Here is a 127,979-nt window from a genome sequence, read left to right as displayed (position 1 = left end):
GGATGCAATTAATTATTTTTCATATTTTTAACTTGACGTAGAATTAGAAGCTCAAACTTTTCAATGGTGGTAATGGTGTAAAGTAAGTAATTTTTGTTACTGAAAAAAAAATACTAAATCGTCTGCTCCTGTTTTTGGTAGTGAAAAAATACTATTTGTCGGCGGTGGAACATCTTTAAGTTTGTAGATCATTTGTAAAATATAATTGGATTTAAAATAGAAGCATGCTTGAGGTATTTAAGAGAAGATTGAAAGGAACAAATTGAGCAACCACGGCACTTTGACAGCAGGTAAGGTTTTATACCTATGTGTAGGGCCTTGATTTAGAGACATGCTTCTTTAAGAAGGAGCCTTATGAAAAACAGCACAAGAAGAGAGTTTAATAATACCTGAAGTTATGAATACATGTACATTAAAATCGTATATAATTTTTTTCAATTATTTAAACGCCTTGTGTACTGATTGGTTCGAATACGGCAACTAAAATAAGACAATATATACTTTACTTTAATTAGGCAATTAACATCTCCCTAATACATTTACAGGTGTTCGAATCGGCGACCTTCACGTAGTTTAGCCAGTCAAAAGTAAATATAGCATCCAAGAAAATATACCATCACCCTTAAAATTATATACAATGTTTATATAATCCTCTATGCTGAAGACTAACGGCATGGACACAAGTAATTAGAAATCACAATGTCACACATCCTGGCGACCCCACACCATCCTACCAGTAAAGGTCGGTCATATAGTTATAAGAAAATATCATTATCGTGTATACCTGTATATAGGGTTGATCAAATATAAATAACCAGACAGCGGTCACACATTTCTCGTAAGTAGGACAGATTAGACCGCCAGAGCATTACTGTCGTTATATTATATCGTCTAGACATGTTCCTTCCACGGACCCATTTGGGTTTTATGGAGACCGGCGTTTCATATCCTCTCTTGTTTATAACAGGAATGAGGAACACGTCTGCCTCTCTTCGTCAAAAGAGAATACTTAAGCATTGAACGTCTTTCAGTTGGCATTCATAGCCAAAATGAGTAGTAGTTCATACGTGACACAAAGCTAAGTAACATGCAGTGTGTAATACACTGTATCTAAATGCTTTCTAGTTTAATAAGACCCTCTCATTACCTGTGTTTCTGTTTCTCCATTACCCCTGTACGATTAATACCATATCCGCAAATTAACATTTTTAGAGATGTTTTTGTCCATGAGGATTACTTCAGAATAATTATTCAAATTTAAATCATTCTTAACTCAAAGTCAGTTTATATAGTATGGAATAAAATAGTTTCATCGCCACGCACTCTTTACCACGGGGATATACACCCTGTACATGTAACCTTTCTTTTGTGTCTAATACTCAGTAAAGCTATTTGATTTTCTAATTATCAAATAATACTAACATGGACTTCAAATATGATTAATGACAATAAAAATATAATCAAGTTTTGATGATCTACTTATAGATAATGTGCATTTTCATTATTAAAACTGCTACATTTAGTTAGTTATTTTGCAAGATTGAAGTATTTGGCATTAATGTATCTAAATCTAAAATGATACATAAATGAGTTTCCTGGCCAAATTAAACTTAAAAAAAAACTAAAACAATATAATATGTAAAAGTGATGAGATTTACATTTGTTAGCATGAATCAACATACATGTTTATCTATCAAAAGTGCTAGCCCTGCAAATAATTGAACTACTGTAGGTTTGTAACATGACCCATGTTACTCATAACTCTCAAATATCTCTTCTAATATTTAGTTAATTAGGATTTAATTAAACAGTGAAAATGTGAATTTTTACCCTTTGACCTTTGACCCCTAAAATTACCATGAGCGCAGAAAAAAATGATATTCTGAATAGCAAACAATATGCAGCTGAGCCTAATGCATCTTCATGCAAAATGTTTTGCTTATATTACTGAGTGGCCGTACAACGGCCAATGATACCTCTCCTTTATATGTAGTGCTCATTTGTATAGGATACAAGTTTAGTCGCCTTTCTTCCCGGTGTTTACGAAGGAGCGAAATCCTAGTCGCCTTTTACGGGGCAGCATATGCAAAGGATAAAAAAGCGTAGAAAAGAACTGGAAAATGCTGGAAGTAGAGATTAGTAATTGAAAAGCGAGTGATCAAGTGGTGTGTAGATACATGTAGATGTAAAAGATGTAGAGAAATTTTGAAATTCTGTCAAGTGTGTTTCTGACAAGGGGGGGGTAATCAATATCGGAATTTCATGAATATTTTGATCAAATTTTAATGCCGAATTCAACATAAGATGGCACCCGCACATAAAAGTTTAGCAAGATGGTAGATCTTCATTTCTTTTATATTCACAGGTATGCGAGATGCCATTCTTCAAAATTAGTGACAGGTGACAAGACTTGAAAACTCCATTGAATCTGGACAGTGGCAAACGTTAACATATCGTGTATAGAGAAATCATTTGGTTCTGCGGTCTCTATCAATGGCTTTGGGATAGCGGATCTGTAGATAGGTATTCCAGAATCTCTCTCTTGATCGACGGTTGATTAGTGTCCAGTCGGAACAGTGCTCAATGGCAATCACCTTGCTACATGTTTTTCCAACTATGGCTGGGTGAGGTGAAATGTCTGGCAACCAGATAGTCAGGTTTGTTCTGTTTGATGGACCAGCAGTGATTGTTAATTCTGACGTTTAGTGGACCGCCGGTTTCCCTAACTTATTGCATTCTGCATTTCCTACACGACAGGAGGTAGATGACATTGCTGGATTTGCATGTCAGGTTCTGTCGGATGTTGTACCTGTATGCTTTGTTGTTGACTGCACATTTAAATGTGTCTGTGGATGCTGTGTATGGACACATCATGCAGCGTTTATTGTTGCATGTCTTGAATGAACCCGTTTGTGCAGCAGGAGCAAGAGGAGGAAGTTGGCTGCTCACTATAAGGTCTTTTACATTTCTTTGGTCTGCAGTAGGCTAGTAGCGGTGGTTTTGGGAAAAATTTGGAAAAAAGTTTGGTTGACGACTTGATGATTTTCCAGAGGTTCCTAAGGATAGAAGGGAGATGTGGTAAGTTAGGAAGGAATATTACCACTTAGGGAACACGTTTATAGGCAGTTCTAGTATTGTATATGTGAAGATCAGCTCTATCTAGGGCGTTAACCTTGTCGATTTCGTGGTCGATCAGATGTGATTTGTATCCTCTAGAGAGAAGGTAGCATTTCAACTCTTCGCACCAACATTCCAGGGTAATATTGTCGGACACTATTCGTCGGATTAGTAAAGCTTGTGAATAGGGAATGCTTCCGGTTGTATGCGAGGAATGACAACTGGTTGGACGGAGGTATGAATGAGAATCTGTAGGTTTGGAATACAAGTCAGTACTTATGGCCCCTTCGACTAAGGTGGATCCAGTGTCTAGAAATGTATTGGTATCCGATGATATATCGGCAGTGAATTTGATGGTATTGTGGAATGTGTTGGCAAGTTCAATAGATTCATCAAAAGACTGTCGGTTGGAGGTCCATTTGATTTCAATATCGTCAATAACTCTGAGCCAGCTGAAAGGTTTGATTGGGGCTGATGTAAAGGTTTCAGTTCAAGGTGTCCCATGAATACTTTGGTATACGAAGGAGCCATCTTGGAACCCATAGCTGTACCACTGATTTAAAAGTAGTTGTCGTCATTAAACTTGAAGTTGTTAAGGGTGAGGACAAGTTCAAGGAGATCTACTAAACTCGTTTGTCAGACACACGCCTGTCCCATGCTGCACGACAGGCAGCAGCATGCGGGATGTTGGTGTAGAGAGAAACATCCATCGTAACTAATAGGGTGCCAGCCATCTGATACGTCATGGCATGCTAGGTTTATGGATTTTGGGGAGGAGCTTGCCTGCTTGAGCGTTTTCTGGTCGTAAAAAGCTAGCTAGCTGTGTCTTCGTCACTATCTCCTCGGTCTAGGATCCTATCTAAGGTATAATTGACCAGTTTGGCGTGTTCCTCTGTGGGGTCCCTATCCAGTTTCTGGTAGAATTGTGCGTTAGAGAGCTGACGGTTTGCTTATGTAATATAATCTCTCCTGTTCATTATTATAACTGCCGTGCTTTTATCTGCTGCTTTGCTCTTACAATTTCAGCATTTTCTTGTAGTAAATGTAGTGATCGGCGTTCTGGTGTAGTTAGGTTGCCTTTTCTGATCTGGGCACGATCATTGTGAGCAGCATTTCCTTCCTAACTGCCTTGATGTATGCCTCAAGGGCGGGCTTTCGACTGGATGGTGGATTCCAAGTGCACTTTTTTTTACAGGGAGTGGTAGGAGGTGAAACAGAAGGTTGAGCTGGTGGTCTATCATCAGCATCATCTGGGTCATCATCACTGGCAAAATGCACACGTAATCTGAGCAGTCTGTAGAACTTTTCTATGTCATCAAAGAGTTCGACAAGGTTAACTTCTTTGGGAACCGGGCAAAAGTTTAGGCCATTAGTCAGAAGGGCATTTTCTGCATCAGTGAGATGTTGCAAACTTTAAATAGAGTAAAACAAAGTAATTCAAACATTCTCTGAAGATCAGGAGTACGGCGCATTCGAGTTATCCTAGAATTGAGGAGGTCTGTTCAATAAACGCCATCTATTGTTTAAATACAGGTAAATTGCTAATAAATAAGTGCGAAAATGCATTCCTTTATAATTAAAACATTCATCTGAGATAAATATTGAACACTAGGTTTTCAAAATAATTAAGACTGTATTGCGATTTTCAGCGTAATAGGTTTTATATACACTAATTAAGAATAATTCAACAATTAATCGTATACCCACGCTGATTCTCCTTCTGTACATACAGCTGTAGTATCAATAATTTGATTTAGGGCAATTCCTTTCGGGAATCCAAAATAAAAAACAACATCCATTTTGTTTGTTATTTATTTTTAGTAAACCAACACCCGCACGGTCATTGAATCGTACACTGGTGATTTCTGTTGTTTAAAGAAGATCATTTGTTGATATATGTTACCACTGGGAAATTTTAAAGGGGCAAGAGTCCCACTACACAAGAAGGAACAGCATAAATATACCACAGTCTCCCAAAAGACGCACTTCGCACTTCACACACGCAAGACACCAAATACACGGGATGCTATCCTTACATGATCCTGGCTGGTAATATGACGTATATATAATAAACTAAACCAAACCAAATATGTGCTGATAAATTGAATGACCATGAAGTATTCCATAGAGAATATTTCTATTACATCGTCGGAAACTATGTTGAGGAAACGATCTTGATTTTGATCGTGCTGAGTGGTCACATTTGTGTAGCATATATATGTACTTCATTATTTTACCATTATCTCATATTGTGTGCATTTTGCATTTATTTGTATAGATGTATTTTGTATTTTAGATATTTCAAGTCCTTGTTTTACTGGGGTTTTTGTTCGCATAAGATAAAATTTTACTTAATTATAAATTACACACAACTCACTCACCAAACCCTTAAGACCATAGCATTTCGTTTTGAGAAGTCTGGCTATTACTAATTCATTACATTTTTATTTTAATTTTAACCACCAGAAACGGTATTTGGAGCTTTCTTCTAAGCAACCTAGTCATAATGATAAGATTTTACGTTTTCCAGTATGTTCAAATATTTATATAGCATTTTTATTTGTTTACAAATCCCAGAGTTTTGAGGTCTTTGTTCCTGTATATACCATTAACCCTTTGTTTTTCCTCGTTCATTTGTGCCCATTTTTTAATCTGGATAGGCAACAGAAAATATTTGATATTAGATATACAGCTAACATAAAAACTAGGTACAGCTAGAACAATAAAAAAAACCTTTGTGTCTTACCTTTTATTTTTGAAGTTTACAACATACTTTTCCTATATGAAGGATACCTTGATCAGAAAAAAAAGTTCATTCATATCACTTCCAAGTTCCAAAGTAACACCAAATCTTTCTTAGTTTCTATAAACGCTAAATTTACTAACAGTTTACAAACAAATTAAAGCGGTCTAGGATCACGTTTCACACTATCCAGATACACGTGTTTTCTTTCATTATTTATCTAAAAAGTATATCGGTTTGGAGGCCAGCGGACTAAATGACACATACATATGTATATACACCAAAATCAATAAGTATACGATAATACATGTAACAACATCAACAGTTTTTAACGTTGTTAACAATTTCATCACTGAAGTGTTATAAATATAGGATCTTACATGAGTGTTCATTTCATATGCGGGATCAGATTAGGTACATATATGAATAAACATCCGGTCACATTACACTGACAACAGGTGAACAAGTCGTCCTACTCCATGTATGCTTTGCGTTAAGCAGGAGCAGAACATTTAATGAAGATCAATAGTTCGGCGCATTCGAATTGTCAAGGGATTGCTAAATATTGCTTATTCTGTGTAATAAGACATTTGGGGAAATTTTCAAAAGACAAGAATCCCACTATAGAAGAAGACAAAACTCGAGTATACCAGTCTCTCAAAACACACATATCGCACTTCACACACCCAAGACACCAAATACATGGAGGGCCGTCCTTGAATTACATTGGCTGTAAATAGGAAAATGATACCCAAACGAAATATTTAAATGTGCCTATAAATTTTTTCTATAATTTTTTGCAAAAGTGTCAATTTTACTTAATTATCAATCACCCCTCATGTATCACGCCTTTCGGACCTTGGAGCTTTGATTGGAGAAGTCTGGATGTTACTAATTCAGATCAACGAATTTCAGTTTCGTGTCTTCGGCAGCATGCTTCAGTGGATTAGCACCATAAACATGGCAAGAGTTCCACAATACAAGACCACACAACACGACACAAACATACAAAACAAACAAACAAAGCCTACAGGAACGGCATATGGAGCTTTTTCGTAAACAACCCAGTCTTAATTACGAGATTGAACGTGTTCCATAATGTTGATTCCTTTAGCATTTTTATTTCAATTCCGTAATAGTTTTTCAATATTGCTTTCCCCACGGACCCCAGAGTTTGGAGGTCTTTTGTTTCTATATACCGACCTACATGTAAACAATTGTTTTTCCACTCATTCGTTTGTACGCATGATTATTTTCCGTATCTTGATAGGTAACAAGCTCTATTTAACAGCTAATAAAAATCTTGGTACTGTAAGTAAAGGCATTAAAACATTCGTCTTTTAACTTTTAGTTTTGAAGATTACAAAATGCTTTTCATGTATGAAGGATATCTGGCCCTGAATTCTCGAAACAATAGTGAAGACCTAAGTCAAAAGTTAACTTTTTCTCCATATGTAACTTATGTTAAAATTTCTGACTTAAGTTTGTTCGAGAAATTAGAGCCAGGATCAGAACAAAAATTCCAACATCACACATTTTCGATAACACTCCCTTTCAAGGAATGTTTCATAAAGCTATATTTCTTACATTCTACAAACGCTAGTATCACTTACAGGTGAATTACAAACTACAAACTGTGGGAGTATTCATTTGTTTTCCTAGAACACGCTTTATGCCATCCAAATACGTGTTTCCTTTCTTACACGAAGGGGTCAGATTCTGTAGGATACGAATTACTTCAAATGGTAAATAAGGGACAAAGAAGTAATCCCAACCATGTGGACGAAAAAATGTCAAATTTTCGAGACGATCTGCCCTTTATCAAGTCACACAAAACGAACACGATTATATAATATGATACGAACAGTAATGTGGGAGCAGCACAAGGGAGCGCAATGAAGTGCTAGAAAGCTTCAAAATAGTTGGTAAATTATAGTATTTTCATCTCTGTACCCACGAAATTAAGATTTCAAATTTACTCGCCTTCTACTATCATGCAATGGGGTAGTAGGCACAGTTAAACATCCTAGCTTCAGTGAAGGCGTTGCTTACAATAAGTGTGAGCCCTGCAGGTAGGGCGTTAGAATTGTACCTGCTGCCCCTATTGCAGATCGTAAAATGCGACTAAATTTAGGATTTTATTTTTTCTCTTCTTCCTAACTGACTTTATCTTTCCTAATGCCTCTCTCGGCACCGCCTCACTTTTGGTCTTGAGTTGAGCGTTCGCCCCTGTGAGGAAGGCTCCGGGTTCTGTCCCCTGGCCGAGACACACCAAAGTCTATAAAAGTGGTAGTTTTTGCTCCTGCTTTGCGCTCAGCATACAGGGAGTGGGACGCCCGTTGTCAGTATAATGTGACCGGGTGGGGTGTGTTGCTTGTGTCTTCGACGGCATGCTTCAGTGATATAGCACTATAGACAGGGCAAGAGTTCCACTATACAAGAAGACACAACATGAATATACCACAGTCCCCCAAAACACTCACAACATACACGCAGCAAACCACATACATGGGAGACCGTCCTTACATGACCATAGCTGTTAATAGGACGTTAATTAATCAAACAAACAATACAATAAGCGCATAAAATAAGCCTAAATAATCAAGAAACCTACTTTAATCACGGGAGAACAGAGGATGCTTAGTGAACAGATGATATCATTTATTAGATATGACCTAATTTATGGACGTGACCAGCCAATGTTACCCTAGGGTCATCTTGAGCAGGTAATGTCAAGATCCACATGCAGTATTAAATATTAAATTCAAGCTATAAAATCGTATAAAAATCTGCAAAAACATTAACATTTTTTAATGCTAAAATGGAACAAATACTTAAAGATGCTCCACCGCCGACACGGCTTAAATGATGCCCATCATTTTAATAATAATTGGTGTTTAATCGTATACATATATGACTAATTAAGATTAAAAATGATTTAAAATTATTCATTTTGCTTTCGGTGCATTCACAATCAGTACTGCATTCCATATGGGACATAGTGCCACGGAATTTTTTCGGGGTGCAACTAATCATTTTTAATATTTTTATATTGAAGTCAAATTGGAAGCACAAACTTTTAAATGGTGATAATTGTGAAAAGTAAGTAACTTTTGTAACTGAAGAAAAATACTAAATCGTCTGCTCCTGTTTTTGATGGTGAAACATTACCATTTGTCAGCGGTGGAGCATCTTTAACTAGGTCACTGTGATCTACTTTTTAAATTTTTCATCAGTTTTATGAACTAAACTTCACAAACCCAATATTTACATGCAAAAAAGTATTATATTTATTCTAATATTTAGTTAATTAGGACATAAACAATGAAAATGTGAATTTTCACCCTTTGACACCTAAAATTACCATGATCGCAGAAAAATCGAATATTCTGAATAGAATACAATATGCAGCTGACCCTAATGTATCTTCATGCAAAATGTTTTGCTTATATTACTGAGTGGCCGTACAACGGCCAAATGATACCTCTCCTTTATATGTAGTGCTCATTTGTATAGGATACAAGTTAAGTCGCCTTTCTCCCCGGTGTGTACGAAGGAGCAAGATCTTAAATTTAGTCGCCTTTTACGGGGCAGCATATGAAAAGGATCAATAAAGCGTAGAAACGAACGGGAAAATGCTGGAAGTAGAAATTAGTAATGGAAAAACGAGTGATTAATTGGTGTCAATTTGTAATATATATATATATATATATTTAATGTTCGTTAATAGCTTGGGATAGCGGGTCTGTAGATAGGTATTCCAGAATCTCTCTCCAGTAGGGACAGTGCTCAATGACAATCACCTGCATATCTTTCCAACTATGGCTGGGTTAGTTGAAATGTCTGACAACCGGATAGTCAGGTTTGTTCTGTTTGATAGACCAGCGGTGATTGTTGATTCTGACGTTGAATGGAACGCCGGTTTCCCCAACGTATTGCATTGTGCATTTCCTACACTAGAGGAGGTAGATTACTTTGCTTGATTTGCATGTCAGGTTTGTCGGATGTTGTACATGCATGCTTTGTTGTTGATTGCAAATTCAAATGTATCTGTGGATGCTGTGTATGGAAACATCATGCACCGTTTATTGTTGCATGTCTTGTATGAACCCGTTTGTGCTGCAGGATCAAGAGGAGGAAGTATGTGGCTCACTACAAGGTCTTTGACATTCATTTTGGCCGCACGACAGGCAGCAATGCCGTCCGCGTGCGGAATGTTGGTGTTGAGAGAGTGACAACATCCATCGTAACTTACAGAGTTCCATCTGGTAGGTCATGACATGACGTTTTATTCAACTAATCAGTAGTATCTTTTAGATAAGATGGTAACTTTTCAGCTATGGGCATAAATGGAAATCAATAAACTTACATATCTCTTCGGTAGGTTGGCCTATAAAGTTGATGATTGGCCTGCCCGGGTTGCCAGATTTATGGATTTTGGGGAGGAGATAGAATTTGCCTGCTTGAGCGTTTTTCTGTAAAAAGCTCGCTGTGTCTTCGTCAATATCTCCTCTGTCTAGGGTCTAAGGTATCATTGACCAGTTTGGTGTGTTCCTCTGTGGGGTCCGTATCCAGTTTCTGGTAGAATTGTGCGTTAGAGAGATGACGGGTTGCTTCTGTAATATAGTGTTTCCTGTTCATTATTACAACTGCTGTGCTTTTATCTGCTGGTTAGATGACAATTTCAGCATTTTGTTGCAGTAAATGTAGTGTTCGGTGTTCTGATGTAGATAGGCTGTCTTTAATGATCTGGGCACGATCATTGTAAGCGGCATTTTCTTCCTAACTGCCTTGATTTATGCCTCAACGGCGGGCTCTTAACTGTATAGTTGATTCCAAGTGCTCGGTGCAACAGGAGGTGGAGCTGGTGGTCTATCATCAAAATCATCTGGGTCATCATCACTGGCAAAATGCACACGTAATCTGAGATGCCTGTAGAACTTTTCCATGTCATCAAAGAGTTCGGCATGGTTAACCTCTTTGGGAACCGGGCAAAAGTTTAGGCCTTTAGTCAGAAGAGCATTTTCTGCATCAATGAGATGATGGTCAGAAAGGTTGACGACACGTTCATATATATATATATTCCAAAAATCAATAAGATTGCGATAATATCATCATCATCAACAACAATCTTATTAACAATTTATTATTATTATTAAAAAATATTATATATTTTTTTAGTAAACAAACACCTGCACGGTCATTGAATTGATTAACTGGACATCTCTGTTTCACTGGCCTTGGTAAATTGAGAATGTTTAAAGATGATCATTTGTTGACATATGTTACCACTGGGAAATTTTAAAGGGTCAAGAGTCCCTCTACACACGAAGAAACAGCATAAATATACCACAGTCTACCAAAGACGCACTTCGCACTTCACACACCGTAATAAAACTGTTTTGTGATTTTCAATTGTAATAGCCTAGCTAATAAATGATAATTCAATAATTAATCGTATACACACGCTGATTCTATTTCTGTATTATCAATAGTACTCTTTTCGAATTTGATGAAGATAATTCTTCGTGGTAATTTGTCATTTAAATACATTGAATTATGTTTATTCCAAATTCAATCTTCATTCAATGTCTATTTGGTATCGATATGCTGATATCTAGATATATTTATTCCATCTTTGTACAACCCACAGTACGATACCAGTTCATTTTCTTGATTATGTGTACGACATGGAACATCTAATGGTTGTAGGTGTGTGTTTTTCAAGGATTGGGCTTACTCCACAGAGGTTTCCGCCGACATGTGCTGATTGAACAGTATGTTTACCGTAACGTATTACATATCGGTACTCGTCTTGAGGCAATAAAGCAAAGGGTACATATGTCATTTGTACCTGAGCGGTTTTTAATCCTTTAATCATTTGTCTCTAATAATTAATAATCCAAGAATGATTGTCTGTTGTAGCTCACATTTCATATTCATCTGAGAAAGGACTCTAAGTGTTCATGGATTTAATTATTCTGTGATGAGCACCGAAAATTGTTCCGATGCTCGTGTTGCAACGATTTCTTATGTTTAATATTTCGTTTTGTATGTCAAAACCAAATTCTTTCTAAGATTAATTTCCTTTTAGAGGTGTGGCGTTCATTGTAGCCATTCTATAACTATGATTTCTGTAATGCTTTGAAGTACTTAAGTAAGCCACGATTTTTACTTTTATTTTTGATTATGTAATATCCAGAAATATTGTATCCAAGCATTGAGTGTTGCATGTTGCATACCAATGTGGCATTGTGACGATTTAGTTGGTCCCGCTACAAACATCTTGTATTGAATAAGATATCTTATTTCCGTTACATCAGACTATGTCGGATATTTCCAAATCCCGTTCGCCGACTGGAAACGATTTTCAAAACATTTTATTGCCAGTTAATCGGTCTACTGTCTGATTTTTCTTAGCCATATAAATGTCCAACAATCTCTTTTTGGGGAGGGGGTTAAGTATACTATTGGACGTCGTTACTCAATCTGAGCAAACATTGTCCTTTTGGGTATCGACTTGCCTGATGTTGTGTTTCCTGATTGCCTATTGTTGTCTTGCCTGGTTTGCTTGTTACTTGCTTACATAAAAGGATAATTGAGTCTTGGAGTGCATTAAACTTTGTACATACCGTATATCGGAAACCAACCAGTTGTAATGGAGTAGTTAGAGTAGTTGGTATCAATGTGATTTAATACAGACGACTTTTGTGGTGAAATGTGTGTGAAATGGTCAAACTTCTTGTGGAGTAAAACAACTATTGCCCAGAACTACTCAAATCGCTCTTACAGTAGCGTATTAATCAAAATTTACCTTATTAGGTGCATGCTCTTGTCTGAAAATTAATTTCATAAATTCTTTTGGTGGTTATTTATTGCATTTAATTTACATTACATCGACTCGGGTTTGAATAAAGCGCACACATTGTACCTGCTCAATCGTATTACTATAGTAATTTCAATGGTATAAATTGAAAAATCGTTAATTATATATATATGTTTTGTTTTATGTTACAATCAGAACACCACAGCTTGTTCAATCCGGTGTATATTCATCATGGCCGCCGAAACATATGCTTAAAACTTGCGCGATCCCACAATGCATTTATTAGTCAGGGGGATAACTCTGCTGTACTTAAAATAACACTACACTGACATAATATATATATGACTTGTTCGTACACTCCTCCCCTTTTTGATAGAAATTATCCATTTATATTTGATGGACATAATTTATTTTTATTTGAGCACAGTCTTTGAATTGTCTTTGTAAGCAATCCAATTAGACTAGTAATTTTGAACAGTAGTTTTATCACTTTTATAAGACTAGAAAAGTATTAGTAAATTTGATAAACAGCATTAAGATTTTATCACATAACATGAACAAACTAAACTAAACTGATCAGGGTAGACTGCCCTTAATCAGTAAGGAGCTGCGGGGATAATTCTGCCCCAGACACAATCTTCTTGCACTAACGAACTATAAACAACAAAATCATTGAAATTTTCTGGAAGTTGTGGTGTCCTTGCTGAGCGCCGCGGACTTGATGCCATTTCTGCAGTGTCCTTGACCTTATCAGGTTGTACTGATGTTATCACCTTGGTAGATACGGATAGAGTTGGTTCCTGATTTCCTACAACTTCCGGTGTAGCACTTGAAGTGTCAAAAACAACGTCATTATTGTTTCTCGAGGAATATCGACCGAAAAAGAGCACTTGGGATATCTGCCACCTTTACCCCCGAATTTTCTCTACTCTACAGTATCTCACTATCTGGTGAATATCTGATTCGCACGTGATCAACATGGCGCTTGACGAAAGTAGAACAATAGAGTTATGCTATATTTTTTGTTCGTGATTATGTAATAAAATGAGCCTCACTGAATTGTCCCTTTAAGTTGGTAGCTAATGGGATATTTCAATAATTGAAAGAGTGTTAGAATGTCTGTTATTTTCCATCCTTAATCGTAGTCATACATCAACATCTACTATATAAGCACTGCGTTAAATGTGTAGAATCAAGAGGCAGTAAGCACGGTATATACTTATTATAGAAAGTTATGTCAAAAAACCGGTATTACATTATCTTAAATGATCGCTATGTCATTGCTCTGGGTATTTTGGTTTTTTCCTGATACAATAATATGACGCTATTCGATCACTATAACGAGACTACCGAAGACCTGGCCCAAAGATCATGAACTGGTCTTAAGTCTAAAAAGTTTTAAGTTTAGACTTATCCAATCCATTTTTGATTAGCGAAGCCAAAACTAAGTTTCATGATCCTTGGGCTAGAGGTCAGTACTAGAGACTTAGAAGTTGGCAACGATATACTGTATTCGAACGCGCCAATTAATCAAAAGCCTGAATGACTAGATGTCACTTCCCTTGGTACCGTTTTCCTACCAACGCGATATCAGTAACCCGTATGTTATATATATCCGCTATGAGGCGGGGGCGGATGTGTGCTTCCGGCAATTAAGTGTTGTTTACATCCCACCAAACGACCCTATACATGATTGATGGACGCTTAACCTGTAGCCACGAACCTTCAGCGACAGTAGCTCATAAAACATACCGACAGCGCGACTAGATGCATTGCAGATTCTTTCAAATAATTGTTTTAAGAGATTAAAAAGAAAAATTGATTTTCCACTTGTCGTTGTGCAATGCCTCGGAGCGTAAACTAATGCGATGAGAAATGATAAGGTTATGGGACAAACTTTTCCTAACGATAAATAATTGGTAACAAATATGTTTCTTGGTGTGTTTTTGTGATGCGAATGTCTCTTTATTTTAAACGGTACAAATCATTGGATACGGTACAAATTGGAAAAACTGCACCAAAAATCGCGTGTAGAGACATCTGTTATATATAGTCATTGCAGTTCGAAAGGGGTATGGTGAGTTTAAAAGTTGAAAACTTAATGCAATATCGTTATGACAGTTCATCGACATTAAAGAAGATTTACTGTCGGTAGACATGCAATACAAGACACGCGATTGGTATAAGCCTCACAATATCATATGTAAGCAAATACACACATATTTCTTTCTTATTTGAATTTCTTGTTATGCAAAAAATAACCTATTGAAATCGATTCACTCAAATGCACATCAACGCAAACAATTTTACGTGGAACATTTAAGTGAATTGGCACTTGGAAAAGAAAATCTATTTTGTAAAATGAAATGTAAACAAAAACGGAGAAGATGCTTTTTGGATGCTAAAACGTTTGATGAATATTCCCTTAAGGAATTATCTAGCTCTTAACGAGTTCGATAAGTGCAGTAGGATTTATTTTGATGTATAACCCGTTTCATTAAGTACAATAATTCTTTTAGATATAATGATGATGTTATTGACTGGAATGGAAATGAATGGTAACTTTGTTTGTTTTGTTTATTTGATTGAATTGACGACCTATTAACAGCCAGAGTCATGTCAGATTTGTTTGTGTGATTCAATTAATGTCCTATCAATAGCCAAAGTTTTGCAAGGATGGCCTTCAATGTATGTTGTGTGTGACGTAAATAAAGTGAGTGGTGTGTTCTGAGAGACTGTGGTATATTCGTGTTGTGTCTTCTTGTATAGTGAAACTCTTGTCCTTTTTTATCACTGGAGCATGCACCGAAGACACCAAACAACACAGCACACCTGGTCACAGTTGTCATACTCCCTCTATGCTGAGCGCTAAGCAGGAGCATATACTACCATTTTTAGGTCACCTGAGACGAAGTCTCAAGGGACCTATTCTAATCGCCTTTTGTCCGTCGTCGTGCGTTGTGCGTCGTCCGTCGTATGTCCGTAAACAATTTACATTTTTGTCTTCTTCTCAAAAATCGCTGAAGCAAATAAATGCAATTTTGCACAAACCTTCTAAGGCATAAGGCCAATCAAAATTGTGAATTACATGGTCCCCTACTCCATGGGGGCTCTGACAGGGGCCAAAAGGGGTAAAATTAAATATAATTTCAAAAATCTTCTTCTCTACTCACAGATGTGATGGAATCAAATACTCTTCACAGATAGAAAGGTCTAAAGGTCCTTTACAAAAATTGTGAATTATATGACCCTGGGGTCTCAGGTTTCCCCTTGGGGAGCGGGTTAAGTTTACCATAGTTTATATAGGGAAAACACATTTTTGAGCATTTTTTTGTCATTTGTAAAAGGAAATGAGTCAAATGTCAGAATTATCCCTATGAAATGGCCATTGAATCCTATTAACAAAATTTCCATGACTGACTCCCAGGGTCTCAGGGGTGGGGCCAAAGGGGGTCAAATAAGCTAAAACTTCAAAACTCTTCTTCTGAAAATCTGGTACCGGTAGAATCAAATACTCTTCATAGATGGAAATGTCTTAAGGCCCTTTACAAAAATAGTGAATTATATGACCCTGGGATCTCATGTTTCCCCCTGGGGAGGGGGTCAAGTTTACTATAGTTTATATAGGAAAAACACATTTATGAATGTTATCTGCTTATTTTTCATAGGAAAATAGTCAAACTTGGTTAGAATTATTAGCCTGAAATAGCATTTTAATACCATATCCATATTGGTCCTGGCTGACCCCCAGGGACCAGAGAGGCGAGGCCAAAATGGGTCAAAATGGCTAAAATTTTAAAAATCTTCCTCTTAATTCACAGGTTTGAAAGAACCAAATAATCTCCATAGATTAAAATGAAATTCATAAAATCACTGACACTGACTGACTTCTAGTTTTGTTGTTTAACGTAGCAAAGCAAATTGAAATTTTAAGCATAAGGTTTGGTAACATAATACACTAACTATCAAAATGAAAAACAAAAAATTCAAAATTGTAATACAAAAGTTCAACTTTAAAGTTCATTTTAATTCGTCAATAATTTTCATAGATTTGAACCATCTTTCCAATGCTTTTTCTGTAGCAGCACTCAGGTGACCGTCAACGCCTCTTGGGCCTCTTGTTATAGATTATGGTGTGTCTCGGTCATGGGACAGAACACAGAGCCTTCCTCATAGGGGCAAGCGCTCAACCGAAGACCAAAAGAGAGGTAGTGTCAAAGAATACATTAGGAAGAGGAAGGGAAGTTATGAAGAAACAAAATAGTCGTCTTTTACAATCATGCAGTAGGGGTATCAGGTACAATTCTACCTGCATGGCTAAAGTTGAAACTTTTTATCGTGAAAAGTTACCGTAAAAGACCTTTCACTGTATACATCATTGTCAGGCATTATGGAATATGTGTGCAGTGCGTTGTAGTGTGTAAATATCTGTATGTTTGGCAGACTGTGGTATTTTCGTGCTCTGTGTTGTCATGCCACCAAAGACACCCACCCAATCATATTATAACTGACAACGAACAAACAAGTTGCTCCAATCTCTTTATGCTGAGTGAGCTAAGTACAAGCAGAAACTTTCATGGACTATGGTGTCTTGGCTAAGGAACAGAACCCAGAGCCTTTCACACAATGGAGGGCGCTCAACTGAAGGCCAAATGTGAGGCAGTGTCACGGTAGACATTTGGAAGAAGAGAAAAATACAATCTCATGAGAGATAAAACAACTTAGAATGAAACTGTTTAGCCTTATTCCCTACTCAATACTCGGAGGGAATGCAGAAGATTTTAATAATTTGTTCTGTATGAAAACGCCGAAAGTATCCTAGATACATGAAAAGCAGTTTTTCAACTCCTTTAGAGAGCAACTAAGGCTTTTTGTATTTAAACACAAGGATTCTGGTTTTTTTTAAATCTTTTTACGTCCTATCATTAGCCAGTGTGTTTTAAGGACGTCATCCCGTGGATATGGTGTCTTGCGTGTGTGAAAAGCGAGGTGCATGTTCAGGGAGATTGCGGTAAACAAGGATTCTAGAATTTTCTAAACTTCCCATAGATTCATTAGATTGAAACTTTCATGTCTACCTAAAATACATCAATTATACAAATGAAAGGTTCATTGTAGTGAAATACTGCAGTATTGATAATTTGGAAGAGTACTGTTGGTCGTAATGTTTTCACTTCCGGTTTGGGACATCAGTTTGAGCAATATATCATATAAGTTGACAGTAACATGTATATATAGACCAATTTGTAGTTATTAGAAAACAAATTGATTGACAGGAGAAGGCTTTATCTACATGGAAAAGAAGATAAAAATGTGGTGAAAATTGAGACGTCAAAGATAAAACATTAATAATTACCTGACATAAAAATGTACAAAAATAAGATGATTAAGAAAGGTAAGATAATCGCGTACTAGTAATTCATCTTTCTTAGGATATTACCACAGGGGCACGCAAATTATACATCATGTATACATGTAGTTATCGCTAGGTACATGATCATATTATCATATCTCAGTATTGGGATTTGAGGTACGGTATTGACACAATATCAATAATATTTCTTTACCAATATTTATGTGCCCCTGTAATATTACGCTTATTCGGGACGAAAAGGAAAGGCAAGAGGAAAATTGACTTCCATGCAGAAAAGACAGGAATGCCATGCGTAGCAATCCACGTATTTTATGATTTTATTATTGTGTTTATTGAATTTGAATGCAATTGGATGCAGGTTAACTGAAAATTGCAAGAAGCTCATCCGCTTTTTTATAGCACAAAAGCGAGAAAATATTTGAAATAAATAAAAAATAAAGACGGTTGAAAACCTCAACAGCGGAATGTGTTTTGTCCTATATTATAATATTGGTCAATTTTATATATGAAACTTGGATCAATATATTATGACAGTATACCAATACCTATCCCCAAAGAGGATGTAAATCTTATGTGTCAGTGGTGACATCCCCGACAAGGCTACCGTCGTGGTTTTTTATAACCGACAACGTTCTGCTTGTGTTGTCACTTTGATCTCTCCCATGCGAGCCTTTGTAGATAAATATGACAACAGGGAATGTTGGCGTAGACAGTGACATCAGTTCTGAGCTATACATCGAGTTAAGTATCTCAACCGAAAGCAAAAACGATAGCAACGTTACCATAATAAACTGTCGAGCACTGTCGGTAACTACTGTTTTTGAGTTCCGAACAGACACCACACATCGCCTATGAATCACAAAACGTTTATTATACGCGTCTGTATGTGTTATGTACCAATAACTCCTCCCATGAAAATTCCGCAGAAAAGCGTTATTTTTAAAGCATAAAACAAACTGAACAAAACGTGATCTGCATTTCAAATATTCTTATTTCTGATAAGCAGAGTCTTATCTTAATTAAAAGATATACATGTGCATTTATAATATTTACCTTTGTTTCCCCTCTGCAATTCTAATTCCATACAAAATCAATTCCCCGTAACAAAGGGATATGTATGCGAAGAAAAATAAAGTAGATCCGTATTTTAGATCAGAATGAGAATATTACTACGTTGAATTCTTAAAAGTGTCATCTGACAAACAGTAGAAGGCTACTTTTGAATTAAAAATGATATCAGATTGTTTCGATGAACACGGATGTAGGATTAAAAGAACGAGTTATGCTCGGTGTTATATTTGATAATATTATATTATATCTATTCAAGTAATATGATAGCTTGAAATTGTAGAGGTACCGCATCTGCCTTTAACCAACACGATATCAGTCCGATTCCGCTGTCGGACGTGATTTTTTAATGGATCTACCGCCTGAATAAGTTTCAAATTCGCGAATTCGCACTAAAATCTGGAAATACAGCTTAAATTCGACTGCGTCAAAATAAGAGCTTATGCAATGTGTAACTTAAGTTTAAAGATTTATTAAAACTTTTTGACCATTCGCTCATCAGCACAACGCGTTCAGCACCTGTGACAAAGTTTTTTATTCCCCCAATGGCATGTTAGCTTTAGTGAATTGATGGCCTTATTGGTCCAGAATACATCTTGCTATGGGCTGTACCTTTTCAAAGGACAATCTATATCGGTCGCCGTGTTTCCGTGTTATCGATTTTGTGTTGAATTATGTTTTCGTTCACATATAGTAGTTTGTAGTCTCCACAATGGTGATATCAATGCTAGTTTCCTGTCGGCTTGATACTTGACAGACCCTATCAACTATCTGACTTTTTAGGATAGCGACGAGCGCACAGGTCGTTATGAAGAGCGAATATTTTAGTAGAGTATCTGAGATATATTGTGGTATGGTTTATACAAGACAGTATATTTGGAGACTAAGATCATCAACAATAACACCATAGTATAAAAAAGAGCAGATCGACAGATATATTTTCTATAATTTTGTACGGATGGAACACGCATGACCAATGATAAACACGTACATTTGTAGAAGAACATTTATATGTTAGGTAAGTTGGTTTGTAAGCCTTAACATCCTATTAATAACCAGTGTCATTTAATTACGGCATTATGCTGGATAAAAAGTATTGATGCTTGGAATCGATTCATGTCAGAGAAATTACGAAAAAAGAGCAATGCAAACACATTGTTTTAATAATGTTTGACAAATTCAATAAAATCAATTGTATGAAAATTTGCGGTTAACGTACCTTTACTGTATTTAATTCAAACTATATTAAGGAATTGAGTTTAAGAATGCTCATGGGTCTTGCAATAAATAGTTTCCTTATAGAAGATGTTTTGACAAAGAATAGGCTTAGGGGTCTTAACCGTCATGTGAGTTCTCAAACAGAATTCCGCAACCCCCATGCACCCGTTAGCCTCTTGTTGTCAGCATATGGCATGAAAAAGGTGACGTTGATTTTTTGATAGAAAAAATATGAAGAGCATTCGATTCCATCACATCACATGAGTTGAAAAGACGATTTTGACCCCTTTTGGTTTCTGCGAGTCAGTTCAAGGTTCAATTTGGCTAAAACATGCAAATAGTTCTAAGAGGTCTCATGTGACCTAGTGAGCTGCAATGACGTCTTAAAACTAAATCTAAATTACTATGTTACAACATTATTGCTATTCTAAGAAGATAGTTATTGACGTTAAGTCAGAAATTTCCAAATAAAATAATATTTCCCACGGACGTTTTACAGTCGACACGGCCAGACATTCTATATGGATGAGTGTTATGATGGCCATTAAGCACTCTGTCTAATTGTGTTAGATCCACATACTATCCTCAGCATTGTAGCATTGGGAGCACAGTGCCACTTAATCGCTTTGTTACGATATTTCCTACAGCAATGAAATTTGTTTTGAAGGTGTCTTGCACTGTTCATTAGCCAGTCTATAAATAGATATATAACAATAGATGATAATGACGTTATAGGCGTTGACAACGTCGGTACAATATTTTCAATGCATACATCTTATAGAATCTGTTTTTGGTTAAAGTTAAAATTCAATGACTTTAATAGCAATTGACATTTGTGTGATATTTAAAGCAGCCGTCTTAAGTTTTGATTTTGGGTAAAATGTCAAATGAAGTTCAAAATTGTGTGATGTTCAATCGCTTTGACATGTAAGACACTCGATGTCATCTTTGATAGAATAAGGCATTCTGTAATTCAAAATGAACCAAATAATTTTACTTATCCTCAATTCAGTTAAGTGATTTTGATTTGATTTTTAGATTGAGGAATATCCTATCGACATTTAAAGTCGTACTCTCAAACAACTTTCTTTCGCAGCTTTTAAATTTCACGATTTCTTCGAGAACTTTCACGAATAGAAAACTAAATGAAACTATTTATCAATATAAATTATAGCAAGGTCTTTATATATTCGCTGAGACAAACCTACCCGAATATTTGATCGTAAAATGAAATCTCACGCGCACTTGACGAGTGCGCACTTTTCGGAAGAGAAGACATTTTTAATTTTTTTGTCTGTCCAGGTAATAGTTAAAGCTCTATTTATAGTGTTAACACACTTTATCCTTTATAAGTACTACCAGAGACATACTGCAGGCTCCCTTCCATTGAATGAGCGATAATACGCATCTAATTATTATGGCAGTAGACATATTATTATTGATTGTATGTTCCTAATGAGCTTCAACGCCTCATTAAAACGAGGGGTTTGAAGGAAAGGCTAGATTCCAACATTAGCTCCATTTCAGCCAGTAAGTCATAATCCACGGATTGCAATGTCGGTAGTAAATCATAAAATCATGACGGCAATCCCATTGGAAGGATAGCGTCGGTTTGTCATTGATTAGTAATTAAAAATTCCATCTCTGCATATTACTGAGTCATATGCTCTTGTGGTAGTTGTTGATTGTGCTATGAAATTTTTGTAAGCGTAACGTTACAAGTTTCAGAGTAAACAACGTCAATTTTTGCAGTCTCGTTCAACCAGACTCTTGGTGACTTAAATTTAAACTTATACTTTACAAAATGATACAAAAATAAAAATATTTCTTACAAAACAGTTTAAAAACATATCAAATGACTTTGAATATTTTAATACGAATTCGTAGGCCATGCAAACTAGCAGATAATATTATGTCATATTAATAAATGTATAGTTAGGGAAGTGAATAATCAATATTATTTTCTCCGATTGAAACAAGGTTTAAAAAATCTTTTCTTCATATATCATCGCAGTTGAAAAAAACATCAATTTAAGACGAATGTAGTGCCAAATCATTCATAACGGTGGGTAAATCCTTCTTTTCGCTCATACTCCTAATTGTTTAAATCCGATAGAAGTCTTGGCTGTTAATTGAATACTATAAGACTCTTTCATATGTGGATATGAAGGATAGGGATATTCTACCCGAGGGTCACAAAATGTAGTAAAACCCGAGGCTTGCTGAGGGTTTTGCAACATTTTGTGATCCCGAGGGTAGAATATCCCTATCCTTCATAGCCACTTATGAAAGAGTATTTTTCTTTCATACCTCGACGTTTTATTGCAATTTTACAACTTTAACATTTTGATATAAATTCGAAGAAATCCGCTACTGGAAGTCAATTTTCCATACATGAAAAATTACGTGATATTTTCAACACAAATTCCGTTGTTTGCATCTTTATAGTAAAACCAGTCATATTTGCGAAAAAAATGTTAAAATTTTGCCGAGGAAAAAGAGATTTTGTTGACGCCGTGACGTCACGAGGCTTTATTGCATGGGTAGCCATGCAATACAGCCTCAGGCGAAATGAGTTTATTGTCTTAGACCAGCCAGTATTACACCCGTAAGTATGAGAGAATTATCTATAAGACATGGAATGCGAGACGTGGTGAGCACATACCATGGTATAGATAGATTAGGACTCCCCTGTGTGCAATGTTTTTTTAATTTCTTTTTCATGTGCAATAAACTTAAATACAATAAATAACTAAATATTCAAAACCTTTATCACCTGTATGCAGTGTTGTGTGGTTTATGCGTTTTGGAGACTACATTATATTCGCAGTGGCGTAGGAAGATGAAACGTAATGGGGGGGGCAAAGGTCCTCAATATTTTGTAACCCCCCCCCCCCCCCCCCGCTTAAAGGAAATTAAAGAATGCGCAAATTAGCGTGTGAGCGCCGAAGGCGCGAAATTCTGGTGTTTTAGGGGTCTGAGGGTGACCTCCGGGGAAAAATATTGTAATTTAGAATGGCTGAGATGAGTTTTACAATGTATTTTGATGATTTTGCGAGTGCCCCGAACGCGCGAGATTTTTTGTGTTTGTGGGGTCCGGGGTCCCCCCAGGAAAAATATTACGATTTAGAATAGCTTAAATGAGTTTTTAATGAATTTGCGAGCGCCCGAAAGCGCGAGATTTTGGTGTTTGGGGGGTCCGGGGGTCTCCCCCGGAAAAAAATTACGATTTAGAATGGCTGAGATGAGTTTTACGAGGCATTTTGATGAATTTGCAAGCGCCTAAAGGCGCGAGAATTTGGTGTTAGGGGGTTCCGAGGGTCTCCTCCGGAAAAAAAAATTACGATTAAGAATGGCTGAGATGAGTTTTACTATGTATTTTAATGATTATATTATAAAGCGTACTTAACATGGTAATTTTTCGATTTAAAGCTACCTGCATTTAGAAATGAATAATTGTGTCGTCATAATATTATGCAACCCTACTCGATCTGAATATACCGGCTTCACACCATAGGCACATTGTTGTGTAACATAAAAAATGAATTAATTGTCTCGCTAAGACATATAAACAAATTGATCTTTTAAGAGACATTTTTTTAAAAATAGTACATAGAATCCCTTGATAGACATTTTTAGTCTAGTTCGTGTGTATTGAAATTTTACTATTTAAGGTTTGACATTATGTGTTTGAACGTTTGAGGAAATGCGCCGCGCAGCGGAAAATTGTCTAGAATGAAGTACGAAAAATGTGCAGGAGGACCCTTTTTTCTTTCAAATAAGCATTTTTAGAAAATTTCAGTCGGCGAAAATGGGGTGGCAAAAAGACATGTTTGCCCCCCCCGTCCTGGGGAACGGGGGGGCAGTTGCCCCCCCCTGCCCCCCGCTTCCTACGCCCCTGATTCGTGTTGTGTCTCCTTGTGATAATAGAATGAACTATTGCCCTCTCACTGAAGCATGCCACTAAAGACACCAAGCACCACATCCCACCCGGTCACATTATACTGACACCAAGCAACACATCCCACCCGGTCATATTATACTGACAACGGGAAAACCATTCCCTTCAGAACCTACAACTTATATACACAATGTTGTGTCTCGGCAAATGGACAAACTCCAGTGAGCCTTCTTCTGTGGACGATACTGTGAGGGATAGATTTAATATATTTTCTTCTTCCTTGATACACAGATGAACTTTGGAAAATGATTCCTATAGGAATCGTGGTATATTCGCAGTTGATTATATTGAAAGTGGAGTAGACCTATTATGAGCAATGATAAACCCCGTGAACCCACAACTTGGTGTGGTTTGGTTCACTAGGTTTAACCTCTTTCATAGACTATCACAGTCAGGGTCATTAAAGACCGGTCTTATGCACTGTCTTGCGGAGTGTAAATGTCTGGATGTTCGGGAAGCTGTGGTATATTCGTGTTGTGTCTTCTTGCAATACTGGAATTCTTACACATGTCATAATGATATTACACTGAAGCATGCCGCTGTATATTCAACCTGGTCACATTTTTTTATTAAAAAAACCAAAACAGGGCTTACACAAATGTGCCCTCTCACAGGAGGGGATCCATTCGACACACTTCATTTATACCAGGAATTTACTTTTAATCTCTTAATTCTGAGTTTTCAAATACACCGTATATTATGTTGCTATGAAATTATAAGAGTAATAAGAGTAAATATATTGTGACCTGGTCACAATATATTGACAACGGTCAAACCAATCGCTCCACTCCCTTCACACTTAGCGCCAATTAGGGCGGTAATGTAGGTCAAATGTAAATTAAGTGCTAGTTGTGGGTAGATACTTGGTATAAACAAATTGTTAATCAACAGCTGAACACATTTTATTTGATACCCTGACAGTTGAATAACATCGCCTATAGTGGTAGAAAAAGTGTTTATCAATTTCATGCGTCTTCACATCACCAAGTTATTTATAGTACATTATATACTAGTGTATTACAGGTATGGTATCAACGTCCATTCTCCCCAGGACATTTGTCTTTATACAGACGATCCGTGATACAGCCAGGATGTTATATACCTGACTGATTATTAAATATTCGTACTTTATGGAATAAGATAATTGAAAGGAACATTGTAAAACTTTTGAGTTCGTTAAATGATTTTTGTTACATGTACAAAAGGAAAAGGTACAACGTGTGGGGAAGCATTTGAATTTTACACGTGTTACACTGCTGACAAAAATAACTTTTATCAATTACAACCGGGACGATTAATTAGTATTTTCTTCAGTTGCAAAACAACTTTCTTTACATTATTATCATAATTTTGAGTTTCTTATTTGACTTTTGCATAAACGTATCTATAAGATTTATATATTTATGTATTAATTTGCATCCCAAAAAGTCCATGGCACTATACATTATATGAAATGAGGTTATGATTGCACAGACAACAAAATCAAACAAAATTATATGTAATTTTGTGTGAATTAAGACATACAAATGGATATAACTACACACAAAATTTACCATCAATTATTGTCCAAACGATAATATTGTTTATGCTCTGTCTGCAGAAGAGCATCTTTAACTATTGTATATTGTTTACTTTTCATAGAAAACGATTTTTTTACTGAAGGAAGCTGTAGTGGATCGTGCTATAGGATTTACATCTTAAAACCGTTTTGTGTTTATTTTTATCTTTAGAAATGCTAGGTTGTCAATTTGCAACAAAACTTTCTGTAATAGACATCAATTTGTGTCAATATATTTTCTAAGAATTGTGGTGGATTCATCTTATTTCAGAGATCACCATCCTTTCATATCAGTGAAATAAAGTATTTTTTTCTTTTGCCAATATCCCAATGATATTAGCACACAACAAACATCAGGTGATATAAAAATGTTTTCTGTGAGCCGGCGTGTCAGAAAGTGTTTGCTGGTGGGTGAACTGTGTTTATTATGCTGTACGTATGTAAGTAGGATATGTAAATAGATATGTGTGGGATAATATTAAAAGATATTAAATATAAAATGTACGTGTTGGTGACTGTAAGAACTTGTGTGATTACCATTGATCAATAAATTATTTTCTCCAAAAATAAAACAATTAAAAATAATTAAAAAAAATCGAATGTTATTCTCACTGATATGTTTACATCTACCTTTAAGCCTTAACAGTTAGAACCATGGATCGATTAATCAGTATATATGAACAGAATGGCAATACATCATAGTTGATACTTTAGATAAAAGTCGACCTGTTGTTGTGATTTAAAATAAATGTTTCCAATATCAGCACCTATTTCAAAGTGTTGGTTTTCGCATTTCTTCATTTTTACCTCAAAAGTTATATAAAAACAATCAAACTCAATTTCAGAGAGAAATTTAAACAAACATGGTGAATATCATTACGGTATATAACGCCCACTTCGTGTTATAATTTATATTTCTTCCTCAATGATGAGATAAACAATTAGATGACCCTGGCTGTATATAGGACGTTAATTAAATCCAATCAAAAACATAAATAATGTTTTGTGTTTCTCTGTTGATGAGTAAAACTTGTGGTCATTGGAAATGTGTGTTACGGGTCTCACTACTTATTTAAAAGACGCAAATAGTCAAAAATTTACCAGTGACTTCTGCAGTTCATTTAACTCCAAATATAGGCGGTATCAAGGGATACGTCAGAGAGAAAATATTCAGCTAGGGAAAGAGTATCCCAAAATTGCACGACTTTTATAATAATGCAATAAGGTACATCAGGTATAATTCTAGCGTCCTACACTGTATATGTAGAGTAATATTTCTAGAGGAAAAGTGCATCAGAAAAGAGGTTATTTTTATACATGTACAAAAATGTTAAAACATGAATAACTAAGTCTTCGACTAAGGATAAACTGAAAGGTTCAAGTTTTGAAACTAACTATGACATAAGATGCATTACCTAGCATAAGTTCCTAAAAATGTAGGATAAAGGAGATTACGATAAATTGGTTCCCGTCAATATACATCAACTTGGCCATACGCGCTGGTAATAACTGTGGTCTATGTGCAAGATAGATATTCTGACAAGAATACACAACACTTAAAATAATTTTAAACTGAATATTCAGATCGGAGTCGTGACAGTAGCGTACCAAAAATGACAGAAGCCCATGGCTATGTCTGAGACTGCCGGGAAGACGGATTATTCTCCTTCATTGTATAAGGGAAATTCGTTCAGACAGCAGTCTTTCAAATAATTAGCTGGCCAATATATAACATTCAATAGCAAACCAACGCAGCATGCTAGCGAACTGCATGCTATCGACATCACCATGTCTTCGAAACTAGATCCAATACATTAAAAAAAACCTGAAAGTACAGCTGGCAATGTAAACACTTGACAAAAACGTTCGGCTTTGAACCGCTATGCTAGTAAAATTGAAAACCATCTTGGATAACTGAACTCGGATAAATGTACTGTGCAAGTTATGTTATTTCCAATAAAGAAATAGTTTGTGGTATGAAATCATATTGTAAATTGATAACAAGGAAAAAATGAATTCATCGATTTGCAAAAATTAACAATTAGAAAAATAGTTATCTGCATATCGTTTACATTTGTCGAAGACACGAACATATCTAAAATAGCATTTGTTTGATATTTTTTTTTGCTATTCATGTGTAAACAGTATTTTCATAGCAACTTACTATACTATATCATATTATTAACATGAAAACCACTCGGGAAACAAACATGGTAACCACTAGGTATCACACACATAGGCACAAAAAAACATCAAGGCACGATCTCGTACTGCAGCATGTCAACACCAAAATATGAACAAAATATGAACAAATTATGATTTCTGTTATTAAACAGGTTTACGTTATGTTTCGATAATGTAATTGTATATATTTATGATATTTGATATGTTTTATGTTTGATTTACAAATGAGGGGCCGAGTGGTTAAGATGTCCCAACATATAACCACAAACCCTGCACAGAATTTGTAAGATTTTGGTTTTAATAGTTTAACGTTATATAAACATCCAGGGTCTTTTAAATACAAACTTTATTCATTTTACATTGATTGCGAAAAAAGTAATACAGCTTTAAGGACGTGTCAGATTTGTTGGCGGAGGAAATCCGGAGTTCCAGGAGAAAAACCACCGCCCAGCGACTGGTACCTAACAACTGTCCCAGATGGGATTCGAACTCGCAGCCAAAAGGTGGAGTTTTTGTGGTAACATGTCGTCATACCGCGGCCTCCGGTGATGATATGAGGAGTTCATTAATTCCCATTCTTTGGAAAATTTGGCAACATATTTCTGTTATACCAGAATGAAATTAATCAATACAGACATAATAAAAGAAATAGTTATTAATAACTGATGGATTAAACAGAGGGATCTTGGAAACTCCTAAAATTACAAAGAACGTAAAACGAGGTGTTAATAAAGAGCATGCGTTCATGTCGTATTCAACAACACCTGTTGTGGTAAAATTGTGCCATCTCTCCTAGTCAAGTTAAATCAGTTAGAACCAAAAACATATGGGCTACCTGTAACCGTATCACAGATGTCACAAACCTTTTGTAGGCATCGGTAAAATTTCATGAACACCGTAACTAGATAAACCCGGGCATGGAATCAAAACTTATGCCAAAGGGACGATTTTATATTACAAATGATAACATCAATACGAGCCGAAAGACTTATAATTTTTTCTGTTGAATTGCAACTGTTAGTTGTGAAACCAATAAACAAGAGGCCCATGGGCATTAACGGTCATCTGACTCATGACATAAAACAACAAAGTCACAGTATAAAGTATTGGTTAACGATTAATATAAACAATACAACAAACTCCTTAGTTGAATATGTAAGTTGCTGAAATAGGTAAATGTCATTTGTTGAACAAACTTGGTAGCCCTTCATCCATATATGGTTGTAACCCATTCAAGGATTAATATGAGGAGTCGTCAGATTTTAAAGCCAAATTTCAGCAAAGCTTCCATTTTGGACCTCCGCCGTACTATCCCAATGGGTCTTAGCTCGGTCCTTTATAAAATATGATTGTCCTCACCTAAAGTTCCCCCTTCTGAATCAATTAAAACCCCTATAGACCAATTTTCATTGAGATCGGGAGACTGAAACCTGAAAACAGGAAGTGGGCCAGCAGCCATCTTGGAATACCAAAATCTTTACGAAAAATTTTGCATGTTGTTCAGCATCAATCAAAACCCCTATATACCAATTTTCATTGAGATCGGAGACTGAACCTTAAAATAGGAAGTGGGGCAGCGGCCATCTTGGAATACCAAAATCTTTACGAAAATGTTTGCATGTTGTTCGGCATCAATTAAAACCCCTAAAGACCAATTTTGATTGAGATCGGAGACCAAAACCTGAAAACATGAAGTGGGCCAGCTAAAATTAAGAAAATTTGCCCTTTTGGGACCCCACCCCTCAGCCTCTAGGGGTCGGACAAGACTCATTTATATAAAATATGATTGTCCTTCCCCAATGATGTTTTACACCAAATATAGATGAAATCCATCCAATGATGAAGGAGGAGTAGGATTTTAAAGCTAAAATTAAGAAAATTTGCCCTTTTGAGGCCCCGCCCCTCTGACCCTAGGGGTCAAACCATGCTAATTTATATAAAATATAATTGCCCTTCCCCAATGATGTTTCACAACCAAATATGGATGAAATCCATCAAAGGATGAAGGAGGAGTAGGATTTTAAAGCTAAAATTAAGAAAATTTGCCCTTTTTGGGCCCCACCCCTCAGCTCCTAGGGGTCGGACCAAACTCATTTATATAAAATATGATTGTCCTTCCCCAATGATGTTTTACACCAAATATAGATATAATCTATTCAAGGATGAAGGAAGAGTAGGATTTTAAAGCTTAAATTAAGAAAATTTGCCCTTTTTGGGCCCCGCCCCTCTGCCCCTAGGGTCGGACCTATCTCATTTATCTAAAATATGATTGTCCTTCCCCAAGGATGTTTCATACCAAATATGGATGTAATTCACTCAAGGGTTTAGGAGGATTAGGCTTTTGAATAAATAGTTTTACGCACGACGCACGGCGGACGGCGCACGACGACGGACGAAACATGATGACAATAGGTCATCCTGACCTTCGGTCAGATGACCTAAAAATTAATAAGAATTTTTCAACTTCTTTTCAAATTGCATGGCGAAGGATGATTGTTCTTTAATATAACGGTACGTCATATTCAAAGGCAAACCTGATGAATATTCTCTTTGAGCGTAATATGTGATTAATTTGTTTTCATGTAGAAGCCCGGAGTAGCCAAAAACCTCAGCTGTATAAGTGTTCAAAGAACGGGAAGAACCCGAGATTCCTTTTAACCTCTTAACATCGACGGCAAGTTAGTGTTGTGATTCAAATATGTCAATAACGCTTTGGAGCACATGAGCTTCTTGAAGATTCCTAGTTAAGATTTTGCATATAGCATGTCATCAACACTTTTGAAAACATTTAATCATTATTTCTATTCAAAAATTAATATTGATGCAATGACTTATAGCCTATTAGCCTTTTCTAATGAAGAATCTTGGGTATTGGGAACCATTCAGTTTCTAATATTTCATTTGATGCATCTAAAACTTTTATGTCAAGCCATGCAATGTTATAAGACAGGTAAAACCATCAAAGTTTTTAAACAATTACCTCTAATTGGTCCCGCTTCTGATGTCCATGAGGGTCAGAGCAAAGGTTTGACAAACTGCGTTTCCCTTCCCCAAAGATTTTTTTTGCTAGATTTGGTGTCAAACAACGCAAAACTAACAATCCATGCATAACTCTATGACTAGTAACGAGTTTAATAATTTGTCTTTATTAACCCCTGTTGGGTCACGCCCCTCCTGTCCCAGGGGTCGGAACCAAGATTTATTCAAACTTGTCCTTCCATCAATAATATTTCTGGCCAATGTTAGGTAAATCCATGGAGAACTCTATGACTAGTAGCGATTTAAATATATTTACCTCTATTTAAGCCTAATTGGGCTCTGTCCTTCCTCCGTTGGGGGCCAGAGCCAATATTTATGCAATACTTTGTTCCCCTTTTCAATTTCAACACATTTAATTTTAAAAAATATTTGAAAAAGGACCGAAGAATAGGCATATAGCCTATATAACCGTAAGCAACAACTAGTTCACAGCAAAATACATAAGATGTATTATATATATATTACTATCCACATGATAAAATTATTTAATAACAATCCATGCGCAACTCTATAATGACTAGAAGTAAATTAAAGGATGAAGAGAATTCTAGGAATAGTAGCGATTTAAAGTAAATCACTTATGTTGACAACTATTTTAACGCCGTTATCATAAAAAATGTACGTTTCAGTTATTTCATTTTAAAGTTAATGGTTCAAATATCTTATATGCATGATACTATTCTTTTTCGAAACAAATCATCTATTGTTTAATTTATTGTTGCAAAATATATGGCGTTGAACTCACCCAATGGCTTACATGAAAAGAAAATGTGTCCCTCTATAGTTACCAGTACCAATAACTGTATTTCGACCATATTGTCATGTATTAGCTGTAGATCGGATGTGTACACTAGGGACACTACGTTCCTATAAATGATGTAATGACCTTGTCCTCTGTGGCCAAGTAATGCTGTAACACAGAACTTATCATTACTTTTCTAGGAAAATGTGTGTTAGTGGGTGTATTCTATGCTGGTCCACTTCCGCAAAGTATCACCATCCTATATCTACAAATAGCAATGTAGGAGGGGGAATCCTCTATTTATTGACGCATCACACAGTCGAGTCATGATATTGAAACTTTATATATGCAGATTTCATGTAGCCGATGAACTTGCTATTTTAGGACTGGACTGCCATTTTTGTAACAACTAAGCACCGTTTGTCCACTTTATTGCCATAATTAAATGTTTGTATTTTTAGATTTCCGATAACGCCATAAAACGCCATAAGCTATTCTACCAAACGCGCTTGCAAACTCTTGTAGGAGTAGGTATACCTTTACCATCAGAAACGGGGATCTGCATTAACTATAATCACCTACCATTATCGAGCGCGCCCATTGTCAGACTCCTGTGCCACACACAGATGATAAGACTGTTCTGACAATAGTCCGGCGTGGGCAGGTCGCCACCCCCAGGCGACTGTCACATGACAGTAAGTGCTGCTGAATTCCTGCACTTTTTTGTAGGTGTGTACAAGCGCGTACGGTTCCCTGTAATATTGCATTAGGATATAATTCCATCGTTACGGAAATTGTACGTCTACACGATATCGATATACAAATTTCCAGTTATTGAATTTTAACGCCCAGATTTATTCTGTTGTTTTAAAACATTAATTTTATAGTGTGAATAAACATCCCCATCATTGGTAGCACCTGACGGTAATTGGCACAATCTGTGTATCCCGGGGCTGACGGAGATATGTGGAGTTTCTATACTAAGAGCTAACGGAGCACACCCTGGTAATTCACCGCAATCAATACAAGACCAGCGCTAACAGGTTAACGTCGAGATTCTGTGACAGAGGACGCAAACGTGCACAGCGTGTGTTGTCAGTATCGTCTACGCGTGCATGCTTGTCGGGTGGACAATAAATAACGCCAATCACTCTACAGCTTCCTCTTGTCAACAAGACATCAGTATGATGTGCATCTAATAGTGCGACCATTTGCTAAAAAGTTTTTTTTTGCGGATTTTAATTACCTTTTTTTAACATGGGAATCACAGGTAAGTCACACTCCATATACTTTATTGTACATTTCATGTTTTTGTTTAATTACTTTACCACAATTGCATGACATCCGTCTACATTATGCGTATAAGCTTAAAGCTTTTCTTTTGAAAAGCCATTATAATGAATGGGATATAGTGTATGTAAACAGCTGTTTGAAACAATAAAAGGTTGCCGGTCTTTTGAAATGACAGTGCTTTAATTTGAGTGTGTCCTAGTGGGGATCTTTTCAAACAATTTTCTGTTGACAAATATCAAACAGTCTCCCAATTGCAATATTTTTTTTTTTATATTTATCTATAATTGTACTTTTCCGTGATTTGAATCCTGCCTAATGGATCAAGACCTCCTGAAAATGCACTCTTTTTCAGGGAAACTTATCAAGCTCTTAATGACCTTGATGAAGCTGCTGATTCAAGAAAGTTTTTTTCTATTTATCATTGTAACATTATTATAACTGTGGATATTAAGTGTGTTTCTATTGCTAAGAATACCGGACAATGTTTCAATATGATGAGCGAAATTTGATCATTTTGTTTCATATACTACCTCTTCCTTTAGCCCGTATCACGTGCTCTATTGTCCAACAATGTCCAGACTCGACTCTATGTACAAAGGTAAAGAACTTTTCATTTGACATCCTAAAGTCGATTCCACATTCGTACGGCAAACAGAACGGTAAAAAGAGAATCTATCAAATATATCACTCAAGGGAATTGAAATGGTTTCGCTCGGCGCGTCATGCTGGCTAAACCGTTTCATTACGCTAAGCCGTACCGAATCGTGTCACGATAACGCCAATATGCTATCACTTGGTACAGTTGTATGTCATATTTTTGTCATGCCAGAAGCTATCCCTATTTCACAAACATTTACTTAAATAGATTGGCACCAGGATGCACCGTAGCCACCAATGATAACAAATCAACCCTGTTAATTTCTCGTTAAGTGATTTGTTACGGTAGCCTCGTCATACAAATTAGGTTTTAATTTGATTACATTTGTTGATTCGTCTACATCAGCTGCTCCCCATAGAAAACATGTAACGAACATAAAAAACAACATACAGAGGAACACAGTATCATGATGAATGTGTATTTTTGTTTATTGCATTCGTTGTGGTACTTTTAAAAAGAAATACATAATACATTGCTCAACCGCTGACAGAGTATAAACAATACCCATCATTTGAACAGTAACTGATGCATAATCGTGTCCAAATGCACATCTTACTAACACAAAAAATCATATAAAATAATGCATTTTGCTGTTGGTACAAGCCCAATTATTATGGGGCATATTGCAACGGAATTATTTTGGTGCGCAACTGGGACGCAATTAATTATATTAATATTTCTATCTTAAATTGAGTTCAGAAGCTCAAATCTTTCAATTGTGGTAATAGGGTAAAGTAAGTAACTTTTTATTTTGATAGAGAAAAAATACCATTCGTCGACGATGGAGCTTATGATAAAACAGTATACATATGTTATAGTTATAGGTGATGCTTTGGTATCTTTAACAATAAATATGACAATAGAATCATTAAGAAGAGTTGCCTTTGCTTCAGTTAGCGAGGTAGGTTTGCTTGTTACTTACCACGTGACTTAATCACTTTAATAAGCTATTATTATATATTTACATCACATATGGCTTCGCTGGGGGTATAGGCCGTATCAGGTAGAGTTGGTCAAGTGAGGTAGATGTTGACTCGATGAGACATTAGAATAAGAACCTCAATTGGAATATATGTTATTAATATGCTGTTATTAAACAATACATATTCCAACAAATTAGTTTCAAGATTACTGTTTCATATAAGAAAGTTCTAGAGCATAATCAAAATCAGCAAAAATTCATTCCATGAGCAATGTTGCAAGAAAAGCTATTTCGAGGTTTTGAAATAAGTACGCTTTACGTCTTCAGACAGAGAGCGATTTGAAAGTTTGTTAACACGGTAAGGGGTCTGCCTGCAGCTGTACATGCTACTGAGCGGAAATAAGCTTGTATCACTTTTAAGAAAGCACCATTATTGAACAACGTAAGATTTCACAAGCCGAGACTGCTACTGACGTCCAACGGAGAAATAACTTTACAAGTTTCCGCCGTAGTCAACTTTATTGGAAATTATATAAAGGTAGTAGGGCGAATACAATGGATGGATTCTTACATGGTGATGAAATGTCTTCAATAGAGGCCAACAAACCAAAGTTTTGGTCTTGTAATGATGTAGGGTATTAAGTTTCCAATTAGACAACGAGAAAACAAAACAAATGACGTCAATAAGATGGACGTCAGTGTTTGTATGTGGGTGTTTAATACGCGATAAGTTGAAGGATTTCGTCCATGAAAAGGAAGATACATTTCAGTTGATTACTAGACGCTATTATTACTATACAGACATTCTGAAGAGCCGTCATGACATGGTTAACGGATGTATCGTTGTTATTCTTATTTCTATATATGTATTAGATATGTATTAGTATCTATAATCGAAACTGTAATCTCATAAGAGTACTACTTAAGATTAAATACATCTATATATATTTTCATCATGACGTTCCTCTAAGAAAGGTCATTCATCTTAAAAAGTAACAATATCTGACAGTAAATCAAAGATTTTAATTAGTTTAGTTTGCTTCATTACGCCCTATTAACAGCCATTTAAGGATCATTTGATAACGGGTTTCCATGTGTGTGTTAGATTTGTACCTGCTGAACCTATTGATTGCATGATCGTAAACGCCTACTAAATTTAGGATATTAATGTTTTTCTACCTAAATGACTTTATCCTTCCTTGACATCGCCTCACTTTTTGCATTCATTTGAGCGTTCGCCTCTGTAAGGAATACTCTGGGTTTTGTCCACTAAAATGAGAAATTTGATTAAAACGACACACCATAGTCTATAGCAGTGATAGTTTCTGTTCTTGCTTAGCGCTCAGCATAAAAGGAGTAAAACGACTGGTTTGATGTGACTAAGTGGGGTGTGATGTCTGGGGACTTTGGTGGCACGCTTCTGTAAGGCAACACTATAATACTGGAGGAGTTCTACTATTACAAGGAGACACAACAAGAATATACCAGATCATCCGAAAACATAGATTCACACACGTAAGCACAATGCACAAAAGGGTGCCAGTTCTTTAAATGGTCTTAGCTGTTACAAGGACGTTAAACCAGATTGACCACCAAACCAACCAACCAACCAACCGACCAACCAACCTACTTAATAAGTCGGAGGGGTCATCGGACGTGACAAATATGTCCAAAGTCTGTAAAGGAATCATAATTGAATTTTAGTCCCTAGTGACAACAAGGTTTAGTCTCATAGTCTAATACGTAAAACGTTGAAGGAAACGTCTTGTATGAGGTAAGAACGAATATTTGAACTGCACACACATGGTACAATGTTAAGTGTTGTCCTATTTCCAAATGTATCATGTAATTATACTAGAAACTATAAGATGCAATTCCAAATGACACATAACTTAATAGAACAATTATTATTCCAAAATCGTGACAATGTATTACAATGATGCAATGTCATACAGAGAAGATAATAAAGCATATTAAGTTACAGCAATAGAAGACAAAAACCACATGTAATCAATATCCGAGATGTTCGAACACGTACAACTTCGACACAGTCTCGTATGGCTGTCTGGTGTCTCTGATGGCATAGTTCAGTGTGATAACACTATAATATGAGCAAGAATTTCCACTATTACAAGGAGACACAACACGAATTTCCACTATCACAAGGAGACACAACACGAATTTCTACTATCACAAGGAGACACAACACGAATTTCCACTATCACAAGGAGACACAACACGAATTTCCACTATCACAAGGAGACACAATACGAATTTCTACTATCACAAGGAGACACAACACGAATTTACATACACACATGCAACCAACTGTGCACAGGGGAAGCCGTCATTATATGGCTCTGGCCCCGATTTCTCGAAACAAACTTAAGTCAAAATTTGGCTTAAGTCAATTTTATCAACATAAGTTACATAAGGAGAAAAACTTAATTTTGACTTAAGTTTGTACTTTTGTTTCGAGAAATCGGAGCCTGGTCGGTAACAGGATGTTAATCCCAACCAACCTAACAATTTTCAGGCCAATTATAATCACCTACATTCAACATAGGGAGATAGAGAGAGTTACGACCGACCCTTTTCCAGGGTTATCTTTACAACGTCACCTAACTAAAGTGCATGATCAAATCACTATTGATGTTATCGGTGTCACTACAATAAGTTGTTTTTCAGACACTTTGTTAGATACACAGAACACACCTTTAACATCGTATTAACTCAATACAACAAAGGCGAACAAAAGTTTAAAAACAATGGAGCTATGTGATCCGGAAGTGCAAGTCCTCTCGCTATCAGCGACGATGAAACTACGAGTATATTTGAAATAAAAACACATTCCTTTGATTTTTTGCTTCTTTAGAACTCTTTCACACAACTGATTAGTTTTCTAAATTACCCAACACAACCTTTTTGAAGAGTTTATCAGAAAAAGGGATCCTAAAGCTTTTGTTTTCATTTCCATACTTATATATTCACTGTGTCAATCGTTTATATAAGAACTTGTTTTCAAACCATTTGCCTACCTATGATTTATGTTCCCATCTTCATAATTGAAAACAGACGTATGTCAATTCATGCCACCTCATAATGATATAAGTATCTATGTCCATCGTACGAATGGATCCAAATATTCCCTTGTTTCGACACCCAAGCAGCCTGGTATGTTTTAATATAATTCAAAATGGCTCCCATATCACGGGGTAAGTGACACAAGTTGATGATGGTTGTCCAGTGATATAGAATGATTCAAAGGAATGTGCTATTTCGCTATGTCAAGACCTCGTTGTTCCGAAGCTCGTCTTGCTGGTTCTGTTATTGAGACCACATCATCTTCCTGAATTGACCTTTATCCATTGACCACTGACCACGAAATAATTCTGATAAATGATCGAAGCCTTTATGTAACGCTTCTGATTCCACTGGTGCTTTGTACCAAAATGAGTCGATTTGTCGGACTTGTATTTGACGTTAAGATCAATGATTTATAATTGAAAACGTCAAATGCCTGTCAAATGTCAGTAAAGTGGTACTGCCTGTATTGACATGATGTTGCAGTCAAAAGGATTGAATAGCAGGCATACCCTATATAAATAATTTTCTTGACGGCAACGTTTAAATTACTAGAAAACAACACGAATTCACATATGCAACATATTGTATTCCGATACGTTTTAGTATTCAAATTTTCCGCGAAAACAAACGTATCGCAATCCCTCTGACAAAACCGATTAACCGATTGTAGGGTAAGTCCCTCTTATCGCTCTCCACTGTGACTTTGCTTTCGATGACACAAGTCAGAAAGCACCGGAAATCTTTTAATTGAAATATTGCGTTTTACTATATAGACATAGTTTATATGCTTTTGCATGGTATGTGTGTGATTATGGATTATCGAAGGACTGATGCGTGGATATGATTCTAGAAAAAAAATATACTATTGTTAAAAAAAATAATCGAGTCGAGGGTAACAATTCCAATATGGCGACTATCATCGCTTTCTCTGTTTTGTAGTAAATATCCCGATTTTTCAATAATTTTTCAAATATCATATTTTATTAAAAAAGCCACATGACTGTTAGGTATATTCATCAGTCCATCCACCAACTACAAAAAAATGTATGACAACATCCATTTTCATTGAACTGGCCTCCTGTGTTCGTAAGTCCCCGGTTCGAATCCCGGTCTGGCCGCTACATTTTCTTCTCTCCTGTTACAAAATTGGTGCCCAATTAAATACCTTCGGAGATGGTATAAGGGTCTCGCATGTCTTCGAGGGCGAAATATTTGAAAAGGGAGGAGGGGTGTAGTGAGATTGGACTGGGCCGATCATCGGTGATGAGGTAGCTTAGCGGTTGAGCATTCGGTTTATGTTCGGTGGTCCCGGGTTCGAATCCCGGTCTGGGCGTTGTATTTTCTCTTCTCCTGTTACAGACGTACATGTAACAAACCAAACTAGATATTTAATAAATGTACCTATCAATTTGATGACCATGAAGTGGTCTATACTCAGTATTTAACAAACCAATGTATGTTTACTGATTACAATATGCGGGTTTATTATATATGAATATATACATGTATATACATAATTCAATATGCTATTAACATCGGATCTTGAAAAACCATGTCATATTTTTTATATTTTGTTATGAGTAAAAATGGGATTATCGCAAGTACTTTCAAAACGTTACTGATTAAGGCAGCATTATATTCCATTGTTACATTCCTGGAAATTTTTGGTTGTTTAGATTTATTTTAAGTAATTGTATTTTAATGTTTATAATTAATACATCTTATTACTTTTCGAATTAAATGTCACCTTCAGGTAGTAATGTATTGCTATTGGCGGTATACCTTTGAATCTACACTCTTTTAAGTAAACATCATCACATGCCTGATAAATATCATGATTAACACACATTTCATTAGAAGTGTAAAATATATGGCTTTACCCACGGTAAAGTATTTGACTCTATATTATCCTAAATTACCTTGAATACATGTCTAGACCCCCGACCTTGTAAAACTCCTTAGTGAGGTCGATAAAGGCAGATCTCGCACAATATCCGATTATCAAATCAATTGTCTGCTCTACAACAACCCCAATTTTCAAGCTTATGTTTCAAATAAAATCGTTATTCCAACAATTCAAAAGCAAAATGTCTGTGTTAGCAAAGCAAGTGTATTTTACCTGTAAATAATGCCTAACGAACAATGTTTTATACGGCAAAACAAACACAGTCAAATAATATCCATCTTTAGTTGGGATCAGTTGGGTAATTATTGTATGACGTCACTGAGAGTTTTGTGTAATATCCCACTATTCACTATTATTATAATGGGACTTTTGCACGTACCACGTGATAACTGATAACGTTTGTGCGGGACTATTGTTTCTACTGGTGATGGAATGACGCTCTAACATATTTCCAGCGGGAACTATTAGTACCGAACAAACGTTATGGGGTAATCACGTGGTTTTGTTTGTTTGTTTGATGATTTTAACGTCCTATTAACATGAACTAGTCCAATTGACTGTTATTGGATGAATAAAGAAAATATAACTGTTTACATTTTACCTAATAACATTATAATTTTATCATTCTATTCAATCGATTTTGCATTCTTCAAGAAACGATAAAGCCTTGAATATTAGATTTTATCACAAACGAGTAAGTAATGATAAGGGTCAAACTAGTATTAAATGGTGGTAATTAAGGGGGAGGGATGACTGGTTGGTTACTTGGTTATACTTAGCATCCTATTACCAGCTTAGGTCATTTAGGGACAGCTTATTGTGCCATCTCACTGTAGCATACCGCAACCTCCTAAAATACAGCAACATTCTCACACAGAATACATTGCAACGGCCGTCCTTAAATAATAGCTACAAATAGAAATATGTCTTTTGGACCAAATCAAGCAATATGATTAAAACCATGTTTTATAATCGAATATATGAAAGCAAAAATATGTGAAAGTGCAACTGGGAAGTCATACCTCATTGTATTGCTATTTCAATAGCTACGGGAACATTCGTTGTCTTTTATTCTCTCATACCTACACGTGTAATACTGGCTGGTCTAGGGCAATACATTCATGTCGCCTGAAGCTGTATTGCCCATGCAATAAAGCCTCGTAACGTCACAGCATCAACAAAGTACTATTTTCTAGGTACAATTATAACATTTTTTTCTAAAACTAGGCTGGATTTACCTTAAAGTGAACAGTCGGGCAGGATGGCTAAAGTCGGTAAAAATGGTGTGAATGTATCCAGTATAATTTCTTATGAAATAGAAAAATAAAATCTCTCGCCAAAATCTGTCTGCGTACGAAGAAATTAATTTTAAGTATAGGAATCCTAAAACGTCCTCCATGCTGACCCTGTCCGTGGTTACATTTCCACGCAGCCTCGCTTTCAATTCTTTCAACTTTCCTTTACTTTAATGGTCAGAACTGGGAAACGTAAGCAGAACTTGGCCGTCGTATTAATATGTGAGAACTTTTGGAAGGCCAATGAACGCATTTAGACTAGTTTTCTTTGCCCGACTATTCACTTTAAAAGATACATACAACGAGAATTGCGTTGAAAATTTTCATGTATGGAGAATTAACAGTCATTTTTTCCCGAATGTATTTCAAAATAGCGGGAAATCATAGTAGTGAAATTATGAGAGGTATTAGAGAAAAATAGTCTTTCATACGTGGATATGAAGGATTGGGATTTTTTTTACCGCGGGAACAGCATTACCGTGGTATGATGTTTTAACATTTCCAATTCAGTTTTCATTAAATAGTGTCGTACATGCTTTGTATCAAATTACACTTGTTATGACAAAGAACTCAGTAACAGGAAATGTATTAAGTTCATGTAAAAGATATGTATAATGTTTCCCGTTTTATGATGAATCACAGTTTTCATTTCAGAATATTTTATTATTTGATGTTATGAAAGACGGCATTGTGCAATAGGTCAAGTCTGTAAAAGTCCTCTCCTTTTAATGAATATATGATGAATCATAATGCATTATAACAATTACAATAGGCAAACACGAATATACAGCAGTCTCCCAAAACATACCAGACATCTAGACAACACAATGTGCGCATTGATGGCCATCCTTTAAAATTAAACTAACAAACAAATCATATTAGAGTGATTTGCTCCTGTATGTAGGTATAAAGAAAGCGACGTTATAAGCTGTGTAGGAAAATTAGACATCATCCATATTGTTAACATGATGGCTCCTTAAATCAAAATTCATAATTGTTTAGTGCATTTTAAAGAAAGCTTAAATCACAGGACTTTTAACTATCATTTATGGTTACCATAGCCCTGAAATAGCAACTATGCCCGGTATGGAGGCTTTTTGCATTATGCAACACGCACTTCTCTCATACCTTCTTTAATTCAGCAGTAATATCTAAAAGATTTATTTTCATAGCACTGTTTAAGCAAGCTCATTGGGGGAATAAACGATTCCACCAAAAGCGACTATCTTTAGTTCTTAAAAGCATTCTGCATTGGAAGTTATTAAATATAATGAGTCATGCCACTCAAAAACCATTAAAATAATAAGATATTTCGACTTCAAAGTACAAGTCCACAACATTCTCTCGATAATATCCTGATTCGAAATTACAGTTCTCTGACAAGACCAAAACTCGGTCATTACCATGTTGTTATTGTTTATGTTGGTGAATGTATGACGTTCCTGTGACGTAGGATATGCAAATGATTCCCCAAGGGGCGTGACAAAGGCTGTAGCAGAAAGCATAATCAAGCTACTCAAAGCGAAGTACGACAAAAACCTCAGTACGATGGATACCTAGAAAACGATCATGAAATCCCTTGCGTGTGATATTCTGGAATTGATATCGGAAATGTTTAGATCAGTCTACCTATACAGTCCGCGTTATATGGGGTGTTCTAACAGTGATGTCTAGATAACGAATGTATCAATTGCTTTCACACTACGTATAAAAACAGTGACCCTTAATGAGTTAGTCAATAACGATGACCTTGCATTAACCCAAGGATAACGGTATATTAACAACAATTGAATGTGGACAGGAGATCCTAAAGCTGGGTCAATAACGATATCATTATGCTAGTGGGGGCTGGTAAAGTTATTTGAAAGAGGAATAACAGTAATGACTGTGGTAATTGTCGAAGTGATATCTAAGATCTAAGAAGCCTTTTTCAAATGCAGTTATGTCGAAGTATTATTGTATTTCGAGACAAGGCTTGATGCCTTGGGTTGGTTGGTTGATTTACGTTTAAATAACGGCGAGGGTTATTTAAGGAGTCCCTCGTATATTTGATGAGCTGTCTGTATGAAGTGTGTGGCGTGTTTTGGGAGACTGCAGTATGTTCATGTTGTGACACATTAAAATAGTCGAACTAATGTCTCATTTAGCTACCAAAGCACCTAATAAGCACGCCTCATCCGCACACATTTATGCTGACAACGGGGGACTTCATTTATGCTTAGCGATAAGCAGTAACGGAAACTACCAATTCTGTAGTAGTCTATGGTACGTCCCGGACAGGGAACATAACCCACAAGTTTCCTCACAGGGGCCAGCGCTCAACTCCTGTTCAAAAGTAAGGCGTTGACCAGAGAGACGTTAGGGAGAAAACACGTCATTTAGGAAGAATACAAAAGAGAGAACCCCTCATTTAGTCGCCTATTGCGATCATGTTATCAGGACAGCACGAATAATACTAACGCCCTTCCTGCAAGTGCACAAATTTTTGTAATATATAATGTACAAATGTATCTCAATCATGGGCCAAAAACGCCCTTCCTGCAAGTGCACACATTTTTGTAATATATGATGTACAAATGTATCTCGGTCATGGGCCAAAAACCAGAACCTTTCTCACAGGGCTAGCGCTTAATGTATGGCCAAACGTGAGGCATGGTCATCCAGAAAGATGTTAGAAAGGAAAAGTCATTTTTGAAAAATTGAAAAGAAAATTGTCGCCTCTTATGTTCATGTTATAGGGGCAGCGGGTACAATTCTAATGACCTGGCTTAATTCCTGATGCGATGTATTTCACTTAATATATAACGGAGTCATCTGTTATCTGGATGTGCTATTACTACCGCAGAAGAATGGCTGTATTTAGATCCTTCATCGGTTGATGCATATTGTGCTGTTAATTATAAACACAATTTAGCCTAGGGATAGTAAGGTGTTTACGCGACAAACGTTCCAGTGATTCAAATCTCTTAGCTAATTACGTTAATTAACCAAGAGCCATCAAGGGAATACCGCACAAACATCATAAGCACCCTCGACAGACTCTCAGGGAGATCGTGCAATGCAATTAATGGATGTTTGATGTGAAAATGTTGTGTTAATATGAATTAGCACATAAAACATGTGTCAGATGTCAAAAGGCCGAAATATGTCATAAAAAATCTTAGCGCGATCAAAATACTTTGTTTATAAAAAATACTGAAATCGAAACGCGCGCATGATTAATGGTCAACTAGGTGCAGATCCAACACAAGCAACAATAAAATGTCAGTCTAAGACAGTCGCGGAAAGCCATTATAAGGACGCTGCACATTGGAAACATATACAATTTCGTAAACTGATAAACAAGGACAATAATGCTAAGACGCATTCAGTAAAGCTATCGAAGCATTTTTAGACTATTGTTGATGAAATCGCGTCATGAAAGTAAACCGAATGTGTTGACGTCCTTTATTAAGCAACCTGATTATGCTGACAAATAATCGTCCTAAAACAGGTACTTGTTAACGATATATTTAAAAAAAAAACACTAAAAATTCTATCGAAACATCCTATAATGTTGACGACACCCTTTCAGTCAACCGATAATGGTGATGACACATTTAAAAGTAAACATATAATGCTGACGACACGCTTTCAGTCAACCGAGAATTCTGATGACGCATTTAAAAGTAAACATATAATGCTGACGACATGCTTTCAGTCAACCGATAATGCTGACGACAAATTTTAAAGAAACATATAATGCTGACGACACACATTCAGTCTATCGATAATGCTGATGACACATTTAAAAGTAAACATGTAATGCTGACGACACGCTTTCAGTCAACCGATAATGCTGACGACACATTTAAAAGTAAACATATAATGCTGACGACACGCTTTCAGTCAACCGATAATGCTGACGACACATTTAAAAGTAACCATATAATGCTGACGACACGCTTTTAGTCAATCGATAATTCTGATGACACATTTAAAAGTAACCATATAATGCTGACGACACGCTTTTAGTCAATCGATAATTCTGATGACACATTTAAAAGTAAACATATATTGCTGACGACACACATTCAGTCTACCGATAATGCTGATGAAACATTTAAAAGTAAACATATAATACTGACGACACGCTTTCAGTCAACCGATAATGCTGACGACAAATTTTAAAGTAAACATATAATGCTGACGACACACATTCGGTCTACCGGTAATGCTGATGACACATTTAAAAGTAAACATGTAATGCTGACGACACGCTTTCAGTCAACCAATAATGCTGACGACACATTTAAAAGTAAACATACAATGCTTACGACACACCTTCAGTCAACCGATAATGCTGACGACATATTTAAAAGTAAACATACAATGCTGACGACACACTTTCAGTCTACCGATAATACTGACAACACAGTTTCCGTTATTCAATAATGTTAACGACACACCTTCAGTTAACCGATAATACTGACAACATATTTTTAGTTAACCAATAATGCTGACGACACATTGTCATATCTTCTATGATAACACATAATGAGGACACCATTACAGTGACCCTAAAATTAAGCATATCGATATTGGTGACGAGATATTTTAATACTGATAATGTTGATCGACCCTCATTTGTTCACGAAAATCAATACATGAACGAAAGTGTTTTTATGGGGAATTGATTTCGTATTCATTGATAAAATCATATGAATGCAATTTACATCAGTAACAAAATATCGATCTAAAACACAAAACGAAAGAGCTATTGGTTGGAGCAGGGATTGCCTAGCAGCGAAGGCAGAGCTCATCACTCATAGGTCCCCAGTCACAATTCTCAAAACCGTTTTTTTCTACAAATGCACGACGTCATGATATAGTTATATATCAACTAAATACCGCTGGAGTATTATCTATCTCGTTAATTCAAACGGCAGTTTTTGTCGTTTGCGTTTATAATACCTTCTTTAAGCAAACTGAAGTAAATGTATTTCGCAAAAAGTACTAAACAAAAAATAGCGAACTAAATGTTTTATAAGTGAGATTAAATAACCAACAATTCATTTTAATTATTAAACGAAAATTATGATTCACAAACGTTTGTTCCTCCGACATATTAATATAAAGTGATCAAATAGAACAATAAGCCGGTAGTATTTCTACATTAACAATTTACGGTGACTTTGTGGGTTCAAAAGCTTTCAGTCTTAATACAATTTTTAATTTCAATTTTATGATATGTCTTTTATAATTTTTGTAAAGCACTAGCAGTGATTTATGATCTTAAAAGCAAACGATTTCGTTTTCAGTTTCCTGCAAGACTTTTAACACAGTCGTGCCATCTGTCATTTGGGATTCAGCTAACTCCCATAATGCGTGGTAGCAGAATTTTTATGTTCTTGGTACGAGTTTGGTGATAGTTAAATAAAAGTTATCACCAGTTTACCACCTTTTAGTGTCACTGTTAATACCACTTCCGGTGTCGGAAGTAGCGCCTGAACATTGGGGAACTGATAACGATGGTGCCTTGTTAACATGCATTGTGTGTATATAAGTCTTTTTTGCACAATTCTCTGTCGGTATGTGATTTTGTTTCAGTGAAATTGTTGATTTATATCCGTTTTTTTATCTATCACTGAACTATAGGAAGATATTAATTCATTTTGCTTTTGGATAACAGAATGAGATACGGGTTTTAACTAATGGCAGTTTCACTTATCTCAAAAATGAAAGTAAAAAAAAAACAAAACATTATGTGATCAAAATACACAGGCGCCAATGAAATTATTTAGAACACTAATTGAAATGGGTAGATATGTTTTATCATATACCATCACACCCTTATCTGGCCGTATGTTGATGTCGGTGTACTTTGAAGAGCTGCGTCATTACGCGCTGTAATGGCTTATCACTGAGGTAGCTTTTCCATGACGCTGTTGTATCACAGCCAGCATTTACCGTAGCTCTGTAGGAATCTACTCTTTAGGAACTTTTTATTAGGGTTGGAAATGTCAGTTTGGAGCCTTAAGGTCATCGGCTTTTTATGAACCGCGAATTGTCTCATTACTTTGGGATGTTTTTCCAAACGCATTGTCGACTACCTCCATGAAGTTGATTTCTAGTTCCTAGTTCCTCATTCCATTACTTATTCAATTTCCTAATTACTTATTCGATTCCCTAATTACTTCGAATTCTAACAACTAATTAATATTAGGAATTGTTCAAAATACATTATTGTGTATCCCAATCATCCATTTTACCTTTTAATTACTAATAAAGGACTCATTACTTATTTGATCTTCTGATTACTTATTCGAATTCTAGCTACTTTTTAACATTAGAGATGATTCAAAATGAATCGTAATGAATAACAATAATGTATTTGATTTTTAAATTGCTAATTAAGGGCACATTAAATATCGAATAAGTAATGGAATAAGGAACTAGGAATCAACTTCACGGAGGTTTGTCGACTTCAGGTATATACATGTAATTCGGTTGTAAGTTGCCAAATACGTTTGGTACATTGAAAATTACAACGAAGTTCCAAGTTAAAATAAATTATTAACCTGTTTGGTTTGGTTTATTAAATCGACTTCCTATTAACATCTAAGGTCATTCAGGTTAGTTAATTGGATTGAATTGTTGATTAAACGTCCTATCAACATCTAAGGTCATTCAGGTTAGTTAATTGGATTGAATTGTTGATTAAACGTCCTATTAATATCTAAGGTCATTCAGGTTGGTTAATTGGATTGAATTGTTAATTTAACGTCCTATGAACATCGAGGGTCATTCAAGTTGGTACAATGGATTGGATTGTTAATTTAACGTCCTATGAACATCGAGGGTCATTCAGGTTGGTACAATGGATTGGATTGTTAGTTTAACGTTCTATTAACATCTAGGGTCAATCAGGTTGGTTAATTGGATTGGATTGTTAGTTTAACGTCCTATTAACAGCCAGGGTCATTCAGGTTGGTTAATTGGATTGGATTGTTAGTTTAACGTTCTATTAACATCTAGGGTCATTCAAGTTGGTTAATTGAATTGGATTGTTAGTTGAACGTCCTATTAACAGCCAGGGTCATTCAGGTTGGTTAATTGGATTGGATTGTTAGTATAACGTCCTATTAACATCTAGGGTCAATCAGGTTGGTTAATTGTATTGGATTGTTAGTATAACGTCCTATTAACAGCCAGGAGGGTCATTCAAAGATGCGCCTAGTGAAAGAAAGCCGGAGTATCCAGTGGAAAAAAATACTTATTAGAGGCCACAAGGCATTCGAACTCGTGACTCAGATGTGGAGGAAATATGGCGTTCAGTCGTTACATCTTCATCAAGGTAAAATTCTTTAGAATAATTATCTAACTTTACTTTACCCTTTCAGAAGATAAGTTCAACACTTATTCGTTATTCAAAAGTAACCTGTTTTGACGAAGGAAGCGAAATAAATTAAAAATAGTAACAACTCGGTCACTGCGCCTCACAAGTTAGAAAATACATTAATATATTCGGAGACATACAAACCGTTATGAAAAATAAAATCATGTGGTTAAAATGAATCATTTATTGCTTCAATAACAATGCAAAACTGATCAAATAAAGGGATGATGTCGATCTACAATAAATGACATGATCAGGGAATGACAATTTGTGAATTACATGTAACAGGAAAGGAGAAATTATCGCGGCCAGATCGGTATTCAAACCCTGGACCTCCGAAAACTAGCCGAATGAGATATACATAATCACCGATGATCGGCCAAGTCTTATTCCGCTGCATTTGTAAACTACTCCATCATGCCCGTCGTCAAACATTGCGTGAGTTGCTATCGATAGTCGTGGGTCTGAGTTAAACAAGTTTGGCAAATATATATGATGCACAAGCAGGTTGTGATAATACATCAATGCTATCAGTCAAACACTGCAGTGTCGCTGTTGAAATGAGCAGTGATCGAACAATAGACAGAAAACAAACTGTCATGTTTTATTAATAATATGTAAGACTAGTTCTATTTGTTTTCTTATTTTGTTTACTTACTGATATGTAAACTGCTTTGTTTCATGAATATTAAGATGAAATATCTTAAGAATTTAGGTCAAGTGTCGGAAGGCAAAATTCACATGAACAATTATTATTTTATTAACATCTGACAACTGTTTAATTTAAGAATGAAAGCTAAGTGGTGTCAAGAAAATTGTAATACGTCATATATTCGTTATGCAAATCCATGTAAAGTTATGAAATGAGATCATCTTGAAAAAGGTCTTAATATTAATGAAAATCTGAAGCATGAAAACAGTTACTCTATGGGCAGGACATGTTAAAATGAAAGTGTGCAACTTTTAACGCTGATGTCGTTTCAATTTTGGTTATAAACATAATTCATGTATTGTGCTGAAATGTAATTGATGAACTTAAGAAATTGAAAAAAAAAATTGCTGACATGCGCAATCTGAGTTGAGGCATACATCAACTTCATTGTCATTGTGAAATATGATAATTTTGCCTGTGTGACGCAAACATATTCTTTTAACGTCATAGCTGTTTGTTGAACAGCTAAAATGTTCATTATGACTGTAACTGTTCGATAATAGTTGTCGAAGTGACGTAATATAAGACATATGTCAAGATCACTACTGGCTATTTCTGTAGTGTTAATGATAAAAGTCAGTTCCACTAGACAGCAATAACCGAAAGCACGCTTAACTTGTCAGAAAGATGTATTAGCAAAAACAGAGGGTAGACAGAACTGAGTGTTACCATGTCGCGAAGGTGACTGAAGTGACGTCAGCTATCTGCACGTGGATAAACGTCACATCAAATCAGGAAGGTGACAGTCGTATTTGCACCAGTGAAGTGACAATTAACCGGATAATGTTGCTAGATGATTGGATTAATGACGGTTGTATAACTTCATTTTCTGTGGTTTTGTATGGCTCAAGGCTGAATCTGAGAATGTTGACACGTATACTGAAGTACGATTCAGTTTTCCTGCATCTAGCTGATCAATGTCCAAGGAATGAAAGGAGACACTGATCTCCATGAAGCGGATATTTCAACAATGGTCTCGAGAAAACATTATCATTATTGCCGTTTAAGTAGGAAATAACAAAACTTTATGGTCAATAGCCAATAATTGCACACGAAGGTTGCGCTACAGGAAATTGCTCTGACAGATTTCCCCCGTCTGAGAAATTCTATCTATTACATATAAACAGCTTTTAATATTCCTTTCAAGCACACTTATGACTAGTCCCCAATTAGAAATGTGCATAGCAAAATGTTCACGTTGACATACTAACGTTTTTGCGGCTATGAAATTGTACTTAAAACGAAAAATTTGCGAAGGTTAATCAGTATTTGTACTAGTGATACATTAAACCATGGTAATAACAGTGACCCTGCTGTCTTTTCTGATATCAGTCGTGTTACCACCTAAGCCATTGCGATGTTCATATGCACTCTCCTTCATTTTACCTCGTTTTGATTTCCATCAACAACAACATAATGTGAGACTATTGGATTAGAATGTTACAATGTTTCGCTATGCCAGAGTTTTGTGTTTGAACAACGGTGGACGGAGAGCAGACGATCAGACTGGTCCATCACCTCTGTCCATGATCAGACAATTAGATAGCATAATGAGGCAGACGACTACATCCCTCCTCCCCTCCCTCCTCTGGTCAATATTCAGGCGCATGTTATACAAACTCTGTATATTGTTCCAGATACGTACATTTTTTGTAGATTATGTTATCAAAAATTTCATGGAACTTACAAGACTTGTTGCAACAAAACTATTCATTCCACGTGTATAATGCTATCGTAAAATTTCATAGAACATCCCCAAGACTTGTTACAACAAAGCAATCAATTCGAAAGACAGCACTATTTGATTGATAACTCTCCTTGCGTCAGTGGCGTACATGTTCATGACTTTTATTGCAGAACTGCCATTTCCAGTTATATGTAATGTATACACCTAAATATTATGCAGTTTGTACCGGGTGTATATGACATCATTCAGAGACAAATAGAACATAGCTCAAGACCAGATATATTATCCACTGAATGTCATTTGCATGAACTAAACCCAAACCATTGACTTCACAGTTCTACGTTTGCAAAGATGTTACATACATTGTACATTTATAGGCGTTACATAATCAAACGTTTGTCTAATATGAGTGTAGGTGCTACACAAGACGTTTATAGAACCAAATTAGTGTTATCAAATTGTATATGACGTCATTGAGTATTTGTGTAGCAAATGTTTTCATACTCTATGAAAGTTCAGACGCCCTCATAAAGAAATACTGATTGGCCAATTGAGTATGTTTATTAATAACATTAAGATATGTCTCTTTCATCATCAATGTACTTTCCAAGATTATCTTGCGTGCTCAGCCTCACTCCCTTGAAGATGATATAGCCATTGATGTCCGTTTCTGTAGAACATCCCTTTGAAGGAAAGCAAGCGACAAATGACATCCGTTTTGCAGGCAGTTCCTCGCTAAATATCGCGACATTTAAGCACTCATATTCCCTTTCCTTAATAACCCACACTACATTTCATTTTGCTCTAGTCGTTGGAAGATCCCTTAAATCGCATGATTAGCACGTTCGATAAACGATCTCCTTGATATTAACTGGATTTCATCTTATCTTAAGAGCCACAGTTCTGTTCTCGACCACTTAATTGTGTAAAAAAACGACCGTGGCGTGAGGAGTCTGGCGTGAGCTACAAACATGTCACTAACGCTGGTATTGTGTGGTCCTCTTGGATGGACTCTTTGATACTTTGTATATAATCAGCACTGAAAAGCAACCTAATGAATAGAGCCTTTAGTGCCCTCATCTTAATCAATCTTATAATAATGATATAAACTATAAATGGAACGAATTTGCATTGATCATTTTCCTGTTAACCCCTTACTGTTTCATTAAGATGTTTACTTTTAACGTGCGTATGAAAGTACAGTTAAAGTTGTAATGACCGAGAATTTAATCAAATTTATACTTTCATTTCTTGATTAAAATGAATTCATTTTTCTGGAACTGTTTAAATAATTGAATAGTGCCTTCCGAAAAGTGTATGCCGTACATGTATGTATCTGTATTACGATTGTTTAGATATTAAAAGATTTAATTAACTGTATATCATAATTATGACTTAGATATTATGGTTAGATATCCGCTTTTCGTATGGAATTTTATTCGTTGCCTGCTTCTAATGTAATCTAATGTGATCCGGTTAGTGTGCAGCTCGTTGTCTTTGTCGGCATGCTTTAGTGAGATACCACTATAAAAATGACAAGAGTTCGACTATTACAAGGCAACAAAACACAAATATACCACAGCCTCCAAAAACACCCATACGTTGAAACACATGCAGTTCATTCCATACGGGAAAGGCCGTCCCTTAATGATTATAACTGTTAACAGGAACACGTTTGATGAAACTACTTAGAAACAACAGAATTCCACTTGCACGAATGCAGTTGAAGATTATTGAAGTCTTATGCAGCCAAAAGCATCTATGTATATAACTCAAATGAATGCCATCAATTCTTGTATGAAATAAGAACAGACGTTCCCCTTTTTTTCTAATGAGATTTGAAAGATTGCATTCTTTGTGAAAATAATCACGCCCCATAAATAGAGAAGCCCAACTGTAGAAATCGATAACTACAAAGATTGTCGGTAAAGTTGATAGTTATTTCAGTCCCTCATCATCACTGTTCTATACTTGAAATTTCATATTCGTATATCAATGAGATTGCCGCAGATCAATAGGACATAGAAAACGGCGGATTTGCACTCGAAGTGACGGCGAGAGAAAGAGAGAGAGAGAGGAGATACGGGGTATATAGATACTGTCTGTGGTTGTCCGGAAATGTATTGCCTGGCTGTTCAGGTCTCCTCCCTAATTAGTTCTGGCCCGACATTACCATATACCTGTATAGCTTCCGAGACAAGAAACCTGATTAAGCATTATCGAGTTGGTGACGCTGGGCAAAGGGCTGATTCAAAGGTGATAATACAGATGATCGGAATATATAATCTTTGTATTGATTAGTAAATAAGTACCTACCTCAGAACCAAGTGACTACCGGTCCGTTGACCGTTTTATTTTTAATTTTTCGCTCGCTCTCTCTCGAAAATCTGTATCTCGCAAAAATGAAAGGTATACAGTAATTGAGTTGTGTTACTAGTATATTTAAATAAGATTTTCATAAATGAAATAGAAATATTTAATACCTTACGTGTAATTATAAAGTCAAATTTGGTGATATGAAAATTATTCGGGTTTTAAATAAGTACATTTTCAACATGAATCACAAACATGATGTTCAGAGCTAGTAGCATTCGTGGCATGCAACTCACTGTTGTGTGCCTCGAAACACAACACTGAATGCATATGGTCACAAAAGAGCTCCTTTACCACGGGAGATAACTGTGATGGATACCATGCACTGATAGCAACAGCAGCAGCAACTTAATGACGAAGTCTTGTTACACAATATCATGTCAGAAAAATATGTGGATGTGGTAACATGTGTATCACGTTTATTTGTAATGAAATTAGCTGATGGAATTTTCGCGTTTATAACGAAGGCTACAGAACAATTGTAGGTATAGACGTAAAAAAATATCCTAAATTTTTCATGTTTCAATTATCAAATGGGATATGCTTCATATAGTGCTGAGTCTGTATTAAAAGCAGAAATGCAAAGCCGGAATAATCGATAACTTCCTTATCGAAATACAATAGACAGGGACAACTGAAATTGACAATTACAAATTTTACAATAGCTTGAGGCAAATTGGAGCCAGACCCCATCATAACCGAGCAACTGTTTTTGCAAACCGAGAAAATATGACATAACGCACAGCTACTAACATCAACGTAAAACATATTAAACTTCACATAAATTAAACCCGCAGCTCTATTATGTAACTCATCTCATGCTTAACAATTCATTGTTTGGTCTTAACGTTCCACTTACAGTTATATCACAGTATGTTGCGGTGTGTTAATGTCTGTATGTTTTGGGAGGCTGTGGTATATTCGTGTTGTGTCTCCTTCTAATATTATGTTTTGGGAGGCTGCGGTATATTCGTGTTGCGGTGTGTGAATGTCTGTATGTTTTGGGAGGCTGTGGTATATTCGTGTTGTGTCTCCTTGTAATAGTATGTTTTGGGAGGCTGTGGTATATTATTGTTGCGGTGTGTGAATGTCTGTATGTTTTGGGAGGCTGTGGTATATTCGTGTTGTGTCTCCATGTCATAGTGAAATTTGTCTTTTAATCTCGCTGAACATGCGCCGATCAAAGTAACGTCTAACACGTTCAATACTGACAACGGGTAAATCAGTGCTACCATTCCCTTAATACTGAGCGCTAATCAGAACAAAAACTATCATGTTTAGATTACATTTAATGGTGTTCGGCCAGGTCATAATCAGAGCCTTCCTCAGAGGTGCAAGCGATCAACTGAAGATCAAAAATGAGGCGGTGCCAAGAGAGAGATTATGAAGAATAGAAAAGATAATATCGGAAATTTAGTCGTCTTTCACTAAACAAATAAGCAGTGGGGACACTGAGTGCAATTTTAACGTCCTACCCACAGAGATTCCATGGTATAGAAAACGATCGTAAAAAGAACGATAATCTAAGAGTAGTATTAATGCCTAGTGTCATCAGGTACAAATATGTATTAAAATAAGCGATGATTTATAATTTTCAAGTCTAATTTAATAAAACCCGATGCACAATTAAAGTGAGCAACTATATTATCGTATCATGTTAAATGAAAACTTGGAGAATATATATCGTAGAAAATTATTAATTTTGACAAATTCACGTGTAATAAATAGAATACCTTGAAGAAGCTGGCCCTGCAGTGTACCATTTTTTTCGTTTGTGCGATTTCAGCTGACTTTAGGTCAAGTAATTGCAGTAGCTTCTTTTTCAATGTACCTCTTATTTTCTGTCTTTATCATATTGGGGATCGCGGATTCGAAACGAGCTTCTTTTACAGATAATGTATTTTTAGGTTGTATTTCTCCTTGTAGATGTGTTACTTTACATTGTCGTACGTCGCTTAAACATTATCAATTTCTTCTGTATTCATTAAACCTAGTCACAGTCTCTGCTATTCATGTTAAAGACCTGATCATACTCAATCGAACAGATAATAAAGGCTGATGAAATATTTTTTTTTTTTTTTTTTTTTTTGTAAAATGTAATTTTCTGCATTAATTTACAGTTTCCCCCAGGAAAAGAATCTATTTCCAACTTTTAATATTACGAGAACTGAAATGTTCGATAACGTCTCGAGTAGTGATCACGTGATCTAGAGTTTAATATCCGGATTGTCAAAGTGAGATTACATCAAGCTGCTGTAAAGTATCCTTAAGTTAAGCCGTCATTAAGAATATTCCTTATTTGCTTTTTTTGGGAAGTGATGGGATACGTTCATCTTTTCTTCAATCAATACATCCGCGACCACGTACGCCACCTGTCTGCCAGTGGATTGATGACAGAGATCGTCTGCCCAACTTGTATAATTTGAATCTTCCAATAAAATCACGTATTGCAGCTTCACTTTCAGTTTGATTCAATGATCAAATGGATCTCTTTAAACTCCAACAATTGATTTCTTGTTGCGAAAGCTGCATAGATCTGAAGAGACCTATATACGCATGTGAAATTTGAGCCGATATATAAGCTTAATATCAGCTCACAATAGGTGCGCTTCTGTTTGTAAAATTATTACAAATGTCGACTTTGACGCAATTTGTGATTACCCGCCATTTCGACCCTTGTGCCAGCAGCGCGAGACGGGTGGTAGAAGAGTTCTGAAGCTAATTTCCGGCGTGGTATTAGCTATTTATAGTGCGGACCTATTCTCGCTTCAAAAGGAACAACCATCCCTCGCCGGTAACGTGTATAATGACATGTCGGTTTTTTCTTCTTCTTCGGCATCATGTTCTCTTTTAGCCCCATACATAGGAGAAGGGGGAGATAACTCAGCGAGATCAAACTAACTGATAAATCGCCTATCTATTGTTATGCACATTACCTTAAAGAAAAATTGATTAACGTTGAGTCTTCGTTGAAAACAATATTCCAAAATAAATATTTCGTTAGTACACGATATTGATGACAATGCATGTTTTCAAGCACTCTTTATCGTTTCTCTTTATCGTTTCATACTATGGGCTGTCTTGTCATCTTAAATCTGTTTCTAAATTACAACACCGTCATTGAAATCGTATCAAATCAAGTTAATTTTCGAATCTGTTATCTTAAAACTGATGACAAGCATTGGCAATTACCGATTGACGTGATGAATGTTGTTTACTTAAAATGTGCAGAAATGTATTCAAATGTCGATTGCTGTAATGTCCTTTGGGTACCTTGACATATTGCGGACTGGCCCCTACCGCGTCGTGCGACCGCGCGTGTGATACGATGCTGTGTAACTAGATCAGAAAGATTAATTGGCCACACCTCACAGGTTCCGTCTCGGAATAGCCGGCCGCCGTCCTCGTTGATGGGACATTACCACTTCACATTGAGTCCATATATATGTACATCCCTGGCGGCTTGACGACCATAGACACACCTTGCATTACAGATCAAACAATACCTATTTCATTTCCGTGTGAAGGAAGAGATGAATTACTGCGGTGGTGATTAACAGTTGGGCAATGATGGGCGCTCAATGTTCCGTAAAGGTTGTAAAATCGTTAATTAGGACGCTTTGATTTACCGTAGTATGTATATAATCCGCCATGATACGTATGTACAGGATAAAACCAGAACGTTTCCTATGGCGACTAAAGGGAAACTATTTTTTCCTTCCTTCATAGCCCGCTTTCGTCCTTAATTCGTCTCCCTGGATACCACCTTACTTTCTACTTTTACTTATTCAGTATAAATTTTAGCGTTTGCGCCAAGCAGGAAGGTTTTCATTGGGTATTGATTTTTTAAAAGTTCTGTTCTTACTTCAGCATCAAATGAGTTGGACTACTGTGTGCTCGTTGTGGCTATAATGTGACCATCTGAGATATGTTGTTCGGTGTCTTTCACAGTACGTGTCAGTGAGATTGCGCTGTATACCATGTAGGTCGTCTCTAAAAATATCTGAATTTATTAATAGGACGTTATACATGATAAACCAACCATCAGTCGCGGACATATTGTGTACCATGTTTCATACAGATGTGCAGACAGTCAGTACGAAATATAGTGCAAAACACGTGCAGATTCTGAAATTCATGATCAAATGCGAAATAATTATTTATGGTAGATTGACCTAGTTTTCGTTGAAGACCTGGGGCAGGGTCACTATGATTGGTACGTACAGTCCACCGCTATTCTACCAACAAGGTTGTTGATTACGCTAAACGGAGATCGAGGGCTTGGCGTTGGATCCTATGAGGACGGGTCCCTTGAGCGCTATCATACCACTGATTTACTCATTGGCTGTAACCAAAGTCCACTGGCTTTTGGTGTCAGATTATTAAATGGCAACATTGAGGGATGATTAGAACGGCCTATCCACACAGGCTGAACCAACACAGACAGTCTGTTAATGCTAAATCCAATAGCTACCAATCAAGGACTATTCAGCCATAACGAGGATAATTCCCCGCCGGGGCGTTCCCAGGCGAGAACGAGTTATCACCGGATATAATCTGAAACACGTAAGGCGGTTGTCCGCGAAAAGCCTGATGGGATATGGATATGCCTGTTTTTCGTATCCCAATGATCAGCAATAATGACTCCGATATTGATAAAAGTGTAAGTCTGTTTGCTTGTAAGCTATTACGTCTTTGCCTTACATGATTAACCTTTGTTTGATCAGATTGTTCTTGGAACATCTTTCTTTCGAATGCATTATTATGAGATTACATCAAGCGATTCAGTAATGAAATAAATGATGGTGTAAGATTCATCTAGATGGCAGCCAGCCGTGAACAAGCAGAAAAACAAAATATGTATCTTGTAAATGGACAGGAGTTACATAATCAAAAATTGAATGATGAGTTTCATGCAGTCAAACCTATTGAATGCCAAAACTTCTCGTAGAATACAACGAGGAAACTGGGAGAATCCTTAACTGTTGTCTGACACTTGTCTATGACCGGCTGCCCCAGTAAACGAAATTATTTAATTCACCTATGGGAAGCTGGAAACATATCATAAAAAATTGCCACGGATTTTCAAAAATGCCAGAGAAAGTGGATGATAAAGTCAGAACATTGTTGTGATGTCTTAAACGACAGAGATCATGTTAGGGTATGTTAGGGCTTTCCTTAAGTTCCCTTATTAAGATTTTTATTAAGAGTTGCTGAAAGTACACATCTAAAATGAAATTGAAAGATAGACTTTTGAACAAACGTTAAACGGAAATTGTCCTTTAGAAATAACAATTTAGTTTGTTGATTACTACTATAAATTCATACAGTTATATTTCACTTATATCGTCCATAATCCAATTACTTTTTGTTGACAAAATTGTATACCACTTGTCAATTTTACTGGTTCTCCAAGTACCAGATTTGTGTAGGCAACGTGAAGTTAGTACTGGATAAAAAAAATAAACCATATAAAAAAAAAACATAAAAAATTTCACAACCTCAAAAAACACTAAATACCTCGATAAATTGCTTTGAGTTTGAATAACGAATCCGGTGCCAGCACCTTTTTCGTTATTTAAAGAAACTCAAAAAATATAACAATTTCAAAACATATCTCATTAAACTGTTCAAGACATGAAAAACGTAAAACATCTCCTTAGATTGCTATTCGTTATTTCCGTTATTCAGTTTGAATATTTTAGTTAATCAGTGTGAATAACGAATCCGGTGCCAACACCGTATTCATTTCGGTTTCCAATCTTGAAAAACGAATCCGGTGCTAGCACCATATTCGTTATTCAGTAAAACTTACATTTTTCGTTATCAAAAGAAATATAACAATTTCAAAACATACCTCGTTAAATTGTTCAAAACCATAAAACACCTCATTCGATCGTTTTTCGTTAGTCAGTTTGAACGGTGCTGAAATGATGTTTTTTTCTGAAAAACGAATAAGGTGCTGGCACCGGATTCGTTATTCAAATTGAAAACCCAATAACGAATACTGTGCTGGCACCGGATTCGTTATTCAAACTGAATCAGGTTGCCATTTGTGTAACCATATTTAAAAAGGAGTGTGTGTCCAGTGTTATGTGACAGTGTCAAGGGAGATAATTGGTGTGTGACATTATTGATTAGTATGAAATGGTACCTTAAATAACCTTTAATCATTATCGATTGATGTTTGTAAAAAGATACACACAAATTATGAAGGGGAGTGCGGTAAGGACGGTGATATTATTACAATTATAAACAATATATATCGGGTTAGTAGAAATCATCCATATTATATCAATAAGACATCTCAATGTACTTATGATATAGAAGCATTATTTAAATGGTATTCTCCTCCATTGTCCATTGCTATCAAGAAGTTCAATTTTCGTTGGTGCGTCTCATTACGAGGTGAAATTTCGTTACATCAACTTCCGCTTATAAGCCAATAAGAAGACCAGTAATACATATCCGGGATACATGTCGTAAGGGGTTGATGAAGTGAAGTAGAAATGAATTCAATATATAAGTCAATGTGAACGGTGACCTGGTGAGGTCTCTCCCTATCAGTGTCAACTCCTCCAAAGTGTTATCGATTTCAATAAAGAATGGGAGCGATTTAGTTTCCCTCTGGAGTAAAATCTGTAACAAAGCTCGGATCGCATTACCAACTCTAAAATTGGGTCGATCTAATATAATCTTCCCACTTCCCGTATCATAGTGCAAAATTTACTAGTTAATGTTTCACGGACAAAAGCCAGGTTGTTATTTAACCGTGAAGATTTGGGTTATTTTGAAAAAAAAATGATCACCGAACGTTCAACTCGACCAGGTTCCGGTACCATTCGAACATTCCTACGTCAGCTCCATCCCTCCCCACCCATGACGGCCCCTGTGTCTGGTGAGTGATACTTACTTCAGCGGTATTTTAATTTTTTTTATTCAAAGTATTTTTTGTGTTTTATAAGGTAGTATGTTGTAACATTTTCTCAGTGTATAATGTAAATGATTTGCAGACAAAATGCATGTTAAGAAGATACCTGCTGAGTGATTATTTTACTTAGGTGGTACTTTTAAGGGTTGATTTTTTAATCAAAGTCATTTTTGTCTTCTATGAGGTAATGTGATCATTTTCTCATTGTTTCGTGTAAATGATCTGCTGACAAAATGCATGTTAAGAGGATCAATATGTGACATTTTCAATAGTCTGGCGTTGTAATAATACTCAATTTTCAATTGACACATTGTTTTTTTACATCCCTACATCCCGTGTCATGTACTTTTGTATTGAATTTGTCGCACATGCTTAGAGCTCTGAACCCTCGTTGTTCGCAAAAATCGTCAGGGCGCGATCCAGAGAAAATTCGATTTTCACTCCAAATTACCTTTCCAATTTTTTTCTACAAGATTATTTCTATCAAAGACATTTATAAATATGAAGCATCACTTAATGTCCATTTCGGGACAAGAAATTGCTATATGAAGGAGGATTATTTGAACTATGTATTTCCAGTCGCGATAAGTGTATCTATTATTTAGGCAGAACCGAGTACTAGTTATTGCATTTACACTGTTCAACGAACACCAAATATGACAGGAACGTCCAGTTTGGCACGTTGCCGAGCCATAAATATGGTGCAATTTGTTAAAGGATCGATGTGATGGACCGAAAACTGATTCGGAATTAGATCACAATATCACTGTGCAGGATGGTTAAGGCATTGTTCATTCTTATGTTCTGATTGTATGTACTGTAGGCGAGGTTCAAGGAAGATGATGATTCTATCTGAATTTCAAGAATATTAAAAGCATACATGTGGACAACCACTGATTGTCTAAAGCAAATTAAATGTAGTTCTGCAATAGCCTGTTGGTTCACGATAGCCCAAACGCAATCAAAGGATGAAAATTATCCACAACAAATGTATTTTCGAAAAAAACAACCTCATTTATGAGTGATGTAATTAAAATATGAAAATAAAATGTCCAAAACAGATGGGCTTTTTTTCCGAAATGGTCTTGTAATTAATGTGTGACGTTAACAAAAAATATGATTTATTATCTGGTTTTTTTTATCTGTTATCGATTCTGATTTTGAAAACGATGGAGCATCGATCGTTTTTCGGAATAAATTTTAAAAAAATATCTGGAATACTGACCATCCAAGGAGTATATAACCACAATGATGAGTTACTCTGATTGCCATCACATGATGCATATGTTTATACCGTCTTTGCCTTAGAACTGGTAGTTTCTGTTCCTGCTTAGCGCTCAGCATGAAAGGAGTGGGTTGACTGGTTCGCCCGTTGTCAGTATTATTTCGTGTCTTCGGCAGCACGCTTCAGTGATATAGCACTAAAAGGTCAAGAGTTCCACTATACTATTCCACTATACAAGAAGACACAACATGAATATACCGCAGTCTCCCATAACACACACCGCTCACTTCATACACGCTACAGGCCGCATACATGGGAGGTCGTCATTGCATATCTCTGGCTGTTTATAAGACGTCAATTTATGAAAAAAATAAGTAAGTAAACTGATGTACCATTTCTTCAAATATTATACAAGTCATTGATGCCTCGGGTTTGCAAACACGTTCTTGCAGATTCTGAATAAGATGGAAAATGCGTGCAAATATTTTATGTTTCTCAACTGAAAAAAAAATATTAAGATTACTGCATTGTTATTTCTAAATTTTACGGCAAAGGCTTTTAATGCCATATCATGACGTCAGTTTACACTTCGAGAGCCAATAAACTCTTTTAATTGCAAATCACAAGCACAGGCTTGTCCCAACGCTCAAGGGTCTTGAGGGGCCCCATCAATACATGTGGATATTTGTCATAATAACAGAAACCTCATTTTAGTATGAAATTGCTTTACAACAGCTTACTGCTGATACTGCATTCTCAGAAATTTCAAAGCATCGAGTTTTTGTCATGCGATCTAAATCAGAATGTTTTTGTAATAATTGAAATATCCAGATAGGATATGAACGAGACCCTTGGCCTCCTTTGTTCGTTAGTCTTGAATCTTGTTTAGTTTAGTCCTAGTTCTTTGCTTTATTTGTAAACGAAGCGTTCGCACGATGGTAACATCTGCGACAGAACTGTGGGCAATAATACCACTCATCAGACTAGTACTGCTTGGTTGATCTATGTTTTGGCGTAGGAGTCAATGTTAATACAGATAATTAGTACTTGTATCCCGGAGACCATCATTTCCACAAGAGGAAAAACGTATGGCAAACTGTATGTGTTAGAGTGCATCCCCACCACGACACATCGCATCGGTCTCAATCAGAAGGCAATTGCGATCTTTCTGACTTTCACGTATGATAATAGAAGCGGCTGGTTCATATATGACTCATCACCAGCAAAAGTATATATATAGACATCTTGCTGACTGGTTTTCGCTTCTCGTCAGTAAAATTTTGATTTAAATATATACGGCTACGGCAACCACTAGTCATTTGTAATTATCAAAGCTTTCACTCATTGTCAGTTGCAGCCGTAATGGTTGCTTGTGTGGGACTTGTTTATGTTTAAGACGAATGCTGATCATGTTTTGTATTTTTATTGTATCTGTTACCGTTAATTTGAATTTATTGGAGGTGTTTATATTTTGGCGTATTTAGCGCTTGCCAAAATTTAACACATAAAACTTTAACTGCGTCAGCATAGACAATTTTACTAAGGTTTTAGTCAATTTCAAGGGCTTTACTTGTAATTAGATCACATCAGTTTTTAAATGTAAATGCCAAATCTAAACACACCGAAATAAAACCATCTCTTTATATACCGAAGTATCCCGACCATTAACTTTCCCAATTTACGGTACTCTACTATTTTTAAAAATCATTGCTGTATCTGTAAAATTTACGGTACTCTACTATTTTTAAAAATCATTGCTGTATCTGTAAATTGTTTTTAAGTCTCGTTTGGACAATGAAGTTGGCCAATAAAATAGCTTCCTTCGTTTTTATTCCTCGACGTTATCCCTATAAAAACAAGGGAATACTATAAACGTGCATGTTTTAGCGGTAGTTTGATTTTAGCTTTTTGTGTTGTCTTTTAAGTCCTATTTAATGTACAGAGCTAACTTTTATAAAATTATGTTTCCACTATTTTATATCCGCGCTAATAAATGATAATTTCAGTTTTTAGTTTTTGTGCTTAAATATGACTGCGCTAAATAAGATGAACCGTAATATGATGTATTCTGAAAACAAAAATGATCTTACTGGCTGCCTTATGAATCTCCTAGATCGTTTTCAATGCTTATAGCAATTGTAATATTTAGATTCGTTAAAAACATTATCAATTATAAAAACTGAGCATGGAATAAGACAAAAAATATTTTGTTTCGTGAATGACGTAGCTGAGATGGGACTGGTGCACTATGTTAATGCGACCGGTAATTACCGGGTATCAATTCTCCATGTGTAACCAATATCTGCCAGATACTGATGCCAAAAATAACATGTCGCTCTTTAGTTGTTTGTTATCCTCCGATATTGATTTATCATCTTCAGATACAAATGCCATGTCATAAAAGCGCCCCAGCCTGTCCATCATTACACATGAATGGCAACGACGTGTGTTTTATACTAGAGCTCTGGTTTTCTTTTGGCGTGTTGCTGGATCATCGGTAACTCAGGTTACGCGTTTCATAATTAGTAATGACATTAACGTTAAAGACAAGAAATAAGCCAGAAGGCAATGCTATTTCTACCACACTTCTTATTAGTTAAAAAGACAAATAGGACTTGACAACCAGAAGGTTTGATAATTATCCTGAAAACAATTCTGTAACCAACAAATCTTCCAGTTCAATTTTTACAATTACATCCATCAGTGAATTTCAAGCAATAATAAAGTTGACACCATGCTGTTTTTCGAAAGATATTGCTGAGATTTCCGACTGGTGGCCTAATGCCAAAGTAGATATTTCCTGTCTACTGCGAATGAAGATGGTCTGGAAAAGCCAACGCGCCAGGATATGAACAAACTATAGTAATAAATAAATATGGGAAAATTATTTGAAGAAAGTTAGATCAGATATTAATTTCCGTTGAGATCCTCCCACGCGCCAAATTTGCTATACGCAGAAACATGTTTTGATGGAAACTATTTTTTTATGCAGGAAACTCTATCAAATATTTATTGCTGTAAAATGAATTTCTACATACATATACATGTAATAATGTCTAGTACATTGCCGTTATAGGGTCAAGTCGATATACACCAGAACTGATTTAGATCCCAGACATTCGTCTCTAACAGGGCAACGCAGCGGTAAAGCAGACAATAACGTGACATAATACTATACAGTGAAAGTACGTTTCGAAGGGAAATTGTAGCAATCTATAAGGACTTAGATCAAAATAACAGGGACTGTTAAATTTTGGAAAAAATGATGGACATGTAAAGGAAAATTGAGACTTAGATTTTAGCAAGATTGTTAAGAAAGGATTAAGCACAACAGACCCTTTCTAATGAGGAAGCTAAAGAAAACGAAAATACGTATAAAAGTAAATGATAATAACAAGCTAGCGACCAACCTCAATGACAAAAGTCCCACATTGCTACAAGAGACACAACATGAATATACCGCAGCCTCTCAAAATGTACAGACATACACACTAACAATGCACTATACTTGGTTTTATTTATTAGGTTAAAACGTGCTATTAACAACCAGAGCCATTTGAGGATGGCCTGTCGTGTCTGCATTGTGTTGTAATTTGTAATTGTACCTCTTGGGAAGAGGCGACATATTATGGGTTATGCCTTCTTGTAATAGTTGAACTCTTGTCCATTTTAGTGCTATCTCACCGAAACATGACACCGAAGTCATCAAACAAGCACATCCCACCCAGTCACATTATTTGTACACGTGGCAAGCCTGGCGTCCCTCTCTTTATATACTGAATGTTAAAGCAGTGCCTGACACACCGCAAACGGCGGAGACAGCGAATACCTTAGGACGTTAACCCTAATAAGCCAAATCAAGCCAATCAATGTCAAGTTTTTGTACAAATAGTAGATATATAGTGCCTTTATAGTGCAACGTCTTTCTTTGCCTTCTATGAACTCGATGTTGTTTTGACGAAACCATTAAAGGCCAACTGTACTTCCCGAGGGGATGTGTTTATTAGTTCACAAACTGGCCATACAAGATGGGAACATGACGCAGTAGGGTATGTTGATAGAATAGCCTTTTTATCCTGGCATTTGTAGCGGAATTCAGTAATCTTAAGCGAAAATGATGGACACGCAACATGCTATATTTGTCACTTTACAATTTTACCAACAAAAATGTATTTGCGGACACTCCATAAAAGACTCCTTTCACCTTATCGCTAATGTGTTTGGCTTCTGCCCATCAATACATGCTTCGCCTAAGCTACTCCATTCACCAGGAGCTGCCGCCGACGGGGTTAAACCGGTACCGGTCGGATTCTTTGTGACAGTCAGTTGCTGACTACGGCATGACACTAATGAGCAGGCTTTCAAGAAGTTCAGTCTGCTTCGGAACATCCGCTTGTCGTAATGACTCCACCAAATTGAATGGGTTGGTAGGGTCGTGTAGTTGGGGTTGTCGCAGTAGCCCCTTGACGAGTGAAGTTAATGTTCATTGTTAACTATGCATTCTTCATGAAAGAGTTTGCATTTTCATGTTAATATTCACCTTTCCAGATCTCGTTTCGATCAGTACATAACCCTTATGTGTATATTTATATCGATTGGGATTCCTTTTTGTGTTTCGGACCTCTGAGGTATTCGTATTCTAAATATGTGCTGTGGACGTTGCTACTATTCATAGTAACTACAGATCGAACCTTTGTTTCTCATCCAGTCAATTTCCCTTTTTTGTTTATATGAAATATATTCCCTTTATGTCTATAAGAATTTCATTTGTGCATGATTGTGTTGAACTGTCCCATGCATCAAGCGTATACATAATTTTTGATATATTTTACCCGCATTAAACTCTTAAGGTACCAATATTCATATTTTACATTCGACATACCTTCTGAATACTATGCGTTTCACTAAAAAGAGGATAAATGATCAATGTTTCAACCCATTCAAAGTGAAATATTTCGAATATATATTACAGTTTGAAAAGCTAAATAGAAAATAGAATTAAAAAGTAATAATATATATAGTGAGAATTAATTAAATATATTTATATCAATAGGAGATATCATAATAAAAGATGTACATTATATGCATATGGTTTCTGGTCCTGTTCAAGGAATTTAGCAGAATATTATGGAATTAAGAATATGAAAAACGTCGTGTGAAGCATTTCAATATAACATCATTATTTCTTTACTACGATCAATACATATATGTTACAGCGAACAAGAAATCAATTGGAAAAAGGAACAAATGTTCCAGACACTTATATAAACCTAATATTAAACCTACATACGGCTAATGACACTAAAAATGATGTTATCAGAGAAGAGGTTTAGGTTAAACATTTTACTATCTTTAGTAATTACGAGACAACTTGAGGCAATACTTTCTGACTATATAATGCGAGAGAGACTTTCATTACCACCAGACATTGGTGACAGAGGAGTAACGATAACAGTTCGCGTGGCGTGACGTTATATGAATCATCGGTAATGTAGATTGACGTTTGAATTATTCAGGGCACAGATCGTCGCGTGGGGTTACAGACAGGAATAGACCCCAAAACTTGAGTTAATATGAAAAAAAAATTGATTTGGTCTAATGAGCCCCTCCCCCGTTTACATGTATAGTGTACAGAGTATACAACGGATTTGAAGTAAGATGGAGATTCAGACAAACGGCTTTACCAGCCAGATAACAATGTTAGCAAGCAGGACACGTTTGTCGTACATTTCTCTTATTTCTCAAGAGGAATTCGTCATCCATTTCAATGTAGACTGCTACATAAAGTAAAATTGGTACTTCAAATACACATAAAAAATGTAGACTGCTAGATAAAGTAGAAATGGTGCTTCAAATACACATAAACAATGTAGACTGCCAGATAAAGTAGAAGTGGAATTCAAATACACATTAACAATGTAGGCTGCTAGATAAAGTATATTTGGTACTTCAAATACACATAAACAATGTAGACTGCTAGATAAAGTAGAATTGGTACTTCAAATACACATAAACAATGTAGACTGCTAGATAAAGTAGAAGTGGAATTCAAATACACATTAACAATGTAGACTGCCAGATAAAGTAGAAGTGGAATTCAAATACACATTAACAATGTAGACTGCTAGATAAAGTAGAAGTGGTACTTCAAAATTTGATACCAACATACTTATTTCAGATTAATAAAGAATACTTGGTTTCCTGTTCTCTTTCTTTTTTCGGGGGGGGGGGGGGTTGGGTTATTTTCTTCTATTGCCGTCGTTTTTATTTACAATATTCCTATTATTAACCGTCTCTGCTCCAAATTATTGGTTTCATAACCTTCGTCAGGGAAATGAATCGCAGTCTACTGATCAAGTCACCATCTTGCTACCCTTTGGAATATTTATGAGAAGTTATATAGAGATTGAACAGTGTTTTGATTGCGTTAAAGGTGGTATGAACGCAATGGGATACAGACATATTCAATGTAGCGCGTTAGTGCTACATGTAGAATATGTCTGTATCCCATTGCGTTCATACCACCTTTAACGCAATCAAAACACTGTTCAATCTATATATTTACATATATGAATCTACTTTTACGTAAAATTTAAAACGGTGATGGTTACTAAGTTGGGTAACTACGGTAGTCAGGATGACCGAAGATATAGTTCCGATTGTTGAATGTTATAGCTGCAGTTTGGTTTGAAATACAACAATGACACTTTTCAATTATTTTCAACATATTTTTTTTTCAATTTGATAATATATCAATAATGTCCATTTCGAATAAAAATTGAGATAACCAAGGCGGAACGACTACCGGTATGTATCGTTGTCAGGGTAGGGATGCGGTCCGAAGTGGAGCGAGCCGCCATATTTGATTTTCAACCGAAGAAAGTGACTGTGATATAGCCTTTTGATGGTATGACCGTTGAGCTGCTGAATGCGCCATATTTGATTTTCAACCGAAGAAAGTGATTGTGATATAGCCTTTTGATGGTATGACCGTTGAGCTGCTGAATGTTTGTCATGTATGTATCGGTCTAAGAACGCGATTTAGACTAAATTTTTCATAGTCATGACTTTTATTTTATTGTACGGAGGATAGACAAGTGTTTGCGTGTGTGTAGGCCTATTTTGAATGCCAAGACGCCCCCATTTAAGCTGATGATACTGTTTCGGATAGGCTACCTGTAATGGGTTTTTTTCTGGAAACCTGTATATGATCTGTTAACCTATTGTTCGCTTAGACGCTCCCAGAATTGTTCACCGACAATAAGATGTTCTGTATATTTAGGTGAGATAAGTGACCGTACACACATGTACAACTGACGTAACTATGGGATTCCCCGAACATTCCCGAGGAAAGCCCCCGGTTGTAGCCCTGACCAGCGATTCATTTTGTAGTTTATTACCGTTACAATGCTTGAACACATGTTTTGTTTTGATGTCAAATACATATCTAATTGGATGTAATAAAAACTCTTTATTGTTATTTTAAAACCCGTCAACCTATGACGCAAAATCTTATCGAAGCGTGAACTAGAAGTAGTCCGAACCTGCCCTGCTTTTGTATTCATACGTCATTGCGTTTACAGTAATTTGAACGCAACTCCCCTCCCGTTGACTATATAGGGACATATGTAAATATATGTTTTTATTTACATTTTGAAGCCTTGCTGATGATATCAATCCTGGTTGATTAACTATGTCAATAAAGTTCGAATATGAGCGTTAGACACACTAGATGCTGATTGATGCCCTTGGAAATCCATTTTGTAATATCGTTATATCTCCGAAATTCTATTCTTATTGATATTAATTACATAATCTCGTAGGTTACATATGTATATATAAATTATTTATATTCCATTTTACCGGTAAGGTTTGTACGGCACAATCAAGGACGTATCTGAACTACCCTTGACCAGGCCATAAATATATCAGATGAAATATTATGAGACTGGTTCAAAACAACAATAACAACTTTCCAAGGTCAAACTTTATGGCTAGAAGGTCGTTTAAATCCTGTGTAGACTAATATATTAAATATATCATTGTCTATTTATATAGCTTATAATTAGTATGACGGTTGGTGAGGTCAATCAATGAACATTCTGATCGATCAACATCCCAAGGTCGTATGTTCAGGTGCTTCGCCAGAGTAAATTTTTATAATTTATGAAAATGAGGCACATGTCTCAGAAATATACCAGTACAAATGTATATATTTACTTAATCTGCACAACATTTGTTACAATTTCTGCGCTTATTCATTGTTCATGCAAAATACCTAAACATTAGCAAAATAAAATGATTTTTGGACCAAATTTGCAGAAATATGCACACATATTTTTCTTTATTATTAAACCTACCTCCAATTGAGTATTGCTATCACAATGACAAAATAAAATAACTGATTGTATAGGTCAATCCTGTAGATTTTTTCAATGATTTTGCCATTTTTTTTTGCTTCAAGTAAAGCTAGCATTCCCGGTCAATCTGCACTTCAATACGATTCCAAAATTGTTATCTCTAAACTATCTTAGTTATGATGATTAAAAAAATGAAACTAAAATCAAATTATCCATGTCGGATGCATTTGATTATTAATTTCTTATCCATGGTTCAAACAGGGGTTTCACACTTAATAAAGATATCTACAGTGGTCAACGTTGGGAAGTTGTCAGGTATTGGTCGTATGGCTTTGGTCTCTGTAAACCCCGACTGTTTACCATCATTTTAGTTTTAGTAAACATGACACGAAGCACGGAAAAACAAGTTAATTTTAAAGCTAGTCCAACTCCCCTGACACTCAATCAGTTAATGTTATTTTTTATTGCAAAAACTTCGATTGCGCTTTTATGTTAACCATGCTTGTATGGAGCAATTCCTCTAGAATGTATTCTATGGGGCGCGTTATTGAATATATTCTTAGAGGAATTGCTCCATACAAGCATAGTTAACATAAAAGCGAAATCCAATCCCTATATTTACACTCATTCGACTTTTTTTAGTTATATTTTATGCAATAAAATCGTTATTTGAATTTGACGTAATTATTCAATAAAAGCCGGTCAAAAGTAGGAGGAGCTTACTCAATTGAACAGCGAAGGATGACTCTTCACCTAAGGTAGAACTATTCATCCGCGACGACAAAAAAGTTAAATATTTTATTGTAAAATAAACATGACAAACAAAGTAAATTTCAGAGAAAATTTTATTCCATCAGATCAGAACTTAAAATATATATTCAATTTTTCTAAAAGTTAATATATAGCGAAAGAACATAAAGAATTTGTACTCGGCCACATTTATTAACTCGGTGACCCTTTTTATGGAGCGAGGCGAAGCTGACGCACGCTTACACACTTGAGTTTGCTGAAGTTGTCAAAACACCGGTGTTACAGTAGCTCAACGTGTTTGAGATTGTCGTCTGACTTGACAATATTACATCCTTGGGAGCCATGTGATTATATAATCTACGCTTAGATCCATCGCCATCTATAGACGGAACAATTTCACTTGTGTTCGATGGGTACAATGTATTTGTGGTGACGCGTAACTGTCAACACGTGGATTACTAGAGGTGCATGTTTTATAATACAGATGATTAAATTCTCAAAGAACAAAGACAAGAGGATATGTTTATAACTGACCTATGTCAGATGGTATCACGCCCGTCCACCCCAAAGACTCGTAGGACGAACACAGACACAGAGTTAATGTTTACATTTGACAGCACTGCACGTCGCACCGGTCGGGATATTTTTCCTGTTTCTTTATACAATTGTTAATTTTAAAAATGTTGGTATCATATACAAGTATAAAACATATATGTATTGTTTAAATGTTTCCAAAATTCTATGAAAAACAACAACATACACGTAATGTTGCGTCAAAATGTAAACAAAGCCATGTTTTTCTTTTTTTAAAGTAGCCCCTTTGAGTTGCATAGAACATTTTCATACGCAAGTTCAAAGTTCAATGTTACCAAGCAGTTATGGTAAACAAAATCGGCTAGTATTTGCGTATAGTGAACAAGCCTAGCAAGTGTAAATATAAATGTATATATGTACATTACTGGAACTTTTAGACGAAAAGGACTAAGTTTACACGGACAATTCTTTAAAACAGAGTAAAAACTCAATTCCAAAAGTAGTTTTAAACATGGATACAGAGGTATTGTTTTTGCTGGTGTCCATTAATTTAATCAATAGGAGAAATACATCGTAAATGAAGTACAATAAATTAACGTTAGTGGAATGTTGACCGCATGCAAACTCAATGGGAATTGTATCTTGTTCTTAATCAGAACGCTACGAATGTTATTGCAAAGATAATTGTAAAATACCATACCTACATTATATTAAGGTTTAGTATTATTATACAAAGCCACATTGTCTTTTTCAGACCGTCCCTTTATTTATAAAGACACAAATAACACAAAACAAAACACTGATAGAGAACACATATATTAACAATATTTCTCCTGTTAACTTATGTAATTCAGATGTCATCGTTTGTTTCCAATTCAGCATTTCATTTCTATTTAGCACAACATAAGGATAATGATATCACGAACTAATTAGTAAATGCTACTTTAAGATACCTACTCAATTGTATTTCGGTGTATCAATCGGATTTAATCATTGATATCATTTTTAGTTTATTTTGTAGATTAAAAATAAAAGTACAGGAGTAAACCAGTTCGACTGTCTTTTTCCACTTTGCGAAGTTTGAGGAAGTTTTGATTAATCAGGAAATCTACCATTAATTAACGCTCTAACAGACGTGCGGTGTCTGATTATTGTCTGTATGTTTGTGACAGCTCTAGAAGGTATTTTTAACCGTCGTTTCCGTTTACGTCCATGATTCTTCGGTATCAGTACGTTACGGTCAGGTAACAGGAATATCTAAGATATTATGTCATGTCAGGTTTTCCCAGCTGAGCGATCCGGTGCTACGGTGTACCGAGCGACAACATTATCCTAATTTGTTCCGGAAGTTATGAAGAAACATGATTTGTACATTATCGATTGTTCGTCCAAAAATAGCGCCTTACATCAAAGCAGCATGTGTATGTTTTTGTCTACGTTTACCCGATGCTTGTCAATTGTTGTGATTCTATCAAACGTTTTTTTACCTTTATATTTTACTCCTCTACAGTTCTATAACAGTGGTAGTTTCTGCTCCTGCTAGCGCTAAGCATACATGGCGTAGAACGACTGATTCGCCCATTGTCAGTGTAATGTTACCGGGTGGTATGTGTTGCTTGGTATCTTCGGCAGCATGCTTCAGTGATATAGTACTATGAAAAGGGCAACAGTTCCAATATATAAGAAGACACAACACGAACATACTGCAGTTTCCCAAAACACGCACCTCTCACTACACCCACACTACACATCGCATACATGGGAGGCCGTCCTTACATGACCCTGGCTATCTTTGATTAAATAGAAGTCCTATTGAAACAAACATTCTACCATTCTATAGAGAATATGATATGTTATATTTCACTGTATAACCCTTTTCAACCCGAGACCCCTATATCACACGAAGACTGATAAAGGGTATAATATGAAAAAAGGCATATGATATTCTATTTATCATATACATATGTACTTACATTCTTACTTCTTTGTTTTTAAGTGACAAATGAAATTGAATTAACCAAAAACTCAAAACCACAAAACCATTCGAGTATTTTTTTTAAGTTTAATAACATAAAAATAACAACATATATAATTAGTTAATAGTTTGGGTGCACATATTTACTTTAAAAAATTCCTTCCGCTTTTTTTCACGTCATATACAGTTTTCCGAACTGTGTTTTGACTCTACATGTCTCGCACAAACTTGTGTGTGCCCGGTGAATCATGATCAGATATATCTCTAATTGCTTCATGGGCTGTATCAGTCTATCTTTCCCGGTTGTCGATCAATTCAGCTAACTCAACTAGTCTGTTGGGTGAGAGGTATGATAAAGGTAAGAGTGGTATAACTAGAAACGCTATTACTGTTAGTTTTGTTTGGTTATTATCAACAGTCAAGATCATATAAGGACGACCTCCTGTGATTGCAAATGTATTTCGGTGTCTGATTGTCTGTATGTTTTGGGAGGCTGCGGTATATTTGATTTTGATTGATATGGTGCTTGAATATAATCATTGATCGTTAAGGCCTTTATTCAATTTATTCAATATATGAAGCACTCTTGGCATTACTGGTTTGTACAGCACTTCAGTTCAAATGTCGTCGCGTTTTTGTTTTGTTTTTGCTTTTGATTAATTAACGTCCTATTAACAGATATGGTCATGTAAGGACGGCCTCCCATGTATGCGGTGTATTGCGTGTATGTTGTGCGAGGTGCGTGTTTTGGGAGACTGCGGTATATTGATGTTGTGTCTTCTTGTATAGTGGAACTGTTGTCCTTTTTATAGTGCTATATCACTGAAGCATGCCTCCGAAGACACCAAGCAACACACCCCACCCAGTCACATTATACTGACAACGAGCGAACCAGTCGTCCAACTCCCTGTATGCTGAGTGCTAAGCAGGAGCAGAAACTACCACTTTTATAGACTTTGGTGTGTCTCGGCCAGGGGACAGAACCCAGAGCCTTCCTCACAGGAGCGAACACTCAACTCAAGGCCAAAAGTGAGGCGGTGCCAAGAGAAGCATTAGGAAAAATAAAGTCAGTTAGGAAGAAGAGAAACGATAAGATCCTAAATTTAGTCGCCTTTTACGATCATGAAATAGGGGCAACAGGTACAATTCTAACGCCCTACCTGCAGGTCGCCTTGCAGACAAATGACATATTGAACGTTAGAGCAACATGCAATTCCACAGTAGCAAAAAGCACATTTAGAGCACTAGTCAGATAGAAACAGAAATTTCAAGGAGCTGTGTTGAACGGCTTTGGAGTTATAGCAAGGAAACAAAGGCACAACTAGGCCACATGTCCGATCCATACAGAAAGTTTCAAGGAGCTGCGGTGAACGGTTCTCGGACGGACGGAGCCTTATTTAATACCCTAGCAAAAGCGTTTCGAGGGGAATAAAAAAATTGTAATATGACGATATATGAACGTCAAGTGAATAATGCATTCATAAAGTTTGGTTGAAGATTTGCAGTTTTCTTTTGGATATATCTAAGAATAAATTATTGATCCCGATTATGGATTGGGTTAAAGAAAAGGTAACTTGTGGTATTTTTAGGTTCTGATTACGAAGTTAACATATATTTTAATTGATACGTGTAATATACAGACACACCTAAGAATTATAAAGAGGATGTAAAGTTTAGGCCTGGTGAGGAATCTTTTTTCAATGTGAACTCAAAATAGGACTACTATAAGCCGCACCTGAAAAAAAAACTTATTCAAGAAATGGTAGATGTGATAAATAAACAAGTACAGGTGTGTGAAATATGGATCGAACAAGTCAATATGAAGATATGTTTAATCAACATGCCATCCTCAGTATACGACTATAATTAGCTTATACGTGTTCACGAGGTCATTTCGGTAGATTGGTTTGATATATTATAACGTCCTATTAACAGACATTGTGATTCAATGTGTAGGGTATACGGACATGTGGATAATTGGCAAGCTGTTCTGTATTCTTGTGTCTCCTTGTAATACTGCAAATTTTGCCTTTTTGTGGTGCTATATCGACGAAGACACCGAATGACACACCCCACCAGGTTGCATTACACTGGCAACGGCCAACTAGTCCGATACTTATCAAAGATGAAGAAACATGCGAGTCCTTACAAATGTAAAACAGATTCTGATATTTATACACAATGAACCTTTACCTTATGCGGCAATATGTTGGTGATAGTATGACATAATTACACATGTTTTAGCAAAAGAAAACAACAACAAAATCATTCATCAAAAGTTTTGCATTTTATACGTCCTTCCACCCACGTCTTGATTTGTTCTTTTCTCCGGAATGAATCCGGTTCGAAATATATTGTTATCCTTAAGCTTCCGATGCGACTCTTTATCCAATCTGATGTCCTGATTCATTAAGTCTTATTGTCAATATAGATTAGTAATATCATTGGCACCTCCTCAGCTGATTCAGCCTTCCTACTGCTCGACTGTGTGGTAATCAACTCTACTTCACCATCCCCTCGTCGGCAATGATAGTAAACAAATGGCAATTATGTATTACCTCAATACACACCATTGTCTTGCTGCTTGTCAACTGCAATTAACCCATTTGTTTTATTTATCTAGCATGTAGGTATGAGGTTTGAGAAATCATTTAGACATCAGTACCTTTAGATAGCATGTCAGTCAGTATAACTATAGTTTTACAACTTTTCAAATAGACATAACATTTGTTAGAGGTGTGTTTGCCGTCTAAAAAATTAAAACAAATTAAAGGAGACTTATTGTGATTGAAACAAGCAAATAGATTTCAAAAGATATCACACAGCAAATTTTCCTGATTAACAAAATACCTGAAATACCATATATACATAGTGGTGATCAATACCGGAATGAAATTAAATACCGCAACGACAACGAACAGAAGCTGCGATGCTTTCTGTTTTGAATAAATATGAAGTTTTGAACAGATTTTTTTAAAAAGACAATACAATGTTATTATGTGTGTTAACATGATCAGGTATCCATATATTTGACATTTTGTCAGAAACGGCGTATATAAAACAATTTATGTTTCAAGATGTTGTACAGCATTTTCATTATAAAGTCACGTGTGTATTATATGAACTGCTTGCATGAGTCTCGTGAAAAAGCAGACCGGCAGAAATCTGTTATTCTATGGAAGATATATTGAAATACATATATTGTCTATCAAATTTTAAATTCTAAAAGCGTGCATCAATTTAATATGAAATAAATAACAAATGTTTAAAAGATTCGAGTCTCAGTACTATCTGAATTTATTTGCAGATTTCTTTCATCCATCTTCACCTTTGGTTTTCAAAGAGACGTAAGACAAAAACACACTCAAAACTGTTATTAGTAGGGTGCGTTTCCGCTATCACAATTAAGAATTAACTTGAATAGATTTTTTTATGTTATGGAGATATAACACAAAAATCTGAGTTCACTCTAAATAAACCGCGAAGCGGTTTTTGATGAGAGTATCCTCAGATTTTTGTGTTATATCTCCATAACATTAAAAATCTATTCAAATTAATCCTTATAATTCAATTTACTAAAGATAATCTCTTCAATACTTAAAATTCATTTTGGGACTCTTTTGTCTTTGAAAACATTACGCTGTCATCTCAGCCAATCAGAAGCAACGTCACAAATGTCAACGCCATTTTTCCCTTTATGGGCTGATAAAGTAGATTTTTAAGCCAATGAAAATGCTCGTAACAAGCAAAATTGAATTATATGACCATAAGGCAAAAACACAGTCACACTTACACTGTATACACAATGTGCAGCGAATACAAGGCTATCCTCAAATAACCCTATATCTAGGTCGGGCGTTGGTGTATTTAATCTAACAAATCCCACACAATCCCTTTGATTTTGTCAGTAGTTCATTCACTTTAATCAGATATAATAGTGTTATAGTTCAATTTATAATATTTTCGCACTTCACACCGATGACGTCAGCGCAGGGTATATATATAACAGTTATACACCTAAAACTGATCCCCTAGACAGTTATTTTTATTAACTAAATATGTCCGAGATAACCTCGTTTATAAGGTTTACACATGGGATTTTTGTTTTGCGGTCTTAATTATGTAATTATTGATGTATCTAGTCTAGCATGTTTCTGTTCACGTAGCATTGCTTATGGATGTATTCAATATAATTACACTTCGGTGCCCTGTAATATTGAACATGATAAATTGATATTCAGAATTATTGACAAAATTTTATTTCGGACTCTTTTAATCAAATTCAAGTTTAATTTACTTTGAGTCTACTGACTCATCAGTTGGATACATAAAGACATTAATACACGACATTCAAATGGTTTACCATACAATGCATACCTAAAGGTAGAGAGTACTGTATTCGGAAGAGTATAACTGAATAATTGATAAAGATCTTTTTGCGTTAGAAACTTTGAAGCATTTAGCTAATTACTCTATCTTTTACATTTGTTAAATTAAAAAGTTGTATTAAATATAGTTTACACAAATTTGTTTTTCTGAAGTAATAGTTTTTCATGATATTTTTACGGATATCATGTTATATTCTGTTTTTAACGAAATCTGTTTTTAACGAAATCCGGGTGGGGTGTATTGCTAAGTGTCTTTGGAAACATGCTTAAGTGATAAAGCACTATAAAAAGACACAACACGAATATATACCGCCCAAACATCACATTTCACATACCTAAGATACCACATACTCGAGTGGCCGTCCTTAAATCACATGAATGTTATTACGACGTAAATGTATTTAGCTAATTTTGTTATTTGATAAGCTCTAATTCTAAGTATAAGTCAACTCCTTATCGGCATTAGCTTTATCAATTTTCTTTCTTACTTTTTAACCGAGGAATATGTTTTACCACTCAAAAATATCCATATTGAAAATATGCTTTTTATTGCAATAAATATTTTGTGCCGATATTACACTGAAAAATGCAAGAATTCCAGTTTTACAAGGAGAGACAAGACTATAACACAGCTTCCCGAAGTATACACATGTTCGTTTACGCTACACATTAAATCACCAAAACCGTTAATAGGACGTTAATCATACTAAACTAAAGCAATCGAACGAAATGACCACGTGACTACGTATAAGCTAATTATAGTCGTGTACTGATTGAGGATGGCACATTGATTAAAATATCTTTATATTGACTTGTTCGAAATACTGTAAACCTAAGTGCCCTGAACTTGTTTGTTTATCACATTCTGGAATAAGGTTAACCTTTTTATCCTTAGAATGAGATAAAAATGATATAAAGCTACTATATTAATAATCCGAAATAAAAGTTCAAAAGAAATTCAAAGTAAAATTAAAAAAATAATAAAAATCTATGGAATATATTTTCAGCCACTAAAAGGCCTTCGTCAGTCCAAAATAACACTAACACAACGTGTTCGTCTACATGTTTGTTTACATCTATTGTGTGCACGTATATCCTCTACATGATCCTTAGGGTTGTCGGTATATTACGCATATTAAATACAAAGCATGTTTGCTTTATAATCAGAATCTTAGTTACTCTTCCATTAACCCAACACATAATCGGGGTCAATAGTGTATTATTAGATGTGTCTAAAGAAAAACTACTCATTTTAAATCAAACATTATAATAGCGGTCATCATTCACTCTATGCCCCTTCGTGCTTCGCCATTTAACCCTTTTTTCCTCTTCGTCAATACGCTTTAATTTCCATTATCAGTGGGAGGTATAAATAGTACATCAGAATCACGTAATCATAAAGTAGTATGTAAATATTTTCTGTCAACGGTATCTTTCTATACAATTAACGTTATGTTTCATTTCTTTGTTAGATATAGTAACTCTGGTATGTTGTGCAATTACCTGTTGCTCCAGCGCGCAATATGTTATTTGTCTGCAAAGCCGTGACATTTGAACTGTATTGCTGTATTTGTTCAAGACTAATCAATTATGCCAAAAAGACATCATACTGAATAAAATGAATAAAACCTTAACAATCAATTATTTTATTAAAGTACCATAACAATCAAAATTAAAGGAATAATTACGTTATGAGTATGTTTTAAAGACACAGCACTAATATACATCAGCCTCCAAAAACATACAGTCAGACATCGCAACACATTAATCATATGGGAGGCCGTCCTCAAATGGCCTTTGCGGATAATCAATGTTTAATGTAGAGGAGTAGAAATACAATGAGAATAAGATAAAACATGCTGGTAGAGAGTGATACTTGTACCTACTACCCCTGTTGCATGATAGCATCGTAAAAGACAAATAAAATAATTCATTACCTAGAAGGTGTGCCAACAAAATCACAACCCGAGAGGTAATTTATGAACAACCCGAGGCTTGCCGAGGATCGGACATTCATGAATTACCCGGAAGTTGTGATTTCGTTGCCGCACCCTCATAGGTAGGGAAGTATTTTTTTCTTCCATGCATTTTCACCACGAAATGAACATGTTCAGTGTATCGCACGTCAATACTGATGACTTCATCGGCAATGCACACCGCGGTTACACCGGAGAACGTGACGACGTCACGTAATTGTTTTACCGGAATTGTCATACCCTAAGGGTTGACAGAGAAGCGCACTGCTTAAACCGGTGACAGAGCAGTAATTGGTGGGAGTAGACTAAACCTATGATCTGATATGTTCTCTTCTTTCTATCGTTCGGGCATTAATATAATAAACCAAATCAAACTAGCATTTACTTCATACATATGCAACTGTTTATATAACATGAACGATTAACTATCCTTCACAATAATCGTGACATCCTGCTAAACCAAGTGCCCTGAATTCGTTCGTTACCACACCGTTACCCTACAAGTAGGGCATTAGAATTGTGCCTGCTGCCCCATTGCACGATCGTAAAAGGGGCTCAAGTAAGGATATTATCTTTTCTTTTCTTCCTTACTACCTTTATTCTTCCTAATTTTTGGCCTTCATTTGGGTGCTCGCTCCTGTGAGGAAGTCTATGGGTTCTGTCCCCTGGCCGAGACACGCTATAAAAGTAGTAGTGTCTGCTCCTGCTAAGCGCTCAGCATGAAGGGAGTAGGGGGACTGGTTCGTCCGTTGTCAGTATAATTGGGGTATGTTGGTTGGTGTCTTTGGCGGCATGCTTCAGTGGTATAGTACTATAAAACGGGCAAGCTAGAGTTCCACTATAAAGGAAGACACAACAAGAATATACTATAGTCTCCTAAGAGACGCATCTCGCACTTCATATACACAAGACACCACCTACACGGGAGGCCGTCCTAAAATGCCCCTGGCTGTATATATAGGATGTAAATGTAATAAACCAAATCGAACACACCCACACCGAATATCTAATCTGTGGTACACGGCTTGATCATTGAGTCTTCCTGCATTCCCAGCTGTTAATATTTGATATGGATATGATGTCATAGCAACCATAAACCAGTTTTAATGTTAATGACCTTTAAAATGTGGATGCATTGCATTGCCTCAACACAAAACAGAGTTTTGTCCATTTGCATGCTCATGTACATATTTTATATTATATATTGCAGAGATGTTTATATGGCCTTTTCCTTGCTTCGTATAAAACGATTTGCTTCAAGTATTTCATGCAGATTTTAATATTTACCATTTTGATCTAAGTATAAGATGCATTGAGTGAAGAGTTTAAAACGTCCAAGTATCAATTGGGTAGTTTATGCCGCTAGCAATGGCAATTTTTGTCTATATTACTTTTAAAAGGAATACTGTTGACCATTCTAATTGATCGTAGATAGAAAATCTTCTATCTTTTATACAACGTGTGAAGGGAACATTCCCATTGGCACGATACATATACATCTTCACCTGCCAAGTCAGTATCCTAGGATGCAAACTTCATCCTTCGAATATCACAAACATAACACAATAGCTTTTTCCTCAGTGTGCGGACTGGTCAGTGAATCCGGATACATGACCCGTACGTAAACGCTGCTGTTAGCAAGAAGACGATACGGTGGTATCAGTCCTCTGCACCTGCTGAACTTCAAACCTAACAGAACGAGTCTGTCTTTCTTTGCAGTAGGTCCAGATCCTTGCGTAAATCATGATAGGGGGAGACTTCCACGTCAGCAACATGAAAAAAGCATTCTGTCAACTTTCATTAGAACAGGTTAATTTTCTATGTAATCTAGGATTTCAATGTGACCTAAATTGTCTCTTAAAGAAATGCATAGTACTGTGTTATTTTGTTCTGGCATATGTTTTAGGAAGTCTATCCATCGATCAGACGTCTGCAGAGAATAACAGATGGTGGTAAACAAAACATATTTCAACTTACAAATGTGCGAGTTTTGGCAGCCTATTTTAAAGTAAGATAATAGGAAGATGTGAAACGAAGACACTGGCAAGAGAATAGCATATACAATTTCTGATAATTTAGTTTAGAGAAGACAAATATAAGAACAAAAGCACAGCACCATTTTGTAGAAAATGATTTTTCGCTGTAAGCAAGCAGTATTTGTTATGCGTGACAATCGAAAGACGTGTGATGTCAAACAGCGAACCTGGACTGTGAAACCTGTATATTCAAAGTGGCGTAATATCTTATCTCATTTAAGGCATATAACGTCAAAGCAAATATGGGGCATATTCATGGACAGTATCTTTAGGGTTGTATCTAAATTTGTTCATACGAAAGATTAGTGACTGTTCACTGTGGCGTGACTCGGTGCTCGGTATTACTTAATAGTTACTTTAAATGTTATAAATTGTAAATGAAAAAAGAAAAACTAAATATACATTTAAACTGTCATTAAAAGTGATTCGCTCAGCTAAATATAAGTATAAAATGTAAGCTGTTTCACTGATATTTGACATCAAAAATACACGCAGAGAGACAGAAGCGGAATATCTATCCAAATTGTAAACAAGTTAAGTTTGTTATGCATGTGACAAACGAACAAACATCAAGTTGCCAGAATTGGTTTGTTTGAAAACAAACAAAACTTACCCACGCTTAGTTATCAGTTCACTTAGAGCCGATAACAAAACTGACCGAATCGTATATTTCGAGAAAAGTTTTTTTAATAGATATCAACGGGATATGTAAATGAATAGAAACAAGATAGTGCTATATCATTGACGTTTTAATACATGTCATGTAAATAATCCTGACTACAAGAAATCGATGTATGGATGTACTTCTCTTTGTGTTTTGTTGTGACGTACTCATAACGGAGTATGGCTATTTTGCATTATAATTCTTGGAATCAAGGATCGTCCCTCGATATAAGATACCCGAGAATGTTTATAATTTCTAGATGTCATCGACTGAACGCGATGTCTGTAGCTAGACTGTTAATAAGACATTAATTTAATCAAATAAACAAACAAGGAAACATATATGAAAAACACTTGTTTACAAAAGAGACAATTAGCAACTCACAGGTAGCTATTCGTTGCATTTGGGAACCTTATGGAAGCCCTGCTCGGTTAGCGTACACATCCGACTTACTAAATCGTAGAGCAATTCGAACAGGATTGTCAGTGGTATCAGTTAAGACTGTCAGCAAACAGCGTGGAATTCGCCAATATTTTTTGTTTTATCATTTCATAAGGAATATAGAACAAAAGTTTTATGTAATATTTTGCTTCTTGATAATGTATAAAACAATGTTTCATCAAATTTCTTCATATCGAATAAATTCTGTCCATTTCTTGTATTGATTCCTTGAAAGTTATGCAAATCCTACATGTTGTACCAATATTTGTCATACGACGGTCATAATCAATTGTAAATATCAGTTATATTTTTGTGTTAAAAGAAGTATAAGTCGAAAGTTCGTGAGTACATGAGGTATCCATCAGAGGATATTATGAAGCCGTACCCAGTTATTCGATACACCGAAGCATGCACATTCGGTTATATACATGTTTCAACTGTGTTAAATAAATCATTTGTCCGTAATCGTTTCCAGATTCTGGAACTACCATCGAAGTCTATCAGTAGAAATAATCGGATATCATTACGCGAGCGGTATTGCTTTATTATGTAGCCGAAAGTAAGCAAGGCCGACAGAGAGGTCGGATAATTCATCAGCAAGCGGAAGGTCGTCCTAGAAAATTAGCTAACGATGATAGTGTTTGTTTCATTCCGAGGGCTTCCCGGAAAGTCCTTTGCCTAGCACAGCTATGAAGAGAAAATTCTATCTTTTGATCTTTATTCCTTCAGTTTAAAGTGATGAATGACATTCACATCGGGGATAAATCTGTTAAAGGACAAAAATATTGAATTACTAGATAACGAACAAAATAAAAGTGAATCGACGGGCAATTTGCTGCTGCAAAGAAATATAGAAATGTCTGCAATAGTTCCCCGAGAAATTGTCGGTAAAGCAGTTGACGGACGAGCCAAGCTGGTAAATACTATATCTGACTGTTACCGTGATAAGTCAATCATAAGACAGTAACGCGACCCATTATATCCTTAAGATAGTTGTCCCGCCTATTTAGGCGGTATTGAATCCTATTTATTACGTGAAGAGGATAGGCAAATGATTGGTTATACTAAAATATCTTATTAGCATTACGACTGAACGCGGGTATTTGTTGAGCATTTCCCTTTAAAAGATATTGAATATCTCTTTGTATAAGGTCAAACCGTCCTAGCGAAGGTAAAATATTCGAAAAGTTCTTTGTCTTAAAGTTCCATGATTATCAAATTAAGTGAACGATCGAAATACCGTTCAGCGGGCCAATATTTTCATGAAATATTTGACGTATTTGTTCCTTTATTGTTGGCTCCATGAAACAAAATTGACTACAATGTTTTAAGATGTCCAACTGATGGGAGACTGTTTTATATTCGTGTTGTGTCTTAGTGTAGTAGTGGAACTCTTGCTTTTTCATTGTACTATTACACTGAAGCCGACCACACCGAATAAGTACACACCGCCCGATCACATTATACTGAAAACGGCCGAACCAATCGTCCCACACCCTTCACACTGAACGCCATACAGGAACGTAAACTACTGTATAAGCAATAAAGAATGTTTTTGGTATTACCTTTATAAATACGTGACATTCATTAGAAGGACAGAGTGTGAATGACGTGCAGGGGACACGGATCTGGACTTGTGTAGGGACCTGGCCTTGTGTTCGAAGAGTAATGAAAAAATTGGATCAACAGATGCGGTGCAGCTTATTAATACGAAAGGTTGAGTTGGGTTTAAAGGGTCCTCGTAAGCTTCTAATTGAATGTTCTCTCCACGAACAGTAGGCACTGTGCTGGCGGGCTCTCACTATCTGAAGCCCTCTGACGTCAGCCACGTTAATGATGCAAAACGATCCTACAATATTATGTTATTGCCTTCGTCTACGAGTAATTACCCTGGATAGCCACATAGAGATTATTTTGTATCAGGGCTGCTGTAGACCAAACCGAGTGTTGTACAAATATAAATGAATCAGTTTAAATGTAATTTCAACAACTTTTTAAAAATTACGAATAAATGGATGTATTTAAAAATTGATCGTTTCAAGAATCATTCTGTTGGGGGATATATGAACGCACAAATATTTATACTTAAAATGAATAAATGTCAGTTGCATTCTGCTTTACATTAACCGTTCGTGTTCCTCAACCTATATTGTGGCGAACTAGGGTTTAATCTATTACAGAAATAATCAAATTGGTATTAGTCACATAAATCCCCAAAGTTTGTTTGATTAATTAACGTCCTTTTAACAGCTATGGTCATGTAAGGACGGCCTCCCATACATGCAGTGTGTTGCGTGTATGTTGTGCGAGGTGTGTGTTTTGGGAGACTGCGGTATATTCATGTTGTGTCTTCTTGTATAGTGGAACTGTTGCCCTTTTTATAGTGCTATATCACCGAAGCATGCCGCCGAAGACACCAAACAAAATATCCCACCCGGTCACATTATACTGACAACGGGCGAACCTGTCGTCCCACTCCCTGTATGCTGAGCGCTAAGCAGGAGCAGAAACTACCACTTTATCCCTAAAGTACAACCCTTTTTGAGAAATAGTTGTTTATCAAATTTCTTAGCTTTGCCGCGTTGATTTATCCTTCCCAGTTATCATCAATCTTCTGATTGCGTGCTTATTATTAACGATTCGATATAAACATAGCAACGTAGCTCAGTATTGTATAAAACGATGATTGTTTGTTATCAGTATAATATGACATGGTTGAGCGTATAAGCCCTGTAGGGAGGGTGATCGTATAAATCGTTAAAGGCGACTAAATTTAGGATCTTATAGTATATGTCCTTCCTAAATAATTTTGTTCTTCCTAACGTCTGTATTGACACCGCCTCACTTCTTGCATTCTGATGAGCGCTCGCCCATGTGAAGTAACCTTTAAGTCATGTCCTGTGGCTGAGATACACAGTTAATCTTGATTATTTAATGAACTGACAACGGGCAAAGTGTCGTCCCCTCTCCTTTTATGCTGAGCGCCAAACAGTGGCAGAAACTACCAATATAGTGTGTCTCGGCCAGGGGACAGTGCCTTCGCCTTCCACACAGGAGCAGACTTTATCTTTTGTCCCCATACTGAGACACGTATCAATATATTTGTGGTATTAATTATAAAATGACCTCAAACATGACAGCAATCCGTCTGCTTCTGTGATTGTCTCATTAACTCAGTTTCACCCTTAAAACAACATTCCTTTATTTCCATGAATCAATGTTCTACGCAAGCAAATTCTGTGGTCTTGAAATTATTTATGTTGTGAAAAGGAATTATACGGTCTTGAAGCGTATAGCCTAAGCATTATTGCGTCATTACTGACAGCTATAGCGTCACTCGTGAACTTATTGTGATGGGATTGTGACGATAATACTGAATTAATGAATAGAGGGATACAACAGGTAATAATTCACTCTTCGACTGAAAAAAGCTGGCTGAGAGAGATCTACAATCCAGCGTCACTTGTCTCATTTAACCTTTTATTTAAATCCTGCTATTATCGTGTCTTGTGTTATCATAGGCTTATTAGAGTGTATATATTCTCCGAGGCAAAACAACATTTATACCCATTGACATGATTTAATTGTACAAAAGTTTCGCGCCTGTGCTTCTTCAGGCAGACAGTCTTCAGAATATATTATATTGCAATCTTATACCAGGGATAGCAACTTTTAAACGCAATCTTGCTAAACACAAGTGGATTGCTGGATTTATTATCTTCAATTTAAACTTTTTTTTTTCAAGTATAACAATTACTTATCTATTAATTGTATTTTAAGTTTTGCACATTGTCTGTTTGTTCAATATATTATAGAATTGGTTTTTTTTAAACACTTTTGGATATGATTTGTAGAAATGTAGTGAATGAGTGGAAGGTTGTGTGGTTGTGAGGTTAAATGAGTGAGCTTATGTCTGAGTGTCTGAGTGAGTGAGTGAATACTGGCTCACACAGTGGGTGATTGAGTAGCTTACTAAGTGTCAGATTCATCAAATCAGTGCCAAGAAATGAAGTCTTCTTGCTCAGGCGAAATTCTTATACAATACGAAACAGAGCATCGTATAACAGCTGAATCTGTCCGTGCTATTTTAAACAACAATCGGCCATTGACAATTGTGTTTCCCAGGGGTATCGAAAAAAGATATGTCTCATTTAAATACCAAATTGTAAATTCAATTTTAAATTGACTGCATATATTCTGTCTGGCGTTTTAGGATTCAACTGCTGCGTGGGGAGTTAGTGGTGTGTTTTAGAAACACTGCCAATATCGGCAAATGTACAAACCACAGGAAGGATTGAAGGACAAAACCGCAAACAATTTATAATTTATTAGTGTAGTTTGAAGCGAGTTTGTCTATGCATGTACAATAGTACTATGTATTTAGGCCAGACCAGAAATAGTTGTTTATATCACCAAGATTTCCACCTTTCATTAGAAGTGATAAAAGGACTAGAGGAGTGCCCTTTCTTTTTAGGTACACTATATGTCAATGTTCTTCTTATGGCTGCAAAAAATTTCCAAACGACAGTTTTACCGCCCTCGCAATATTCGCCACAATTCCGATAAATATAATCTTTTATTGCTACAACGTCATCGGTAATCTTTATTTTCAAATTCAAGCTGTAAGGAAAATAAAGAAATGACGTTGCTTGAGTACAGTTTATGACTTGAAAATGCGTCAATGTTGAGCTGGATATTTATTAAACTCGCATCCAATCTAGATTTCTTTAGAATGTTTCAAAATATATGCAATTTTGTAAAAATCAAGAATAACCTTATCCTTACAACTTTGATACACTTATTAAATATCTATATATTTATTATATGTAAGATATTTTATTAAAATCAATCAATCGAGACCCTTGTAGTTGACCTTCTGCCGCCAAAAGCCATCCTAGACCTTGTTGTCTTTTAAGTTACAATATTGTATTAAACTTCAACAAAATCCATTTATATTTTGCAAGTTTTTACGAGGACACCAAAATTTTGACAAAAATCTGATTTTAGTAACAGTCATTTCTGTAGTTGACCTTTAGACCCAGAACTTAATCCCACGCTCATAATCTACCTCCGTATCAGTAAACTCTAACAATTCATTCTCAAGTAAACGCCTGGAAACCAACATCCGAACACACAGACAAACAGACGAAGACAAACGCTGTAGTTTACCTCCGGTTAATCGGCAAGAGACTTATTACCTTACATCCTCTATATTCACCTGCCTCCTGCGCAAACTGCTCACGGTTGATAACGGGTCTAAGGTTACTGCAGCGCATCCGAACTGGTTCCATAATTCGTACTATAGGCGATCAATTAGTTGGTTGGATGATTCTTCTTGTTCTGAGATCGTAATGCATAATTATTACGTATGCATAATTAACGGCTATAAACAGCTTAGGCAATATAAAATTTTATTTTTTTAAATAGGACTAGATGTATCGTTTTTTTATAGACTGATTTGGAAAAGGGCTACACACAGGGTCTTCCTTTGTAGAGGCTAAAACTCGCAACTTAACGGCTAAAAGTTATTGTTAGAAAGAGGGAAAATATTCCGAATTTAGTCGCCTATAAACAGTCGGAGCTGCAATCAGAGTTACTGTATACCTACAATGTTTGTATACTCTTTTGTATACTCTTTGGTGTGTGTTTAATGGTATGTGTTATGTTTAAAGGATCACTACCTTTCTGAAACAAACATCTAAGTTTCTTAAAAATAACAATAACATAAGAAAATGTCTATGATTGCCTAAGATGGGGTTACCACACCAAATATATGCAAGATCCCCTACATAAACTATGTTAATAGTGAAGATGCAGTGATAGCCAACTTACGCACGGTAATTAGGACGACGGCGGGAAACATAAGACGACCCGCGTTTTGAAAATTAATATATAATTCATTTTAATAAAATTGTTTAAGATGTGATGATTAGTGTGGTAATAAGGGTAAGTTATTAATTTTTGCGACTCTACAAAACTATCAATGTCGTTTTACATGCCCATTTTAAAAAATTAAAATCCGTTTCGGAAAGGTAGCGGGGCCTTTAAAGTTCACGGATAAAAGTGAAAACGCGAATATAGCGAACATATAAACCACATAACCGAGTACATTGAAGGCTGTCCTAGCATGACCATTGCTTTGGAAAGGACGTTCGCAAAATGTAAAGCAATCAAATTTGTTCTCTTAAGTGACACTTAAATGTACTTCAGGGATGAATGGCAGTATTGATATTATGTAAGAGACTGTCTACAGAGTCATTCGTAGTTACTCAGGTTACGTTGTAAGTGCGTTTTCAACGTTTTGAACGTGTTCAAGGATGGCCTTTAAGAGTCTGTTTTCTGTGTCTATAAATAATGTTTGGAGTTTGCGAGGAACCTTTTTGTATTCATGAGAGGTTTTCTATTCGCTTGCTGTAGCTATAAATACTTCCTGAAATTAAGGCTAAGGCATGTTAATTATGCTTTTTAATCTCAATGTAGCCGTGCTTACTCACTTGTAAGCAAGGTATTACAACAATTAATCGATATTTCCTCTAGAAAAAATAGCTTTATACTTTTACTGGACGCAAATACTTAAACACCCACGGTATCGTATCTCGTGACATTATAGAAAGTATTGGAAGTGATCCCTTGAATATGGAGTCGCTCACATTACATAATTTGATACCCAATTAGTGAGGTTTGATTATTAATAGGTTTACCGTCCTATTAACAGCCATGATCATTTAAAAACAGCCTTCCATGTGTGCAATATGTTGCGGTATGTGATCATGAGTGTCTATGTTTTGAGAGGCTGTGGTATTCTCGTGTTGTGTCTTCTTAGTGGATCTCTTATTCCAATTATAGTTCTTTCTTACGGAAGCATGATCCAGAAGAGTCACCGAATAAATAATCTGTTAAGGTTCTTCCACCATTGGTTTGCTGTCAGTGTAATGCAAACACGAGTATATTTTGTTTATGTAATAAATTATTGTTTTTTGTTTAATTGTTATCATGAAAATAAAATTCACGGGATTAATGACTTAATTAGATTTGGCGAAGATCTACAAAGTTTTGTTAAAAACATCCCCATCGTCGAAATCATATTGAATGAACTATTTATTCGAGATTGATAAGTCAATAAGTTCAGTTGACATTTACTTCCATTAACATTGTAAAGTGCTTTCATTATATTTACGTCTATATATAGTGCAATGCAATTAGTTCATACGGTCAAACTAAGAAACCAGGTTGTGGTCTGCAATTTCGTTTCATTTTTAGCACCGTTATTTGTAATTGTAAAGTGATTTCTGCAAGTATGTTTCCATCTAAACATACATAAGGTATAATACATCTTTTTTGTCTATTTGAATGATTTTCACAGTTTAATATCAAATCTGATTGTTTTTAATAGTCTATTGATGAAAAAGTTACATGTCAAAAGTTTTGCCAGTTATAGCACATATAACTTTAGGGCCCTGAAATGTGGTGTTCTTATTACAGTATTTACATTTCACGGTAATTGTTAATTCGATTGCTGTAGATCAGCAATTTACACTATATATATTTGAACCCATAGCCATGTGCCCAAAATTCATTTTCGTTCACTTTACTTTATGATAAGAAAGAAACTACATTTGTATCTATTTATCTTATTTGCTGTATGTTCCACCGAAAACCTGAGTGACATGCCAAAAATAAAACTAACCAAGCCGAAGTGAAGTTTAAAGTGCAATAATTTACACCCAGAACGTAACAATTATGACATCACTTATGTTGACAAAGAAACGTCAACTGATCCCGTGAAAATGTTTGTTCCCTCCTATGGATTAGCTTATCGTTATTAAATGGGCATTCTTTTTCTGCCCTCAACAACTTTGAAATCGAATCCGCAAATGATTAAATACTGTAAATATCGGCACAAACTTGGTTTATTCAAAAGCTACCCCTTAATACAATATTTTGAGTCGCATGCTTTCCCTTACCTTTATCACTCTGACACTGTATTTATATTTAATATGTTGCGCGAGGCAATGCATGAAACAGCAAATCGAAGCAATTACACGAGAGCACACTGACCAAAGGGACATGACTCTCACACATTGACTCAAGTCTCCGATCGATTTTCTGTGGAATCAGATAACCAGGACATTGTGACGTGAAATGGTCCACATGGAAACGGGGACAAATTATTATCGCAGTTTAGACAGAAATGTACCCTACCTATCTGTAGATCGAGGATGGGTACACAAATATCATCACAAATATAAAACACAATGAAAGATAAATAAAAAGATCAAACTGTAGCTGCTTTTGTAATTAATCAATAGAATGAGATACTTAATGGGATAATGCATTTTCAGTAGACTCTACCATTTAAAACCTGTTCATCTGCAGGCTTGTTATAACGTGCGTTTATAGTTGTTTCTTTACAGAATCTGAATAATCAAATATGTTTCGTTACTGTTAGACCAATATATGGTTATTGGAGACGTAGAATATATGCAGATCTAAAAGAAGGTAACACTAAAACTAACCGAAAATACCTCTCAGCTAGTGAAACTAGAGACAAATGTTGATAGGATGAACGTAGTTATGTAGAGATCACAGGGGAGAACTCCAAATTCGAAGCCACAATCCACAGGGGAGAACTCTAAACTCGAATCCACAATCCAAAGGGGAGAACGCTAAACTCGAATCCACAATTCACTCAGGAGAACGCTTAACTCGAATCCACAATTCACAGGGGAGAACGCTTAACTCAAATCCACAATTCACAGAGGAGAACGCTTAACTCGAAGCCACGATTCACAGGGGGAGAATGCTAAACTCGAATCAACAATTCACAGTGGAGAACTCTAAGCTCGAAGCCACAATTTGCAGGCGAAGGCACAAGTTAAGAGGTGTCAAAGGAGACGTTAGAAAGCAAAAAGTCCGAACACAATTAATTACAAATAAAATCGCCTATACGATCCCATGGAAAGCAATCAAAAGTAATGAATGGTATATTGGCGTTGTGTCGTCTTGTACAGTTGAGTTCTGCCTTTTGTACAATTTGCTTGATGTTTAAATTTTCTATTATGAATAAAATTTTAGCCCTACGCGAAAGTTATAACGTTTCTTGGTTTTTGATTACAGTGCCCACATATGAGGTAGCGGCCATAATTACAGCACTAGTTAGCACTGCCCTGGTACTATTTGTTGGGCTGTTCGTCTGCTGGAAATACCCCTTCTGTCGATCAAGGACCTTCTGGGATAAACACACAAAGAAACTTGTGAGAAAGCTATACAGTAAGTATATATGGAGAATTTATTAATTTCCATTATCGCTTATGCTTCTAATGCCATAAATTTATATAAAATTATATTTTTGGAGTTAAGTATGTGAAGAACATGTTCACATCCGTCAGAAAGTTTCTTTATAGAGCATTTTGGGAACGTTAATTCCAAGAAGGTAGGTTAAGTATGTGAAAAACATATTCACATCCGTCAGAAAGTTTCTCTACAGGGCATTTCGGAAACGCTAATTACAAAAAAAATTTTATGTATCACGGGTTCAGACGACTGAGTCGACCGCCATTCTGAATTTTAATGTAAAACAAACTTGAAAAATCTAGAATAAGTCTATACCTCCTGCATTCATCAAACACCCGCTCAACACAATACCATTAACTGACCACACGTCACAAATGTACGATGCCGGATGCTATAAACACTTTCACATAGATCTGTTTTTTCAATTCAACTCAATAGGGGTGCAACGTTGAGAAAACGTGACGGTAACGCGTATTTGTATATCTGACCTGTATACATTAAATATGTATGTATGGGATAATGCATTGCACTTTAAAAGGATAGCGTTTAGGTAATACCCGTCAACTTTACCAATAATTACTTTGTATCCCCAGAAATATAAGTCATTTAGTGCATTTTTCTATCCTTAGTTCATTTTATATTGTCAATGTGGCAACGGTTTTGAGAATGAGTAATCTTTTAAAACAAAGAATTTCTTGGTATCATTGTATGTTTCCATATTAAAATGTATTGTCTTTAATGAACCTTGATAATCATAGCATAATAGATTATCTATGACGTATATGAACATCTGTATACATCTGGGGCTCTTTGATAGCGCATTGATAGCGCATATGTAACATGCATATGTAATGCCAACTAAACGTCATTTTGTTAGACTAGTTGACATCATACTGTCCCCTTTAACAAATTGATAGTGTATGTTTCAAAATTTTGTTCAAAGGAAGTCAAAAATAGGTTGATGTAGCTATTAGAAGGTATGTTACGAAATATTTACCATTGGGCTATTGTAAGCTATCTACTCTGGCATTGTTTACCTAACCAGAGATTTTTTTTTAATTTATTAGTTGCAAACACTGATTGGTTTTAAAGGTATAGAGAACTATATACTTAGTTTGTGTGTGTTGTAAAAGATATATAGGTGAATGTGAATCAAACTACAATTATATTTGATCTCATTCAATTTATGGACATAGTTGCCTACAAATAAGTGTTTGATAATATTTTCTTTCACGTGTTTTTATTACATTAGACATTATATGTTGTTTGGTTAATTTATAAACATCCTTTGTTCATTTTCATTTATCATTTATATCATTTTGGGATCAAATTTTTATGAATAACAAAATCGTATTAAAAAGTCTATGCAACATTAAAAGTAGTCCAATACTATTTATATTTAGCTATAGTTAACCATTGATATCTCAACATACTTACCACTACTTTTCTATCCAACCAATCGTGTTGTTTCATTCAGCGATAAGGAGAACAACAACATCCTTATAACCTTCCATCAATAGAAACATGTTCTCTTGACTTTGCTTATCAAATCAGGGGCGTGCTTAAAATTATAGTGTCTTCGACAGTTTGATTGGCGATTTTCTTGTAAGATCGAATTGGTTGGCGTACTACATGATAAAATGTGTGAAAAACAGCTTAATGTATATAAGTCAAGCTCTATAGTTCGTCTTCGCAATTCTCGCCATGAAATTGATGGAGTCTATTACCATGTTTGATACGGCAAAGATTGTTGATTGCTTCGATAGCTTTGCTATGAAAACTAAAAGTCTGTATGATACTCACGTTGGTAAGTACAGTGTCTTAGTTACGTCAAAATATATTTTGGCTAGAGTTTAATTTAATGAATGGTTTATTAAATTTGAATTTAATGGAATATAATCGATATGGTTTCTTGTTGAAATGTGATGCTGTTATTGAATATTTTACACCATTTAAAATATATTTTCAACAATATTATAATTAGTGGGCAAAGTTTTAAATTCAATAATGTTTTAAATAATTGTGTCCAACATATTTCCTAGTCTACCATTCTGTTTCAGTTGAATATATCTACTTTTTCTCTATATATTTGCCATACGCATCATAAGCATTGTTTTCCAGAGTTATAAAAAACATTTTCTTAACATCCTAATCATAGTCAATTAAACATTGTGTATGGTTGAGAAGTGTTATGAATAAATGGCAATAAGGATCATCTGATATCGTCACTATGGGTGGAAAACAATGGCATTAGTGTGTAATAAGGCGTTGCTACATATATTGATTTCTCAGGGGAACCAGAGGGCAATAGAGTTCAGTATAAGCTCATCAAGTGGAAAATCTACTCATTATCATATTGAGCTTGGTCTGTCCACGAGGTGCAAATATCTTTCAAATTTGTTAAAATTTTATTCCAATTTATCAGGTAATAAGAGTTTCATATTTTCCACCATGCTTGTTAAAAAAGTCCCCTAATTAAATTGTATCTATAAAAGTGTGTGCATGCTTTTAACTTTAGTTGAGTCGACTCTTTTAGAATCAATTTTCTGACGGAAACATTTTTCTCATTGCAAAAAACTATTTTCTAAAAACCTTGTCAACGGCAGAATAAAGGGGCAGTGCCTGTTGTAAAACGTCCTGATTTGCTGCCTTGGTATTAGGCTGTCATGCGAGATTGACTGCCGCAGTCGTTGGTAATCATTCCATGTTTATAACAAGCTTATTGTTCTGTATGCTGTCAATGGTAGGGATACAAATATGTGGAAACGGATTCGTAAAGACATTTTTGTAATGGCTTGGCGATAGTTCACCTGAGGCTTGTGTGGTAACTCCCGCCAATGCGTGGATGTCTATGTAATTGGTTGATAATAGTATATAGTTTAGGTTTAATGAGTTTACGTGTCATCATGGTAATACCTGTCGTCGGTAGGGGAGTGACTATAGGATAAGCGAGGACAAGGCCTGATGTGACCTGATGATGCGAGGGCACGATTGTGTGTGTGTCGTGTGTCCCTCTGCCTGCGATATGTCCATATACAAGTGATGAGATCGATCTGTGGTATACGCCACGACGCACACCTCTCTCTCTCCTCTCAGTATTAAGCGAATTAGACGCGCGGTGTTATAATGGCCTCATGCCGTAGGTAAATTACACGTAAATGCACACCCTGTCGTACAGCCGGGTCTTTTACACACTTATATCAACAGTACTGGCGGTCGGCCGGGCGACATCACTCAGAATTATCTTTACAAACATAACAATTTGACACTAATAACAGGAATTAGTTATATTTCTTCGAGTGACATGATTTGGTTTTGAGAGATGACAATATTTGCAATAGATTATTTTGATCCGACAGCAAGGATGGGGTTGCTCTTTACAAAGTTTATCAACCAGCTTAATATATCTGACACTATACGTCTGCCTACAGGTAGATTCCATCGGGAGAGAGAAAAGCCTGATGATACCCGTAGTCTGGTGATGGGTCCACTACTCCGGAGGAGACAGTCGGAACAGACAAAGTTTGTAGTACCACAAATTTTCGTCGACTATGGCAGTAGGCGGACCTCCTATGCGTCCGATTATGTGCGCAGATGCTCTGCAGAAAGCGGAAGTAGTCGAAGGACATCTTTAGCGTCTGTTGACACAGACAGACGCGGTTCCGGAAGTAGTATAAGCAGCAGGCGGACGTCGCTGGCGTCGGACGCCGATCGCCGCGGGTCGGCGTCCAGTGTCTGTTCCAGACGAACATCATTATTATCCTCAGAATGTCCATCTCGTCGAGGATCCGGAAGTAGTAAAAGCGGTATTAGCAGTCGTAAAAGCTCGGACGCCAGCAGGTTTGGCGATACAGATGAACTTCTAGCTGGTAAGTTTTTTTCACTCCCTGATTATTTTGATCACTTGAAATTTATGTTTACGATCAGTTTAACTTTATTGTTTTCGCACATTATTTATCAAAATTGTTTCACGCCATCAATATTTGTCACTTTGAAAACACCTTAATGAGAAACATTACATCAGCACTTGTACCGATATAACCCTAATTCTGTTTGTCCTCGCTATTATTTAAGCTCTAATAATAGTATAAGGAAAACATGTTTTGATTACTTTGTTATTATATGTAAAATAAGCAATGATTTTATTTATTTCGGTTTATGAGAAATATTTGATGTAAAGGATGAGGATGTGTTCATTTTAAATAGCGATGCAATCTATATTGTTTTTGAATTCCTTTTAGAGTTTCGAATTGTTTTGTGTTTGATCTTGAGCTAAAGGAACGACTACCATGTTGTTAAAATCTTTCCTAATTTGGATTTAAGTGATAATTTGTTTTAGCTGCAAGCAATTCCATTTGCTTTTACTTCACAATCATTACAATTACGAACCACATTTTATAAAATTAAATTCCTTTAGCAACCATATCAATTACTCATGGAAATGTTTCTTGTGTTATAACAAGAAAGCGTGGTGAAGATAATTAATCTGCGTCTCCTTTTTTATTCAGATTTCTCCGACTCAGAGGCTATTGAAGAGGAGTTTCTAGATGAATTACAAAAGCAGGAAGTACGCAGGTCCAGTCTGGAGGAAGTGTCTTCCGGTAAAACAGGTCATGAAAAGGAGAAGAAGAAACCATACCGACGCAGTCACTCATTGGCAGAAATCCGACGGCCTACCCACGTGTTCTTGCCCGAAGGTGATATATTATATTGTGTACTTCAGAGAATCTTGATAGAAATGATTTAACACTACTTTATATACAATAATGCCAAAGACATGAAATCGGGATGTTTTTCACAGTCTGCGATAAACACATACACAAATAATTCAAAGAGCTGTAGTTCAAACATGAACGTGAAATCTTGCAGGAAAAAATGAACGTTGTATAACATGTTACAGAAAGGTTTACAGACTGCTATCAGGCAAAATAAGCGACATTGTTATCGAAGCAAACATCTGAGCTAAATGAAATCATGCTTTATAATTCCCTAATCAATATAAGGCTCTTGTAGATCCATCAAGATATTCATTTTCTTATTTACACAACCAATACTGCTATGTAATGTATATCTTACTATCAGTTGTTATGGAACAATTCTATTATTTAATTATTTGCACTTTCAAATCACATTACCCTACAGATGAAATATATGTGGGAGAAATGTAAGCTGTCTTTGTGGTGTCTTTAACGAAAACACAATACAGACGTATTGATTTCAACCAATAGACACTGTAGTATTAAAGGTGCGTGCTGCACAGAGACGAAGTGACACCATTAGCGGCGCGATGACAATTTAGAAATCATACCACTGGTGTGCCGAAGTTATTTATTTATCTTGTGAAAACTAGTTTCAGGAAACTCTAAGACATATAATTCCTCCGAAATAAAAGCGGTGCAGGTCGCTGATTACCACACAGTTAGGCGCAAGGCGGTACCGACATCAGGATTTGACGAGGCTATTTCTGGTAACATCCGCTGTGTCTCGTCGCGCCGTGACGGTATTTTATAGCTTGATATCAGTAAATCAGTTTGGCTGTACGTTGTTGACTTTAGGGACACATCGTCAAATGAGTAGAGACATCTAAAACTATCAATAGATAAAAAAAAAGTGTCTGATCAACACTATCTACAGCTTCGGTGTTGTCGACGAAACCAGTTAACCTTTACCGTGAGATTCTAATGGCGTCACCCATCACGGGAAAACATGTTTACTTAATTACTATCGTGGCCTCGATAAAGGAGTTATTCTAGGAACAGGTGTACATTATATATGGTACTTACACCTGCCGAAAGCGCAAATATCATACAGGGTTTTTTCCAAGAATACATGCAAAAATTCAAGCAAAAGATTTCTAAATATATCGCATGAAAATAGAAAAATAAACTCTTTAATAGAGGAATTGTTAATAAGATTTCCTAATATTACAAAATATGGGAGTTTATTTCCATTTGAACAGGAAATTCAACAAAATTAAAAAATGATCATGATCACCATAAAATGCACCTTTAATATCTAACATTTCCGTTACGGAATAAATTCGATAATTGTTCGTTTAGAACATAAATGGAGAAGAAAAGCAAGTAGAGAATTTAGGGAATGATTACTGCCCATGTGTGATAACAATATCTTACAATAATTTCGAAACTAACAATATAATCGAGCTATACATTGCTCATGAATCTCTTTCTTTGGAAGGATATTGGCGAAAATCGCTTGGAAATAAAAACGCCAGGGTTTAATCCCTTAGCTGCCCGGTAGCCAGGGCAGACCCGATAGCACACGGGCAAGGAATCGGAGCACTTGATCGTGAAGCAGATGATGAGAGTCTAACGCGCCATAATATGGCAGTCATTTCATTGTCAAGCCAATGAAGACAAACATTATTCCTTGGCTCCAATTAGACTTGCTTCCGTTCCTTATCCACTTATCCTAACGCCTCTCCCCATAACAGAACACGTTAACATTCATTTGAAGTAATAAAGTCACAATTGTGCGTGAAATCTAAGCTTTTTTCCTATTTGCGACGTTAGTTAGGTTCTAATTAAATCCTTATGTATACTACGTGATATTGTTCATGAACAAAAATTTCCTAAAGGGCACAACCGGCTTTTAAACGGTTTCGAAATTTTGAGTTCACGGATTACATTGGACGCCTTTAAATGGCTTTTTAGATAACAACTTATAGTTGTATTGTAAAATTGACATAACTGAATACAATCGTTACTGTAGCCTTATTAACTTACTAACTGATGACCAACCGACAAACAGATAATTGAAATTAGATTAGCTTTGCTTTTTACATCTAATCAGAGCATTTAAGCAATCTAAATTATTTCATTGTTGTCTATATAGCTCCATAATGTAGTAATCGATTGTTGTTTGTTCATTACAGGTAGGGGGCGTGGCGATAGTCGCAGGGTCACTCTTTCATCTCTGGTGGTCAGTAGTATGAACGTCCTTGACCATACGGTAAATCCAGTTGGACCGGCATACCATCCAAGGAAGAAGTCTAAAAGCGTGAGTATATTTATCAAAACTAGCATCCGAGGTAACTGATTATTTTAACTTTATGTTTATAAGTGCGCAGATCTTTTTAACGCCAGAAAAGAACGTTTCAACTGATGATTTGGTGATGTAACGTTAATTTTGGTGACAGATGTACGCAAGTTAAACGCTTTTTACGTATTTTATCATTCCAAATGCCTTATTCGAATAATGAGCCCCAAATTAGACAAAAATGAAAAACGCAAAAAAATTTTAATCACGAAGAAAAGTCTTAATTTTCTGCGTTCAAAATAGTTCGTTCGATATAGATCATTATGGAAATGTTATACATAAAAATACTTTTTATTGAGAACACAATTGACAATAATGGGTGCCTGACGGCCATCTAACGGGTAGCTTGTTGCTATCCAGAAATATCCTGTGTTGTAGTCGAACGATAACAAGCGTAAATTACCGCCAACTACGCTTTACTTTCAGCTAAGACATCCCGCTTGTGTGTGATGTCTGTAGTTAATGTCAAAATGGTGACGTGGTTGTGTGGTAATTGGTATCTCATTTCATAAGTGGTTGTCCTTTCTGCATCTAGTTTGACTTCATTTGTAATAATCTAATTATCATCACTGATCGTGTTTATATAGAATTCATAGTGGGTTATAAGAACAGAGCCATATTTTCGAATATAATGCATAAGATTTGGGAGCTGTTATGATTGTAAGAATACCTTAACTATTCAATTGTTATTTGGCAATATACATGCACGTCTTCATATGCAAATTATGAGCGTATGACACTCCACACGCCACGTACGTAATAAAGGTTAGTGAACGTAATACGCGGTCAGGTGTAGATTGTTTGAACAGCGTGCATTTCTCGTGTAACGATGAAAAGGTACGTTAAGGTATGGACTACTTCACTTACAGCTCGACTTCCACCAGCACATATCTCATGATCGCGAGACCTGTAAAATAATATTGAATTAAATTTAAACAATCCACTATATTCATATAATTCCTTTAACATTGGGATAATTCAGATGAAATTTCATCCTGAATTCAACATGGCAGCAAAATATGTATTGGTCCATTTTCGTTTTAAGATTAGCATAATATAATACATAATGTTAATATTTAATGCTGAACACGTGATTCTCATTGCGAAAACGCCACAAAACCATTATTGCATAGTCTTAAAATCTTATTTTCTTATGTCACGCAAGAGATTTAAGAACAATTGTCATTAATATGACTACCTTTGTTGTTCATTGCCCTGAAATATGACTTGTGTGTAGGTGTTACGAAGCTTAGCTGTGACTTTTTTCTTAGAGACGCAAGTTGTATAAATCGAAGCTTTGCATATAAATGTCGACAGCGCTAACAGTGAATGGTTGGCAGACATGACATGAAAGGGGAGCCGAGCTAGAGACCCGGATCGCCGGGCTAATCAGGCTGGAGATTGGCGCTACAATGGACGGATAACATTGTAATTATCCTGATCTATTAATACGATAGCCTTCAGCATAAAACTCAAGTGTAAATGTTAAAGTTGACGATGTATCCCCTCTGTCAGGTAGTCTACCATTGTCTGGTCTGTGCTCCGAGGCTTACCGGAAGGTTTTGTTCTACATTACGTCATTGCTGTTGCGGGTGACAAATAAAAAATGTATATAATAATAAAAAAAACTTATTTAAAATTATGTATCCCAAGAGTAACCGTTTGTTTGAATAGATGAATACAGAACTCGGACTTACACGAACAATATTCCCTTGACAAATCACATGTAATCTGCTTAGATTGAAAAACTTATAGCATTGATGTTATTTGGATTTTAATATGATGGAATTAAATGAGAATTCAGAGATTTAAACTAATAATTGCTTCAGAAATAAAGCCGTGCTGTGGAACTAGCTACGATTCGATTAATGACAGTTCTCATTTCGGACCCCAGATATAAGTGACAGACGTGATTAAAAAGAGAGAAAAACATTCATAGCATCTAATAAATGCATAATGCTCATTCCTCTAGAGGTAGTTTATGATCGGTTAAAACATTGACCTCCTTTTGAAAAACTTGGATACTGTAAGTGTGATTTAGAAGAGGTCTTATACTGCTATCGCAATAAATGGTTTCCATATAAATGTTTGCATCTATGTTGCACCGTTCTTATAGGTTGAAGAATTCCTTATAATTTTTCACGCCATTATATTTCTTCTACAGAGGCCTGGAAGTATTGGTTTGCCTGATCGTCCGGTTGTGATGCACGACCTTAACCTTGAGGAAATGATGGTACCACGCCAGGCCCCACAGCAGCTGCCTACAGGTCGTCTGAAGGTTCAGTTTCAGTTTAATGCCAACCGCAGTGCTCTGACAGTCATAGTCATAGAGGTAAGTAAGAGGAAATATTCCAGGTATTTATTTCCCAATACACCGGGTGTGCTTTCTGTATTACACCTGTAGCGATCAACCTCGATCACATCTTCTTGTGAATAGTTAGAAAGATAGTCTACCTATGAAGCTCTCTGCAAGAGCATTAAGCACAAAAGAATAATACTGTTAAAATAAGTTATTTGTTTTCCATTTACCAAGAGTAAAATAATGTTTTTAAAAAGTCATTTCTCCTGTTTCGTTACTTTCAGTTTGATGTTTTTATTTATTATTTCATTCACCATTTTTTTGCTTTTCGAATACTATATGATTTCATATTGTTTTTACTAATAGGCAGAAAACCTACGTATAGCCGATATGCCATGTGACAGCGAGATTAACCCTTATGTCAAAGCTTTCCTTGTACCAGGAAGGACCTTCAAATACAGGACTAAGACACTTCCGAAAACAAAGGTAATTATCAGCGTTTAAAATGCACATGTTGTTTTAAAATATATGTACTGTAATTCCACTTATATCAACTTGGACTAAAGTTTCACGTATTTCGCCGCAAATTGAATATCGAGAAAATTCATCATCGCAAACAATTTTTGAACAGAGATGCAGTAGAAACATAAAAAACGTTAGACGTGAAAAGACTAAATTAATTTGCTGCGAATATAAGTTGATTTACAGTAACGTTTCCGGATATACTCAACTTTTGTTGATTAAAGAGTTCCCTTTGTTTCGTGGTTATTTCTTTCAATCTACTGCATCTCTCTTGATGGGAATTACAGTATAGTTGTTCCTAGCTTGTCCCTTGTTGCGATACAATTGATTTTCGCTAGGGAAAACGACACGAATTCAGTTCAAAATGCTCACGGAAATATCTTGATAAAGGCTTATCTTCTTTCATGAGGTTCACAAATATTTTGTTTACGACATTCTTCAGCACTGTAAAAGACGTGCAATTGCGTTTGAGTACATATCGTTAGAACCGATAAATTCATGTTCTGGTTTATCACAGTTCGTGTTGATTCATGTCAGAACAAAATACACATTGGTTCTTGTTAATGCCTAGATTTATCAGATTTTTTTTCTCTGACATCAAATAATTGAAGGTGAACGCATACTGCGCTGATCTACACCCAGCATTATCTGTTTCCCCATTATATATATATATACTGGTACTTTCATCTTGAGATTACTACACTTCCTTTGAATTGGAAGACAACCATCTAAGCCTGAAATCGATCGTTTGATTAAGACACCGGTTATACCTTCATTCTGGTAGTGCAGTGATAAAATTCCTTTATCCATGGCTTGTGTATAATTTGGCATTGTAATCTTGTTCGTCGAGATATCTTATATTTCGCTTTCATCTTCTGGTGACTATATATCATATGCGAGAGAAGTTTCAGGTAACGCAATAGCAAAATCACAAGACACAATTCTCTTTTTAATACAGCCCGATAGTTCTATGCATGCTTCGATATTTTGTTTTATACCTAGCATTGATAGCACTTGTATGGATATTGTGTAGAGAAGGAATTTACATTGACTTTTATATAGATAGCTATTGTTTCCGATGTCGCCTACTATATTCCCTCTTATTGCTCTGCAGACCCCAGTCTTTCTCGAAAAGTTCACGATATCAGACCTTGTGCCAAGTGACTTAAGCGATGATGCTGCAATGGAATTTCAAATATACTCATCACATCACGTGTCAAGACGCCATCTTGTGGGCGTGGCTTCGTTTCTTCTGAAGGACGTACCCAAACTAGACAATGGCTTGGTAGACCTTACCATTATGCCACAGACTGTATTCAGGGTAAGTAATTCAACAAGTGAGGTACATTTTAGATAGAAAAAATCTTGATAGTTAATAATTATTAATTCTATCTTACTTGCTACGTGACCGTTTGTAATGTTGCCTCTGATGGGTTGACACAACAGCGTTGATTTCATAGAAAAAGTCCCTCAAGATATTTGGAATTAATTAAGTTAATTCTAAAAATAGAAATGATGATTTAGCGAATATGAACACAGTCTTTTCACTTTTTATAACTTGTTTACTTCCAGTTGCATCAAGGAGATATACGGATATCAGGTTGTTATCAACCAGTAGCTGGAAAGATTGTTTTTAATGTGCTGGAGGCCAGGAATCTACCACGAGTTTCATTATTAGGAGCTATAAGTAAGTAGCAACATAGGATGAAATGTAGAATGTTATTAGAAATACATAACATATTAGATAAATTATAATATATTGATACAAACATCAAAGCGAATAAGCCTTGACAAAAGAAAAGAAACAAATCGATCAAATGCCAAATTAAATATTTCTACTTAAAGAACATTAAAGGAATTCATCTCTTTGATAAGTAAATGATATGTTTCATCTGTATTTTGTTTAAATTTAAAAAACTTAAAATTCTATTTGTAGATCCCTACGTCAAAGTGGAAATGTACGTTAATGGAATAAGAGAAGCAAAGCACAAGACGAAAGTGCGTCAGAATACCCAGGATCCAGTCTGGAATCACCCATGCGTATTTGAAATTAATCGTGAAAATCCCAAACTACTTGGCCATGTCTTCGTATTTCACGTAATCCATAAAGACATGATGATGGGAATACAGAAAATAGGCCAGGTGAGCAATACAGTGTACAAAGCAAAGTTATCGATAGGAGGTAACTAAACAAAGAAAACAAATTTAAACCATGAAAAAGTTTTTGAAAATGCACTTTAAGTCAATAAAAAGCACGGTGCCAATATAAAGATATTGTCAAAGATACAGTTACAAGCCAATAGATGTACTTGTTACAAACAAGACTGTCATCGAATAACAGAAACAGGGGAACTAGAGTTGTCACTTTAATCGCAATGGCTTCTCGGATTAGTATCAGTTCTGTCTTCCATGTACGTTTGAACTTCAATCTGGTACAATGGCCACAGCAATAAATCAGGATATAGTCTGTCGCTGACATATCCTCAATTGTTTGTCCCGTCGGCTTGTCGAGGAAATCTCAGAGGTGTAGCCATTGCTCTCTTGTCATTACAAGTTATACTCACACCTCACCTCACACCAAGGAAGCCCCTATGTTACTTGCTATTTCCAGTCTAATAACGATGGACAGGTCAGTAACGTAAAGCAGGATAATGAATCAGTCCAAGGATTACAATAAAGATGAAAACGCGATGTCAAATAATACAAAAAATATCGATGCAAATAGATAGAGCAGTAACGTGTATAACATACAAGGTACTTATTTCGTCAAGAAGAACCACTTCCTGCAATTATTATGGGGATAAGATAGGAAACAAGGATTTTGGAAATTGTTCCTATACCTTAGAACCCATACCTGTTACCTCATCTTAGACACAAGTAGTAAGCAATTTTATCACTTGCTATTTCAATATAAGTATGCGTGGTGTCTAGAATATATTAAATGTTATTGGCTATTTATAAACCTTCTGAATATGGTAAACTTTTCTGTAGAATCCAAATTTTTAAAAATGTGTAACCTTTTTGTCTGTGTACAGGTCGAGTTGGGATGGTACAGTCACGGAGAACAGCTGGACCACTGGTATGATATAATGGAACACCCACATCGACCTACCGATTACTGGCATCCCGTCATCAAGACGAGCAAAATCATGTCATGACCATTAACAGAAATTTGGATTTAATGTCATAAACTTTATGACATAGACACATAAACACAATTATGGTTCCCTCCCACCCTTCTGAATTAATATGTATGATGACATTGTGCGTTTACTGAATACTTCAATAAACAATGCTGTAATTAAAAAAAAAACTACGTTATAAGCAATACTGGTTATTGCATGACGTCATAATTGACTTGATGTAAATATTGACTTTGACAGTGACGTAATGTTTCAGTATCCCCGCCTAACCCAATAGTGTATATATATATACAGTGTGGAAGGTGCGGTATCAGTGATAACTAAAGTGGATCACTTGCGGACGATCCCGATTGTGATAGCTACATTCCCGATCATTTGTTGTAAGTTGGTCATCCTTTGTAAATACTATTATTATTTATAAATATATATATTTATTGATAGAGCTGAGCCAAACACGAACGAAGTGCAAATTACTATGTAAATTATTATTATTGTTGTATGACTATATGATGAATGTATGATGTACAAATTATATCATTATGTAAATTATTATTAATGTTGTATGAATATATGCTGAATGTGTGATGTACAAATTATATCATTATGTAAATTATTATTATTATTGTATGAATGTTTGCTGAACGCATTTAGATGTCGTGACAGACGAAACGGAGTAACTGTGATAAATTCAAAGACGATTTTTGAAAGACATAAATGCCTTGAACGAATTTTAAAATACTTTGCAGTGAAGGATGTCACAGGGACTGAACCATGAAAGCCAAAGTTAGATTCAATGGGCGATGATAAAGAAATCAAGATTCAATGCTGACATAGCAATCTACTTGTAATGCCAATGAAATTATACCAGAAAGTCCGGTCTGAGAATGAACGGTTTGACATACAAATAGAAATAAGATACTTTATCAATTTTGAGATGACATCAATACAATAAATTAAAGTTAAAGAAACAGGATTTTTATTATAGATTCTGATTATCAATGCATTTAATCATTTTGAAACAAATGTTCCTATACGCATAACGGATAAATGACACGAATTTTTTGTCTATTTTTCCTTTAAAACGGATATGCATTCTTGATAACCTTCCTATCGCGACCAATTCCGTTTCAAGATTCCTTTGTTATTGTTCTATTGCAGCTATCACACGCTGCAGATATTGTTTGGCATAAATCTCTAGAGATTGTCGATATACGACTCATGAAATTTGTGGGATCAGAACAGTGGTCTGTCTAGCTAAGTACTAGGCGGTATAGAAAAGCGATCGTTATGTCGTGTTGAATTTTATCGTTGCTGGTTGTTCAGCTATCGGTGACAAATCGACGGTCAGCTGATCCTGGCAGGTCTGTTTTCCATGCCCGGCGCGTTAATTATCTGGACATCAGATGCTGTCACATGTGACAGAATCTATTGCCGTTCTCAGTACGGTGTTGCTATGGATGTAAGATGTTTGTGGACATGATTGTGTTTCTATCGTTCGCCTCTATAATGACTGATCTCAAATGATAGATCTTAAGCCGCTGGTGGCTACCTTTGGAGAGAGATGGAAGAAGAAAAAGAAGAAGAGAGAGAGGGAAAGGGAAAGAGAGAGAGATGCGTTTGATTTTGAAAATGCGTTCAAACTTTTCTGTATTAGTATATATATCCATTTATGGGGGTGATTTTTTTATCTAAAATCAATAAAACAATGTTTATACCGGATATGTACGAATCGCAAAGAAACCAGCGGAAATCTTCGATTGATCACTATACCTTGAAAACTAATCAGACTGCGTTCATAAATATTCATGTGGATTAGCACCAACTGATAGAATGTCAAAAAGGATAAAATAAGTAATCTCAATTCATGAAAGTCATGCTCCTTTCTTCTCTGCTAATTTCAATTAACGGATAAAGACACTGATTTCCTAGAGAATGTCCGAAATACAACACTGGATTTTCACTATGAAATAACGATTGTAACCTGTTATTGTCATTTCCAAAATATATTAAAATCCCGTCGCGCTTTGATATTTTGGATGTTTGGGAATACATTTGTATATATCATAAATACAATATATAATGTTCGATTTTACGCATATACTGTTATAAGTAATATATCTTATAATAAAGTAGATGAGTGGAAGATGTTAAAGCGAGAAATAATCTATAGAATGTTCATAATAATTGTTTATAGATTTGTATGATTGAGATGGTTGTTAATTTGATAAAATCTCAAATGAAATGTAATTTTACTACAAAATGAAATAAATGTCTGCTATATGTAGCCTGGGATGCTCATTTATATGTCTGGCACACTGATAACGATGTTGACTTTATTTTTCAAATCTGTAATAAACTTATTGATGAATGAAAATGCGTAGACTGTTGGTGATATGTAAATGTACCTGTAGAATGAAAATAGATTCTATAAAACACCAATCGAGTATTTTGTTATCATTTCAAAACTAATGTGTCTTGGTACAAGACAAAAATAGTCTTAAAGGCCCACTAGCTGTCCGGAACAAAAAATCTTTTAAAAAATAACATCAGAAAATACATATCGATGTTTCTAAGATGAGGTTAGACACTAAATAAATGCAAGATTCTCGGTTTAATCTATGTTACCAGTTAAGATTCATTTCGTTGTTTTACCGTCTTGTTCAGTGATAGTCAACTAAAGCGTAGTAGGACGACGACGGGAAACATAATACGACCCGCCTTATAAAGATGAACTCTTAATTCATTTTAATTAAATTAAATTTAATTAATTAAGTGTAGTATCAACGGTAACTTTTGATTTTGCTACTCTAAAAATGATCAGTCTCATTTTAAATTCCCATTTTAAAAATGAAAGCTGTGTTGCAAAGGTTTTTGTTTGTTTGTTTGATTATTTTAATGTCCTATTAACAGCCAGTGTAAGGACGGCTTTCCATGTATGCAGCGTGTAGCGTGTTGGAAGTGCGAGGTGCGTGTTTTGGGAGACTGCGGTATGTTCGTGTTGTGTCTTCTTGTATAGTGGAACTGTTGTCCTTTTTATAGTGCTATATCACTGAAGCATGCAACCGAAGACACCAAGCAACACATCCCACCCGGTCACATTATACTGACAACGGGCGAACCAGTCGTCCAACTTCCTGTATGCTGAGCGCCAAGCAGGAGTAGAAACTACCACTTTTATATACTTTGGTGTGTCTCGGCCAGGGGATAGAACCCAGAGCCTTTCTCACAGGGGCGAATGCTCAACTCATAGCCAGAAGTGAGGCGATGCCAAGGGAGGCATAAGGAAAGATAAAGTCGGTTAGGAAGAATAGAAAAGATAAGATCCTAAATTTAGTCGCCTTTTACGATCATGCAATAGGGGCAGCAGGTACAATTCTAACGCCCTACCTGCAGGGCTGAAAGGTAGTTGGCCTTTAACTCATGTCATAACTACTACTAACAAAAATATGTAAAAAAGAAAATCCAAAAGGTCATAGAGGACGGCGGTCGTAAAACAAACCGGTCATATATGGTCTGTTGTATGGATATACACGACACATGGGGACCAGTGTAAAAGTATTCTAGTAAAATGACAATAACTTATAATTTCATGATGAAGGATTTCAAAGAAACACCACTAGTTCGTAATACATTTAAGGACGATGTTTCAAAAGGAGAGAAAACATTACTTTACAATAGTTGTTTTCATTATTGCTTATGGCCACGGATATAAAACCCAAGGATGTTGCTTTATATATCAATTAAAATAATGACCAAAATATTGTCAGAATTCTTTTTGTTTGCGGAGTCATCTCGTCCAAAGAGCAGACCAAAAGTAATTGTATATGTGGACTGGGACGAAATGGCGTTTCAATTGATGTAGCGAGAGGTAGAGAATGCAGTTGAATGTGGTATAAAGGATATCCGAACATGACTCCTTATTATGGGATGTTGTCAGATCCTCTATTTCCACCCACTTAATGCTTAGAAGGCTCCAAACCACGAAAAAATCACACACGACTATTTTATGTTATACAGTATCCAAGCCAAAAAGGACATGCGGCGATGGTGAACAAGCAGATGCAATAAAAGCATGAGATTGAGCTTTATAGAAAACGTGACGAGTGCAAGTGACGCCGCCATAAGATGACGACAGATTTCTTTTAGTATTTTTGGATTTCCTCTAATGCAAAGATGTTCAGATAATCAAGTTAACGAGACTGTCTCGAGGCGAAAACGGCTTATGAGACACTGCTCATTTATTTGTTTCTAAAAGTTGTCATAAAATATTTGCTCATGTTAACACAGTTGAATAAACGTTAGCAGTTTATCTTTTCAACAGCTTCAATAACTCGTCTATGATGTAACGCACAGACATCATTTAGGAAGCAACATACTATTTAATGAAAATTAGGCCTTCGAAATGACGCCTGTGTATTAAACTCATAATATAAAAATTCAATCCGGTCACTGGTTGAATTTCAAAAGTAAAACTGTTTTCTGATAGGTAATTATCCCTAGGTAACAATGATATGAATTTTGAAATCCAGACTTCAATATAAGTTCAAAATATCAATTTCTATAGTGAATAGGTAAAACATGATAATTTCAGTGGAAAACGCACATTATTTCAAATTGGCTATCATAGTTGGTGTTTGAGGTGAAGGACTCCATCGTTGTTTTTCTATCTAGTATCTATACGAACCTAGCATTTAGTTATAGAACGAATAACTTATTATCAATTTTCTTTTTTGCGGACTAAAATCATTATTCGATCATTGATTGTGTCTTCGGTAGGGTTTGAAATAGAAGCCCGTGGTATTCCTGAATATATTTGAAAGACTTGAACTCAATTATCTAGAAATTTATATGGGATGGGACAACCAGAAATGATAAATGTACAGGGGGGTTCGGTATTACAGATATCACACTGTTTACCTTAGCAAATCAAATATAATTTATTCATGAGATTATACACGACGAAACAACTACTCGGAATGCAATAGGTAAACACTGTCTGAAATCACTAAATGGCAAATTTCATGAAGATACATTTATTTGCCAATTTTCCGATACCAACTCTTTATATCTCTCTCGTATATCTATTTTTTTTACAGAAATCTTTTAGCATCTTCGTCAAAATTATTAAAAGCCACTAGGGTAAAACACATTAATGATCGTAAATTACAAGAACAGTAAACCATTATTCTTTAATTCCTTTACAAGGAGTGGAATACATTTAATCGAAGACATATGGGATACACATTATAAAAATAATAAAGACGACCACGAAATTTACGAAAAACTTACTGAAAATTGATTTATATTAATCTACATAGCATAAAATCTATTTAAGCTTGCTTTGGAGAAAAGAACATGTGTCTATTCCACTGACGCTGGTCAAAGTTACAACTTACAATAATACCTTGTGGACCGAAATACGGGTCAAAGATGTAATATCAACGGTTGTTGCCTTACAAATGTATAGATGTAGGATACTAATTACTTATTGAAGTAGGAAATATGGAAAAAGAAATCATTCCAATTTTTTTTTTTTTAATTTTCGACGCGATTTGTTCCTTTAGGGGCATGAAATATTGTATAATGTTAAGTATGGCTATCTACCAGTTGAGGAAAGAAAGACACAATTTGCTACAACAATTTGAAAGAATAACACTTTGTTATACAACAGTTCTGTCCTTTGGACCAAAACATATAAAGATATTTGATAGGGAACAAAACACTTATGTTACTGGAAAGTTGAAAATATTTCCACTATATTTTCATTAAAAAATTTATATCATTATACAGACATACAGACATTTACACGCCGCAACATTTACACATGGGAGGCCGTTCTTTAAATGACTCTGGCTGTTTATAGGTAGTAAAACCTATCGAACCCCACAGACAGTATTCCTTCTGCTTTTGCGGACGCTCTTTATCAATATCTAATTGTTTGGTAATGTCTAGTTTCTGATATTCGGAAACACTTTTATCAACACAAAAATCACGTAACATTACATGTGAAATATTGTTCTGATATCCACGGCTGAATCGCACTAAAAATCGATACAAACGATATGAGCTGAGAAAAATCATGACTTAACTGTATACATGTACACCAACGCGGAAACACAAGCAGGTGTTAGCTGTTCGTTACTGTGGGTTGTCTGTCGGAGGCTTTCAACTCGGCATTTGGCGTTCTTTAAAAAAATCACTGAGATGGTTTTTATTTCTTCCATTTATATTACCTTATTTCCTATAAAGAGGGCAATCATTTTTAATCGATCGTACAGAAGATATTCCCTTAGGCTTGTCCCTTGTTAAAAATAAAACAAAAGCTGTGCTGAAATTGTCTCTTCAGAAGAGGAGCTGAATTGTACATCCTACAATTATTACTGCGGTAAGATAAAATGTTTTTTGGAATTTCTTTTTCAAATTTTTTCAGATTTTGCTGAGATTGCGGTGCGAATTTAAAAATATAGAACGCTGCACAATCGTTCGTATTAACACATAAACATTTTTTCTCTTCAAACGGACACACATTGCATCCAAAACAAGGAAAAAAAGGATGATTATATGAAGCAATGATAAACAGGACGCAGATATGAAATAGAGTGATAATGATAAAGGACTATTGAAAAGAGCAGGCCTTGTCATTCTAGTTGGTTTGTAGGTTGATATCATTGACGTCCTATTAACAGCCAGGATTGTTTAAGAACGGTCTTCCGTGAATGCGGTCTGTTGTGTGTTTTTGTAGTCTGCAGTATATTCGGGTTGTGGCACCTTGTAATAGACATATCCATCAACAAAACGGATGTGTACGATGGCCGACAACGGCCGGCAAAAACCAACTCCTACAAAATAGTTTTCGTACCTAGATGTGAGAATGAGTTTTGAATGTGAACTCTAGCTTGGGCCATCTAAAAAATCAAATTTCGTTTGCATTCTGTAAAACTATTATAGTGGTTGAAAATAAGGCGAGGTTATTAAAAAGCATCACTTTAATAGTTCGTTTGCTGATGCAGAATAATGTATAATGTATAGATAAATTTACGACAATCAGACAATACATGATAGATTAGAATATAGAATAGAGTATAGACAATTTTCAGTACAGGAATTAGTTCCTCTACACCATACTTTTTATACGTAAAGTCGTTAAGTTTATATTCCGGTTATTCCTGGTTTTTCCAATTGATATCCAGGCAGTCTATTTTTAAAGCAGTTTATACTGGCATTAGAATTGTAACTGCTGCCCTTATTGCATGATTTTAAAAGGCGACTGACTTTATCTTTCCTAATGCCTCCCTTGGCACCGCCTCACTTTTGGCCTTGAGTTGAGCGTTCGCCCCTGTGAGGAAGGCTCTGGGTTCTGTCCCCTGGCCGAGACACACCAAAGTCTTTAGAAGTGGTAGTTTCTGCTCCTGCTTAGCGTTCAGCATACAGGGAGTGGGACGAATGGTTTGCCCTTCGTTACTATAACGTGACCGGGTGGGGAATGTTGCTTGGTGTCTTCGGCGGCATGCTTCAGTGATATAGCACTATGAAATGGCAATAGTTCCACTATACAAGAACACACAACATGAATATACCACAGTCTCCCAAAACACGCACTTCGCAAAACATACACGCAACACATCGCATACATGAGAGGCCGTCCTTACGTTACCATAGTTGTTGGTAGGACGTTAATTATCCCCCGCCCAACAAAGTTGGCGGGGGATATACAAATGGGTTCCGTCCGTCCGTCAGTCCGTCCGTCCGGACGTACGAATGGTTTCCGGAGCATAACTCTAAAACCAGTAGAGATATTTCCACGAAACGTCATACACATATTGGTCTTATGGTCTAGTAGTGCCTTTTGCTATTTTTAGGTTTTCATTTTTTGCACTTTTTCCGTAACCATGGAAACATTGCTGAAAATATCATATTTTTGTACCAGGTTCGTTTCCGGAGCATAACTGGAAAACCGGTTGAGATATATGCACGGAACTCCATAGGCACATTAGTCTTATGGTCTAGTAGTGCCTTTTGCTATTTTAAGGTTTTCACTTATTGTATTTTTTTCTGTAACCATGGAAACATTGCTGAAAATTGCAGATTTTTGTGTAAGAATCGTTTCCGGAGCAAAACTCTAAAACCAGCAGAGATATTTCCATGAAACTTCATAGACACATTGTTCTTATGGTCTAGTAGTGCCTTTTGCTATTTTTAGGTTTTCATTTTTTGTGCTTTTTTCTGTAACCATGGAAACATTGCTGAAAATGTCATATTTTTGTACTAGGTTCGTTTCCGCAGCATAACTGGAAAACCGTTTGAGATATATGCACGGAACTCCATAGGCAGATTAGTCTTATGGTGTAGTAGTGCCTTTTGCTATTTTAAGGTTTTCACTTATTGTACTTTTTTCTGTAACCATGGAAACATTGCTGAAAATGGCAGATTTTTGTGTAAGAATCGTTTCCGGAGCACAACTCTAAAACCAGCAGAAATATTTCCATGGAACTTCATAGACACATTGTTCTTATGGTGTAGTAGTGCCTTTTGCTATTTTTAGGTTTTCACTTTTTGTGCTTTTTTTCTGTAACCATAGAAACTTTGCTAAAAATATCATATTTTTGTAGCAGGTTCATTTCCGGAGCATAACTCTAAAAGCAGCAGAGATATTTCCACGAAACTTCATAGACACATTCTTTTTATGGTCTAGTAGTACCTTTTGCTATTTTTAGGTTTTCTTTTTTTTGCACTTTTTCCGTTACCATGGAAACATTGCTGAAAATATCATGGTAAATGGTAAATGTTACTTTTCAAAACTCCACCCATCTTTGTGTATTTAGTCTAATATAAATGTCAAGGCTGTATACCTGATTCAACAATTGCAGCCCCGCTCTACTTGAATTATACTCCATCTTTCTTTAGCTCAACTTCCTTTTTCCTGTTTTTTTTTCATACACGTAAGTCTCCAAAATCAAACTTACTTCAGTTTTGATATCTCCATTGGCGGGGTATCTGAATGACTATGTCCTTGTTCATTATTATTTTGAGTTATGCAACAATGTGCCGATAATGTGAAGCCGGTATGATGACGACATCACAATTATCATTTCTAAATGCACGTAACTTTAAATCGAATTATTAAAGTTATTAGATCTATTACTAAGTCGCATTTTGCATTACTGGGGTGTATTCTTACTACATGGAGCCAATGCCGTTTTAGAATGCATTGTTACCGGCAAGGGAGACGAGAGTTACTTCCAGTTTATCAAAGTGTTGATTGGCCTTTTTTTCGGTGTTTGAATGCCTTACCTTGAGTACCATTTTCATCTAGACAACCAAAACGTATGAAAATTTCTATGGATACTAGTAAAGTATGGCAAGCTAAGTTACTTAATATTCTATTAATTCCGATATCGGAATTAAATTTGTGATATCGATATCGGGAATTCAAATTCCGATATCGGAAATCCTAATTTTGTTATCGTGAATTCTAATTCCGGTATAGGAAATTCTAATTCCGTTATCGGAAATTCTGTTTTTGGTATGAGGAAATAGAAAACAAAATTTCCATATCAGAAATTCTATCCAAAAATTTTAATTCTGATATGGAAATAGAATTTCCGAATCGGGAAATAGAATTGCCCATATCGGAATTAGGATTTCCGATATTGGAAATTCGGAATAAAAAATAACTTTACTTGCCATATTAAAGACAGGTACATAAAACTAACAGCCTCGGCCTCTTGCCTCCAACCGTTCCGATACTCTAGGGGTTACTATTACTGTCGATACCACTCCTGGACTATTTTATGCATAAGGTAAAACTGGAGATAGAAGAACCAATCTGATTAAATTAAAACACAGATCACCATTATACACTAAGTTATGGAGTGTAAAATGGTGATCTGTATTTTAATCAGATTGAAACAGAACAGAACAGGTAATTTATTAATTTGATGTACATCAAAATAATGGTATAACGGTACACTGTTGTGGACTGTGTGGCTTTGGACGTTGCTCTCTCTGGTCTTCAAAGCAAATCTTTGCAAGCCTGTGACATGTCAGATTTGTTTCTTTATAAATGCGTTCAGTTTTACAATGAGATAGTCTAGGGGTGGATATAACGTCAGTAATAGTAACTCTTGGAGTGTCGAGAATGGCCTCCAACCCAAATTAACAATGAATGGACGGATGACAACCCCCCCCCCCTCGCACCCCCCACCCCCACCAAAGATATGCATTAACAGGCTTGAAAAACTGACATAATTCGGATCTTAATTTGTTACGTTTAGGCAGATATTTTTAAAATATATTTGGCCTGAATTGTTGGAACGCAAATCTTGTAGGATTTTATGCGAGAGTTCTAAACGTTATAGTATACAACATACAATTTTATGGATATCCTATAGTCTATTTTCATACGTTTCTAGATGCTTTAATTGGAATTGTCGTTGTATAAGGGTGTACTTTTACATGCATTATACCCGAAACCAGACTTACAAAAAAGTCAACCTTTAGCACAATTAAATTACAGAACAAGTTCCATAATCTCCAAAAATGGCAATATTTTTATGCAATGTTACCAATGCCTCCTCGGTGTGACCAAATTTCGGTTTCTGATTTGACGACTAATAAATAAAGTCACATATCAGAAAATAAATAAGTTCATGCAAATACAAAACACATAACACAGAATATATAGTCTTGGTTGGTTTGGTATATTAAGTTTTACTGCCATCTTTATGTAACTAAGGGCGCGCTCGGTTTGATGATGGAAGAAAACGGAGTATCGGGGGATAGGGGCACAGACCATCGGTAAAATGTCGTACAAGAGGAGGGGTGCATAGACCATCAGTAAAATGTCGTACAAGAGGAGGGGGGCACAGAACATCGGTAAAGTGTCGTACAAGATGAGGGGGCACAGACCATCGGTAAAATGTCGTACAAGAGGCGGGGGCACAGACCATCGGTAAAATGTCGTACAAATGGAGGGGGCACAGACCATCGGTAAAATGTCGTACAAGAGGAGGGGGCACAGACCATCGGTAAAATGTCGTACAAGAGGAGGGGGCACAGACCATCGGTAAAATGTCGTACAAGAGGAGGGGGCACAGACCATCGGTAAAATGTCGTACAAGAGGAGGGGGGCACAGAACATCGGTAAAGTGTCGTACAAGATGAGGGGGCACAGACCATCGGTAAAATGTCGTACAATAGGCGGGGGCACAGACCATCGCTAAAATGTCGTACAAATGGAGGGGGCACAGACCATCGCTAAAATGTCGTACAAGAGGAGGGGGCACAGACCATCGGTAAAATGTCGTACAAGAGGAGGTGGGCACAGACCATCGGTAAAATGTCGTACAAGAGGAGGGGGCACAGACCATCGGTAAAATGTCGTACAAGAGGCGGGGGCACAGACCATCGGTAAAATGTCGTACAAATGGAGGGGGCACAGACCATCGGTAAAATGTCATACAAATGGAGGGGCACAGACCATCGGTAAAATGTCGTACAAGAGGCGGGGGACACAGACCATCGCTAAAATGTCGTACAAGAGGAGGGGGCACAGACCATCGGTAAAATGTCGTACAAGAGAAGGGGGCACAGACCATCGGTAAAATGTCGTACAAGAGGAGGGGGCACAGACCACCGGTTAAATGTCATACAAGAGGAGGTGGACACAGACCATCGGTAAAATGTCGTACAAGAGGAGGGGGCACATAACATCGGTAAAATGCCGTACAAGAGAAGGGGGGCACAGACCATCGATAAAATGTCGTACAAGAGGCGGGGGCACAGACCATCGGTAAAATGTCGTACAAATGGAGGGGGCACAGACCATCGGTAAAATGTCGTACAAATGGAGGGGGCACAGACCATCGGTAAAATGTCGTACAAGAGAAGGGGGGCACAGACCATCGATTAAATGTCGTACAAGAGGCGGGGGCACAGACCATCGGTAAAATGTCGTACAAATGGAGGAAGCACAGACCATCGGTAAAATGTCATACAAATGGAGGGGGCACAGACCATCGGTAAAATGTCGTACAATTAGGAGGGGGACACAGACCATCGGTAAAATGTCGTACAAGAGGCGGGGGACACAGACCATCGCTAACATGTCTTACAATAGAAGGGGGACACAAACCATCGGTAAAATGTCGTACAAGAGGAGGGGGACACAGACCATCGGTAAAATGTCGTACAATTAGGAGGGGGCACAGACCATCGGTAAAATGTCGTACAAGAGGTGGGGGGCCACAGATCATTGGTAAAATATCGTACAAGAGGATGGGGGACTCAGACCATCGGTAAAATGTCGTACAATTAGGAAGGGGCACAGACCATCGGTAAAATGTCCTACAATTAGGAGGGGGCACAGACCATCGGTAAAATGTCGTACAAGAGGAGGGGGCACAGACCATCGGTAAAATATCTTACAAGAGGAGGGGGAACACAGACCATCGGTAAAATGTCGTACAAGAGGAGAGGGCGACACAGACTATCGGCAAAATGTCGTACAAGAGGAGGGGGCACAGACCATCGGTAAAATGTCGTACAATTAGGAGGGGGCACAGACCATCGGTAAAATGTCGTACAAGAGGAGGGGGCGACACAGACCATCGGTAAAATGTCGTACAAGAGGAGGGGGGCGACACAGACCATCGGGAAAATGTCGTACAAGAGGAGGGGGCGACACAGATCATCGGTAAAATGTCGTACAGAAGGAGGGGGGACACAGACCGTCGGTAAAATGTCGTACAAGAGGACAATAGTAAAAACTTGAAAGTGTCTTCGGTACTATAAAAAGGGCAAGAGTTCCACTATACAACAAAGACACAAAACGAACATACACGCAACACATCGCATGCATGGCCCTGGCTGTTAATGGGGCGTTAATTTAATTAAACAAATCAAATTTCCGAAATATGAAGGTAAATATTGAACAATGAATCAAACTTGACGCTAAAAATGTATATTTTTTCAGCGGAGTTTTGCCTAATCATACATGCATAATTATATGGACTGGAACCTCTCTTGGTTGGCTTTAATTTGATTGTAACTGAATCAGACAATAATTTAAGATTTTTACATTCAGTTTCCTGACTCTCTTCTAGAGCCTGTACATCTTTATTGGAATTTACTGGCAGTATCATCAGCATAATAATATATTTTGATGACTTAAATATGTATATAATGATCATATCAATCTCAAAAACATTGAAAAGGAGTGGGTCCAAGATTGATTCCAGAGGATCGCACTCCTTTCAGCACATCGCGAGTTTCCGAATAAATGACACATTTTTCATGATTAATTGGATGTTTATAAACTTACATGTATTTAAACACATTTGTTTTGTCCAATGATTTACCACATGGATCTGAGATTACAGATTATTGGTGTAAGGGCACTCTGGTGGGTCCATAATTATATAATCTGTAACTTATTCTCAGATCCCTGTGGTACGTCCTTGTCTTGTTAAAGGCCCACTACATTTCTGGAGCAAAACGTTGAAGGTCTTAACATTAATGATGTCAGAATATATATACCGATGATTTGATATGACGTTACAACACCAAACAAGCAAGATTTCCTGCGTGATATATGATAACCATGAAGTGTCATTTCGCTGTTTTACCGTCATGCGCAGTAGAAAATTATTTTTATGAAACTTTCTGTTACGTTGATAGATTACGACACCTTCATCTTCCTTGACATCTTTATTTGAACTGACTTACGAGATGACGTCACGTCAGACCATTGACTGTGACGTCATAATCACAATAATAATTCACGACATCCTCGGGGCCGCGGAAAGTTATTAGATATAATAACACATAAAAAGAATATTTATAGTATAAATTTACACAAAGTTATTGATAAAACAATGTCCATTAAAAAGCGTACAATGGTGTGCTTCGCGTTGTGTTTGTTATGTTCACTAGATAATTAAGTTTTTTGTATACGATATTTATAAGTTATTTTGACAATGTCCATGTTTTGATTTTCCCTTCTGCTGCCAATTTTGCTCTTCTTTGGATCCTTGGCGTGCAATCTGTGACATCCTTGATGTTAACCTCCAAAGGGTAGAGTTTGACAATAGGGCGATTTGTTCTTCCGGATGCCGTATCTACAGTTGCTGCTCTAACAAATCCATCCTTGCCTCTTATCAGTTCTTTGACAATTGCTAATTTCCATTTACCTCTTGTCGAATTGTCATGAATTTGAACAACGTCTCTCTCTTTGATTGTTTGTGTAGCATGTCCGGACTTTTTGTGGAATTCACGCAATGAAGTGACATATTGCCATCTATGCCAGAAATGTTCGATAAGTTGTTGCTTTCTTGAAAATCGTTTTAAAAGTTGATCATGGGAAACGTCCTCTGTAATTTCATCCTCATTAGAACTGCTCTCATCGGGATACAGTAGTCCTTTAAAGCTTTCTTCCATACAAAAAATGTGATGGGCAGAGTGGATCTGGATCGTTGCAACTGATGAAATATATGTTAATGGTCGGTCGTTAAGAATAGCCTCAACCTCTGTAGTTATTGTTGATCAGACTTCCATCGTCACATATGCGCGTCCGAGTACTTTCTTTATGCAATCCTTGGTTATCCCAATCAGTCTTTCCCAATATCCACCATACCACGGTGCTCGCTTAGGTATAAATTTCCATACTGTTCCTGCTTGGCAAAGTGCGTCAGTTACGGAAACAGATTGACTTAGTCGTCGAATATTCTCCGCCGCAGAAACGAATGTAGTAGCATTATCTGACATCATAATTTTTGGTAAGGACTTTCGGCTGATAAATCGGCGAAAAGCTCGAAGAAACGATGGCTGATAAATCGGCGAAAAGCTCGAAGAAACGATTCTTCAGTTAAGTCAGGTACTATCTCTAAATGGACCGCTCTTGTGTTCGCGCACGTAAAAAGGCAAATGTACACCTTTTTATCTCTTCCGTTTGCTGATTTCACGTGTAGTTCTCCTGTAAAGTCAACTCCAGTAACAGAGAAGGGTTCACTGTCCAGCATCCTATCTTTTGGTAAAGGAGGAGGTGGAGCTGGAGCCAAATATGGTTTCCCAGATACTTTTTTTTACATGAAACGCATTTTCGTAAAACAGACCTAACTATCTGTCGAGCTGCAGGGATCCATACTCTTTGCCTTAATAGAGTGAGTGACAACTGTTCCTGTACCAGCATGGCAGTTTCTTTGGTGAGTTTCTTGTATGAGGAGATGTGTGAATTTATGTTTCCCTGGTAACAACAACGGGAATTTTGCGTCTGTAGGAATTGGTGCGTTGTTAATACGCCCTCCACATCGTAGCATGTTGCCAGGATCTATGTAAGCTTGAGCTGTCGAATCAAATGGTGTTGGGTCCTCGATCGCAAACATTCCAGAGATATATGTTGTGTTGGATGTCGCGAATCCACATGTTTGCGGCACGTTGAAGCTCTCCTGCTGTCAGTTTCCCTTGATTCCTGTCCTCCCGTTTACGTAAGTTTTCAACAAATCAGATGACATATGCTGTGACGCGTAAAAGTTTCTTATATGAATTAAATCTTTCTATCTGGACTATGTCCATTACGTTGCTCGTGGGTTCCATTCTTTTGTCCTTTGAAGTTTCAGAACAATTCTCAGTCCCAGTGTTCTCAATGGCTGACAACACAGTTGTGTCGCATTCTTTCCATACAGGCCAACTCAGGAGTTAGGTTATCCAAGGTGGTCCATGAAACCATAGTGTGTTGTCATCAAATTTCTTTAGCAGATATGCCCCTGGTTTGTAAATCTGCCGGATTAGAATGCGCAGGAACATATCGCCAGTGTTTGGATCCAGTTAAATCGTTGATTTCTTTCCTTCTGTTTTTTATGAATTTGTTTTGCTGTTTCTCCGACGATAGCCAGTGTATGACTATTTGACTGTCACTCCAATATACAACACGTTCAAGTTCTAATTCATCCAGTAAATGTCGCCCCAAGCGAGCTCCTAATACTGCAGCCATCAACTCTAGTTGTGGTAATGTCATTCCCTTTATAGGAGCAACTCGATTCTTGGCCATTACGAAAGATGCTTCAGTATGATTGACAATGTATGCGCAAGCTCCATATGCTTTTTGACTTGCGTCTACGAAGACGTGCAATGTAGAATCCTTTATCGTATTGTCGGAATCGACAAAATACTTCCTGGGAATCGAAGTTTTCGCGGTAACGAGTGCTGTATCTACCAAAATATCTATCCATGAAGTTTTTACTTTTTCTGATAGTTTTTCATCCCATGAGAGTCCATCCTTCCAAAGTCTCTGCATCAGTAATTTTGCGCGAATGGTGACTGGTCCAAGTATGCCTAATGGGTCATAAATTGATGCTGATTGTTTCAAAACTTCACGTTTTGTGGCTAACAGGTTGCCGATGTCCGCTCTTGCTTTCTCGGCGAAAGCGATAGTGTCCGACACCGGATTCCATCTCATTCCAAGTATCTTAACAACATTGTCGGTGTCATGTACATTCTCATTCTCGGCTGCCTTCCGTAAGTCTTTACTGTATGATGACCAAGACCTCAGATTGAATCCAGCTTGTCTCAGCAAATCTCTTGAACCGCGGAAGTAGTGTAAAGCTTTCTGTTCAGTGTTCACGGATGAAAGTATGTTATCTACATATAGATTTCTTTGTAAATCATTGGACAATTCTGTCTGACTGCCGTTCAGATGTTTCAGAAGTGTCGCGTTTAAAATGAATGGAGAACACATGGCGCCGAAGAGTACCGCTTTGAATCTGTAGGTTATCAAAGGACTATTGGGGTCTGATGGATCACGAAGCCAGAAAAATCTTGTCACATCTCTGTCTCCTTCATCAAGGTTTACGTTAAGGAATGCCTTTTCAATGTCTGTAGATATTCCATATTTCTTCACTCGAAATCTCGCGATGAGTCCTGTAATGTCATTAAGTTTAGGAGGAGTGGACAGTAGACAGTCGTTTAAACTTGGAGATTCTGAATCTTGATGGCAACTGCAATCGTAAACGATCCTGATTGGTGTAGTTGTCGAGTCATTTTTCACAGGGTGGTGTGGTATGTAATGTATTTTGTCCCCTGATTTGATGTTGTCATCCGAAACTTTCTCTATGAATCCTCTCTTTTCTTGGTCAAATATGATATCTCCATACATCTTCAATAGGTTTGGTTCTCGAGCGATTCGTTTAACGACATTAATCGTTCTGTTTCTTGTGACAAATTCATTTGTCGGAAGTTCTTGGTGGTCCTCACGCCAGGGCAACTTAGCAGTATATCTGTCGTTATTGAAGGATATGGAAGTATTCTGATATTCTTCCATGTAACTCGTAGAACTAGTAGAGTTGTCTAGTGTATCCTTTACTCCAAGGGATTCAATTTTCCAAAACTTTTCTAGGTCAACTTCCTCTGATTTGTGGTTTATCAAAATGTTCATGATCGCAGTATTCATGAATCCCATCGAAGATGCAACAGTTGTTGAGTTTTTATGTGTGATGATTGGACCGGATAACAGATATCCTAATTTGGACTTGACAGCTGTCGGTCCACTCCCACGAATCACTTTGTCCTGTACTATTGACCAATAGTAGTCTGCTCCAATTAGGAGGTTTATGTTGAATTTCTCATGATGTGTCACTGGGTGAGCTAGCTGTAATCCTCGTAAATAAGGCAACTTTGCAGCGTTAATCCGGGCTTTCATCTCTATTGGCGCGGCTATCTTTGGTAAGATTACTACCTCTATCGGGATTCTCTCTCCGCTGACAGATTCAATGTATATGCGTGCAGTTTTTAGATGACGTATCTGACTTTCACTTCCCCCAAAAGCAGCTATTTTCATGTTAGTAGTTCCCGTAGTCTCGATATTTAGTTCTTTGGCTAAATCCTCACTCATGAAAGAATTCTGTGCTCCTTCGTCTAAAAGAATGCTTGCTGTAGCGTGTTGAAATTCCGACCATACTGGGGCTATAGCGGTCTTTAATAAAACCTCGGAATGAGATGTAATCGTTGTTGAGTGAAGCGCTGCGGTTTTCTCCTCCTTGTCAGCACCTTTATTTCCCTCCGATACATAAACCTTAGGATTCGGCGATTGTGGAATATGGTCATTACATATACTAGTGTGATGTCTTTTCCCGCATTTTCTACACTTGAATTTGGAATGACAGTTACTCACTTTATGTGAACCAAATCAGTTGAAACAAACGTTCTTGGACTTCACAATGTCTATGCGTGCTTTGAAATCGGTGATGTTTGTACATTGGTTAGGTGAGTGCATCTCCCGGCAAAACAAACAAGGCTTTCTAAAATTGGCGCTTGTAGTCGGTATACCTTGTGTCTTTCCTTTTGTCCTCTTGTTGTCTGAAGTTCCGGTTACATAAGTTGCCGTAGGTATAACTTCCGGTTCAGTTTCTCCCGCTTCCAAAATGCATATTTCCTTCCCGATAGCCTCGCGCAAGGATTTCAACTCCCAATTATCGCCCCGTTATCTCTAGTGATGTTCTGTCTTACGTTGGGCGGTAGTTTGTTCTTGATGATTGGTATAAGGAGAGACCCAAATGATTCCTCACACTGTCCTAAAGACTCTAAACCTCTGATGTACGACTCCATCTTATCGTGAAATGATCTGAGACTACTTGCGCTAAATCGCGGGGCAGGAATATTTATCAAATGTTCCATGTATGCGTTTGTAACTTTGTGGGTCTGTCCAAACCTTTTCAAGAGAATGTCTATAGCTTGTAAATAGCTATTGTTCGTGATAGGAAGACCTTCAATGCACTGTGACGCTTGGCCATGTAATTGCGCTTTTAGAATTTTTGAATGTCTGTCAAACAAGTATTGAATTTGAATCGTTGACTGGAACGATTCCCAGAATGTTTTCCACTGTAATATATCCCCATCAAAAATCGGGAGACTCAGCTTAGGGAGTTTATGAAATTGAGAAGATACACTTGAACTTGAAGAAAGCTGGTGTCCGCTTAAGTTTGTATTAATTCTGGGGACAAAGTTCTGTGCGTTGACATTTAAAATTTCATTCTGAGCGTGGTGTTCAATGTACTCGAGAATTTCAGCGATTTCACAATCAACTTCAAATATATACTTATCTGAGTTTTCAAATTCATCGGCAATGTCGTCTTCTTCAATTAGGGTAAGTATCTGTTCATCAATTTTCTGGATGTTTGCCTTCTTTTCTTGTACCAATGTCAAGGCTGTGTTGATTCCGATAAAGTCATCGTTTGATTTAAAATCCTCTAATTTTCCTAGCAGTCGTGTTATGGCCCGCTTGTTGCCAGTTCTTATGTTCTTTAGCTTCTGTAGCTCCATTCTTTACGTTTGTCACGGCACCAATATTACGTTGATAGATTACGACACCTTCATCTTCCTTGACATCTTTATTTGAACTGACTTACGAGATGACGTCACGTCAGACCATTGACTGTGACGTCATAATCACAATAATAATTCACGACACTTTCCCTTTCTCGTGAGTAAAATTTGAAGGGTTTGCATGAATATTGCTTGAAATATTTATCGATTTCAGATCGGCCCACTAACTTTCTTGATGGCCTCAGATGAGGTTACAAACTCAAATAAACGCAAGATTTCTTTCGTAATCTATGCCTAGTGAAAATTCTTTTCGCTGCGCAGTGATAGTCAATTACCTCGCGGTAATTAGGACGACGGCGGGAAACATAAGACGACCCGCGTTATGAAAATTAACATTTTATTTATTTATTTATAACAGGGATGAAGAGGATTTGGGATGGAAATGCATTGATTGTGATAATGTATTTTCCGATCCAGAGGACAAAATGTTAGAATGTGAACGCTGCACATTGCGTCATTGTATACGATGTCTAGGGAAATCGGAAGATGAATATAGAATCCTCAAAGATTCTGACATGTGGTTCTGCATGTCTTGCAGACAGATTGTACAGAAAAACATGGCAATAGATCTGAAGATCGAGGAACCTTGCCAGGCTATTATGGAAAAATATGAGAAAAGAATAACAGCTATGGAGGATCTGATCAAAACCAAATGTTCGCAGTCCGAGGTGCGAAATGTCGTCAAAGAAATGAGAGCGTCAGAGCAGGAAAACAATATTGAATGGCCTAAAATTACTGACATCCCTCAATCCCGATCACCACTACAGGATATCAAGAATGTTTTCTCTGAGATAAATGAAAGAAAAGCTAGAGAGAGCAATATAGTGGTATACGGTGTTCCAGAAACTGAATCTACGGACAGTAAAGTAAGGAAGGAACACGACAAAGATATTGTCTATAAAATCCTCAATAAGTGTGAAGTACATGATCTTGAAGGAAAAGTTACCAGTTGTTCCAGAATTGGACAATATCATCAGAATAACAAGGAAACAAATAGGAAAAATAGACCTATGCTTGTGTCGCTGAACAATCTTGAAACAAAAAAGAGTATTTTCAGGAATATCAAAAACTTTAGGCCACGACCAGGAACTAAAAGATATAAGAATAAGCAACGATCTCACAAGGGCAGAAAGGGAGCAAGAAAAACATTTATGGGAACTGGCTAAGGAAAAAAGACAACAAAATTCCTCGGGGGAATATACCTTCAAAGTCCGAGGACCTCCCTGGGCCAGATCAGTGAAAAAAGTGAGGAAATCAGGTTTTTAAATGGAAACTTCAACCATGAAGATAAAGACAGAAAGCAGAGGCTTGTCGAATTCCTAAATTGTATGTATACTAATGCGGATCAACTAAAAAACAAAATGACAGATTTAAACATAAGAGTGAGTAACTACAAACCAGATGTAATCGGAATTACTGAAGTGAAAGCAAAAACTAGATTGCAAAGTTATGAGGAATCAGAATACAGCCTAGATGGAAATGAAAATTATTCACTGTTCAGCAAGAACATTGAAACCTTTTCAGGTAGGGGGTTACTGATGTTAATAAATTCCAAGTTCACAGCAAAAGAAGTAATAATGGAAACACAGTTTCGTGAAAATCTGTTTGTAGAAATTAAAACGGGGAAAACTACAAAACTGCTAATAGGATTGATATACAGATCGGAATCGGGAACCATGGACAATAACAATAAATTACAAGATTTGATTGAAGAAGCCGCTCAGAAAAAAAACACAACAAACTTTTGATAAAGGGAGACTTTAATTATCCAAATATAAACTGGGAAACATGGAATACAAAGAGCGAGAATACAGATTCTCAAGAATACAAGTTCATTCAAAAACTCCAAGACAACTTTCTTTTCCAACATGACCAAGAACCAACAAGATGGCGAGTTCAAGACAATCCGAATGTCCTAGATCTTATTATAAGCAAAGACGAGCATTCACTATCAGATATTGAATATCAAAGCGCTTTAGGTAAAAGTGATCACTGTGTACTACTGTTTAAGGTCATTTGTAAAGTAAAGGTAGCTCTACAAAGCAAGAAGAAAAAGAGTTATAAAAATGCCAATTATGAAAGGATAAACGAGGAGATAAGTGATACCAACTGGGACGAAATAATGAACTCTAACAACATCAACGAGAATTGGAACACTTTCAAAAGTGTGGTCAAAGAAATAGAAGAAAGCCATGTCCCTACAAAAATCATTAGAATAGGTCGGAACAACAAGAATAGTTTCCCAGCAGATACAACAACACTTGATGCCATAAAAAAGAAGCATTCGTTATCAAGAAAGGCTGCAACTACAAAGGATATGAACGTGAGAAAGGAATACAATAGGGTCAGAAATAAAGTAAGGAAATTAACACGCAGATTGAGGAAAGAATATGAGCACAATATAGCGATAAAGGCAAAGTCGGATCCAAAAGCGATTTGGAATTATATAAAATCTAAATCTACGTCGAAATCAGAGATTAGAGAACTATATGCAAAACCAGAGGACAAAACTTCAACTAAAGTAACATCAAATAAGGGAAAAGTAGAAGTGTTATGTCGGTTTTTAGCTCACCTGGCCCGAAGGTGTCCGTCCGTCCGTACGAATGGTTTCCGGAGCATAACTCTAAAACCAGAAGAGATATTTCCACGAAACTTCATACACACATTGGTCTTATGGTCTAGTAGTGCCTTTTGCTATTTTAATGGTTTTCATTTTTTGCATTTTGTCCGTAACCATGGAAACATTGCTGAAAATATCATATTTTTGTACCAGGTTCGTTTCCGCAGCATAACTCTAAAACCAGAAGAGATATTTCCACGAAACTTCATAGACACATTGGTCTTATGGTCTAGTAGTGCCTGTAAGAATCGTTTCCGGAGCACAACTCTAAAACCAGCAGAGATATTTCCATGAAACTTCATAGACACGTTGTTCTTATGGTCTAGTAGTGCCTTTTGCTATTTTTAGGTTTTCATTTTTTGCACTTTTTCTGTAACCATGGAAACATTGCTGAAAATATCATATTTTTGTACCAGGTTCGTTTCCGCAGCATAACTGGAAAACCGGTTGAGATATATGCACGGAACTCCATAGGCACATTAGTCTTATGGTCTAGTAGTGCCTTTTGCTATTTTAAGGTTTTCACTTTTTGTACTTTTTTCTGTAACCATGGAAACATTGCTGAAAATGGCAGATTTTTGTGTAAGAATCGTTTCTGGAGCACAACTCTAAAACCAGCAGAGATATTTCCATGAAACTTCATAGACACATTGTTCTTATGGTCTAGTAGTGCCTTTTGCTATTTTTAGGTTTTCACTTTTTATGCTTTTTTCTGTAACCATAGAAACATTGCTGAAAATATCATATTTTTGTAGCAGGTTCATTTCCGAAGCATAACTCTAAAACCAGCAGAAATATTTCCACGAAACTTCATAGACACATTCTTTTTAGGCCCTTTATGACACTGTCATTGTACTAGTTATAAACAGGTTAATAGTTTTTCACCTATATGCTTCACATTCATAAATCTATTCACCTTGCTGTATCTGCACTTACCAGGAAAGAAAGAAAAAACATTTGGATTATATCCGTGGCAGTGTTATTTGGTGGATGAAAGAAAATACGAATTTAAAACTGCGGTCAAATTTGAATGATATATGTATCTTAAGACATTAGACAACACAGACCTTGAATTTAATACTGCATGGAGTAAAATATTTAAAAAAAATATCGCCAACAAATGTCAAGGCTGTATACCTGATTCAACAATTGCAGCCCCGCTCTACTTGAATTATACTCCATCTTTCTTTAGCTCAACTTCATTTATCCTGGGGTTTTTTCATACACATAAGTCTCCACAATCAAAC

General features: G+C 36.3%; 2 protein-coding genes across 4 annotated transcripts; one reads left to right on the top strand and one right to left on the bottom strand.

The window, feature by feature from the left end:
• The first annotated feature begins 32,508 nt into the window (after positions 1-32,508).
• On the top strand, positions 32,509-107,177 carry LOC138318002 (synaptotagmin-11-like). 3 transcript variants are annotated; one of them, XM_069260014.1, is made up of 11 exons: positions 32,509-33,100; positions 91,539-91,691; positions 95,147-95,584; positions 96,224-96,412; positions 98,611-98,735; positions 100,939-101,106; positions 101,440-101,559; positions 102,710-102,916; positions 103,168-103,282; positions 103,532-103,737; positions 104,631-107,177. In XM_069260014.1, the coding sequence occupies exons 1-11, from the start codon at positions 33,088-33,090 to the stop codon at positions 104,751-104,753; spliced, it is 1,857 nt and encodes a 618-aa protein (XP_069116115.1). In that variant the 5' UTR covers positions 32,509-33,087; the 3' UTR covers positions 104,754-107,177. The 3 variants fall into 3 exon arrangements, with proteins under 3 accessions (XP_069116115.1, XP_069116114.1, XP_069116116.1); XM_069260013.1 differs by lacking the exon at positions 32,509-33,100 and having other exon boundaries at positions 91,425-91,691; XM_069260015.1 differs by lacking the exons at positions 32,509-33,100; positions 91,539-91,691 and adding an exon at positions 93,426-93,522.
• Positions 107,178-120,474: 13,297 nt separating this feature from the next.
• On the bottom strand, positions 120,475-124,049 carry LOC138319593 (uncharacterized). The gene is made up of 2 exons (XM_069262743.1): positions 123,237-124,049; positions 120,475-122,874 (listed from the first exon to the last, which is right to left on the bottom strand). Exons 1-2 carry the CDS (start codon positions 124,047-124,049, stop codon positions 120,475-120,477), a joined length of 3,213 nt encoding a protein of 1,070 aa, XP_069118844.1.
• Between the last annotated feature and the right edge of the window lie 3,930 nt (positions 124,050-127,979).

Source organism: Argopecten irradians, chromosome 3 (assembly GCF_041381155.1).
Source record: "Argopecten irradians isolate NY chromosome 3, Ai_NY, whole genome shotgun sequence".
NCBI lineage: Eukaryota > Metazoa > Mollusca > Bivalvia > Pectinida > Pectinidae > Argopecten > Argopecten irradians.
This window is presented reverse-complemented; position numbering and strand designations above follow the sequence as displayed.

Bases quoted from the DNA above. Each gene is read 5' to 3' on its own strand.
- LOC138318002 (XM_069260013.1), top strand. From the start codon at position 91,463: ATGTTTAAATTTTCTATTATGAATAAAATTTTAGCCCTACGCGAAAGT. The intron at 91,692-95,146 runs GTAAGTATATAT...GTCTGCCTACAG, and splicing joins ACTTGTGAGAAAGCTATACA to GTAGATTCCATCGGGAGAGA. The intron at 101,560-102,709 runs GTAATTATCAGC...ATTGCTCTGCAG, and splicing joins AGACACTTCCGAAAACAAAG to ACCCCAGTCTTTCTCGAAAA.
- LOC138319593 (XM_069262743.1), bottom strand. From the start codon at position 124,049: ATGGAGCTACAGAAGCTAAAGAACATAAGAACTGGCAACAAGCGGGCC. The intron at 122,875-123,236 runs GTAAGACAGAAC...TCCAAATTCAAG, and splicing joins AGAACAAACTACCGCCCAAC to TGTAGAAAATGCGGGAAAAG.